At 46.5% G+C, this 142,653-nt stretch overlaps 5 protein-coding genes, 1 long non-coding RNA gene, 1 other non-coding gene and 1 pseudogene across 13 annotated transcripts in view; 5 read left to right on the top strand and 3 right to left on the bottom strand.

The window, feature by feature from the left end:
* Positions 1-5,823: 5,823 nt before the first annotated feature.
* C18H19orf18 (chromosome 18 C19orf18 homolog) lies at positions 5,824-19,122 on the bottom strand. Its single transcript, XM_070386934.1, has 8 exons — positions 19,094-19,122; positions 17,353-17,439; positions 15,240-15,338; positions 14,615-14,653; positions 11,545-11,628; positions 10,117-10,219; positions 7,025-7,191; positions 5,824-6,281 (listed from the first exon to the last, which is right to left on the bottom strand). The coding sequence occupies exons 4-8, from the start codon at positions 14,634-14,636 to the stop codon at positions 6,163-6,165; spliced, it is 495 nt and encodes a 164-aa protein (XP_070243035.1). The 5' UTR covers positions 14,637-14,653; positions 15,240-15,338; positions 17,353-17,439; positions 19,094-19,122; the 3' UTR covers positions 5,824-6,162.
* A 4,578-nt stretch (positions 19,123-23,700) lies between these two features.
* On the bottom strand, positions 23,701-43,952 carry LOC102288113 (zinc finger protein 606). The gene is given in 8 exon segments (XM_014480347.2): positions 23,701-23,897; positions 23,900-25,668; positions 30,080-30,178; positions 30,407-30,533; positions 41,039-41,127; positions 41,596-41,652; positions 42,407-42,516; positions 43,556-43,952. Coding segments are annotated over 7 exon segments (2,223 nt in total). The 5' UTR covers positions 42,438-42,516; positions 43,556-43,952; the 3' UTR covers positions 23,701-23,846.
* Positions 34,470-34,574, top strand: LOC138991900 (U6 spliceosomal RNA). Its single transcript, XR_011467795.1, has one exon. It is a non-coding gene; the product is annotated as a U6 spliceosomal RNA (small nuclear RNA).
* Positions 43,953-52,972: 9,020 nt separating the features above from the next.
* Positions 52,973-69,549, top strand: ZNF135 (zinc finger protein 135). Of its 4 annotated transcripts, none has more exons than XM_070386902.1 (5): positions 52,973-53,159; positions 56,470-56,554; positions 61,558-61,684; positions 62,400-62,495; positions 63,264-69,549. In XM_070386902.1, exons 2-5 carry the CDS (start codon positions 56,522-56,524, stop codon positions 64,979-64,981), a joined length of 1,974 nt encoding a protein of 657 aa, XP_070243003.1. In that variant the 5' UTR covers positions 52,973-53,159; positions 56,470-56,521; the 3' UTR covers positions 64,982-69,549. The 4 variants fall into 4 exon arrangements, with proteins under 4 accessions (XP_070243003.1, XP_070243004.1, XP_070243006.1 ...); XM_070386904.1 differs by lacking the exon at positions 52,973-53,159 and adding an exon at positions 56,812-56,909; XM_070386903.1 differs by lacking the exon at positions 62,400-62,495.
* Positions 69,550-75,758: 6,209 nt separating this feature from the next.
* Positions 75,759-89,477, bottom strand: ZNF329 (zinc finger protein 329). Of its 4 annotated transcripts, XM_070386920.1 has the most exons (4): positions 89,171-89,440; positions 86,744-86,891; positions 85,960-86,090; positions 75,759-78,348 (listed from the first exon to the last, which is right to left on the bottom strand). In XM_070386920.1, the coding sequence occupies exon 4, from the start codon at positions 78,326-78,328 to the stop codon at positions 76,715-76,717; it is 1,614 nt and encodes a 537-aa protein (XP_070243021.1). In that variant the 5' UTR covers positions 78,329-78,348; positions 85,960-86,090; positions 86,744-86,891; positions 89,171-89,440; the 3' UTR covers positions 75,759-76,714. The 4 variants fall into 4 exon arrangements, with proteins under 4 accessions (XP_070243021.1, XP_070243022.1, XP_070243020.1 ...); XM_070386921.1 differs by lacking the exon at positions 86,744-86,891 and having other exon boundaries at positions 89,400-89,477; XM_070386919.1 differs by lacking the exon at positions 86,744-86,891.
* Positions 89,478-103,402: 13,925 nt separating this feature from the next.
* On the top strand, positions 103,403-127,248 carry ZNF274 (zinc finger protein 274). Its single transcript, XM_005902421.3, has 8 exons — positions 103,403-103,754; positions 104,170-104,245; positions 104,964-105,090; positions 105,827-105,922; positions 120,617-121,099; positions 123,862-123,947; positions 124,868-124,994; positions 125,400-127,248. The coding sequence occupies exons 1-8, from the start codon at positions 103,501-103,503 to the stop codon at positions 126,308-126,310; spliced, it is 2,160 nt and encodes a 719-aa protein (XP_005902483.2). The 5' UTR covers positions 103,403-103,500; the 3' UTR covers positions 126,311-127,248.
* LOC138991918 (U6 spliceosomal RNA) lies at positions 111,077-111,174 on the top strand (annotated as a pseudogene).
* Positions 127,249-137,809: 10,561 nt separating the features above from the next.
* The window catches only part of LOC138991705 (uncharacterized), a 10,786-nt gene continuing 5,942 nt past the window's right edge, over positions 137,810-142,653 (top strand). Inside the window, exons 1-2 of the long non-coding RNA XR_011467568.1 lie at positions 137,810-137,921; positions 140,085-140,176. This is a non-coding gene — a long non-coding RNA (uncharacterized lncRNA). The remainder of the gene's footprint in view (positions 137,922-140,084; positions 140,177-142,653) is intronic.

Genomic DNA, 142,653 nt, shown 5'->3' with positions numbered 1-142,653 from the left:
TTCACCCCCCACGTTAAGGTTACCCATAACGGGCCTATGTGCCAATCTAGCAGACGACACCCACACCATGCTGTACACAGTTCGCCATGATTTGATATCACACCAGACATCCCATGTCTTCCACTAGCAGTCGCAGCCCCAAAACTGTCTATGAAGCTCTCCCCGCCTGGCTCTGTTCCCTGCCTCAGACTCAGTCACACAGAACCTCGTGTGGGTCTCAGACACACATGGCTCTCCTCCGCTTCTGTGTTTCACTTGCTGCCCCCTTGTAGAACATTCCTCTGTCCACCTCTCCCTCACTCAAGTCACAGCCCACAGGTGGCCTGCCCCAGAGAACACGTGGTTCAGTGTCACGCCCCAGGGCGGGAATGGGACACCTTCTACTGTGTTGGTTCCACAAGCAGCCCCGGAAAGGTGGAGAACGTGATGAGTCTATGGCCGGGGGTTGGACGCGTTCGTGTGTCCGTGTACTCCTGCACGGCCCTGAGGTGTCTGGCAGCCCTTTAACCTCTGACCCTCAATGCTCACTTCGCCTTTTATCAGGTGTCCCTCTGCCTGTCACCCTCCCCCAGTTGCCACAATGCTCTCAGAAACAGGTGCCCACCTGAAACTGCAACAGGACGCCCTGCGGCTCCTGGGCACGGAAGCCTTTCTCCATCCCCAGCTTCTTGTCTGTCGGTCAAGGGATACACACAACGATATCTTGATTTCCACTGCAGAACTAAAACAACCAACAAATAGAAAACGCTAAGCACTTGAGGAAGCATTCTTCTGAGACGATGAGGAAGCATTCTTCTGAGACGATCAGGAAGCCGACGAGGCCAGATTGAAGAAACGCAGGCCCAGCACACACGCCCTGGTCCTAACTGCCCCCTTGAACCCAGTAACTCCCCACTGACAGCCCGGGGGTTGGGACGCACTGTTTCAGGGCACGTCCCACTGCGTCTCCCTGCGCCGGGCAAAGCAGTACAGACAGTTCTCTCTGCTTCACGGAGAAGTCGAGCGCGAGATCCCATCCCGCACTTGCGCACAGACGCTGCGCTTTCGGCCTCACGCCTACGACACCTACGGCCACCCACTGCCGCCTCCCCGCGCCCCACCCCGCCCTGGATCCCGGGCCGGGCTGCGGCCCCGCGCTCCGGGCTTCAGTGTCTGGTGGGGCGAGGGCGGCGCGGGTCCGCGGGACGTGCGTTTACCTGAGACGGCCCGGCAGCGCCGGCTGCCATCGGAGTTCGTGAAGGGCGGAGCAGGGGGGGACTCGGTGCGGCCATCCCCATCCCGGGCCTGGCGAGGGGGACGCCGGGCCACGTGGGAGCCTCAGATCCGCCTCGGTGCAGTGGGGACAGCGCGTCTTCTCAGACCAGAACGTCCCTCACGTCTGTCCAAAGCCTTAGGCACCGGTGCCCAAACAGACCTAAGGCAGTTATAACGTCAGCCACGAGAGGGAAATCAGAAGTCCCGTCCTTGCGAATTGGTCCTAAGACCCTTGCTCCTTGGAAGGAAAGCTATGACCAACCTAGACAGCTTATTAAAAAGCAGAAACATTACTTTGCCAACAAAGGTCCATCTAGTCAAGGCTATGGTTTTTCCAGTGATCACGTATGGATGTGAGAGTTGGACTGTAAAGAAAGCTGAGCGCCGAAGAATTGATGCTTTTGAACTGTGGTGTTGGAGAAGACTCTTGAGAGTCCCTTGGACTGCGAGGAGATCCAACCAGTCCATTCTGAAGGAGATCAGTCCTGAATATTCACTAGAAGGACTGATGCTGAAGTGAAACTCCAATACTTTGACCACCTGATGAGAAGAGCTGACTCATTTGAAAAGACCCTGATGCTGGGAAAGATTGAAGGCAGGAGGAGAAGGGGATGACAGAGGATGAGATGGCTGGATGGCATCACTGACTCAATGGACGTGAGTTTGAGTAAACTCTGGGAGTTGGCAATGGACAGGGAGGCCTGGTGTGCTGCAGTCCATGGGGTCGCAAAGGGTAGAAACACGACTGAGCGACTGAACCGAACTGAACTGAATCATCCTCCAGTAAAGGAGGCAAAGCTCTCCTGGGAAATGGTGCCTTTGGGTTTCCAGGCAGAGGCGGGACTTCCACTCCTTCTTAAAGAGGTTGTACTCAGATTACTGGAGCGTCCTGTCAGCAACCAAAACTCTTAGGTGTTTGGCGACCTATTAGTTTGGACTCCAGGAAGTTCAGCATGCTCTCAGAGGCTAAACAGATTCAGATTCTCGCAGAAGCTATAGATATAACGCACCTGTCCTCCGTAGAATCACAAAAGGTGTGTCCACTAGTAGAGAAGACTCATAAATATCATGTGCAATTCAAGCATCAAAATTATAAAAATTCAACCATGTTTTGAAATTCAAGAAATTATCTTTAACAATCATATGACAATGATCATAAATTGACAAAAGTAATTTATGTAAATTTGGAGTAATTGCTCTGCAAGAAATTGAGACATAAATCTAGAGTAAAAAAATGCCAATTACTAACTGGCAATTGCTATCTACCTCTACAAGGATTAACTCGTGTGCTCTGCAGCTGCTGACTTTCAACATCTCCCAGAAAGGAGTTCAAGGTGGAGAGCAGAAATGAGGCACTCTGCTCGGGGAAAATTAGCAGGATAGGTCTTCAGATAGACGTTTTCAGGAGCCAGTTTTATGAGCCCAGTTCTTATATCTCCTCATATCTAGAAAAGCACCAAAACCCTTCATTGTGACGACTGTTCCCTGTGACTAGTACTAACCTTGATGAGACTAGCAGAAAACTTTTGCAAAAAATATGCCTGATTGCATGTACTCCCCCTTCACCAGAAGTACATATGTACTGACTCTCCCCTCTGCCTCTCTGGAGCAGTTTCGCAGCGCTCTCTGAAATGCTGTCTCCCAGGTTACAGTCCTCGTTTTGCCCCAAATAAAACTTGATACACAACTTCCACGTTGTGCATGTTTTTTAAGTCAACAGAAACAAACACCGGACGTTGGTATAGAGACGTAAAATTTGTCACAAACGTAACAGAACGGGACTCCCCTGGTGGTACAGTAGTTAAGAATTCTCTTGCCGATGCAGGGAACCCAGGTTTGATACCTGTTCAGGGAAGATTTCACTTGCTGAGGAGCACCTGGGCCTCTGTGCCACCACTACTGAGAAGCCCACGCACCTAGAACCCATGCTCCACAAGAGGCCACAGCGATGAGAAGCCTACACACTGCAACAGAGAATAGCCCTTGCTCAGTGCAGTTACAGAAAGCCTGTGCGCAGTAATGAAGACCCAGTCCAGTAAAAAATAAATTAATTTTTTAGAAAGACCTACATTATTAAAGAATGTAACAGGACAGATTATGGAGAACATTTAAAGGCATGTGTATATTTTGATCCTGGATTTATGGGTAGAGCGACACCAGATAGCAGTGAGAAATGTAAGCTTTTAAATACGGTCTGCATGCCGCAACAAAGACCAAAGATCCCACATGCTGCAGCCAAGACCTGGAGCAGCCAAATAAATAAAACTAAATATTAAAAAGGAAAAGAGTTCTAAAAAAATAAAAAAGGGTCAAACTTGAATCAGAGGGGCATCGGTAAATGGCAGAGTAGGAAATTATAGGTCCTTGTTTCCCCTAAAAACTCTAACAACATCACGCTGGTCAAAATAGTTTTTCAAGTACTGTAGAAACCAGTGAAGGATCTGCAGAAACTAAGCAAGCACCCTAACGAAAAAAATCCCACAAATCAAAATGATAAATTGGGGGGATGTCCCAGAAGTCCAATGCTAAGACTTCGCACTTCCAGTGCAGGGGGCAGAGGTTTGATCTCTGTAAGGGAACTAAGATGTCACATGCCATGAGTCCAAAAAACTAACGGGAAAAAAGATAAGCTTGAGGGCATTTTCAACGGCTCCAGGCCCTCCTCCCAGGCACAGCAGAGTGAGGTGGAGGCTGCCGTATTCTCAGTCCTACTGTGGGGAAGGAAGGAGAAGCGTGGCACTTAACTGCAGCATTCCGGCTTGTCCGAAGGCTGGCCAGCAGTCTGGTTTCTGCATCGCTTGCCTCAGTGCTAATGACAATGGTGGCGATAGTCTGAAAGTCAGGATGGAGGCCAGTAAGACCCCTGGTAGACTCCAAACCTCGGGAGAGCAGCAGGGAGACTGCAGTCCTGCCACGTCTGGGGATAAAAAGACTAGGGCAGAGGAACGCAATAGAATGTTTAATGCCCTGAGAAAAATCAGGTGTGGGGGAGTGAGACTTTAGGGAAATTAAGATATTTAACGCAGCATACTGTGTACGGCAGTATGGGGGGAAAACACTCATACCCACACACCAGGGAAGATGCATGTCCAGAAAAAATCTGAGAAAGCCTGAAGCCTTCACAGCGGGTTGATTAGCAAAGGTCTTTCCCTGCATGGGTTGTGGCTTCCCAGATAGCCCTAGTGGTAAAGAGCCTGCCTGCCAGTGCAGGAGACGTAAGAGATGCGGTTCAATCCCTGGATCGGGAAGGATCTCCAGGGAAGATCCCCTGGAGAAAGAAACGGCCACCCACTCTAGCCTGGAGAATTCCATAAACAGAGGAGTGGTGGGCTAAAGAATAAAGTCCATAAAGACTTGGAGAGATGGTTTAATGTAATGGTTAAGAGTGACAGTCCCATCACCTTGGCCTAATCCCAAGACTGACATCCGTCATATTCGAAGACCCACACTCAATGGCAGGTGTGTACACGCAGCTGCGTACACCAGGGAGCAGGATTTCCAGGGGCCGTCTCGGACTTCTGCCTGCCACCCTGGTTTTTGCTAAGACATGTCTGCCTGAGACAATTTATGCTCTTCTCGTATCCTTGATACCTGATAAAGAGTAGTCCAGGGATTTCCCTGGTAGTTGAGTCCTCAACACTCGTTGCAGTGGCCCAACTTAAATGCATATATCTGAGTCACTTTGCTGTGCAGCAGAAATTAGTGTAATATTGTAAATCCAATATAACTCTTGCGTCTTGAGTATTGGCCTTTGCAGCAGTGAGCAGCTGAACTTGGGTTTGGTACCAGCCTTGTCCAGTTACACTAAATTTTTTTGGTAAAAATTTTCATTGCCTTCAAAAGAATACTCATACCCGCAAACCATTTTTCCATTTTCTCTCCACCCCCAGCACCTACAACCACTTATCTCCTTTCACCCTCTATGGATTTGCCTAGTCTGGGTATTTCATATAAACAGGATCATATGATGTGTGACCTTTTGTGTCTAATCTCTTTAAGTTATGCATAATGTTTTCAAGGATCGTCTGTGTTGGAGCATGTGTGGGTACTCCTTTTGTCCAGCTTAACAACATCCCACTGTACAGGGAGACATTTTGTTCGCCTATGTATCAGCTGATGGATGTAAGTGGTGTTTCCACCTTTTTGCTCTTATGAACAATGCTGCTATGAATGTGTATACAGCTTTCTCTTGTGTGCAGGTACATGTATTTTCAATTCTTTCAGATATATACCTAGGAGTGGAGTTGCTGGGTCATGGAGTGCCTCTATATTTAACTTCTGGAGGAACCATCAGACTGTTTCCCAAATCAACAGCCCTGTTCAGATTAAATCTTGCCTCTTTTCATGTTTCTCACAGCTCTCGGTGACTCCTAGCTTACAATACATCTGACAATGTTTTCAGCTCTTTGCCTGCAGGCTTATTTCCCTCACCAGGTCCCAGATCCTTAAAAACAAAGGTTATTGTATCCTAATCTAGTATCATATTCATTTTGACATTCTTACTCTCCTCATAGTAAAATGGAAGCAAGTTACTGGAATTGACAGATAATGTCACTGGGGAAGCTTTATTTCATGAAAGTGGTCCCTGGCATGGTCTGGGAGGCTTGCCCTAAGAAATTACTGGCTAGGAGTGAGAAAAGAAAATCCTGACAATTTCTCTTTCACACTTAAAAGTCAGATTTCTCTTCCAATTAAGTTATGTTTATTCATGAAACTCTGAGAGCTAGGAAGCAGGAACTGCTGCATCATGTGAATTTATTTTCTGCTTTCATGTCTAGTCGTCATCGTTCAGGGTGCTTCTGTACAAGGTTCTCCAGAAGGAAGTCAGGCCCACGTCCTCAGCCATCTGTCCTCCCGCGGGTGTTCCTCCGCACTGGCTAGCACGTCCTGCATCTCCATCACTTGCTTTCACGGACTCCCCGCTTTTGCAGGATGTACAGGATCCTTTACTTTCACTTCCTTTATTAAGTTTTGTGTTGCATTCAATCTCTGCTTTTCAAAACGTTTTCTCCTTTTTGATCTAATAACTAAAATGTAGACATCATGTTGCTGAGATACTAATAAATGAGGAATTATAAATGGAGACAAAAGAAGTGAGGAAAGATATGGAAAAATAAAGGAAGGAACAATGGAATTTTTAGGTTATACTGAATGTTATTTGCCTGATAAGGAAAACTGCACTTTGAAATTATTTCCCCACTTTCTGTACTCAAGCTTTGTAAATTCCCAGTTTTAAAAATGTATAATATTGTAAATCAATTATACTTGTTTTTAAAACTTAAGCAACTTAGCACGCCTGCCCGCATGAGCATATATCCTGTTATCTCCTCACAAGAACTGGCAGGGGTGGTGGGCAACTCTCAGCAGGGGTCTCTGAGCCGGGGGTAGTAACCTGTTTTGTGGGCTTGGATCCCATTTCCATATCAGGCTGACGCAGACGGTGTAGGAAGGCATCTGACTGACTGCGTTCAAAACTCAAGAATAATGCAACATTAATAAGTATGGGTAAGGAAAATATTTAGTCCAGGAAAGGTTTTGTTTCCTGAACTCTCTTTTCAATCCTTGGAATTGCCTTGCAAAAGGAACCAAGCAACCACACAGCTGTTTGCCCCTCTGTGTAACTGAGAATGGTTCACTCTTGCAGGTGTGGCTAGAAATATTCATCTTTCTTACCTCCCACTTAGCTTTGCTTTTGAGAAAACCAAACCATCATTGTCAGCTCAGCTTTCCTGCAACTGGATCTGACAAGATAAACTGGTTGACCCCCTACCTGAATGAATGAAAGTTTCCAGTTCCCTCTCATTCTCCGGAAGGAGGTACGTGGACTCATCCTGGCCCTCATCCTCAAAGAATTCCTCTTCATCTCCTAACGATGGGATCTTGATATTTTTATAAAGTGATGCAAGTTGTTGTTTTTCCTCAGCCTCGACCAGTCGACTGGAGAACAAAACACATAATTTGGGGGAAGGCTGTGCCCTGGGGCTTGCAGAATCTTAGCTCCCCGACCAGGGATCAAACTGTGCCCCCTGCAATGGGAGCGCAGAGTCTTAACCACTGGACCACCACAAGAATTCCCCAAATAGATAAATTTGAAAAGCATAATTTTCACAGTAAATCATCAGGTCTTAATCCTTAGTCCTGTGGTTTTCCGACTGAAAAGCAGTCACTAGTTCGTGGTGGTACTAATACATGGGGAAGGAGGCAGAAATAGGCTTTGAACAAAGTGTCAATGTTTTAAATGAAGATAGCATAGGGACTGTTGTTTTTCCCTTTTGCTCAATCTCCAATATTTTTTGGCCTGGCACTGTTACTGATCCTGTATTTAAAATGTTCATCATGGGGTTATGAATGCATTAATTTAGATTAAAAAAATACTATATGATTATTTATCTTGACTACCAAGTTTTTGGCACTGCCTTAGATTTTGCACCTGAAGTGAGCGCCTTGTTCACCTCACCTAGATCCAACTTGGAAGTGGATCATTGAACAGATATTTCTGTGTGAAGTGGAAATGGATAATACAGTGTTTAATTTTTTGTAACATATGTACCTTCTTAATTGTTTGGCTCATGGGCTTCTGGGGTGGCTCAGATGGCAAAGAATCTGCCTGTAATGTAGGAGACCTGGGTTAGATCCCTAGGTCAGGAAGATCCCCTAGAGAAGGGAATGGCTACACACTCCAGTATTCTTGCCTGGAGAATTCCATGGGCAGAGGAGCCCTGCAGGCTACAGTCCATGGGGTTGCAAGGTTGGACACAACTGAGCAACACTACATGTAATAATAAATCATTTTAGGGTCAGCTTAACTGTGTTCTAAGGAGCTGAGATGGAGGAAGCGGTGTAGGGGTAACGTTCCAGAATCATGCTGTGCAGCAGAAGAACTGATCTGACTGTAAACACTGCTGCAGATAATCAGGAAACTGGGACAGGAACAGGATTTGGGTGAGGAGAATGAGGTGCTCACTTCATGCGCAAAATTTAAGGGGGTGCCAAAAAACTCAGTGATGATGATAAATATTTTGACTCAATATTTTTAAAAACTGAAATGAGTGAATTCTCTGGCTGTCCAGAGGTTGGGACTCGGTGTTTCCACCGCCAAGGGCCCAGATTCAATCCCTGGTTGGGGAACTAAGACCCCACAAGCAATGCAATATAGGTAAAAAAAAAAAAAAAAAAAAAAAAAAAAAAAACTGGAAAAATCCATAATAAACCAAATATCAAAATTTAAAAAACAGGCTCCATCAGCACTGTGATGAACTGCATGAGAGCCTGAGTCAAAAGGGAAAATGTTGAGTCCCTATATACACGCTTTTATGTATTATTTTATGGTTCTTCTTTTCTAAAACATTAAAGTAGTTGAGAATATATTTTAAAAATTGAAAAGCCCTATATCAAAACTCACGGCATTATTTTAAGTTTAAATAATTTATACCAGAAACAAAATCTATTATAATTTTACTTTCCTGGTTTAAATGAAATAAAACTCACTAATATATTTTCGCTTTTCGTATTCATTCATTTTACTTGGCTGCACTGGGTCTTCACTGTGGCATGTAGGATGTTTAGTTGTGGCTTGTGGGATCTAGTTCCCTGACCAGGGATCAAACTCGGGTCCTCTGCATTGGGAGCACAGAGTCTTAACCACTGAACCACCAGGGAACTCCCTCATCGATATATATCCAAAATATACTTCTGGAAAAAATTAATGGCTGAAAATTACATACAAACATGTACTCTGGGGCACATATTTTCCCTTTTGCCTCAGGTTTTAAAATGTCACTATGGGTAACACAAACTTAAAAGCTGTAAACGTTGACATTAGTTCAGTAACTTAATTGGTCACTAAGAGTTCAGGATGAAATGTTTTAGTGAGTTATTTTAGGAATCTTCATATTTGTTAACATCTTTGTCTATACTAATGAAATAAACTGAAATTGAAGTTCCATAAATTGAGTCAAAGGAGATCGGCAGATTAGAAAATCCAGAACCAAACATGCTGGTGACACTCACTCATTAATTTCACCTTTAATTTTCCTTCATTTGACATACTTCAAGGTAGTCCTAATATGGTTACCTTAAAAGATATTCCATACGTGGCAATGTATTGCCCATGTGCACATTTAATCCTAATGAAGAATTTAGTACTTCCTCAAGATGTTTCTGATAGGAGATAATGGAATCCTGGAACTAAATCCTAGAATAGGAATCAACGTGCTGCTCCTGATCACAGTCACATGATGTCACAGAGTGGCTTGCCTTTGTCTGATACTAATTTCAAGATGATCACATAAACTGAGCTTCGCCACAAGCTTTATTTGTGTAAACAAGACGAAGTGTCTTCCCTAAACGCTACTATCACCCCAACCACACTGATGATAAGTTTCTAGTGAAAGAGACAATGGTCACTTTTCTGCTTTGCTCTATTAAGATTTTTTTCCAAAGCATCAAGTTCACTCTAGAAAATCACATTATGAAAGGATGCCAGCATCTCAGAACATTTTTTATCATGAACCACAGTAAGAGATAAGTTTTACTTCACAATCTTCAGTCTGAAAAGTTGAAAATCAGCATTTCCATTCTACTAAATTGTATTCATTCTGTCCTGTTTTTTGTTATTTATTCGTAACTTTTATTTTTTTAATGTTTCACCATGTTTCTTTTTATATTTTTCATTTATGTCATGATCCACCATGAATATAGGCCATATTCTGAAAAACGCTGAAAACTTGTAATGACTATAATTACTCAGTGATTATAAGAATTATCAACATTATCACCATTATTAACATTACTACCATGAAATAATCTAGTTACCTGTATGTCTTACTAAAGGATGGTAAAGATTACTTAGCATAGACTTACTATATCACGTAGGAAATAGTGGTCCCAAATATCAGGGCAATAGTGAGGGCTATACACGCAATTGTAATTACTTTAACAAGAGCAGGTCTATGAGGAATCCATGCTAAAAATAGAAAGAAAAGAAGTTTTCATAAACTCTCATTTTTAGCTGTGACTATCAGTTATTAGGGCTTCCTTGATAACTCAGTTGGTAAAAAATCCACCTGCAATACAGGAGACCCTGGTTCAATTCCTGGATTGAGAAGATCCCCTGGAGAAGGGAAAGGCTACCCACTCCAGTATTCTGGCCTGGAGAATTCCATGGACTGCATAGTCCATGGGGTCGCAAAGAGTCAGACTTAGCGACTTAGTCAGTCGCTGACTAAGCGACTTTCGTAGGTGGTGCTAGTGGTAAAGCACCCACCTGGCAATGTAGGAGACATAAAGAAACTTGAGTTCAATCCTTGGATCGGGAAGATACCCTGGAGGAGGGCATGACAACCCACTCCAATATTCTTGCCTGGAGAATCCCATGGACAAAGAAGCCTGGCAGGCTACAGTCCACAGGGTCGCATAGAATTAGACACATCTAGTCAAGGCTATGGTTTTTCCTGTGGTCATGTATGGATGTGAGAGTTGGACTGTGAAGAAGGCTGAGCGCCAAAGAATTGATGCTTTTGAACTGTGGTGTTGGAGAAGACTCTTGAGAGTCCCTTGGACTGCAAGGAGATCCAACCAGTCCATTCTGAAGGAGATCAGCCCTGGGATTTCTTTGCAAGGAATGATGCTAAAGCTGAAACTCCAGTACTTTGGCCACTTCATGCGAAGAGTTGACTCACTGGAAAAGACTCTGATGCTGGGAGGGATTGGGGGCAGGAGGAGAAGAGGACGACAGAGGATGAGATGGCTGGATGGCATCACCGACTCGATGGACGTGAGTCTGAGTGAACTCCGGGAGATGGTGATGGACAGGGAGGCCTGGCGTGCTGTGATTCATGGGGTTGCAAAGAGTCAGACACGACTGAGCAACTGATCTGATCTGATCTGATCTGAAGCGACCTAGCACATATACATGTATCAGTTAATATATTTGTTAATCATATTGTTTTAGGGGAATAGGAGAGAAAATCAGAAATAACATTAAAAATAAAAATTCTTAATTTACAAGAAAACCATGCAAGCTAGATTGCACAGCCTGTGTGAACAAGTATAATTTGAATTCCCACCTAAACCCTGACTCCTTTTTTTCATCTGTCTCCTGTCTTTGGCCAAAGCCATTTCTTATGAGACTGGTCCCTGATGTATAGCAGAGACTGCCACTGATATAGCTGAAAGGAGAGTGGCCTTAGTTTTACAACTCAAGTGTTGCCGGATAGTCTTAGGTTGTACAGTGCTGTTTTTAAATAAAACAGGCTATTACAGGGCAATTCGAGATCTAATCCCACAAACCTGCATTCCAGGGATTGGTGTTTAGGCCCACTGAATATCCTATAAAACCAAGGGTGGTCCTCGCAGGCTCACTCTTCTCTTCATCTGAAATGAAAATAAACAAACAGAGCTACTACGGGTACAAACTGAACAAAGGCGCGACTGACTAAGTACATTACTCAACCGTTTGTGAAATCTGACAGAGGTGCTCCTCCTCGTCTCACACGGAGCACTCCCTCACTTTCTTTCCCTTCTCTGGCTCAACAACTGAGCTGAGAAACTCTTTGAGACTGGCACCTCAACGTGAAGTCAGCTTGACATAAAGAAAAGAACCTGGACTATGAAAATGCTCACAGATTAAATGCTTAAGCTTTCAGTTCACGCGCTCAGTTGTGTCCGACTCTTTGCAACCTCATGGACTGCAGCACGCCAAGATTCCCTGTCCATCACCAACCCCCGGAGCTTACTCAAACTCATGCCCATTGAGTCGGTGATGCCATCCAACCATCTCATGCTCTGATGTCCCCGTCTCCTCCCATCTTCAATCTTTCCCAGCATCAGGGTCTTTTTAAATGAGTAAGTTCTTTGCATCAGGTCGCCAAAGTATTGGAGGTTCAGCTTCAGCATCAGTCCTTCCAATGAATACACAGATGTTCATTTAATGATTCTCTCGATTTTTCTGTACATTTTCAGGTTTTCATAATGAAATACTGATGTGGGGGATATGGGTTACAGATGGTTTCAAAACCGTGACTACTGAAAACTGGTCATTGGACTTGGCAATGGGAAAGTCATTGGAGACCTAGTCAAAAGTGATATTACCCATGTGCATAACTGACAGAGCTTCATGAGAGAACAGAAGCAAAAGGGATTACAGAGAGCAAAAGTTTTGAAAATTTTCTGAAGAGTTTTGCTGTCATGGCGGGAATAGAAATGAAGGCATCTCCCAGAAGGAGCTGAGGGGTTGGGAGACAGGTTTTGCTTTTTAATACAGGAAAATTGACATCATGATCTCATGAGCACAGGGACCACACTTTAAATTGTGATGCTACTGGAAAGGGAGAAAGAATCGACCAGTGTCCCGAGTTGGCCTGAGGGGATGGAAGTTGGTGCACAGGTGAAGGGTCAGCCTTGACCTGGCCCAGAGGAAAGATGAGAAAGTGTTATTCAACTGCTAGTTAGGGCGATGCAGACGCTCGCTCAAGTGCTTGTTTTGTCAGTGATGGTAGGAACAAGGCCATCCTCCAAGAGCAAGGTTGGGGTAGATATGGTGGGGGTGTTTGTGGAATGAGAAAAACAGAGGAGAAAGTCACCAAGCAAAGGGGGAGGGTAAGTGGACTAGGAAAACGGACCGGCATAAATAAAATTCCCTAGAAACAGAACGGCTGGGTACACTATTTTTTTAATAGCCACTCCTGTAGCCCAGAGTCCACCAAAATTATTCAAACTATTCAACACTAGTCCATCCTAAAGGAAATCAATCCTGAATATTCATTGGAAGGACTGATGCTGAAGCTGAAGTTCCAATACTCTGGCCACCTGATGAGAAGAGCTGACTCTCATCAGGAAAAGACCCTGATGCTGGGAAAGATTGAAGGTGGGAGGAGAAGGCGGTGACAGAGGATGAGATGGTTGGATGGTATCACTGACTTGATGGACATGAGTTTGAGCAAACTCTGGGAGATAGCGAAGGACAGGGAGGCCTGGCGTGCTGCAGTGCATGGGGTCGCAAACAGTCAGACACGACTGAGCGACTGAATGACAACAAAGGTAACACTAAACCTACTCCATGTACCTATCCTGCCTCACGCATTCCTTCCCCCAGATGGTCAACAGAAGCTCTGGGTCATGCTCTCCTCTTTCTGCCCTTTCTGCCCCCTGCCTCCTAACAAGGCTGGTACTTCCCCACATGGCTTGGCATGGTGCGCCCTGCCTGCTGTTTCTAGGATTCTGTGTGTATAACCTTCCTCCTTCATGATGATCATTTCCGAGTCTGTGGGTCTTATCATACCTGATTAAAACAAATCCTGGGTGTATTTCAAAACTGTGGGTCAAAAGTGAATGCATTCTTCTCATAAGAACTCCCAAATTGCCCTCAGTAGAAGCTGCACTTATTCCTGGCTTACGCACAAGACGGGACATTAAATTTCCCTATTCCTTTGCCGGTACAGTTTATTATGAGATATTTCGCCCATCTTCAACATAATAGCTGAAAACTGGAATTAGAGTGTATTTTCAAGGTGTATTTTCCTTTTTATGAGGTAGGCATCTTTCCATGTAACTGAGAGCTTAGAGTTACAAGAGAAAATTGGAGTCTTCCAGTGATTCAACCAGACGAACAATTTTGTCTTCTGTCTCTATCAGAAATTACCCTTGGAACTGAAAGCTCAGGGATGGCAGAGGTCTCAGCAAACCTCTAGGGCCACCTCACAAGAGGTTAGTGTTGATAGTTCATGTCAAGACTAGAATGTGGGCCTTCCAACACTTTGATCCAGCTTCCTTCTCTGGACTTTGGGGGTGGTGAAGTGAATGGGGAAATGAAACACTATAGCTGAGCTGTGTACATGTGTATGCGCACTCAGTTGCTCAGTCGTGTCCAACTCTTTGCGACCCCATGGACTGCGACCAGCCAGGTTCCTCTGTCAATGGGGTTCTCTAGCCAAGAATACTGGAGTGGGTTGCCACACCCGCCTCCAGGGGATCTCCCCAACCCAGGGATCAAACGTGTGTCTCTTATGACTCCTGCATTGGCAGGTTCTTTACACTGAGCCACCTAGGAAGCCCATAGCTGAGCTTTAGGAAGAGTAATAAAGAATGTCTTTGGGATAGACAGATGTATTAATTGTGATTTTTTTTCCCTATATTTCCTGACACTTTGACATCTGTGCTATTTTCTAATCTGTCCCTAGCAACATGGTTACTAACCCAGCCGTGGGGGGCAAGGCGTGCCTTTTTCTAATTTGCACAGGGCAGGGGGGAGCTGTATAGGTTAGTTATGAGCGTCATGGGACGCCCTCCTGGAGGAGCCATATGCTACAAGAGCTCTGCAGGTATTTATGGATCCCACATGCACCCCCAGATCCCGACTTACCAGTGCTCGCTGGGGGCTGCATGGGTGTGGTACTCGGAGCTAGATGGCCATTGAAGGGGATCAGAGAGGAGAGAGAGGTTTAGGATACATTTAGGAAAATTACAATATAACTTGGTATTAGATGAAAGGGCATGACATGTAGTTTCCAAATGTTAATTGCTGAGATGGTAAATGTTCTTAGCAAGTTTACTCCAATGCCGAGTAGATGCATGGGGCTTAGTCTGCAAAAGCATGGTGCTCTGTTCACAGCCAGCGTTTCCTCTGATGCATATGGACTGTCAGCAACACAGTGCATCTGGGTCCTGGTCCGCTTCTGCGGTCGTGCAAGCTGGGAACCCTCCTCTCAAGCAGAGGACCTAGAGAAACTTGGTGCGGAGCTGAAAGTGCGGTGCTATCATCAGCTCAGAGAGGTGGTGCTGGGAGGGCCCGACAGTGACAGCCCTGCCATCACCCAGCTTACAGAGAGAACCACACAGGATCCAATTTCCAATCAACGTCTATCTAATCTTATTATTTTATGGATCACGCTACTAACAATACAGAAGAAAAGACACACTGAATAGCAGCTAGGAGGACCACAGAGTACAGTTCCCATTTCACTGACCAAGTAGTAACAATGACTCACCTCTGGGTCTTGGGATAGCTCCATGGGCCAAATGAAATTGCTTACCGAACTGTATGGGTTGTTTGGTGACATTTGGGCGTCTTTCTAAGGGAAAATAATCTGGAAAAGAAAACCTACAGCAGTGAGGTGTAATCACCCCGTTTTACTTCCCCTGAAATGAGTGAAAGCAATGGTTGAGGCAACCCATTCAGCCTGTTGTCTGTCCGAGTGGTTGGAACTCACCTGCATAAGGCACACTCAGATGAAGTGGGCACTCCATTAAAAACAAAAATAAAACAGCAAAAGAACTTTGAACCTTGTCCATCATTCCAAAACTGCTACTTTGTTATCGTGTGGGTGTAAGGAGTATTTAGCTGTTGTCCACCATCTGCCCTATATTTCTCTGAGAAACTAAGGAGCTCTTCTCCCTACAGAATGTCTCGGTTCTGACTGGGAGCCACCAGTGTGAGGTCAGCTCATGTTGCCACATGGAATTCTTTGATGGAACGAAGTCAGCCAATGGGGAGACTAACAGAATGAGAGGGTGTGCTGGGAGTGAGTAAGACCCTCAGAGTGTCCTGACTCTTGAGGAGACAGAAGGGAATCAATTATAATTCAATGCGACACCTCACCAGAAGCAAACGGAGACAGCAGGGCTCTGTAGGCCCATTCTAATGCTTACCCCAGCTTCCTAGATGTTTGAGTTTCTTCAAGTTACTTAACCCCTCTGAGCTTCAGTTTCCTCATCAGTAAAACAGGAGGAGGAAAGAATGCCCACTTCACAGGGTAACAGCGATGGCTCAATAATCCACACAAAGCTAAAAAACTGGGTTGGCCCTGAGCGTTAGTTCTGGATGTAAAATGTGAGAGTGTAATCTTTGAAAAAAAGCAATTTGGTATGCCTCCAACCTCTGGGGTACCATCCAGAAGCCTAGACCCAAGTGGCTGTCTCCAAAAGTTTCTTTAAGGGAGAGATTAATTGAATCATCTCAGCATGTAGAAAGGGGATTGAACAATGAGATGGTGTAGATGGCTGTCTCCGGGACTTGTCCTCTGCCCATCCGGTAGTTCACATGATACTCGAAATACGCTTTCATCCCTCCCACCAGTGATAGTAAGAACAGACCGGACACCTCTTGATGCTTACACAGCCCCGAGGACCAGGAGCCGACTCCCTGTGCTGCAGCCCAGAGGGCAGCTGCCCCTCCTAAATGTCTGGGGGGATGACAAGGCTGGGACCCCGCCCCCCAAGACCTCCTCCTGCTGTGAACTACCAGGAGGGTCTTGTTCTGTTCTTTCAACACCCAACCTGGCTTCCCCCCATTCTGCTGTGCCCCCGGGATGAGCCTGGTAAGGATGCAGCTCCCATGCTCTAAATCCCAGTCTCACAACTGCCTCCAATCAAACCCATCTCTTTTGAGCTTCCTGTTGGCCTGCCTGTGGGCACTGTTTAGACTGGACTTAGGACTGTCAAGGTCCCTGGGGACTGGCCTAGGGTATCGCTCTCCCTGTGCTCACTGCTGCCTTGCCCAGTCCTTCCCCCTAGGTCTGTGAACATCTGGCTCCTAGTCCAGGTTTCCCGGATCACAAAATACTGGACGGAATTAACTGTGTGTTTTCTAGGAACCTGGAGGTAAATTTCTACACCGTCAGCCCGTATCTCCAGGTTTCGTACCACCTGTATCCCAGAGCCCTTTGAGTGCCCCTCTAGGCCAGACGAAGCCTAGGCCACCACCCTCCTCTATGCTGTCGCGACACGGGGCCAAGTTACGAGTTCCCAGCACTTTGCGTGGGTCCTGCCCAAAGCGGACCCACAGTGACCTCAAGCCAAGCTGGCTTCCTCCCTTTTGAGTTATAAACCGTGTCATGTCCCACTGAACGTCTGCTCCCAGGACAAGAACCTCCAGAGCCTGGTTGAAAATACATTATTTCTGGGGCCAGGGGGAGGGGCCTGTATTTTTAAGATGCCCCCAGGTAACTGTCAGGATAAGAAGTTTGGGGAACAAGACCAAACTTAGTGGCTTCTGGTGGAAAATCTCATCAGGGCCCCCGTTTCTCCACTGGGACCCTCTTTCTTTGGGGCACTAGGACTTCTCCAGACCCTTTACCAGTTCCTCCCACTGTGAGGACCCACCTTGAGCAGGGCGCTGCCCGTAACTGCCATGCTCGCTCCACCTGCAGAGGGGTGTCGTCTTTGTGATGTCACAAGGGAGGGCACTCCCTGTCCGGGCAGAAAGAACAGCTTCTGCGGGGGAGGCTGGCATGAGCCCTGGCTCTCCTGACTGAAGACTGTGTTGCTGGGAGCACCCAGCACTGCACACATCCCCAGGCCCTTCTCTCCTCTGTCCACAAGGCAAGGCTGCCTTGTTGCTTCTGAGTTAATTGCTGTTTTGTTTTTTTTAAGAATTTAAACACTTATTCTTCAAATTAAGAAATTACACATTTTGATAATGGTCATTGTCTTAAAAGTGTCATTCAGTTCCAGCACATTTAAAAGGATATTGGTAATTCTGACCAATTCTTGTAACTGCCTCCTTGATACCCATCCACCCTGGACCCCACCATATGGCTGAGCCTTCTGACCAGGCTTTCTCCCACATATAGGGCTTCGTGACCATCTGCTGAGACCTCAGCGCCCTTCTCCCTGTGCCGCACCCCTTCAGTCCCCCCACATCTCCACAGTCAGGAGATCCAGAAGAGGAGGTCGAGAAGCACAACTGACAACCTGCGGGTGTCCCAAGCACTTCCAGAGCCAGAGTGCCATGCTGGGCACCTCAGACACGGCAGACCGGGACCAATGAGGTCCCCAGGGAGCACAGAGCCTGGTGTGTGGCATCGGGAGACAGAGTGGACAGTAAGAAAGGAGAAAATGTACGAGGTGATGTCAAGTAGAGACGCGTGCAATGCAGCCAGTGAAGACAGGGCGGTGAAGTGGGAGTGAGGAAAGCGTGCTGGCTGCATGGTCCAGCATCAACACGGCCATGAACAGCCCCGGTCCAGGTCGCTGAGGGCTGGAGTCAAGGCTGGGCAGTAACTCGTGCTTGGGAGTAGCTGAGAAACAGGCAGAGGCTCCGTGACACCAGGCACGTGTTCTTCCACCCTGACCCTACGAAGCCCCGGGCTTGCGGATCACACTTCAGAGTTACCTTGGGAGCTAAGAAGTCACCGACTAGCTTTCTGGTGCCTTCACCTCCCCATCCCAGGATCCATCCTCCCAACCCTGAACTCACTGGGGTTCACAGGGACCAGGATCTGATCCCGTCCCATGTATGCATAAAAACAAGTAGCTGATGAAAACAAGAGAAATAAATGTGCTCACTGGCCAAGGAAATAAGCAAGTTTCTAAGCATACTTATTTCCAAAAGAAAAACAGCACACTGGATTACAGATTCTATCAGAGGCACATATATTAGAACAGATGGACCAAAACTTTAAAGTAGTAACATACATTTAGAGAGATAAGGCATGACATTAACCATAGGGAATGAGACTAATAACATATAAAAGATAACCAAGAGGAAATATTAGATATGTAAAACAGTTGTTGAAATGAAGATACAATTAGAGGAATTAAGTAGCAAATAGACAGCTGAGAAACAAATTAGCAAACTAGCATAGCAAACAGGAAATGTCCAGAGGAAAGAAAGAAAAAGGAATTAGAGAACATGAAAGCAAAGGTAAGACATATTGACAACAGACACAAACGTGCTAACATCTAAGTGTAAATAATAGGAGTCTTAAAAAGAGAAAAAATTTAAATACATAGATGAAATCTTAACAAAAGAAGAGATAAATTTCCCAGAATGTAAAACAGAATAAAGACATCAGATGAAAAGGCCCATAGAAGTAGCTTATGAAGTTAATCATATACTTACCATATGACTCAGCTACTCCACTGCTAGGGTTTTACCCAAGATAAATGAAAACCTGCACACACAAATAACACTGAAAAAGAACATCCAGAGCAGCTGTATTTACACTGGCCCAGAGCTGGGCTCAAGGTAATGTCCATCTACAGGTGAACAGAATGACCGCTGTGACTCATCCACATAACGGAAAGCAAGCTACTGACACACACTACAACGTGGAGGAGCCTTCAAAATCATGCTGAGCCAAAGTATCTGGATACAAACGTAGGATACAAATAGAACACTGTACAATTCTACCTTTAGAAAACTCTAAAAGACAGTTCTAATGTATGTTCACAAAACAGACATGTGGCTGCCCAGGTCTTAGGGTTGTGGTGGAGATTAACTGTGAAGAGACATGGGGAACTTTCTGGAGAAGGGAAAAAATTCTCTAGTTTTACTGTAGTGGTGGTTACAAGGATATGGACATTTTTTTCAAAACTCACCAAACTGTAGACGTAAAGGGAGATTCGGCAGCATACCTGTGGTGTTCATAGAGCCCCAAGACTGGGTGAGGCCAAGGTAGTGTGAGCAGACGGGAAGTGGGGAGGAAACAGCAAAGGGGACCTGAAGTGCAGGCCAGAGGGGCAGGGTCAAGCCCCAAAGCCAGGTGAGCGTACTTCAGGGAGGAGAGGACCATCACCTGAGAACTTGAGATGCTGCTGCTAAAGTCAAGGAAGAAAACAGAGCTGACCCCTGGATTCAGCAATGTGGAGGACATGTGGCAGCAAGGTAGGTTTTGGAGTGGGTTCAAGAAAGAATGGCTTCCCCAGCGCCTCAGCGGTAAAGAATCTGCCTGCCAATGCAGGAGACACAGGAAACGTCAGTTCAATCCCTGCGTCGGGAAGATCCCCTGGAGGAGGAAATGACAACCCACTCCAGTATTCCTGCCTGGGAAATTCCATGGACAGAGGAGACTGGTGGGCAACAGTCCATGTGTTCACAGAGACAGACGCAACTGAATGGCTGAGCAGAAGAAAGAATGGAAGGGAAATGAAGACAGCAAAAAGAGACCACCTTTGAGAAATTCTGTAACAAGGCAGAGACTGATACAGGAGCTAGAGGGTTTTCTTTTTTTAAAGTATGTTTGCACATCAATGGGGATAACTCAGTATATGTAGAAAACCTGATGATACAAGAGATAAGGGAAACTTGCAGGAACAATGTCCTGAGGCAGTGGACACGAACAGGCTCTGGCGCCAACACAGTCAGTTTGTATAAAGGCACCAGTGGGAAGGCACGGATGTTACCGCAAGTGGGTAGAGGAGGTGGAGACCTACAATGGAAGGCCTCTGCTGGTGGCTCCTATTCACTCAGGAAACAGGAAGCAAAGTCATCTGCTGGGAGCAACCCAGAAGGAAGCTTCAGTCAAGGGATTGTTGGAATCTTGGTACTAAATAGCCAACTAGCATAGGAAAAGATACTTGAAGCAGATGGTGGGCAGGTCCTAGCCACTGGTAATGGAATGGTCCTAGGGACGACAATGAAGTGTCTTGCAGGCTGGGTGGGAGGCAAAACCACTAGCAGAGAGGTTGAACAGCTGTGAGGTCAGGACATGGGAAGGTCGTCTGCACGGAGAGTGGGACTGGGAGTGTGATGGGGGTGGTCTTGGACGCAATACTGCAAGAGTGGAAATCTTCGCAGACGAGCGGACCTTTCATAAGGTGACTGCGACACAGCAGCAGGAGTGATACGGCAGTCTGATCCTCCAAGAGTCAGCACTGTTTTAGAGAAAAGGGAGGGAGAACAATCTAAGGGCGGGAGAACAACGAGTGAAGAAGAGCAGGGGAGAAAGCAGCCACTCCCTGCAAGGATCTTGAGAGGTGCTGTGCAAAGAGGAGACTCGTGTTTCAGCAGATGATGGATGAATGGAGACTTCCCACCGGGCCCAGAAGGTTTCAGAGCTGGGGAAGAGTGAAGCAGGGGTATCAAAAGGGCAATGAACTGAGCCATGTTTTAGTGAGAATAAGGGAGGTAAGAGGGGACCTGGGAGTCCTGGACACATGAGGTTGTATGATAGGTGGTAGGGAGATAGGGAATCCTCCTAGGAGGAAACACAAGACTGGGATCCTTTTAGAACAACCCTTTAGAAGTCCAGGAGGCCCTTTTAGAAATATTTTTTGGGGACCTCCTAAAGTGGTCCAGTGGCCCAGTGGCTAAGAGTCCATGCTCCCAATGCAGGAGGCCTGGGTTCCATCCCTGGTCAGGGAACTAGCTCTCACATGTCACAACTAAACAAGATCCTGCATGCTGCAACTAAGACCTGCCGCAACCAAATGAATAAACAAAATTTTTAAAGAGAAATACTTTTTAAAAAATACTAGGCTTGGTAATATAGTTACAGAAGAACTTACGAGGATGCATGTGGAATATTGTGTATGACTTCCAAAACCCTCTGGAGTCACTAAATCAAGAGAATCTGGGTTCACTCCAAGTGTATTTCTTTGGGTATTAGAATACAATTCCCATATATTGGCAGTACAACTCTTTGATACATTAGATTGCTTTCTCTTACAGAGATAATGCTGATAGCTCTAGACTCTTCAATGATCTTTGCACAAATCACATGAGAAATCCAATTAATTTACCCCTGCAACATTTATTGGGTTAACTATACATTAAGGTAAGGATCAGATACCACCTATATAAGCACCAGCTATAGGCATCAGATAGTGAACACAGCATCCCACAATACCAGCAGGTGACTGCTTCTCACCCCTTGGAGCGTCATGGACCCCTAGAGAACTAGATGAACTTTCTGTACCCTGGATTTCTAACCAATACTGTTGAAACCTATCCAGGAAGGATTGTTGGTCCCAAATAATGGCCCAACTTTAGGGGAACACAGGAAATATTTGTGAACCAAAGAAATACCACCCAAGTCCTCCTATTCATCTTACCCCCTCTTTCCACTCTGAGCAGAGAAACTTCCTCACTTTATGAGATGATTGATGATCTCTCTTCCCTTCTGAGTCCTCCCTACTATCAAGCAATCTTTTCATCTAGAGAAGATAAGGAAACACTGCATCCCAGGGAGACCTTGAGAAACGGGGATTTCCTGTGCAGAGGTGTTTCTTGCCCTCTGCCTCATGAAGGGTAATTCTAAACCCATCAAGGGGCATTCCTCTGATTTGCCCAAACCTCCAGCGAGTCCTCCAGCCCCTGGTCGACTATAATCTTCAGGGATGGAGGTGGTGAAATTCTTGGGAAACCAGAGCCCAGAAAATGCAGTGATCCTCAACATGCAATCTAGACTTCATATTTCAAAGGGAGCTTTGCTCTCATATTACCAGAAATTCCACAGGCAAAGAGCCAGATAACTTTCTCATTGTTTAGGAATTTGATTTTTATTACCAAATATCTACTATAAAAACAGTGAAGAAAATTTTTAAAAACACATTAAGGGGAAAAAAAAAATCACTGCAGAGGCAGCGTAACACAGTGGTTATAAACATGAACTCTGGAGTCAATCTCTCTACTCCTAACTAGTTGTGTGTCCTTAGGTAGGTTTCTTATGATCTGTGCCTCAGTTTCCCCACTTGTAAAATTGAGATAATAATAGTTCCTATCTTATAGAATTAAGGGGACTGAATAAGTTAATATCTGAAAAGCATTTAAAAAAAAGTCTAGTACACAGTAAGTGCTGTATGTGTTTGTAAAACTTAAAATCTTATTAGGTTAATTTACCCATGAGTATTTCCAGTCCTTATGCAAATACACTATTCAGATGTTCTAGTGGATATGTATATACAGTTTCGTGTCCTTTTTATTCCTTTATGTTATGCGTTCTGACTCAGTGTCCATAATTATAACTTATGTGATTGCCTAGAACAGATTACAAACTAATTGTCCAACTGCAGTCATAAGTAAACCATGGACACTGACACACTGGGTTAGGAAGTATCACCTTGTGTTCCAAGAACATCAGTCTCATACTTCTGCACAGTAACCTTTCCATCATTAGTAATCTCATTTACTACTCTTTCCTAAGGCTAATCTTGATCAACAGTAAATATCCCACTCAATACTATTCTTTTCTTAAATTCAGGTTTAGTATTCCATATTCTATTCTTAAAGGGCACCCAGACCCTCCTCTTACAATAGCACAATCTGTGTTTCCATAATGATGCACAAATGTTATTGTAAGGCTTCCATTCAGTACTCCAGCTGGATGCAAAACAGTGTATTTCCAGTTGAAAATACTTTTCTAGGATAAAGTTTTTTCCATAACAATGCACTCTGAGCCACAAACAGTAGAGATCTCACTAATAGCCGTTTCATTCCCTATGTTCATGTTGCTCAAGTAGGATTCCTGGTGAACCATGAGGGGAGTCTCAAGTTCTCTTCATTGTACTTATTTGATTTTAAGCAAGGGCTACATAACTGTGGAAGGCTTTTACTTATTCTTTTCATCCACAGGTTTCTTCTACAAAGATAATTTCTACTGATTAATAGGGGGAGAAGTCTTACTAAACTCTTATTAAAATTTCCCCGCTTGATTATACTTATAGGGTTTTTTCAGTGTGTTATCAAGTGTACAATAAAATAAAAACCTCATCAATTCAATTCACAGAGTTTCTCTTCACTATGAATTCTCTGGTGTTGGAGGAGGGCTGAGTGACCAGTGAAGGCTTTTCCGCAGTTGTTGCATATAAAGCGTTTCTCTCCACTATGCATTCTCTGATGAATAATAAGAGAAGAATTCTTACAGAAAGCTTTCTCACAATGATGACATTTGTAGGGTTTTTCTCCAGTATGGTTTCTCAGATGCACAATAAGAGAAGAGCTCTCATTAAATGCTTTTCCACACTCGTTACATCTGTATGGTTTCTCTCCAGTATGAGTTCTCCGGTGAGCAATGAGATGAGAGCTACAGTTAAAGGATCTTTCACATTGATTACATTTGTAGGGTTTCTCACCAGTGTGGATTCTCCGATGAGCAACAAGGTGACAGCTCTGGCTGAAGGATTTTCCACATTTATTGCATTCATAGGGCTTTTCTCCAGTATGAGTTCTTTGATGTCTAACAAGGTGAGCCATTTGGCTACAGGATTTTCCACATTTATTGCATTCATAGGGCTTAATCCCAGAATGAATTATTTCATGTTTAGTTAGGGCTGAACGTTCTCTGAATGCTTTGCCACATTCCTGACAGTTATAGGGTTTCTCTCCTGTATGAGTTCTCTGATGGGCAATAAGGTGGGAGCTCCAGCTGAAGGATTTTCCACATTCAGTACATTTATATGGTTTTGCTCCCGAGTGAGTTCTTTCATGTTTACTAAGGGCTGAGTAATCCCTAAAAGCTTTTTCACATTCATCACATTTAAAGGGCTTCTCTCCAGTATGCATTCTCATATGGGCAATCAGATGGGAGCTCCAGCTGAAAGATTTCCCACATTCAGTACATTCAAAAGGTTTCTCTCCAGTATGAGTTCTCTGATGCCCAATAAGATGGGAGTTCCAGTTGAAAGACTTCCCACATTCATTACATACATAAGGTTTCTCTCCTGTATGAATTCTCTTATGTACAATAAGATGAGAATTCCAGCTGAAGGCTTTTCCACATTTATTACATTCATAAGGTTTTATTCCAGTGTGAGTCCGTTCATGTTTAGTAAGGGCTGAACGATTCCTAAAAACCTTTCCACATTTATCACATTCATAGGGTTTATCTCCAGTATGAGTTTTCTTATGTTGGATAAGGTAAGAACTCCAGATGAAAGATGTTCCACATTCATTATATTCATAAGGCTTCTCTGTAGCGTAAGTGCTTGTATGTTGTGTAAGGAAGGAGTCATACCCAAAGACTTTCTCCCATTCGTTGTATTTACATGCTTTCTCTACAGTACCAATTTTTTGATGTTCCATAAAGGATGAAAAGTAAAAGATGTTTTCATATTCTTTGTAATCATACTGGTTTCCTCCAATATGAATTCCCGGATCATTAAATGATGGGCTCTGGTTAAAGATTTGATGGCATTCCTTATATTCATAGAGTTTTTCTCCTGTATGCATTCCCATATGATCACCAAAATGCAGTATATGATTGAAAGATTTAACAGTATCAGTACATTTTAAAAGATTATCTCCAGTTTGTACCCTTGCAGGGTGAACAGGCTGCATGGACTGGTAGAAGGCTTTGTCATACTCATTATTTTCACAGGTAATCTTATCAGTATACATTATGGCTGAGTTACATCTCCAACTTTCAGCATTTACATCAGGCTTATAGAAATGTTCTACTTGAGAAACTTTCTGAGATGGAACAATGTTTAAGCTCTGGCTACACCCTGCTCCAAGTTCACAGAACTCAGAGCCTCTTTGAGATAGTATCTGCTTTTGCATGAAGACCATCTGCCTCATAGCTGTACTCTGGTTCACGTGATACATTTCTAATTGGTCTTTACATCCCAAAACTTCTAACCTGGAGAACCAAGGATCATCCCATATGTATCTCTCCAACTTCATGCTATGGGACTGTTCCTCCTCAAGTATGCTCTGTGTTGGGATCAATGCTTTGCTTTCAAGATTTTTCATCCATTCTGAAATAAACAGAAAAAGTCCATGAGAGTATAGAGAAACAAATTCTAAGAGTAGGGTGGACAAGGTAAGATTTATTGTCCATGTTATTGAAAAGGCAACTGTGAACTTGTTTCCAAATAGACTGGTAACCCAGAGAAACATCATAACAAGAAAGAGGAAAATAGTAAAGAGTGAGCGTAAGTAGTTAAGTAGAAAACAAAATGCGTAATGAATATGAATAAACCCATTTAGGAACATTTCCCCGTGTAAAGGAGGACTAGAATAAGTGACTATTGAAAACCTGCACTTGGTTTCCTCTGGACTTAGCGCCACACACCTTACCCTCTGCTGATGCTGCTCTGTATTATTTCACTGTAACAATCCACTACCCTGAGTTTAATGCCTTCTGAGTCCAGTGTGTACTTCCAGAGAATTACTGAACTTGGTGGAGGGGGGGGGGTGTCTGGAGGATCCTGACACATTCAATACTACTAAGGTGAAAAAATAACAACTGGTTAAGCAAAAGACATATGAACAAGCAGCCCCTCAGCAACTAATATTTAAATTATTAAAGCATGTCAATTAATTTCTATGTTATAATGTCCTATTGCTCTCCTATTTTGACACCTACCAAAAAAAGGAGGGGTGTTAAGTGAAAGTATCACCAACAAGGCGTCAAGCCTTATTTCCTATTCCACAGAGTTCACTCAGTAACACAAAACCATCTGCCCAAAGGGCAAAAATCACAAAGTTTAAGGATACTCCTAAAGTTCTTTTAACACTGCAGAATAATTTGTAGAGTGATGGCAGAAGAGACAGACTTGAAAGACAGAATACTGCAATGAAAAAGGTACAGGAGTTACAGTCTGATAATCTGTATTTAATTACTGGCTCTGCCACTCTCCTTAGGTGAGTTTTCCAAAGATTAAATGAGATTGTAAAACCAATAAAATGTCTGGCAAATTCAATACGTGGAAGCCACCTATCATCACCCTGAGTTATCAGTCCTCCAGCAACGGAAGGGTGTCTCCTAGTTTCCTATTGCTGCTATAACAAATCACCCATCTCACAGTCTGAAAGTCAGAGGCTATAAACGGCTTTCACTGGGCTAAAATCAAAATAGCTTTCCTTCAGAAGCTCTAGGGGAGAATCCATATCCTTGCTTTTCCCAGCTTTAAAAAGCTGCCTGCATTCTTTGACTTGTAGTTCCTCTTTCTATCTTCAAAGTATATTATTCCTATCTCTACTTCTGTCAATCATATCGGTGTCTCTGATACTCACTCTTCTAAGGATCTCATGATTACAATGGGTCCATCTGGACAATCCAAGATAATCTTTGCATCTCAAAAGATTCCTAGTTTAACTCACATCTGAAAAGCCACTTTTGCCATATAAAGCACCATATTCAGCTTTGGATGTGGACATTTTGTGGAGGGAGGAGGGGATCATTATTCAACATACCACAGTGTCTAAAAGCTACAGGAACCCAATATGGACCTAGACCCTGGTTTTCTTCAGGTTTTTATGCTTTCTTCACTATATACTATTTTCCCCTTTTACTACCCAAGTCCATTACAAGAGAGAGAGATTCTACTCTGCTAAAGAACTGGCATTTATTATCAATTTTAAGCTTCGCTCCTAGAAGTTAGAGAGTCCCTCTTTGTGCTCAGTTGTGTCCAATTTTTTGTGACCCCATGGACTACCAGGTTGCTCTGTACATGGGATTTCCCAGGCAAGTACACTGGGGTGGGTTGCACTTCTGCCTCCAGGGGATCTTCCCGACCCAGGGATCAAATTTGCATCTCCTGCATTGGCAGGCAGGTTCTTTACCTGCTGAGCCACCAGGGAAGCCCCAGAAGTCTGGGAATGATCTTCAAATAGCTTTTGAATTTTCCCAGTAAAAAACTTTTTTAAATGGTAGCTGACCAAGTCACTGACCAAACAATTTCTGACCAGCTTTACAACCAGTATTTGTGGCCTGAGCATATCTTCCACCTGTAAATTATAATCTCTGTGATGAAAGGACAATCGAAACACTATACATCACTGTGACTGTGGGGCTGTAGATGCTAAGCAGGTGGGAGGCCAGAAAAGGAGATCAGCATGACAGAAGCCATCCAGGAAGGTTTCACCCACAAGAAACGACATGAGCTCAGCCTTCGAGCATGGCTCAAATACAGACTGCCAGAATGGCACAAGCAGAAGCAAGCTGTGATGAGCAAAGGCATCACACATCCTTAAGGATGCCAGCTGAGTAAACTCCAGGAATTAGGCAGGAAATAACGAGAGAAAAAGAAAATAGAGAAAATAGGAAGGTCTTGAAATTGAGTCAGTTATTTAAAAGGTAATCCAAGTCATTGTAGATTTACTGGCAGAGGCCTCTTAATGGAAGACTTCAGGGATGTAAATCTAGAAATACCACCTGAGAGGCTCATAACAAATAAAATTTACTCAGCAACTTGAGCTGGATGAGAAGAGAGATTCCTTCTTAGAGAGGAAAGAACAGGGAGTCAGGATGACCTTCCCATTTCCAGCTCCGGGGATTCACAGAAGGCTGAACAAGGAATACACATCAGGAAGACGGGGACACCAGCCAGAAGGGAAAGTGAGATTCCTGGTTCTATCAGTATCAAGGAGACAGCTGAGATGATCTGCAAGAAGGCAGAAGTGTAAAGCTGGAGCTGGTGGAACCACAGGGCTCAGGATGATTACTCAGAAAGGTCAGCACATAAAAGCTACTGGAAATTATGACGCCTTGGTACAGGCTTTCAGATCCAGATGGGGGCAACAGGTAAGACCCCACAAAAGCCCACTTCATTAGAGTGGACAGGAAGATGTCCACCTTTAGGACTCAAGAGAGAGCACAGTATATTGTTAAATTAAAAATAACAAAATACAGAACAATGTGTACTGTATTTCACCTTTGGAAAGGTGAAAAGTAACTATTGTGTCTATATGCTTAACCAAAGCTGTGCAGTGACCCAGAGAGAGTTTATTCAAGGAGAATAGTTAATTTTGATAGTAACAGATTTGTAGCATTTTAACTTACCCTAATCCCATCTCTGACTCCTCAACTCAGCAGTAGCCTTGGAAAATAACATCCCATATTTCTGGTGCTGGAGGAAACAGAACAAAGCTAGAGCTTTTTCAAAGCCTCACTCCCAAAGAATAGTCATTATCTGAGCTGTTTGGTGATTCCCAGAAAGATCCCACTTGAAAGACTTGTGGGAACTTGCACAGTGCTAAAAGCTTCCAGGAAGTAGGGATCTGTCAAACATTTCCAGGCCAAGTTTTAAGAAGTCTTTTTTTTTTTTAATTACTGTCCGAGATGATGCAAAATAGTTGGGGCAAACGATATACTAACCAAAAAATGAAAGGAAAAGCTGAGGACTGAGATATGCATAGGAGCTTTGAAAAGTTCTAACATATTCCTGGGAATCTAGAAGGCCACATATATATACACTGTAGTTAAATTTTCAAAAGTCAAAGAAAGCAACAAGAGAGAAGCAAGTCATCACACACAAGGGATCCTCAACAAGATTAACAGCTTATTTCTCATCAGAAACCAGGGAGGACAGAAAGAAGAAATGTGTCAACCACGAATCCTATACCTGGCAAAACTATCATTCAAAAATAGAGAAATCAAGACCTTCCCTGATAAAACAAAAGGTAAGAGTTTGCTAGTAAAGCTGCCCTATGAGAAATGCTAAAAGGAGTTCTTCAGACTGAAATGAAAAGACAATAACTCAAAATACAGACCACCAATAAAGGTAACTACTTGGGAAAATCCAAGACTGTATAACTGCATTTTTATTTGTTTCCTATCTGATTTAAAAGACAATTACATAAAATCCAAACTAAACTGCTGCAAATTAAGATGTTAATTATAATTCCCAGGACAACCACTAGTAAAATAACCAAAAATTTATAGTAAAAGGAAAGGGGTTACCTGTGTGTGTTTCTGTGTGTCTCTTTGGAGGATAAGAACAGTGTGAATAAGTATAAATGAAACTTCCTTTCACTTACCCATTTTATATAGCTTTGAGTTTTTAAATCATGTAGATACATTATCTGTATTAAACAATCACTTTTTGATACTTTTTTTTTTTTTTTGGAAAGAAGAGTCTGTGACTACAAGGATACAAGTTTTGCAATAAAAAATTAAAAAGCAGGTAACTGAATGAGAAGTCTTTTTAGACAAAAGGGACAGCAGATAATATGAGAGGTAAGGAGGGAAACTGCAGGATACAAAAATTGCTACCTTGTTAAGAAGGTGGGCATTTTTGCTCTGAAAATAGTACAAGGGATGAAGCTTCTTGGAAGGAACTGTGATGCTTTCTGAGGAAGTGAACTCTTCATGGCCTCAGCCCTTTTCTCAAAAAGTAGGGCTTGGAGGAAGGTTCCTCACTCCCACCTGGGGCCTGCTCTCACCTGGACAAGTGCCTTGAAGAGGATATGCTGGTTCCATTGACCATGGCTCTTCTCCTTGCTCCAACAGGGAGATGACCTCAGGCTTGGTGATCTGATTCCCTACATGAAGAGGAAAAACATGGACTTGTGTAGTCATGTAACCCTCCTTCCCCTACTCTTTCCATGAGTGACTTCACTTCATACTTTATGATCAGTAGGGACTCCATCCTTGAACCTCAGGGCTCATGATCACCTCGGCCCTCCTGAGGCTCATGTAAGATGGTAAACAGGGAGCAGCAGAGGGTATTCCAAGGACAGCTTCATTTATTCAGCCAGCCAGCAGCTTACCTACAGAGAGCAGGTGCCCATAGGTCTCCAGCATCACGTCACGGTACAGGGTCCTCTGAACAAGGTCCAGCTGCCCCCACTCCTCTTGTGTGAAGTCCACAGCCACATCATTGAAGGTCACTGGTTCCTAAAAGACCAGACATGTTCCTCTTCAACCTGGAGACGCCTCTCCCTGCCCCCCATTCCATCTAGTGTTTTCTGGGGAGGGAGTAGGGCTGACAGCGTTGGGGAGGAGACAGAACATAGAGGAATTGCCCTGAATGTACTCAATATTCTGACTGATGTGGATAAGGTCTCACTGGGAGCCAGCCAGGGCCCTGCATTTGAAATGTACTCTTAGACAAGTGGATACCTGGGCTCACAGTAACCACAATAAAAATGAGCAGCTCTCTCCCAAGTCTTGCTCAGTCCTAGTAACACTGGGTAGTGTCTGGACAGTTCTCCCTGCTTTTCCAGAGCTGCAGACACTTAGTGAGACCAAGACTAAAACCAGGACCAGGATGGACGCAGAGCATGAGCCCTGACCACAGAGCAGAGAGCCTGGGGCTGACATCTGCTCCACAAGTGGGTCCAGGACCTGGAAGGGCTCTCTAAACATTCAGAGGCTGCCTTCCTGGGCACAGAGAGAAGTCTCCACTCCCAGACTGTTTCTGAGGACAGCCTCCCAAGCACTGGAGGTGGGGTGGGCCAGGACTGAGCAGAGCTGTCCAAGCCAAGGAGAACCACTAACAGTTGCTATCAAAGCACTTTGAGTTCTAAAAAGTTCAAACTGACGTTTTTAAGAAAAACAACCAGGAATACCCACTAGAAAAATTAAAGGATGTCTGATTTTTGCAACAAATGCATCCTGCACAGTCCTTTGAAGCCATCAAAGTGAGTCTCAGGTATCTGGGCACTTCCAGCGTGGGGCAGGGGCATGTCTTCCCTCATGAGGGCGGTGGGGAGTGAGCTGTGTGTTGTGGGACGTGTGCTACAAACCCCACAGCCCCTGCTCCTTTTGAGGCCTCTCTCTTGGCCTGTCTATCCACTATGGTCCTCTCCTCCAGGTCAGCACAGAATTCCCTCAAGACAAATACACTGAATGGACACGTGTGCGGTGTGCTTCCCCTCATAGCATCTGGTGAACCTCTACAAAGCCTATTAAACACTTCTCTTCCAACCACATACAGCCGCCTTCCTTCCATCCCTGTGGGTCATGGCTCATAAACCAAGCCTGTCATCTCTGATGAGGGCCAGCTCTCATGCTGGGTCTTCAGTATAGATTTCTCTACTGGTCTGAACTGCTCCCCTCACCCCTTTCACACAACTGGCTTGAAACACAGAATTGCTTCTGCTCCAGTGATTCTCTTACTTCAAAAAACATTTACAACTGCTGATCACAACCTCCTATGGTGAAACCCTCCCAAAACTCGGACTCCTCAATGACAATGGGTTTTCCTCTTGAAGACCTGCCCAGGCCTCAGTTTTCTTAATGGCAGCTGCCTCTACATTTTTGGGTAATGTAAACATTTTTACTTAAATGCGACATTCAGGTAGAGAAGTGCACAAAACCTAAGTGTGCACAAAGCATAAACTCACTGCACTTCCAGAGTGATACACTCAGGGGTGTTAGGGAAATTTTTAAAAAATAGTCTTGTTTAGGCTTCAGAGACAAAGCAGTACAGGTCTCTGACCTTGCTTCTAACCTGTGTGGACAGTGCCCTGACTGGGAGTAACTGCGTGCTGAGTGCAAGACTTGCAACACCTTAGATAAAATGAGGGAGGAATCTTGAGGTCCTTGCGCCCCTAAAGGGGGCCTGGCCAACCAAGCTCCAACCAAACCCCAAGCCCCAGCAACATTCCAAGTTTTACAAGACAAAACAAACAGCATGAACATGAAACAAGGCTTGCAGTTCGGTCACATATCGATGATGATCTCAGTTTGCCTCCGTCCTGGGATTATAAGCAGGAACCTGAACTGCCATCTCTGAAGTCTCACCCACAGAGTGGATGCGCTGCCTGGAACCTTTTCCCAGTTGGGACTCCGGATGTGCTGTGACTTGTGACTTCCCAGCACTGTTTAAGTCTGGATGTTGGTCAAAACCCAATTTAGTGATGTATCCTCCACTCTATTTCTCTTTTAATGTTAGTATATTGAAAGTAAGATAATTCTCTGACAAATATCTGTATTACTTATTTGTATATAGCGAGTGGCTTATTTTGTTAACAAATCCTTTGAATCTGACATGAAAGTGAAAGCTTTCGCCAAAACAGGGGGCCCAGGCAGGAGGCCATGCTTCCTGCCCAGGGTGCTCTTAGGATGCTATCTCCCTGGAAGGTGGCACCTACTTACATGGCGTCAAAGTTCAACAGTTAACAATATCCAAGCCTACACCCTGGCAGCAGTCAAGCAGGTGGAATGAGCCACAAGTTCATCTCCCACTCCTTCAAAGACCCCAGCAGATCCCCACACAAATACTTAGAAAGTAACAACCACCTTTAACAGAGACAGAAGGAAGAAAATCACTAGAAAGAATTCGCAACCCCTAATAAAACAGTGGACCCTGGCACTCTGGGAATGATCAGTGATGACTGCCAAACTACAGGTGAAAAGCAGACGTGGAAATTTACGATGGAGGGATCAGGCCGGCTGCACCTGCACCCACTAATCCATCACGTCGTCTGGAAATGGGGCAACAGACGACTTGTGCCACTGATGCAACACAGGAGGGGCTTGGCACCACCTGTCAAGGACTCTTGCCCAAAATACAAGGCCTGTAACTGCTCTAGCCTCTAGCTCAATTATCCATCTACAGGAGACAGCAGGATGAAGGCACTCATCTGAGGACATCACAAGGGCAAAATTAGGCAAACCAATAAGGCAGGCGACCTGGTTTCATCAGCATATGAAATACATGCAATGTGCCATCCCTGCTTGGATCCTGATCTGAGTAAACCAACTGCAAAAGATATCTTGGGGACAAGTGGGGAAAACTGAATGCAGGCTTGGTACTAAGTAATAAGTTACTGTTAATTTTGTTGGGTGTGATAAAGGTATTGTGTTCATTTCCTAAAAGGTGGGTATGTCTCAGATACAAACATGGGTGAAACAATGTAATATCTGAGCTTTGCTATAAAATACATTTTTTCCTAACACTCAACTTTTAAAAAAAAACTTATTTTTTTAAATTTTTATTGACATATAGTTGATTTCCAATGTTGTTTATAACTGTTGTACAGCAAATTGATTCGGTTATACATACATATACATTTAAAAAAAACACTCTTTTCCATTATGGCCTATCATAGGATCTATATTTTTTTAAGGTATCCAAATAGATGCAAAGGCAGAAAGCTGAAAGGTGACATTTGCTAAGGCTGATGAATGTGGCTGTCTGTGGTCAGCTGAATAATGGTCCTGCCAAAGACGTCCACATCCTAATGACCGTTACCTCAACATGACGAAAGATGTCACAGTTACAGAGATGTGATTACATTAAGGATGCCGAGATGGGGAGATTATCTTGGATTATCCAGGTGGGCTCAATGTAATCACAATGGTGCTTACAAGTGAAGGAGGCCAGAGGGTCTGCATCAGAGAAAATGAGACAATGGAAGCAGAGTTCAGAGTGATGCACAATGGAGGAAAGGCCCACGAGCCAAGAAATGCAGATGCCTCCAGAACTGAGTAAAAGCAAGGGAGCCAATTCTCCCCTGAGCCTCCAGGAAGATAAGAGCCCTGTAGTGCCATTCTAGACTTAGAACTCCAGAACAAGAGAATAAATTCATGTTGCTCTAAGTCATTGTTTGTGGTAATCTGTTATAGCACCACAGGAAACTAACAGGTTTAAAAATAGGTGATTTTTAAATATTTATTTTATTTAATATTTAATATTTTAAATTAATAAATATTTAATATTTATTTTTATTTATTTGATTGTGCCAGGTCTTAGTTGCAGCATGTGGGATCTAGTTCCCTGACCAGGGATTGAACCTGGGACCCCAGCATTGGGAGCACAGTCTCAGTCACTGGACCAACTAACCAAAGTCCCCAAAACCACCTAGTTTTAAAGAAAAGCCAGTGGTGCTCGCTTCGGCAGCACATATACTAAAATTGGAACGATAGAGAAGATTAGCATGGCCCCTATGTAAGGATGACACGCAAATTCGTGAAGCATTCCATATTTTAAAAAAAAGAAAAGCCAGTGAAGAAAAGAAGCCATCAGCATGTGGTGGTCCACACATTCCTGTAAGATCGGGAGCAGGAGTGTGGCTGACCAATGAAACACCAGAGACCTACTCTGCACGTGAGAAGGGGCTGCAGTGGAAGCGGCACCCCAGGAGAGGCTCCGGGCTCTGGGTTTAAATGCCACTGAAGTCAGGAGTGAAAATCAGGCTTAAAGGCCTGTACTCAGGTCACCTTTGCCAGTTGCCCCTCCCCCCTGCCAGCCACTCTATCTGATGGGAAAGCGTGTCAGAGGTTCTCAGGTTGCCCAGGTGAGTGACCGCTCTGGAGTTGAGACCCCCTTCAGCCCAAAACAGGCAGAGAGGAGGGGGTCTGTGGATGACCTGACAGTCAGCTGTATACCCAGGAAACTGCAGGCAGAACTGACCTGGTGATCGTGGCCCACCCAGGTCCATGCAGTTTAGAATGAGACTTGTCAGGAGAGACAGAAGACAGACAAGGAGGCAGTGAGGTCAAGAACCAAAGCTGCTCAGCTGCACAGTCATACAGTTCTCTGGTAAACACAAACAGATCGGAGGGCCCCTGAACACAGGAGAAACATCTGCACAGGTGGAGACTGAATTTAGCAGCCAAGGGGACAGAGAATCCAGGCTGTAGTCACATAGAACTTTCAATGATCTGAAATTCTAATCCCCAGATTGGAAAGTTTCAGTATAAAACAGGACAGGATGATACAAGAGGCTTGGAGTACAAGAATCTACAGAATACGAAGAGACAGAAAACACAGCAATCAGGTCAGGAGGTCATATAAATAACCTCAGGAAAGCAATATAAAGGAGGACAGGAAGGGATTTTGTTTTAAAATAAAGGACTTCTTTACATAAAATGCTAGCCATAAGCAAAAACAGATACATCTGACAAAAATATACCAAAAAACATTCCCCTGATAAAAGACACCATAAAGTTAAAGAGGAGAGTGAAAAAGTTGGCTTAAAGCTCAACATTCAGAAAACAAAGATCATGGCATACAGTCCCATCACTTCATGGCAAATAGATGGGGAAACAGTGGAAACAGTGACAGACTTTATTTTGGGGGGTTCCAAAATCATTGCAGATGGTGATTGCAGCCATGAAACTAAAAGACGCTTACTCCTTGGAAGGAAAGTTATGACCAACCTAGACAGCATATTGAAAAGCAGAGCCATTACTTTGTCAACAAAGTTCCGTCTAGTCAAGGCTATGGTTTTTCCAGTAGTCATGTATGGATGTGAGAGTTGGACTATAAAGAAAGCTGAGCGCCGAAGAATTGATGCTTTTGAACTGTGGTGTTGGAGAAGACTCTTGAGAGTCCCTTGGACTGCAAGGAGATCCAACCAGTCCATCCTAAAGGAGATCAGTCCTGGGTGTTCATTGGAAGGACTGATGTTGAAGCTGAATCACCAATACTTTGGCCACCTGATGCGAAGAGCTGACTCATTTGAAAAGACCCTGATACTGGGAAAGGTTGAAGGCAGGAGGAGAAGGGGACAACAGAGGATGAAATGGTTAGATGGCATCACCGACTCAATGGACATAAGTTTGGGTAAACTCCGGGAGTTGGTGACGGACAGGGAGGCCTGGCGTGCTGCAGTCCATGGGGTCGCAAAGAGCTGGACACGACTGAGCAACTGAACTGAACTGAAAGTTAAGACAAGCTACAGACTGGGAGAAGATAATCCATACACAGCAAGGATTCAGGATCCATAAAGCATGAAATGCTTATATATCAACAGAATCTACAGAAATCTAGACATGGGAGTGAGACAGAGAGAGAAAGCCATACAGATGACCAGTAACTACATGCAAAGATATTCAACCCCACAAACAATCAAGGACATGCAAATTAAAGTAATACACTTCCTTGGTTTCAAGGTAAGCAAAAATTAAAAGACCCAATATTAATACTGTCAAGTGGCAGCAAAGATGGAAACAGACACCTTCCCTCAGAGTGGGGAGACTGAGAAGGGGCTTTGCTCTTTCAGAGCCATGTGGCAGCACAGGTCATACTGACAACACATATGCCTAAAACTTAGCAAAGTTCTGCTCCCAGGAGTATGCCTAGATAAACTTACATGTGCATACAAGTAAAACTGTAATGTCCACACAGCTTTGTTTGAAATAGGAAAAATGGTAGAGGGAGGGAGGACTTATAAGCCTATCCACAGAACAGATGAATATAGAGTGCATGTCTTTGATGGGGCAAAAAGAAATGCACCTGATCTTTACACTCACATGGAGGGACCTCAAAATTGACCTTGAAAGGTGTAAAGAAAACATGTATAAAGCCTTGTTAAAAAGTATACAATTATTTATTACCTTGTATCTACAGTTTATTATCTACATGTATCATACTATCTACATAGTATGAAAATGGACTAGCTGTAAGTGGCTGTTCTCAGGAAGGGTGGGAGAAGAATGTAATTGGGGACTAAAAAAGAAAGCAAAGCAAATACAGCAAAACATTAACAATTGTTCATTTGGAGTGATGGGAGGGACCCTGTCTAGCTTATCACTTTTTATATTTTTCTATAGCTATAGAATTTGTCAAAAAAATCTAAATAAAACATATTTCCAGAGTTGAGAGATGTCATCAAAACTGAAGGATCCATGGTCTGCTAAATAGAAAGAAAAAAAGACCCCCAGCAGAACATGCCCCAACATCAGGGCCCACAATTCACGGAGGCCTTAGGGACACAAAGGAAAATGCGAAACTGAGGCTGGTGATGAAACAGAAGGAAGAGATGGCAGGAGACAGGCACCTAGCCTCACCAGCTGTGGAGAAGAGGTGGGGCTGGGAGAGGCGTGTCACTGTTATCTAATGCTCAGGAGCAAGGGGACAGGGCAGAGAAGGGCCCACCTCTAGGTAGGAGTGAGCCCTTCCAATTCTCAGGTAACCCTTACCTGAATTCCCATCTTCCAAATTATTATCTGCCATGATGAACTGCAAAGATATTTCACCCAAATTTTTGTAAACAGTTTTGGACAGATGGCTTTGCATACATGTATAAGCGTTTATCGGAGAAGGCAATGGCACCCCACTCCAGGACTCTTGCCTGGAAAATCCCATGGAAGGAGGAGCCTGGTAGGCTGCAGTCCATGGGGTCGCTAAGAGTCGGACACGACTGAGCGACTTCACTTTCACGCACTGGAGAAGGAAATGGCAACCCACTCCAGTGTTCTTGCCTGGAGAATCCCAGGGACAGGGGAGCCTGGTGGGCTGCCGTCTATGGGGTCACACAGAGTCGGACATGACCAAAGTGACTTAGCAGCAGTAGCATAAGCGTTTATCTAGACATTCTAAGGCACTTTATGAAATTTGATACACCAGCCACACTCTAAACCATGGGAGGACGCAGGGCATGATGAGCTGGGTCTCAGCTGTTTGCCTGGCAGTATCTCATCTGATTGTTCCTCCATTACCTGAATTCTCTGACCACTGGCCCCTTCATGGAACCTAGAAAAATTCAGATGGACTCTTCGGCATCTTCAAAACTTCATGATTTATTACTGTTTTAGGGCAAGCTCTTCGCAGAGAAGGAAAATGTAACTAGAGTGTGTTCATCCTTGAGACAATCAATGATGGGGGCAGAGTATTCTATTAACTGACGTCTTATATGCAAGTTTATTGTGCAGAAAACTTTGGTGGATTGTTAAGGAGGGGTTTAAGAGTTTCCACATTTGGAGTGGCTGGCTGGGGTTTTTTAATGGGCTGGAATATTATTATTTTCCCTGTTCATCAGAATAATGGGATCTGGACTCCCACTAGCTAAAACTTCACTAACCAATATGTTTCTAAAATCAGACTATACCGATAACAAGGGATAACAGCCATTTGATGTTTTCACCAGGTGAATACTTTATTTCAATAAATATTTAATTTGGAGGGAACAACAGAGGTGGAATGGGCTCTTGTCTGTGTTTCTGAAAACCTCACTTAATACAAAACTCACATATTCAAGGCTTGAGTTTCCCAGAGGGAAAGATCCAAAGTGAGTGTAGAGAGAGGGCCAGGAGTATGTGCTCATAAATTACAACTCTTCAGACACTGGAGGGTGGTGTTATTTGAATTCTCCATTTTATTTTCTTGGCATTAACTCTAATAATTCTCAGAAACCCTCACAAATATTGCCAGCTAAGTGCAGCACAGTGGTTATTAGAACTTCATAGCATTTCACTGCAGCTAACTTCTATTCCCAAGCAACTGATCCAGGGCCCATCTTTCAACCTAGTCTAGCTTCACTACTGATTATGTTACAGAATCTAAAAATGACTGCACACTGTAACAGCAGCAAACATCAGTCACTCAACTTTTGATGCCAGACAACCACCACGCTGCATCACACGATTCAGGCCTTGCCTCCCAGAGACAGCAGCGCTGCCATGTGGGGACAGCACACTTATGACAAACTTCACCAGTCAGCTTTTAAACTGTGGGAGGTTTTGTTCATTTTTTTTTTTAAGTTGGTGGGAGACACAAAGTTAGGCAAAGATGTTATTAACATTTTTATATCATAGCATCTCCCATTTGCTTGATTCATTACTGTGACTTAGGAATGAAAACCTAAATACAGTAGTGGAACTATTTTGTCTTTCATAGTAGAAAATCATTAGGATGCACCTAAATTCAAAGAATTAAAATAAAAATCTCTCATTTACAAGTAACCCTTCTCTGGTGGCTGAGACAGTAAAGAATTTGTCTCTGCAATGCCAGAGACCTGGGTTTGATCCCTAGATTGGGAAAATCCCCTGGAGAAGGGAATGGCTAACCACTCCAGTATTATCTCCTGGAGAATTCCAGGGACAGAGGAGCCTGGCAGGCTACAGTCCATGGGGTTGCAAAGAGTTGGATACAATTGAGCGACCAACACACTTCTAAAAAACTGAAACAGTAAGTTAAAAATGGCTATTTCTGTGTCATGAGAAAGGAAAAAATTGATAAATGATAATCACATCGATAACCTGTCAAAACATGCTAAGTGACAGAAGCAGACACAAAAGGCCATATATTATATGGTTCCCTTTATATCAAATGTCCACGATGGGCAAACACAGAGAGAAGTAAATTAGTGGTTACCAGGAGCTGGGAGTTGGGAAAACAGGGAGTAACTACTAATATGTATAAGGTTTCTTTCTAGAGTGATGAAAATTCTAGATACTGGTGATGGCTGCAGTTCTGCAGCCAATATACTAAAAAATCCACAGAACTACATACTTTAAGAGGTTGAACTTTATGGTATGTGAATAATATTTTCACAAAACAGTTATAGAAAAGTTCTTAAGTGGCTGCCTCCAATAAGGAGGCTTGGCAAGAGGGGAGGAGGGGGATGACACCTCTCCAACATCAACTCTGCTGCTCTGTTTCTCTAGGGAGCCAATCTTGTACCCAAATAATCACAAAGTCCTCCTGCTTCACCTCCCTTATACATATCAGATCTTGCTTCCAGGTGCCGATCAGACTGAAGCCTGATTCGCCAGCCTGCTTTCCAGTCCCCTTCTCTTCACTCCCCTGCCAGGAACATCCTTCCAGCTACATATTAGACCCTGGTGCTTCTTGCTCCCAACACTTCTGCGGCTCCTTACTACAACCAGGATGGAGCTCCAACTCTGTGGCAGGCATTCAGGATACAGCAAGGTTTTTCCTGGCCTTCTTGGCCTAAAATCAAATTACGGTCAGCCTTCACCCAGATGCTGGCCATGCAGTGTGTCCCCATGGTGCTAGAGAAGGCAGATTTCTCTCACCAGGCTATGCCCATCTGGCTGATGTGTCTCCTTCACCTCTTGGCTCAGGTGCATCCTATCTTCCAGGCAGCCTCCCTCTCCACAACAAAAGGACCCCAGCTGTGGCACATGGCCTCTATGCAGACTCTGTCCCACCTTCAAGGCATCCGTTGTGCTCAGCTCCTCCAGGGATCAGGGCCTTTCTAAGCACCTCAGGCCTGTGTCCTGAATCACATGTACAGCACCAGGCAGATGGTGAGGCCTCAGGAGCTGACTAAACCACCCTGGAAAGGGGGCTGCAAGCTCCTAAGGATGGGGGCTCACAATTGACCTTGTTCCCCTCCCTAAGCACAGAGCTCAGCAAATAGGACCAATGTGAGTCAGGCACTGAATACATGGGGAAGGTGGAAGGGAAAAGGGAGAGGGGACTGCTTGCCAAAAGGGACTGACCCTTATCTACCAAACAGCCCACAGCACAGCTGGGGCTCAAGGACTCTGAACAGGCTGGTTGACAGTGAGGCTCCAAGTCATGGAAAACTGAGTTCTCCCTACCTATGCTCAAAAATCAATAAACTTCTGGCTGATTCCTTCTCTATCCAAACCTTAGCTGTGGTAAATTGAGGAGCCGTATCAACTGGGATGGTCAGGGACAACCTCAACACCTTAGGAAGAAGGCAACCCGTCAGATAAAAGGAGAAGCCCCATCTCACCTGGGCCTGGGCTGTTGGGAGCCCTGGGGCCCTCCTCCTCTCTTCGGCGGTCTCCTCCATTTGCCAGGTAGAGTCCTGAGGGCACAGAGCTGGGGGAGGAAAGTCAAGTCACAGAGGCAGCTCTCTCTGCCAGAAGTGGCCCAGCTGAGTACTACTTCCAGACCCTGTCCCTCCCATTTGGGCAAGGGAAAAGATCCACTTCCTCACATTACAGATGAAGGCAGTGGGATCCAGAGAAGTTAAACAATAAATCTAAACACACGACCCATCCCCTGTTGTCCTGAGGCACTGTCGTAGCGAAAGTGCCTGTTCACAGCCTTTCTGGGTCTGAGCCCTAAATGGCTACACATGCATCCTGCTCTGGAAATTTCATCGCTAGATTCCTCAGTGATGTGTTCAGATCCTTCCCTGTTCCACCTCTACCAAGAGACGGATCTGGACCAGACCCTCTCCTCTCTCCCCACCAGCTTTGATTTCCAGCAATGGCAGGTTACTGATGGGAGAGACCACCACATAGTAACCAATGTGTCTGATGAAGAAACAGGGTCTTGACTCACCCCAGGAGGCCCACGGGTCAACAGTCGTCATTCCCCAGGACTGGTCCATAAGGATACCTACACCAGAGGGTCAGGTTAGGACAAGGAAAGGAAAGGACTGTGACACTGATCCTAGTGACTATAGGCAACAAGATGGAAAAGGAGATCTATCTCACTAACGTGCACAACAAAATTCCATAAATAGAGCCCAAGGACGTGTGGGGGGAAAAAAAAACATAAGCTAGATTTATAGCAAAAATGCACAAGTGGGTCACTTTCAGGAAATTTATTGATATGATACAGCTACTGAACAATTAAGAACGTAACTCCTTAAGTGGCTGGAGAAGTATCTGATAAAATTGAACATCATTTAATTTTTAAGAAACATTACTGGTCTTTTGATGTCTTTAATGACAGATACATGAAATGTCACTTAAAAATAAAACACACTACTGACACCATTTAATGTTGTTCTTAAATTATAAACCAACGCTATACAGTGAAAAACAATAAAACAAGTAAAAAACATGAGGATGGTATAGAAATTTTGGTTGTAGATGACTGTCTTCCAAGAAATTCCACAAATCACCAGAAAAATCTCTTAGAACTAATGAGACTTCTCAGGAGAGAACTATAAAACACAGGAAAATTACATTATCTTTTATACAAACAACCAAATAAAAAACAAAACAACCTCACTCAGTTCTAATTCTGTACCAAGATAAAGAGACCCCCTCCAATCCCAAAAACCCTTAGCCCCTCTACAGCTCTGACCCCTAGCTACAGCAGGTCACCACTAGGGAAGCCCAGATGAAACAGGATTTGTACTCACCCCATGAACCCCACGGGTTGATGGCAGCCATCTTGCAGGATTAATCCACCAGAAGCTCGCCGAGGAGCAGTGGATTTGGGTGATTATTGAAAACCAACTGCAAAACCCACCTAATAACAAAAGTAGGAAAAGACAAAAAATGGTTTTTCTCAAAGACTGTGGGAATAAGAACACATCCACAAAAACAATAAAAGACTTCTACAGAGCACTGAAAGAAAACAATTTACAAGTCAAAAACAAATTCCTGAAGAAAAATGAAGAATGACTCGGGTTAGCTGAAAAAAGGGCATGGTCCAGGATGAGGGGGGAGAAATTTGTTAACAGTTCTCATGAGACGGGTACTGACAGCGAAGAGGTAGCTTTTCTATTGATTTAACAAAAGTTGTTGTAAAACCTACCTACAATATTCATATGTAAGTAGTTGCCTAGAGCTGAGGGGAGGGAAGAACGGGCGAGTGGCAGCTTAATGGTTCAGGGTGGGGTTTTTTTTTTTTTTTTTTTTTTGCGGGGGGGAGGGGTGATGAAAATGTTCTGGAATTATATAGTGGTGATAACTGCAAAACGCTCTGAACGCACAAGAAAACCACGGACTTGTACGTTAAAATAGTTAATTTTAAGTTATGTAAATCTTATGTAGGAAAAAAAAAATCTGTCTCTTGGTGCAGGGGCCGACAGAAAACCAGATTTGGAGGCCACACCAACCCAACCCCCTAAATTCTAGACTTTTATGCAAGTTCTGCGACCTCTCGGAGGGCACCAACGCCAACTGGCAGAGCTCTGCGAATTCCTGGGAGCATGTATAAAGCACTGGAACGCCCAATGGGCACCGGGAGCACCTGGATCTGCGCCCGAACTCCAAGTTGGCACACTAAATATTCTGCACGCTTGTTTGCAACTTGACAAAGTCATCCGGTCACTGCACCTTTAAAGGAGGCCCGGGCTGTTCCCAGGTCACTTTTGACTTCCCTCTATGACAAATGAGAACGGGTTCTCACGAGAAACGCCCGTCGGGAAAGACAAGGTGGACTCCTAAGGACGGCCTCGGAGGCGTCCTCGCCACCTGCCTTCTGGCCTCTCATCCCAGACTTCCTCCGCACTCCCGCTGTGGGTGCGAGGCTCACAGCCCGTCCCGGTAACGGCGGACCTCACCTGGATCGCAGCCGCCGGCCTCCCACCCCTGCTGGCCGGTGACCCCTGCTCTCAGCGGGCAGCTAGACAAGCTCGCGCTCGCTTCGCCGAGGGCGTTCGGCTTTTGTTGCGGTCACATTCGTCCCGGCTCGGCCGTGAGCTTAGGGTTCCCGCCCGGGGGACAAAGGCCCGACGCGCGGGGCTCACCCGGGCCCTCCCAGTCGATCCAGCGCCTCCGCGAAGCCAGAGGCGGGCCAAGGGACCTGCCCTGGAGGCGAGCCAGGCGCAAGTGTAGGCGCCAGCTCTCCCCGCCCGTTCTCCCTATCCTCCGGGCCGGCGGCAGCGGCAACAGTAATAACCCCACCGCCCGGGCGACCGCTTCACTTCAGCCGCGGACAATGGCGGCCTCTCCCCCTGCCTCGACGGGGACGCGTCGCGTGGGCTACTGGGAGTGGTAGTTCCAGGGGCGCGCTTCCGGTTGGACCGGAAGCGCGTTCTTGGCCAAGTCCTGAAGCGGCACTTGTCACAAATTCCGCCTCCTAGGGATTTACTGGGACAGCAGTGTCCGAGGCCTTGGCGAGGTGGGCTATACCGTCCTAGACGCGGACCGCGCCGGCAAGGGGGTGGGGAAGCTCGGTAAATCGCCGCCCGGCGAGCCTCAGTTTGCCTGTCCGTAAAATGGCAGCTCACGGTAGCCGCACTTTGTGGTAACTTCGTTGAAGTCTGTTGAAGCGCTTTCCTTTTCATTCAGTAGTTGAAGAGTTGTAAGGGAAGGGCTGTTATGTACCCTTTTCTGTCAAGGAACCTAATTTTGAGCTTCGGCTCACGTATGAAGCCGTACCCCTTGTTACGAATAGAATTTGAGGAGGAACCCTTGCCCAGAGGATTCTGGCCCTCCTGGCCCCTACTCTTTCCTCCCCATTCGCCTCGCCTGTTAATTTGTCCACCCACGTTTCTATTGTTTAGTTGCAACAACAGTAAGATGGTCTGGAGAAGGAAATAGCAACCCACTCCAGTGTTCTTGACTGGAGAATCCCACGACGGGGGAGCCTGGTGGGCTGCCATCCATGGGGTCACACAGAGTCGGACACGACTGAAGTGACTTAGCAGTAGCGGCAGCAAGATAGTCAGAGTGAGTGACGGGTTGGAGAGAGCCTGGGGGCATCAGAAAGGCTCTGCTGTGAGCCAGGGCATGGGTCTGAGCAGAGGAGCCACAGGCCCTGGCCTCATTAAAGGATCACTCACTCTGGCTTTTGTGAGGAGAATAGGCTCAAGAGGGTGAGGGAAGGACCGTGATGACTTTTGAACCAATGCAATAATCAAGGTGGATGGGGATCAGTGGTCAGATTGTGGACAGGTTAGTATTTTAAGGGTAGCGCCAACAGGCAGGGGGTTCAAGTTTGTGCATCATGGACTGCAGTCCAGCCCCTAATATGGAGAACAAGGCGTGGAGAAGGCCTCTCAACGCAGAGCTGTTTACCGAGGGTGAGTGGAGAATGTGTTACAGGTGTGTGATGAAACTGCTTCCCTTTTGTCCAGGCCCCCTCCTATTTCGGTTACGGGAGCTTGCTGGATGGTGCCCTGCTCTCTCTGAGTGATGGGGTGGCCAAGACTGGGCCACACAGCCGTTTTGGATGCCTCTGTTACAGAAGTCTGGGCTGTGTCTGAGCTGTTACTGAGGTTTCTGAATGGGTAAAGACCAGAGCGGTAGTAGAATCTATGCTCTCCGTGGACATGCTCCCTCTGAGAGATGTCCAAAATGTGATCACCCCATGGCAAGTGAAGGGCTCCAGCTGGTTCCATTTCGTCATAGCCAGATGAAAATGAAAAGTAAAGGGAGGGTGACTCAAGGACACCTTATTTGGAAAAAGTAGGGCATTTTATCGGAGAAGGCAATGGCACCCCACTCCAATACTCTTGCCTGGAAAATCCCACGGACGGAGGAGCCTGGTAGGCTGCAGTCCCTGGGGTCACTACGAGTTGGACGGACTTCACTTTCGCTTTTCACTTTCATGCATTGGAGGAGGAAATGGCAACCCACTCCAGTATTCTTGCCTGGAGAATCCCAGGGACGGGGGAGCCTGGTGGGTTGCCATCTATGGGGTTGCACAGACTCGGACACAACTGAAGCGACTTAGCAGCAGCAGCAGGGCATTTTATGAGCTGAGTTGTAGGGTCACCAACAATAAAATAACTAGTACAAGTCATCTAGACTCGAAGTTATTAGTTTGGTGCAAAAGCAATTGCAGTTTTTGCTTGTTCAAATTTGCCGTTTGATACTGTTTTTGTTGTTTTGTTCAGTTGCTAAGTCAAGTCTGACTCTTTGCAATCCCATGGACTGCAGCACGCCTGGCTCCCCTGTCCTTCACTTTTTCCTGGAGTTTGCTCAAATATTGATATTGGAATACATTCTAAATAAATGTGGTTATGTTATATATAATTTGAATGCACATTTCTCATTTTTTTTTTTTGGTAATGATATTACTTGCTGTTGATTTTATATTTATTTTAGACTGAGAAAGATTTAGGGCAGGAAGAGAAGAGGGTAACAGAGGATGAGATGGTTGGATGGCGTCACCAACTCAATGAATGTAAGTTTGACCAAACTCCAGGAGATAGTGAAAGACAGGGAAGCCTGGCATGCTGTAGTCCATGATGTCGCAAAATGTTTGACACAACTTTGCAACTGAACAACAACAACAGTGGAAATGATGTTAGACAAAAAGCAAATTCCAGAAATTTTCTTATTTGAGTTCAAAATGGATCATAAAGCAGCGGAGACAACTCGCAACATCAACAATGCATCTGGCCCAGGAACTGCTAATGAACATACAATGGTGGTTCAAGAAGTTTCGCAAAGGAGACAGGGCTTTGAAGATGAGTGTAGTGGCTGGCCATCAGAAGTTGACACCAAAAAAAAAAAAAGAAGTTGACACCAACTGAGAGCATCATCGAAGCTGATTCTTTACAACTACTTGAGACGTTGCCAAAGAACTCAACGTCAACCATTCTATGGTTGTTTGGCATTTGGAGCAAATTGGAAATGTGAAAAACATCCATCAGTGGATGCCTCATGAGCTGACAAAAAAAAAAAAATGTTGTTTTGTAGTGTCCTCTTATTCTGTGCAACAGTGAACCATTTCTTGATTGGATTGTGACATGCAATGAAAAGTGGATTTTATATGATAACCAGCAATGACCAGCTCAATGGTTGGACTGAAAAGCCCCAAAGCACTTCCCAAAGGCAAACTTGCACCAAAAAAGGGTCATGGTCACTATTTGGTGGTCTACTGTTGGCCTGATCCACTACAGCTTTCTGAATCCTGGTGAAATCATTACATCTGAGAAGTATGCTCAGCAAATGTATGAAACACACCAAAAATTGCAACACCTGTAGCCAGCATTAGTCAACAGAAAAGGTTCAGTTGTCTATGACAATGCCTGACCAAACATGAGATAACCAAGGCTTCAAAAATTGAATGAATTGGGCTACAGAGTTTTGCCCCATCATTTGTATTCACCTGACCTCTGGCCAATCAGCTACCCCTTCTTCAAGCATCTTGAGAACTTTTTGCAGGAAAACCACTTCCACAAACAGCAGGATGCAGAAAATGCTTTCCAAGAGTGCATTGACTCCTAAAGTGCGGATTTTTATATTATAAGAATAAGCAAACTTTTCTCATTGGCAAAATCTTGATTGTAATGTTTCCTATTTGGATTAATAAAGATGTTTTGAGCCCAGTATAATGATTTAAAATTCATGGTCCGAAACTGCAAGTACATTTGCACCAATGTAATACCTCATGCTCTCAAACCCTAGGATTAACTCATTTTCTCCAGCTAATATTCTAAAAGTCACAAAGGTCAGCACTTGGGATTCTGAGTACCCCTCCTTGCCCCCAGGTGAAAGTCAAGATGTTTCTCTATAGCTGGTGACCATGCAGAGGCTCCCCTTTCACAGGTCTGCTTTGCCACCAGTTCAACATTCAGCATCCAATTTCTCCTGTCCCTGGAATTTAATGTTAGATGTCTGCTCCTTTTTCTTTTAAGAAAAATATGTAAGACAAAAATTTGTAAGAGATTCAATGAAACCTGTGAAAAGACTCCTAAGCTGAATAAAAAAAATGAAAAAGAACATCAACCTACAGGCCTAAACCCCTTTGTTCCCCTCTCTTCATTGGAAAAGACTCTGATTCTGGGAAAGATTGAGGGTAGAAAGAGAAGGAGATAGAGGATGAGATGGTTGGATACAATCACCAACTTGAGCAAACTCCAGGAAATAGTGAAGGACAAGGAAGCCTGGCATGCTGCAGTCCATGGGGTCACAAAGAGTCGGACACAACGTAGCTACTGAAAAACATTCCCCTCTGGAATAGAAACCCCCCTTCTTCCAGGGGAGCCACTGTCCTGAATGAGATGTGAATCACGCCATGTGTTTCCTGAAAGTTTACAATGTGTTGTTTCATAACAATACAAAGCACTTTTTGCATTCATATAAAAGCATCGAATTTCATCTACAACTTGCATTTTTTGCTCCATAAATTTATCATTACAAGATTTATCCTTTTGGCTTTGTGTAGGGTTTTTTGTTGCTGTTGTTTGTTTTGCCAGGTTACCTGTCGGAATCTTAGTTCCCCAACCAGGGACTAAACCCAGCCCCCTGCAGTGGAAGCATGGATTCCTAAGCACTAGACCTCCAGGAGAGTCCAAAAATTTATCCTTTTTGATATGTGAGACTCAATTTCATTTATTTTCGCTGCTGTATAGTTTCCCATTGAATGACTATACCACAATTTGTTTATCCTTTGGACTTTTGATGGCCACTTAAGTTCATTGAAAAATACTCATTAAAACAACACCCTAGAGTCCATGCTCCACAAAAGAAGCCACCATGATAGGAAGCCCATGCACTGCAACTAGAGGAAAGCTCGCACAGCAATGAAAACCCAGCACAGCCAGAAACAATTTTTTTAAGCAAAGATGTCGTCATGAGTGAGTTTATGCTAAGTTGCTTCAGTCGTGACTGACTCTGTGACCCCATAGACTGTAGCTTGCCAGGCTCCTTTCTCCATGGGATTTTCCAGACAAGAATAGTGGAGTGGGTTGCTATTTTCTCCTTCAGGCGGTCTTCCCAACCCAGGGGCTGAAACCACGTCTCTCATATCTCCTGCATTGGCAGATGGGTTCTTTACCACTAATGCCACACGGGAAGTTTTCATGCCTTTTGATCGGGTAAAAGGAAACTGGGGAGAAAAGGGGTACACATTTTATGAAAGAAAAAGGAAAACAGTCTTATTTTTCATTTGGATTTGCAGGTGAGGGAAATGGTAATTGACATTTTATGAACACTTTAAAGCTTTCTTACTTCAGACAGAAGAGTAGTTTTCAGTATGACAATCACAAATATGATCCTTTATAGTCTCTAAATAACACCTTAAAAGAAAAACTAGAGCTTGCATCATGAGAGCATTCCGATCAGACACATTTCATAACAACCACTGTTATAAGGCTTACTAGATTTGAAATCTTTCACTCATGTGTGAACCAGCCAAATCTTTCACCTGTTATGTGTAAAAAAAGATGTCACCAGCTATATTTTTCCCTAACATAAGAATTCTTATTGTCTGCTGTTTTCAGCATCAGAGTTTTTCCAAAAGAAAAGATGCCCTTGGCTTGAAACTTTTTCTCAGCTTCAGATCCATCATGCAAGCCCCAACTTATCTGAATCAATCAATCCCTCTTAAAAGAGCAAAGGCAGGTGTCTCAGCCTTGGTTAGATTCTTGCTCCACTGGATGTTCACATGCATTACTGAAAATAAGTCCAGCTCAAGTAGGGGAATGGTGAACAGTCTCATCTTGTACACTTGGCTGCTGTACCCTGAGCATGCCACCTGGTTGGCCTCTATCAGTGTTCACCATATGGCGAATTCAGTCATGTGCGCAGACGTCAATTTTTAATGTACTCATGCTCAGTGGCATCTGACTCTTTGCAACCCCACAGACTGTTGCCTGCCAGGCTCCTCCGTTAGTGGGATTTTCCAAGCAAGAATATTGGAGTGGGTTGCAGTTTCCTACTCCAAGGGGTCTTCGCCACCCAGGGATCAAACCCGCATCTCTTGCATTGCAGGCGGATTCTTTACCACTGAGCCACTCCAGTACTTTGGCCACCTCATGCGAAGAGTTGACTCATTGGAAAAGACTCTGATGCTGGGAGGGATTGGGGGCAGGAGGAGAAGGGGACGACAGAGGATGAGATGGCTGGATGGCATCACTGACTCGATGGACGTGAGTCTGAGTGAACTCCGGGAGTTGGTGATGGACAGGGAGGCCTGGCGTGCTGCGATTCATGGGGTCGCAAAGAGTCGGACACGACTGAGCGCCTCAACTGAGCCAACAAAGCCAATGAAGCTTTGCATACTATGTGCAGGTGCTAAATCGCTTCAGTCCTGTCCCATTCTTTGCGGGTCCCTGGACTGTAGCCCCCAAGGTTTCTCTGTCCAAGGCATTCTTCTGACAAGAATACTGGAGTGGGTTGCCATTTCCTGCTCCAAAGGATCTTCCCCACCCAGGGATCAAACCCGCGACTCTTGCATTGTCAGGCACATTCTTTACCACTAGCGCCACCTGGGTGAATGCTGCTGCTGCTGCTAAGACTCCAGTCGTGTCCCTGCTCTGTGCGACTCCACAGACGTCAGCCCACAAGGCTTCTCTGTCCCTGGGATTCTCCAGGCAAGATCACTGGAGTGGGTTGCCATATCCTTCTCCAATGCATGAAAGTGAAAAGTGAAAGTGAAGTCGCTCAGTCATGTACTACTCGTAGCGATCCCAGGGACTGCAGCCTACCAGGCTCCTCCATCCATGGGATTTTCCAGGCAAGAGTACTGGAGTGGGGTGCCATCGCCTTCTCCCACCTGGGTGAATACTATGAATACTATGCTGCTATTGCATTTCTTTCCCATGGGGATGGTCTTGATCCCTGTCTCCTGTACAATGTCACGAACCTCTGTCCATAGTTCATCAGGCACTCTATCTATCAGATCAAAATGGCTGTCTGGGGAGGCCTTACAAATAGCTGTGAAAAGAAGAGAAGTGAAAAGCAAAGGAGAAAAGGAAAGATATAAGCATCTGAATGCAGAGTTCCAAAGAATAGCAAGGAGAGATAAGAAAGCCTTCCTCAGCAATCAATGCAAAGAAATAGAGGAAAACAACAGAATGGGAAAGACTAGAGATCTCTTCAAGAAAATTAGAGGTACCAAGAGAATATTTCATGCAAAAATGGGCTCGGTAAAGGACAGAAATGGTATGGACCTAACAGAAGCAGAAGATATTAAGAAGAGGTGGCAAGAATACACAGAAGAACTGTACAAAAAAGATCTTCACAACCCAGATAATCACGGTGGTGTGATCACTCATCTAGAGCCAGACATTCTGGAATGTGAAGTCAAGTGGGCCTTAGAAAGCATCACTATGAACAAAGCTAGTGGAGGTGATGCAATTCCAGTTGAGCTATTTCAAATCCTGAAAGATGATTCTGCGAAAGTGCTGCACTCAATATGCCAGCAAATTTGGAAAACTCAGCAATGGCCACAAGACTGGAAAAGGTCAGTTTTCATTCCAATCCCAAAGAAAGGCAATGCCAAAGAATGCTCAAACTACCACACAATTGCACTCATCTCACACGCTAGTAAAGTAATGCTCAAAATTCTCCAAGCCAGGCTTCAGCACTACGTGAACCATGAACTTCCAGATGTCCAAGCTGGTTTTAGAAAAGGCAGAGGAACCAGAGACCAAATTGCCAACATCCGCTGGATCATGGAAAAAGCAAGAGAGTTCCAGAAAAACATCTATTTCTGCTTTATTGACTATGCCAAAGCCTTTGACTGTGTGGATCACAATAAACTGTGGAAACTTCTGAAAGAGATGGGAATACCAGACCACCTGACCTGCCTCTTGAGAAACCTATATGCAGGTCAGGAAGCAACAGTTAGAACTGGACATGGAACAAGAGACTGGCTCCAAATAGGAAAAGGAGTACGTCAAGGCTGTATATTGTCACCCTGCTTATTTCACTTATATGCAGAGTACATCATGAGAAACGCTGGGCTGGAAGAAGCACAAGCTGCAATCAAGATTGCTGGGAGAAATTCAATAACCTCAGATATGCAGATGACACCACCCTTATGGCAGAAAGTGAAGATGAACTAAAAAGTCTCTTAATGACAGTGAAAGAGGAGAGTGAAAAAGTTGGCTTAAAGCTCAACATTCAGAAAATGAAGATCATGGCATCTGGACCCATCATTTCATGGTAAATAGATGGGGAAACAGAGTGTCAGACTTTATTTTGGGGGGCTCTAAAATCACTGCAGATGGTGATTGCAGCCATGAAACTAAAAGACGCTTTCTCCTTGGAAGGAAAGTTATGACCATCCTAGATAGCATATTCAAAAGCAGAGACATTACTTTGCCAACAAAGGTCTGTCTAGTCAAGGCTATGGTTTTTTGTGGCCATGTATGGGTGTGAGAGTTGGACTGTGAAGAAACCTGAGCGCTGAATAATTGATGCTTTTGAAGTGTGGTATTGGAGAAGACTGTTGAGAGTCCTTTGGACTGCAAGGAGATCCAACCAGTCCATTTTAAAGATCAGTCCTCGGTGTTCTTTGGAAGGACTGACGCTAAAGCTGAAACTCCACCTCATGCGAAGAGTTGACTCATTGGAAAAGACTGATGCTGGGAGGGATTGGGGGCAGGAGGAGAAGGGGACGACAGAGGATGAGATGGCTGGATGGAATCACCAACTCAATGGACGTGAATTTGGGCAAACTCTGGGAGTTGGTGATGGACAGGGAGGCCTGGCGTGCTGCAATTCATGGCGTCGCAAAGAGTCGGATACGACTGAGCGACTGAACTGAACTGATGCTGCTATTGAAACGCACAGTTCTGACCATTACGAAGCAGTGCGTAAAGCAGTTTTCAAATATCCATGTTTCTTATAACCCTGTACTAAATACTGGCACCTACTGAGCGCCGGGCTACAATCACAAGGCGCCTCACCGCAGCGGCGGCACGGAATATTTATGATGGGGACACAGAGGTGTTAGGACTCGAATTCAGGTACCAGAGGAATCCCACGGGCGGGAATAGACGCCCAGGGAAACCCCGAGTGGCCCTGGGCGATGCAGGTCCGCGCCCTCCGCGCAGGCGCACTCCCAGACCAACGCGGTCGCAACCTCCCGCTCCAGTCCTAGGAGTGAGGCTCAGCGGGGTTCGAACATCTCAGCCTCCGTCCCAGGAGGGGTGGGACGAGCTGAGAAACGACCGGAGGTGAGAGCACCACCCTCTGGGAGTTGTAGTTCGGCGCCCGTCCAGCTAGGCGCAATCTCGGCCAGCAGCGGGCGTGGCCTTCGTCCTGCCACTCCTCCAAGGAGTGCGGAACGAGAGGATTCCTGGGTGGAAAACAAGGCGGAGCCAAGATTCAGAGCCCCTCAACCTCAGCCACCCAGGAGGGGGCGTGGCGAGCGGAAGACGCTCAGAGGCGCGCGCCGCCCTCTGGGAGGTGTAGTTCAGCGTCGGTGCGCAGGCGCAGTGCGCTCCGTGGCAGCCTCAGCCTTTGTCCTACAGTCCGGCGGTAAGTGAGGTTTGGGTTGGCCGGGGTACGGGAGGCCGGGCGGAGCGCGGGTCCAGGGTCTTCCTTGGGACTCCGGCCAGGTTGTGTATGTAGCCGCGCGCGCCTGTGTCGCATGCCTTTTACTGCTTCGGCCTAGTTTGGGTCGCTGTGGGCGGTGTGGCCTGGGCCGAGTGGGCGGGGCCCGATTCGAGACGGGTGTCAGTGTCCGAGGGGAGGAGTTGGGGCGGGGATTGGGTCACGACTTTGGTGGAAGGGATTGAGGTCTTTGGCTTCAGGAGCGTAGTCATAGAGATTAGCTGGCCTGACTCCTCAGAGCCTGGAGCCAGCCTGACCTGCATTCCTCCCCGGACTGGGCGAGACCTCCCACGTTTGGAGGTGGGGAAGGACGAAGCCCCACCATGTCAGCTCTGGAACCTCGCTTTCTTGAGGGGCTTCTGTCCGTAAAGAATAAAGGTAGTTCAGTTCAGTCGCTCAGTCGTGTCCGACTCTTTTCGACCCCATGAATCGCAGCACGCCAGGCCTCCCTGTCCATCACCAACTCCCGGAGTTCACTCAGACTCACGTCCATCGAGTCAGTGATGCCATCCAGCCATCTCATTCTCTGTCGTCCCCTTCTCCTCCTGCCCCCAATCCCTCCCAGCATCAGAGTCTTTTCCAATGAGTCAACTCTTCGCATGAGGTGGCCAAAGTACTGGAGTTTCAGCTTTAGCATCATTCCTTCCAAAGAAATCCCAGGGCTGATCTCCTTTAGAATGGACTGGTTGGATCTCCTTGCAGTACAAGGGACTCTCAAGAGTCTTCTCCAACACCACAGTTCAAAAGCAGCAATTCTTCAGGGCTCAGCTTTCTTCACAGGCCAACACTCACGTCCATACATGACGACTGGAAAAGCCATAGCCTTGACTAGACGGACCTTTGTTGGCGAAGTAATGTCTCTGCTTTTGAATATGCTATCTAGGTTGGTCATAACTTTCCTCCCAAGGAGTAAGCGTCTTTTAATTTCATGGCTACAGTCACCATCTGCAGTGATTTTGGAGCCCAGAAAAATAAAGTCTGACACTGTTTCCTCTATTTTCCCATCTATTTCCCATGAAGTGATGGGACCAGATGCCATGATCTTCGTTTTCTGAATGTTGAGTTTTAAGCCAATTTTTTCACTCTCCTCTTTCACTGTCATTAAGAGGCTTTTTAGTTCATCTTCACTTTCTGCCATAAGGGTGGTGTCATCTGCATATCTGAGGTTATTGATATTTCTTCTGGCAATCTTGATTCCAGCTTGTGCTTCTTCCAGCCCAGCGTTTCTCATGATGTACTCTGCATATAAGTGAAATAAGCAGGGTGACAATATACAGCCTTGACGTACTCTTTTTCCTATTTGGAGCCAGTCTCTTGTTCCATGTCCAGTTCTAACTGTTGCTTCCTGACCTGCATATAGGTTTCTCAAGAGGCAGGTCAGGTGGTCTGGTATTCCCATCTCTTTCAGAAGTTTCCACAGTTTATTGTGATCCACACAGTCAAAGGCTTTGGCATAGTCAATAAAGCAGAAATAGATGTTTTTCTGGAACTCTCTTGCTTTTTCCATGATCCAGCGGATGTTGGCAATTTGGTCTCTGGTTCCTCTGCCTTTTCTAAAACCAGCTTGAACATCTGGAAGTTCACGGTTCATGTAGTGCTGAAGCCTGGCTTGGAGAATTTTGAGCATTACTTTACTAGCGTGTGAGATGAGTGCAATTGTGTGGTAGTTTGAGCATTCTTTGGCATTGCCTTTCTTTGGGGTTGAAATGAAAACTGACCTTTTCCAGTCTTGTGGCCATTGCTGAGTTTTCCAAATTTGCTGGCATATTGAGTGCAGCACTTTCGCAGAATCATCTTTCAGGATTTGAAATAGCTCAACTGGAATTGCATCACCTCCACTAGCTTTGTTCATAGTGATGCTTTCTAAGGCCCACTTGACTTCACATTCCAGGATGTCTGGCTCTAGATGAGTGATCACACCTCCGTGATTATCTGGGTTGTGAAGATCTTTTTTGTACAGTTCTTCTGTGTATTCTTGCCACCTCTTCTTAATATCTTCTGCCTCTGTTAGATCCATACCATTTCTGTCCTTTATCGAGCCCATCTTTGCATGAAATATTCTCTTGGTATCTCTAATTTTCTTGAAAAGATCTCTAATCTTTCCCATTCTGTTGTTTTCCTCTATTTCTTTGCATAAAGAATAAAGGTAAAGGAGACCCAAAGCAATGAATTTTGATCTTAACCACACGGGACCCAGGAAACAGACAAATTAAAATCTTGTTGAGCATCAGCTGCATTCCGGGCACCATCCAGGTTCCTTCATTATTTCAACAAGCAAGTGTTTACATGTCCTGGGTGCCAGGCCCTGTCCTATATCCCCAACATTGTCTCCACCCTGGATGCCACAGGAGAGTCAGGGAGAGGATGATAAGCCATAAAATATCACTGAATATGATAACTCCCATCCAGGAAACTACAATGAAAACAAATGGGCAGAGTGGCTGGGGCAGAATCGGGTGATAGGCAGGGTCCTTAAGGGACAGTCCAGAGATAAGGGAAACACATGCTGCCTTTGGCCTGAGTTTCCTTTGGCAATCAGCCAGGGATGAGCTTGTAAATCACTGCGAATAAGGCTGTGCATGTAGCAGATGCTAAATAGATGCTCACTAAAGCCATTAGCTTTCCCCCAACAGCAGTCACCTTCCTCTGTGTTCTGCTGCTTGCTGAGCTCTATGTTCAGCTCCTTTCACATTTTGTTTACTTACTTATTTATTTAGCCGCACTGCATGGCTCACGGAATCTCAGTTCCCCAACCATGAATTAAACTCCAGGCCATGGCAGTAAAAGCCCAGAATCCTAACCACTAGCCCACCAGGGAACCCCGCCTTTTTACATTTTAATTCTCGTAAGCTCTGTCCTGGGTCACCATCCTCATTTTATAAGAGGAAAATCCTTTTGTAGAAACAGGCATGTCAAAGAGTGCCAGAGACCCAGTACTGCCTGGGGTCTCTGCCTTCTGTGTAGTAACAGAGTTATCACCCTGGGCATCATCCGTGCGACCTGGGCTGCGCCCCTTGCCCCTCTGGCCGTCAGTCTCCCTGTCTGGAATGAGGTCTTCCTTCAGCAGCACCTGGAATAGCATCAGGCTCACAGCAGAAGCTCAAGAAATGCCACGCTGAGGTGGCAATCCTATTGCATCCCACCTGGGCACAGAGTTCCTTCTACGTGACACGGCCCTTTCGGGGCCTGGGTCACTTGTCACTTGCCCAGTCTCTCATATCCCCTTTCCCTCCAGAACTGCCTACAGAGGAGCTGACTGTTCCTGCGAAAGGCCCGAGGAGGAGGGAATGACCGCTGGGCTCCTCACTGCCGGGGACCCGGTGAGTACAGTGCCACCTCCCACCCGGCCCTCAGGCTCCACCCATCGTCCCCACCAGGCTTGTTCTGCGCTCAGGGCCTCTGCCCTCACCCTGTCCCCAGCCCGGCCTGTGCTTTCATCAGCTCCACGTCCCTCCACATCTTAGCTTGCCACTCCGAGAAGACCAGCTGGGTCCCACTGCCCCACCCCTGCCCTGTGCCACCCTGGCAGACATCGCTCATCCATCCCACTGACGGGCCTGGAACTTTCTCAACACAGGGCTCAGAGTCTGTTCTCCCAGCTCACACTCCCTCCAGTCACTTGGCCAACGTGTGCTGAGCACTGCTCACGAGCAGGCACTGTTCCAGGTACTGCAGGTGCGGAAACAGACAGGAAATCTCCACCCTGCGGCTCACAGAGCTCGTGAGGAATGTAAATGTACCATGTGTTGGGCAGGGAAATAAGCCCCCAAAGAGGGTGGGCTTGGGCATCAGAAGGCCTCCGTGAGGCGTGGCCCCCAGGCAGAGACCTGCAGGAAGGGAGAGGGTGGGGTCAAGCCCACAGGCAGAATGCTGCAGGTGGAGGGGACAACAGGAGCAGAGGCCTGGGGGTGGGAACTTAATGTGAAGACCAGGCACACATGTGGCAGGAAGATGGAGAGCCAGGTCTCCTAAGCCAGCTGCAGGGGCCCGAGGCCTTAGGAAGCAATTCTGGCCATTTTTACCATGTGCAAAGGACTGACACACAGTAGGCACACGGAGAATGGGTGAAGACTGAGTGTTCTGAACACTGGTCAGTGCTAGACATGTTTCACTGGGTTCGACCTCTACATCAGTCCCACGAGGCGGGATGAGGAGGGACCAAGGCACGGGGGCAAGTGACGAAGCTGGGAGCGGTCGAGCTAGGCCTGAGCATTGACACCTGAGGCCCCAGGGCCCTGCGCACGTCCTGCTCCTTCGTGCCTCTTCCTCCAGGTCCCTCTGGTGCTGCTGCAGCAGCATCCCTCCCGCTTTCCCCAGAACACCGAGCCCTTCTGGAGTTTGCATTTTTGCTCCCTCCCCGACCCAGCAGCTAGCACACAGCAGCAGGAGGCAGAGAGAGAGAGAGAGAGAGCGCGCGCGCGTGTGTGTGTGTGTGTGTGTGGGGGGTCTTGTCTCCACAGCCTCTGCAGTGTCCAGACCTGTGCTCAGTAGGACTGCAGATAACTGAGCAAGATCTAATGACTCTTGAAAGTGTGGAGCAAGCAGGAAGGGTTGGTGAGAGAAAAGAAAACCACCCCGCCCTGCCCTCAGCATAATTTGAAGCTGGGTCTGCAGGTAAAGCAACCACTATGTGCCGAGTCCTGGGCACACTTCCTGTGACTTCCCTCATTCCTCCCAATAGCCTTCTCAGGGAGCTTCCAGCAAATTGCAGATGAAGCCAGAGGGGCGGAGTGTAGTGCAAAGACACCTGGGGCTGGGGTTGGAATCTCCACCAAGTGGATGCACCGCCAGTCTTCACATCACCACCCCACCCTCGCCCCACCAGGCCGTTCTGGTGGGAGAATCTCTAGCAGAGGAGGATTCTGCCGGGAGACCAGGGTCCAGGAAGTGGGCGGCCTTGTGTCCCTGGCCACCCCTCCACGTGGCCAAGTCCTTAACTCCACCCTCCACTCTGGCCATCCGTAATACTTGCTTCAGTGATGTGAAAATCTTGTTGTGGAGGATGTGAGTGCCCAAACCTCATGCGCCTTGTGAAAAAAAGCATAAATTCCCCACCTGATCACGGAAGAAACTGGCCTTATTCTCACTTGTGACTCTGTTGTTGTTTTGTTTGTTCGCTGGTTTATTTTTAGACTGCATATGTGAGAGAATGATCAGTATTTATCTTTTTCTGGCTTGTTTCACTAAACATAATACCCTTCAGGTCCATCCGTGTTGTGGCAAATGGCAAAATTTCATTTTTACGGTTGGGCAGCATTCCAGTGAGTGTAGTGTGCACGTGTGTACCGAGTCTTCTTTACTGGTTCATCTGCTGATGGACACTTGGGTTACTTCCTCATCTAATCTTGGCAATTGTAAATACTGCTGCTGTGAACACGGGGGTGCATATGTCTTTTAGAATTTCTGTTGTTTGTTTTCTTCAGATACATACCCAGGAGTAGGACTCCTGGATCATGCAGTACGGGGGCCCTGCCCCTGGATCCCCCATTTCATTTTTCTGGCCACTCTCCATTGCTTTCTCTCCCAAGTTCCTCTTTGTGTTCAGGCATTGGTTATGCACCATGTAGGTTCTGTGAGTGTGCAGCCTCGTGCCTGCACATATGGACACCAGTGGATGGTCCACCTGAGGCGTGGGGTTCGCAGCCCCTCTGGGGCTCCCTCGGTCGATTCTGCTGTGACATCTCAGGGGTTCTTGTTTGTCCAAGGAGGAACCAGATAGGAGGGTGCGAGTCCCCTGCCTACGCCCCAGGCCCAGAACTCCCATTCCGACCTCTGGAGCCTGCTTTTCTCTCACTTGTCTTTCAGGGAATTGGCTTAGCCCCATGGCCAACAGGCAATCGATGGACCCAGACTTCCTAAGGTCAAATCCTGGCTCCACCCTCTCTCCGGGTGGTTTTGGGCGACTCCATTGTCGTCCTCCCTGGGTGAACAGTGGCTGGATGTGATCACCCATGGCTGGGGCTATTAAGTGAGCGATCCATGTGCATCTCTCAGCACCATCTGCATGTTTGCTCTGAATGTTTTTTTTAAGGTTCAGAAATCTAAAGTTCTTGGTGTGTCAGAACTCTGTTGTCTTCCATGGTTGGCTGCTTTTTAAGACCACACAGTCCCATAATGATCTTCTCCTTGCGAAAGTGCCAGGCAGACTTAGAAAGCCCCTTGTTCTCAAGCCTCCTAGGCTTCCGTCCAAAGCTGCCGCTGTTGTCGCTCTCTGCTCCTCACTTTCCGGTGCTAATATACACATTTCCAGACAAGTAGGAACTAGAACTCTGTTTTGTTTCACATAAATAGCACTGTGCTGGTGATGTCCGCCCCCCTGGGATTTTTCCACCTGGAAGGTTATTCCCCAGCTGTGCGTGTCAGTGCCCCCATCTTGTGCATGGCTGCAGGCTTTCCAGACGCCAACTTTGGCTGCTCCCACATGACAGGTGTCTAGGCTGTTACCAGTTGTCTGTCACGTATAGACAGTGCAGCAAGGGAGCGAGGTTCTTGGGGGATGGGAAGTGGAATTGCCAGCATAACTGCTGTATGTATGTTTAAAATCCTGTCCGTTGTGCAAGTAACCCATGCCTGGGTACTCAGCCACCCCCTTCTCAGAAGGGCCGGACTCTCTGTCCTGTTGTTTGCCTTTTGCTACTGATCTGTCAGCTCTTTGCGTGTGCTGGCCAGTCATCCTTTTCTGTCCATTTATGTTGCAAATATTCATTCTGCTGTTATGGTCCTTGTGGCTTGTAAACACTGTCATCTAGAAATCATGAATTTTGATTGCTGAATGTATCATTTTCCTGTTGATTCTGTAACAAATCCCAACAAACTTAGTGGCTTAAAACCACACAAATTTATTGTTTTATACTTCTGGAGACCAGAAGTCTGAAATACGTCTCCTTAGGCTGAAGTCAAGGTGTCCACAGGGCTGTGTTGCTTCTGGCAGCTCTAGGAGAGAATCTGCTGTCTTCCCTTTTCCAGCTTCTAGATACCTCCTACATTCCTTGGCTCCTGGCCCCTTCCATCTTCTAAGACAGCTTCAGCCATTTGAGTCTTCCTCACATACCATTACTGTGAGGCTGACTCTTCAGCCTCTTCCTCATTGAAAGACCCTTGTGATTACACTGGGCTCACTAGGATATTCCAGGATAACCTCCTTATTTTAAGGTCAGCAGACTGCTGCTGCTACTGCTGCTAAATCACTTCAGTCGTGTCTGACTCTGTGCAACCCCACAGACGGCAGCCCACCAGGCTCCCCCATCCCTGGGATTCTCCAGGCAAGAACACCAGAGTGGGTTGCCATTTCCTTCTCCAATGCATGAAAATGAAAAGTGAAAGTGAAGTCGCTCAGTCGTGTCCGACTCTTAGCGACCCCATGGACTGCAGCCCACCAGGCTCCTCCGTCCATGGGATTTTCCAGGCAAGAGTACTGGAGTGGGGTGCCATTGCCTTCTCTGAAGGTCAGCAGACTAGCAACCTTAATTCCATCTGCCATCCTAATTCCTCCTTGCTATGTAATCCTGGGATGGTAGAGACACAGTTCTTCCTACCAAACTCATTTTTCTTCTTTCTAACTTCTGTTTTATTTGTGAAGACTTTCTCTGCCACCCATTTATTAAATTAATGGTCTATACTTTTCCAACTTTTTCCTTTTTCAATATTCATCTCTTTAAGATTTCTCGAATTTATTTATGGTATGAGGTAGAGATCTACTGTTTTTCCCCCAAAGGGCTAGTTGCCCCAGTGTTCCCCACTGCTTTGAAATGCTCCCACTACCACACTGACATTCCACTAATGCATGGATCTTCATGTACTTGAATTTAATTTGCACAGTAAACAGATTCTTAATAAAATCTCCCAGATTCAACCCTTGGACTTGCTGCTTACTAGCTTTATACCTTTGGGCAAGATACTTAACGTTCTCCCAGTCTCTGGAAAATGGCTTCTGGCAGCTTGGACCCTCTTATCTCTTAAAGAGGGCTTTGTTTCATTCTGTATATACCACGGACCCCTCAGATGTGATTTTGGCCACAGGGTGAGGCAGAGAAACAGCCTGACAGTTTTCTAGGTGCTGCTTCCCTGCCTTCTCCCTGAGGGACACCCACGCCAGAACCCTTCCTGTGACCCCAGCATGTCAGGACCAGCGTCCTCTTCACTGTTACTCCTCATTTTTTCATCTCAAGAGTCTCTCCTCCAGCAGGGCTCCTGGCCGCCCAAGGGAAACCTGACCCAAATCCCCTGATCCTCTCACCTACGTGGCTGAGGCCCCTGTTTGCCAGCTGCTCGCTCCCAACAGCCACGCTGGGGACTCTGAGGATGCATGTGTGTGATGTTTCAGGACCAAGTGACTTTTGAGGATGTGGTCGTGGACTTCACCCAGGAGGAGTGGGGGCATCTGGAGCCGGCCCAGAGGACCCTGTACCGAGATGTGATGCTGGAGACCTTCGGGCTCCTGGTCTCTGTGGGTGAGGCCACCCCCATGCCCTGACGATCTGCCCCCAGCACAGGTTCTCATTTTCCTGGGATAAAAGTGGGTGTACATCTAGGCCTTAAATGGAGATATCTGGGCTGTGTCTTAGGCTTCAGGGACCCGATTGTTTTAGTGTAGGTAACATCAGTTATAGCGTTTTGGTTGCAAATACAGATCCGAGTGAACAATACCAGAAGCAGAAAGTGCTGGGGTAAAAGGGACATATTGGTCCTGTGACTGCAGAATCCCAGGGCAGACTTGGATCTGCCTTTGGTGCTGTTGGGAACCCCCTCCTCCCCCCATGCCTCTTTCATCCTCTATTCACAGATGGGCCCCCTGAAGGTGATGAGACAGCTAACAGTGTGCCTCTCCTGGGCTTGAGACCAGCAGGAGAGACAGGGTCTGTGTCCCGGGCGCCCATAGAAGGCCCCTAGGTTGTCTTGGTTTGGCAGCCAGGTCCCCTCCATGCTGGTCATTGTTGCCACGAGGCAAAGGAAGAAGCAGAGCTCTGATTGGCTACCCTGGGGCTAGGGATGGGGTCAGGGACTGAGTGGGGGGAAGGGGCCTCTAAGGAAGGGCAGAAGCTGTTACAACAACCATGTCCTCCCAGAACCCCAGACACGTGGTCCTGGAAGACTGAAGGTGTGGGCAGAGGGTTAGGGAGGCTCCTAGGACACAGATGTTCACTGCGTGGGTCTCCCTCTGAGCAGGACACTGGCTCCCAAAGCCGGATGTCATCTCCTTGCTGGAGCAGGAGGCAGAGCTGTGGGCAGCGGACAAGGGAGGCCCCCGAGGTGTGTGCCCAGGTGAGATGAAAGCCCTGCAGTCTGGGGGGAGCCTGTTCACCCCCCAGCTTCTCTCTCCATACCCACCCTTGGTTCTTCAGAGCAAATTGACAACTCAGTCTCTCAGGGAACATTCACCAAGCACCTGTTCTGCTGTGAGAAGGGTAACCTCAAATTCAAAGTCTCCAGGGATGAGGACGTGGATATGTTTGGGAATCTCTGTTCTGCCAACCACATCTTGCTTGAGCTTTTCTATATAACTTTTCACTGGAGTGTAACAAATGGGAAAGGTGCCCACATCATACTTTTAAGCAAGTCTGGTGTCAGGGTGGGGATGTCAGGCACTGAGGTCATGGCTGTACAGAGACAGTCAGATCCCAGGGCCAGAAGGGAGGAGGAGGAAATGCATTTGTTTCTTCCTTCAACACATCCATTGAGCTGTGCTCTGGGCCAGGGGTACTCCAGGCCCAGGACATCTGTTGATAGTTTCCCTGGATGCGTGCTTTCTCCTCAGCATCCTCTCCTGCCCTCATTCTCTGTACTCCCCTGAACACCCCATCCACACCCCCTACACCAGTGCCCCACCCATGATTATTCTCAGTGTGTCCTTCCCTGACTTGTAAAAATGTACTTTTTAATGGACAAAGCTGCCTGTGCCCTGGACCTTTCAGAACTATGAGTTTTATTCTTCTGTCCACTCACCATCCCCCCCCGCTCCCCCGCAACACACACAGAGACTTCCTTCAGAACCAGGATTAGGGGACATTTCCATTTCTCTGCTTCTTACAGATTTGGAAACCAGACCCCAAAGCAAGCTATCAACTGAAAATCAAGGTGTAACTGAAGAAATACCCAACAGTGCCCTGGTAGAAAGGTTCCTACAGGAAAGTCTGTGGCACTCTAAGGATGAAGATGCTGCAGGCCACAGGGAACAGGGCCCTGAGAAGTCAGATAGCTGTGTGGTACAGGCAGCCTGCACACTTGTAAAGACACTGACAGAGGAGCAGCAGCAAGGGGATGGGTGTGGGGAAAACTTGAGTTTGAGGCCAGATCTCCCAACTCAACCAATGACTCCTGAAAGGCAGGGTGCCCCAATGTGGGGGACACATGGACAAAGGGAGAATCCAGACTCAAATGCTCAACAGAAAACCTGTGCAAAAGAGAAGCCCTATGGATGTCAGGAATGTGGAAAGGCCTTTAGTCACAGCTTAGCACTCACTGAACACCACCGAACACACACAGGAGAGAGGCCTTATGAATGTCTTGAATGTGGAAAAGGCTTTCGAAACAGCTCGGCACTTACCAAACACCAGCGGATCCACACTGGTGAGAAGCCTTACAAGTGTGCTCAGTGTGGGAGGACCTTCAACCAAATTGCCCCACTGATCCAGCACCAGAGGACTCACACAGGTGAGAAACCCTATGAGTGCAGCGAGTGTGGGAAATCCTTCAGCTTTAGATCGTCCTTCAGCCAACATGAGCGGACGCACACAGGTGAGAAGCCCTACACGTGCAGTCAGTGTGGGAAGGCCTTCCGACAGAGCATCCATCTCACCCAGCACCTGCGAATCCACACCGGGGAGAAGCCGTACCAGTGTGGAGAGTGTGGCAAGGCCTTCAGCCACAGTTCATCCCTGACGAAACACCAGCGGATCCACACTGGGGAGAAGCCCTACGAGTGCCAGGCATGTGGAAAAGCCTTCACCCAGATCACACCACTGATTCAGCATCAGAGGATACACACGGGCGAGCGGCCTTATGAGTGCAGTGAGTGCGGGAGGGCTTTCAGCCAGAGCACACTCCTGACTGAGCATCGGAGGATCCACACAGGAGAGAAGCCCTACGGGTGCAACGAGTGTGGGAAAGCCTTCAGTCACAGCTCATCGCTTAGCCAGCACGAGCGGACGCACACAGGCGAGAAACCCTATGCGTGCAGTCAGTGTGGGAAGGCCTTCCGGCAGAGCACACACCTCACTCAGCATCAGAGAACCCACACGGGGGAGAAGCCCTACGAGTGTAGTGACTGCGGCAAGGCCTTCAGCCACAGCTCATCCCTGACCAAACACCAGCGGATCCACACTGGGGAGAAGCCCTATGAGTGTAACGAGTGTGGCAAAGCCTTCAGCCAGCTTGCTCCACTCATTCAACACCAGCGGATCCACACGGGAGAGAAGCCCTATGAGTGTAATCAGTGTGGCAGAGCCTTCAGCCAGAGCTCCCTCCTCATAGAACACCAGAGGATTCACACCAAGGAAAAACCCTATGGGTGCAACGAGTGTGGAAAGTCCTTCAGCCACAGCTCGTCACTCAGCCAACACGAGAGGACGCACACTGGGGAAAAGCCCTACGACTGCCAGGACTGTGGGAAGTCCTTCAGGCAGCGCACCCACCTCACTCAGCACCAGAGGATCCACACGGGAGAGAAGCCATATGAGTGCAGGGACTGTGGGAAGGCCTTCACACACAGCTCCTCCTTTATCAAGCACCAGAGAACTCATACTGGGTAGGCCTACTCTGGTGTGTGTGCTGGGACCCAGCAACGCCTTAAGCCATAGCACATCACTTACTCCATTTGACCCAGTCATACTCCTGATAAACAGTACACGGTAAACAAGCCTTTGTGCTCAACACACCCTAAGACTCCCACACAGAGTTGACATTTACAGAAATGATTGTGGGAACAGCAAGCTCTGGGTCATCCATCCCAGATAGCCAGTCATCCAGACAGTAGGGAAGTGTGAGGTTAATCACTGTTGAGAACCTCCAGCCATGAGTGCCCACCAATGCTTCACTATAGAACCTACAAAAGGGAGAAATGGAAAAAATGTAATGGACATGGGGTGGCTTCTAAGAAGTCACCATATTCTAAACCAGACATTTTCAAAGTGGTGAGAGACTCAGCAAATGCCTTTCATATAAAAGAATCAGATGCAGTCAGAACTTGTCAGTATTGCACATGACATTCTTCAGGTGCTTATGAAAAGTGCAAGTTGACTTTCATATTTGCTAAAACCAGTATGGCAGAATGTTCCAGACATGACTGGCATTTTTATGGAATCATGAATATTCAAATATCTCAGCACAAAATTTTCTGATTGGTGTGTAATTGTTTGAACAAGGTACATGGCCACCAGCCTCACAAATGTGAATGCCATATGATAATTATCCATGTACTATAAACAGATTTTAAAATAGTTGTATGCATTATGTGGCAATAAGTTAATTTTTATATGTAATGGAACTGAAAGGATTTGTATAGGAAGACTTGAAAGGTAGAGCCCCCTCCACAGAATCTTGCAGATTCTGAGATGGCTTTTACTGCTTTGTTCTTGCTATAAAATTTTCTACCAGACTCAAAGGCATTAGAAATGCAGATGTTGCTGTTTCACAAAAAGGTTTTATCTTTGTTAAGTCATCATCTTGGGGCTTCCCAGATGATTCAATGTTAAAGAATCCACCTACCAAGCAGGAGATGCTGTTTTGATCCCTGGGTCAGGAAGCTCTCCTGGAGAAGGAAATGGCAACCCACTCCAGTATTCTTGCCTGAGAGATCCCATGGAGAGAGGAGCCTGGTAGGCTACAGTGCATGGGGTTGTAAAAGGGTCAAACATAACTTAGCAACTAAACAACAACAGAGCCACCATCTCATGGGCAAGTGCACATCCACGTTGGGAGCTTATGTTTTGCAAGATTTATCTCTTGAGAAATGTACAAGTTAATCTTTTTTGAGCTGTTTTTTTTTTAATTGACTCTTTATCCTAGTGTTTATTAAGATTTTGTTTTTATAAAATTCAACTAGAAGGGAGTCTATAGTATTTCACTGAACCCTGAATCCACTAACAGCAGTTGCCCTGACAACCATGATCCTTAGACAGTGACTTGTCACCCTCATTAGAACCCAAGTGTAAATGGCATTGGCTGATTTTGGTAACTAACCATCAGTTAGGGTTATATCAATCAGTTTGAGTTTTCAAATCACAATGCTGGAATATGTTTCCAGTTAACTTGAAATTTCTCCATTGGAGGGGACCATGTTTGCAAATGGTCTTCAATACTGTTCTTCAGTACCCTTGTGGAATGCCTCTTCTTTATGGAATTTGAGCCATTTGAAAACCATTTAAGGGGATTTCCCTGGCAGTCCAGTGGTTAAGAATCCACCTTGCATTGCAGGGGATGCAAGTTTGATCCCTGGTTGGGGAACTAAGATCCCACATGCCTTGGAACAGCTAATCCTGCATGCTGCAACTAAGACCTGACATAACCAAATAAGTATTTTTAAAAATTGATAAAAAACCACTTATGAATCAATACGTAGTGCATAGCAACACTCCCCAATTGAAACAACGTAAGCCAGAGATGTAAATTAAATATATTGTAGTAGTCCAGTTTAAAAAGCAAGAGGACACAGGTGAAACTAATTTACTATTTTCCCCATGTATCACAAATGTTGCCACTTTGACGTGTTAATATAAAAAGGCACTAATGAGATAATGTGCTTTTTCAGTATACTGTGTCTTTGAGATCCAGTGTGTTTGACATCTGCAGTACATATTAATTTTTTGTGACCATGTTTCAGGTGCTCTTTTGCCACACATAGCCAGCCAGTAGCTGTACTGAACAGGGCAGCTCAAGAGCCTTGATCCTTTGGCCAGGTGCCTTTTTCCTCCCATGTATCCTCTGCTGTTTCCCTGTGCTTCTATCTTTGTGCAGTTTCTTGTCCTCAAAGAAATCAGATGTGCTGGGAAGATCAGAAACAAAGTAGTCAGAATAGAAAGGAGACAAAGTGAAAACTGGCCAGAGATATTAACATCTGGATTATTGTGTATGGTGGATTCGGAGTTGGGAGGGGGCTCACATGAGGAGCCTCTGCACTTGTGGTTTGTCAGTTTTTTCAGCGATTTGCCGTGATGCCTTGGTGAACACCTGTTTTATGGCATTGCTGTTCTTAGTCTTTTTGGTGCTTACGTTGTCCCAGAAGTGGCCAATGAGAGTCCCTTCAGGAAAGTTCCTGGCATCCCTGTGACATGCCTCCATCATTTTCTGAAGACTTCCTTTCTTTTCAGAACGTTTACAAGCTCATCTGGTTACTAACCCTGTAATCAGCCGTAATTCTCCAGTTCCAAAGAACTGGTTCCGTTTAGAGGGGGGCGCTATTCAGGACCAAATCTGAGTGCCAGGAGCGCGTTTTGCTAGGAAATAAAGGCACACATATGAACACAGATTCATACTAAAAGGTACATGGGTGCGTATACATGTACAGAAATGCCTCCAAATCCAATCTATGATTCCCTCACATTTTTAAGTCCGTTTTCAATAGAATGGGGCTTCCCTGGTGGCTCAGAGGGTAAAGCGTCTGCCTACAATGCGGGAGACCTGGGTTCGATCCCTGGGTCGGGAAGATCCCCTGGAGAAGGAAATGGCAACCCACTCCAGTACTCCTGCCTGGAAAATCCCATGGACTGAGAAGCCTGGTAGGCTACGGTCCATGGGGTCGCAAAGAGTCGGACACGACTGAGCGACTTCACTTTCAATAGAATGCTGATTACCCCCATAAAAGCACTAATTTGCTGAATTCTAAAATACTTCTAAAATGGTTCCAGAGTTGCTTTTCTCAAACCATTATGAAAACAAACCTGCTAAAAGAAATTTAGGATGTGTTTGCTGTTCCCCTACTATTACCATCCTGTCCAAGACATGGTGAAACAAACCAATGGATGATTTGATTCTACAAAGAGAAAAATATCGCCAAATGTCCCCATTTGTTAATATCAGCGGAAAAGTGAGTTGGCTCAGGCATTAGGAGTCTGTGCTGAGGGTCTTACCTCACATCCAAACGTGAAGGGAAATGAATCACTGAGAACAAATTTGGTTAAAAAACAAAACAAAACAGGAAGATTAATCTGCCCCAGTCTCCCTTTCAGAAGTCTCCACTACGGGGAAACCGGAACCGCCCCTGCAGAAGCCACGGCCCTTTACCCACAGTCCCGGGGAGGCTGCTTCCGGCGGGGCGGGGCACGGGCAGCGTTGTTCTCGGAGAGTTGTCTCAGTTTTGTGTGGCCTCTCAGTAGCACAATTCTCAAGAGAGGTTTTTTTTTTGTCATCCAGAGGCTGGAGCTGGAGAGCTAGTAGATACCACTGAGACTTCTGCAAACTGTCCTGTCTATGCACTCAGGTGCTGGTTGGCTGAGAGAGTCCTGGGTTAAGTTATATTTCGAGGCTCGGGTTTCACGGATTTGTCACAAAGGTGAAAGAAGCCATACTCCAAGGTCATTCACTAACTCCTGCCCCCCTTCCAAGGTCTAATACCTAATTTCATCTTGGCAGTTTAAAATTTTTCCTCCCAAAGAGGCACTCCTCAGTCGTGTGAGCCTCGAATCCAATGAATCTGGACTGATCCCTGACTCAAGATACTTGAGAGACATTTATAGTGATGATGCTCATATATTTTATATATGCACTGAAGACATACATACCAAATATTGCACACAGAAAAACGAATCATCTATACACTCAAAAGTCAAAAGTAATAGTTCCTATGTTCTGGGAACATGAGAAAATATTTCCTCTTCTTTTTTTTTTTTAAGTTTTCCATGATTGGGAGAAGTTTTTTAAAAATAGTGGAAAGTAAATTTCATAGAAGCCCAGTAAATAATTTTCAAGATAATTAAAAGCAAAACAAATATAACCAAAATTCCATGACTCCAAAAAACTATTTTAAGTTTTACACTTTCTCTGCTATGATTTGACCACATTCACTGTTTTATAGTTACAACAAAATAAATATTTATAATTTACTTACTAAGCAGTGCTTAGAAATATATTTTTCCGTGTTCCACACAGTCTTCTTGATTATCATTATGCTTATTATTCCTTTGAATGACCCTACCAAAATTCAAGTCATACTTCCTCTGTAATGGGGTATGTAACTCCATGTAAATGAACATCCTAGTTATTTTGTTTTTAGTATCCCACATAGGTCCAGGAAGGATTTCAGCCTCAATGTATACAGCTTTCTCCTTCCCCTGCCCCACCACCTCCCAACTAACTGTTTAAAAAAAATTATTTTTGGCCGTGCCACACAGTTTGTGGACTTTCGTTCCCCACCTGGGGTCAGACCCGTGCCCTGTGCATTGGAATCTCAGAGTCTTAATCACTGGACGACCAGGGAAGTCACTCCTCACTAACTCTTTGGAAAAATCATCATGTCTTTACATTTCAAGAAACACAAGTGTCAAAGTAAGTCTTAAGCAATGGGGCTGTTTGTGTTCCAAGTATTTGCACTGATTGACACTGATTTACAAAGCTCATCAACTCAGGCAATTATGGGGGCATGTATTAGTCTGCTTGGGCTGCCATAACAAACAGGTCAGCTGGCTTAAACAACAGAAATTTATTGCTGGAAGCTGGAAGTCCAAGTTATGGAGTTACAGAGTTACAGAGGCTGAAAGTCCAAGATCAAGGTGCTGTCAGGGTTGGTTTCTGGTGAGACCGTTTTCTCTAACTTCCTCTGTGCACACTTGGCAAGAGAGAGTAATCTTTGCTTTTTCTTCTACTTCTTGTGAGGCCACCAGTCCTATGGAAGTAGGCCCCACCTGCATGACCTCATTTAACCTTAATTATCTCCCTAAAGGCCCTACCTCTAAATTATGGGTTAGGGCTTCAACACATGAACTGGGGAGGGGGAGCATGGCAGCACATGACTCATCCATAACAGAAGGTAGTTAAGCACATTGGAATTCATTCCCATCTTGCCAGGTTGCCTTTTATGTGATTTTACCTCCCCCGTCCCTTTGAACATAGGCACCCTCTGACACAACAGGCTTCCCTGGTGGCTCAGTGGTAAAGAATCTGCCTGCCAATGCAGGAAACACAGGTTCAATCCCTGAGTTGGGAAGAACCCCTGGAGAAGGAAATGGCAAGCCACTCCAGTATTCTTGCTGGGAAATCCCATGGACAAAGGAGCCTGGTGGGCTACAGTCCACGGGGTTTGCAGAGTCAGACATGACTTAGGGACTAAACAAACTCTGACACTCCGTGTGAACCCACTGACACTCAAACAGCAGCAACAACTACAAGACAGGGATGTGAATGAGGCAATAAATCCTTGATTATATGAAGCCCCTGTGATTTGGGCATGATTACAACAGAACTATGGTGCTGGAGAAGACTCCTGAGAGTCCCTTGGACAGAAAGATCAAACCAGTCAATCCTAAAGGAAATCAACCCTGAATATACATTGGAAGGTTGATGTTGAAGCTGAATCCCTAATATTTTGGCCACCTGATGTGAAGAGCTGACTCACTGAAAAAGACCCTGATGCTGGGAAAGATTGAAGGCAGGACAAAGGGGTGACAGAGGATGAGATGGTTGGGTGGCATCACCGACTCAATGGACATGAGTTTGAGCCAACTCTGGGAGCTAGTGAAGGACAGACAGGCCTGGCATGCTGGTGTCCGTGGGGTTGCAAAGAGTCAGACGTGACTTAGCAACTGAACAACAGACTTCCTGCCCCAAAACTGACAGAAATAGGCAATGGTATCTATAGAAAGCAGTTAAGTTTATCTCAGGCAAAAAAAAAAAGAACAATGCTACAATCTGAGACTAAAGGCAGAAATCAAAAGATCACCTTATGCAGCCCAAGGAGTTAAGTTCCCCTTGTTCATGCAGACAGAGCTCATCAGCCTTTACTTGTGTTTTCGTTTTTTTTAAATCACAATCCTCCCCACTCCCTACCAAGTAAAATACACATTTTACATGGCATCCAGTTTTCATATTTAGATATATGGCTGAAAAGTTTCATAAAACAGTATTTGCCTTTACTATATTATGAATTTTGACTTTTTTATTCTATGTCATTACTTTGTAATGTTGGTGGTCACCTGCTGGTTTGATTTCACAACTCACTAATGAGCTGAAACATGGTTTGAAAACACTCCATTACTAGGCTCTGAGTGTTTTTGTGATCTTTATAAGCCACTCCATACCTATAAAGACATGTGAGTTAAACTAAAATAGTATGCTACTGAGTATTCAGACGTGAATGTGACATGACGTGCTTATGAAAAGGCCAAAACAGCTGGCAAGATTTCTGCTTGAACAACAGCCTTCAGAAGTTCTACCAAGAGGAACAGAAACAAGGCTGACTTGGAGAAAGAGCTGGCAGATGACGCACTTTAAGGCAATTATACACTTTGCACAGAGACCAATGTTCCAATGTGTGGGTGGTGCTGAAGTGGGCATAGAAGAAAGCAGAGTCCGTTCATTCTTGACGGCTTGTGTTCAAGGGTCAGCCCTCTTTAGCTCTGTTTGCAAGATGAGGGCTTCCTCGCAGCCCTTCCAGGGTTCTACCTGCTTTAGCCACGTTAGCTCATTTAGAAAATGGGCGGACTTACACCCACACAGACACCACAGGAAACCACAGAAGGGTTTGGAAGGAACCTGATGTGTGATTCGGAACATTCAGGCAGGCAGCTGTCCTCCCGTGCCCGCATGTACAGCAAAGTGGCTCATCTCTGCCTCAGAGTGAACAGGGCAAACGTCAACTTCCACGTGTTCTGGGACCTGCCAAGCCTCTGCTGGTCCGGGCTCCACGTGCAGCCTGGTGAGGCCCAGGGCCCTCTCAGAAGCACAGACTCCTTCTCATGGTCTCCTGGTGCCCGGCCAGGGCCAGGCTGAAGTGGAAGTTTCCAGCAGCCCTGCTCACCTAGAGCTTCCTGCTGTGGCTCTTGAGATGATCCGTGAAATGGCAGGTCCCCCCCGCCAGGTCTCCCCACAGGGCCTGCAGGCCCCTGGCTTCCCTTGGGACCCCCGACCCCCACCCAAGTTCACATACTGCAGGGCAGCAGACGGCTTGAAGTGCCCTGGTCCTGCCTGGCCACAGCAGGCACCTTCTTCGTGTGGCATTGCTGGCGGCTGCTCCTGCTGGAGACACCCTGGGGCCCTGCCCACCCACACCCTCCGCGTGAGGCCTGTTTCTTCCCCAGTCTTGCTGCGGGGTGCCTGGGGTGACAGGCAGTAGGGCTCTCCCCAGCTATGCCGCTCTCCTGGCTGGCTCCTGGATGACTGACAGCTGCGGGCTATGGTGAGAAGGCCTGGTACCCCTCCCGAGGACCCATAAACTTCTGCAGCTGGCTTTCATCCCACATGGCAGTGCCCCCAAGGAGCAAATGAGAAGTTCTCTCGTGAACGTCTCACATGCTGTCTTTGCTTTCCCGCCGCTTCCTGCTGCCTGAAACAAGGTCACGTGAATGGACCTGACTCATGGGGCTCAGAGAAGGAGATGGCTACGGGAGCAGGTATGGGTGAGGATGGAGGGTCTGGGCAAGTAGGGAGGAGTGGGCAAGGGCATGCCATCATCGACGAACTGAGGGAGCTGTGGACTCAGGCAGGATCAGTTGCTGAGGGCCATGGCGCGGGACAGGGTGGTCCCCAGTCTGCTTTCCCATCTCTGAGTCCCTGAGCTCGTGGCTGCCTGAAAGACCCTCGCTCCCCGCCCACCATATCGCTGAAGCGGCCACATGATTCAGCGCTGCCCCAAAAGCACAAGTGCAAGGGCTCCTACTGCCGTGAGAGCCGGGCCAGTCAGCCCGGACTGCGAGCTGACGCTGGCAGTGGGCTGTCTGAGCTGGGACTGTCACCAGGAGGGCCAGACGCACCCACGTTGTAACTAGTGTTACGCTGGAGGCCCCAACGATGCCCGTCTCCTGTGATTCATGCCCTTGGGTACACCCCCTGCTACGCCCGAGCCCACCCCCTACACACACACACACGCACACACACACACACACACGTACAGTGGCTTGGCCACGTGACCTATATAGCCTACCGGACATTAGCACACATGATGCAAAGGCTTGATAAGCACCCGTACAACAGTACTTGCTGTGTTGGTCGCTCAGTCCTGTCCGACTCTTTGTGATCCTGTAGACTGTAGCCCAACAGGCTCTTCTGCCCATGCGATTATTCAGGCAAGAACACTGACGGGGCTGCCATGTCACAGTGCCTACCCTCCTAGAGTGCTCCCTCCTGAACCCAGCTGCCTGCCACACCGTGAGGCAGTGAAGCAACATGAACAAGAACCCAGGCCGACAGCTTCAGCTGAGCTCTGTGCCAAGGGCCAATGCCAACTGCCAGGGGGTGAGTGAGGCCACCCAGGACACGCCAGCCTGACTCAAGCCTCCAAGTGACACAGCCCAGCAGAAGGGCTGCCCGGCTGACCCAGTCAGTCCACAGAAGGATAGTACCCAACACTGCTGTCCTTAAGTGACTACGCTTTGGGGTGGTTTTAGTACACGGCAGGAGATCACTGCAGCGGCCAACGTTTGGGAAGGACAGGTGGTGGGCGGATGAGTGAGGTCAAAGTGGAGATCTCTACCGAGGACCTTGGGAAACGTGTTCAATGTCAAATACATTTAGCATGTCTTTAAAACAGGGTGGGGTCTCAACTGAAGACCCCGTGGGGTCAGGATTCCTGAGACCAGCAGGGAGGGGGAGGGTGAGCAGGGATGCTGCAGAGGCAGGTCTCGCCCACAGCGGTGGTGTCTGAGGATCTTTCTCCAGCGGGGCTGCGCTGGTCCCCACCCCGCCCTCCCCTGTACGAAGGTACCTCTGGAGACTGCAGCTCCTGAAACAGCGGTGCAGCCACAACTGAGGCTCCTGATCCAGAGAGGCCGGCCCCTCCGCGTCAGGCCCACAGTGAGATGCTTGGGGAGCACCGCCCTGGTTCTACCCAGGGGCCCCGTTTCCCGGCCCGGCCCAGGGCTCCGCGGCCGCAGCTTGCCGACCTTCTTGGGGCCAGGCCCGTCCTGGGCACGCAGGGTGCTGCACGGCACCCCAGCCTCTCACTTTTAGATGCCAGGATGGACACCCGAAGTGGCCCCCAGACACTGCCCACCACCTGCGCTGAGGACCAGTCCTTTAGTCCCCAGAGGCTCTTCTGTCCCTCCACCACCGCACACGGGCTCCGCGCCTGCGCTCAGGGTGGCAGGGCCACAACAGGGCAGACAGACATCGACAAAAGCCAGGCAGGAGATGAGATCGGGAGTCCTGGCTGGTGGGATCGGGAAGCCAAGGAAGGCACACGCAGCAGGAAGGGTGAGGAGGGGAGCAAGAGCACACTGGGCATGGCCAGAGGGGCAGAGAGGAGGCTGCAGTGGCCACAGTGGGTTGGGGGGCAGCGTGTGGTCAGGGGCCACTTGGCAGGACCTCCCAGGAGGCGATGGGAGGGCTTGCGTCAGAGCCCCTCCCCGATCTCGGGGAGCTCCAATTCCCCCACCTCCAGCCTCAGCTCAGGACCAAGCTCATCCCCATTTCCCGGGGAGGTGGAGGCCTGGGTACCCACCCTGCTCCTCCTCTGGCCTCCCTGGGGCGGCTGGGGGTGCACTGATGATGGGGGGAGATGCTGACAAGCCAGGGTGGACGGGCCTGGGAGCGGCCAGGAGAGGGCCCTCCGGCTTCCACTCGGCCTCTGTGAGCTCGGCCTCTCTGATCTCCTCCACGACGTACCTCTGTTCCAGAAGAACAGGGTCTGGAGCCGGAGAGGCTGGGAGAAGGCGAAGTTGAGGACCTTGGATCTCACGGCTTTGTTGTTCAGTCGCCAAGTTGTGTCCGACTCTTTGTGACCCCATGGACTGCAGCTCGCCAGGCCTCCCTGTCCATCACCATCTCCCAGAGCTTGCTCAAACTCATGTCCATTGAGTCGGTGACGCCATCCAACCATCTCATCCTCTGTCGTCCCCTCCTCCTCCTGCCCTCAATCTTTCCCAGCACCAGGGGCTTTTCCAATGAGTCAGCTCTTTTACTACAAACCTAGCAGCTTAATATAATGCAGATTTATCATCTCACAGCCCTAATTACTTCAGTGGCCTCCCCCTACAGGAACCACCCGGGGCTCTGAGGCCACCCTGACCAGTGGCAGCAGGCCACAGTCAGTGCTGCTCAGCCTAGGAGGGAGGCCCCAGGTCCTCCTGGACCTCTCTGTGGCCTGCTCCTCCCATCCTCCACGGGAACACCCTCTCATCATCCAGATTCTGGAGAGAGAAATTATCCTCATGCCCAGAACAGATTCTGCCTGGACACTCCCGTCCATGGGGGGCAGGGTTTCCCCTGGATACCCCTCCTCCATTCCCCCATCCATTCTTACATAAACTGCCCTGAGACCCTGACCCAGGCACTTCTGGTCTGAAAAAGGTCCAAAAAAACCCCCACCTTTTCACTCCTCAACAAATTATTGAAACAACAACACATGATTTGTGATGGAGGAAAAGTCACACACAGTCAACAGTCCCTTAGAAAAACCACGTTTATTTCTCTGTGATCAACTTCCAACCTACATCTGTATGTGTGCGTGCCTTTACATGGCTGCAGCAACGCAAATCTCTTTTATGCTCAGTTGCTAGCCATATTGTAAGTATTTTCAATACAACAACAAAATCTTTATCATTATGATTCAGCACGGCTGCACAAGTCCTGTGTCCCAGATGAACAATGCAGGGTGACAACACAAACACGACAACTCAGTGTTTTCTGTTTGCTTGGCTCAGCAACTAAAGCGATGCCTCGCGTTTCTCAGCAGCAGCCCCTTCCCTCTTGGAGGAATCCACTCAGTCTCCTCTTAGAAGAAACGTCATTGTTCATTCACAAGCAACTTCCTCACCCATCTGCCCCTGCTGAAACGAGTCCACAGCACCTGGCAGGACAGCAACATGGGAATCCACTCAAACAGTGATCTCCTGTAACTCTGCAGTCGTTGCAGGGTGTAGCAGTGTGTAGGCTTTTGCTGATACAGATAAAGCACGTAAGGGCCCCAGCCAGAAGTCTCCCTCACTGGGCTCTAGTAGGAGTCTGCCTACTGACTGGGAGGCAAACTCCCTGTCAAGGACTCCTCACTCTGATTACAGAAGAGCCTTGCGGTCCCAGGATTCCGACGTTCGGGCGGGTGGCTTCTCCAGGGGAGCGCAGGCTTTACTCCAGCGTGTGCGTCGTCACGTATGTGCACCGTCACACGTGGTACAGGCGGGCCCATCCATGACGACTCCACCGTGTCTATCACCGTCCTGTATTCTCCTCAGGAGTTCCCGAACCTACAGCCCAAACAGTGCGGCTCAGGAACACCTCACATCGGTCGGTTCACTGCAGGGCTCAGAGAAGTGCCTTCCCCTGCCAGGGAGGAGCCACCCCTGGAGACCCTCCTCGCACACGAAGGTGTCTGAGAGCCAGTCGGGAGAGTGCGGCCCATTTCACTAAACGCCCACGGGCTGCTCGCCGGGGTGTGAGCGCTGGTGTCGGGCGAGGGCGGAGCCTCTCCGGAATGTCTTCCCACACTGCGGACAGTGGCCGGGGCCCTCCCTGCTGTGGAGTCTCTGGTGCACCGCCAGGTGAGAGTTCTGCCGGAAGGACTTGCCGCACTCTGGGCACCGGTATGGCGTCTCCCTGGTGTGGATCCTCCTGTGCTTGGTCAGACAGGAGCTGTCCCTGAAGGCCCGGCCGCACTGATTACACTCGTAGGGCTTCTCGCCGGTGTGAGTCCTCTGGTGCCGGATGAGGCCAGCGATGTTCCGGAACAGCTTCTGGCACTGGTCGCAGCCGTAGGGCTTCTCGCCAGTGTGAATCCTCTGGTGCCGGATGAGGTACGCGCTCTCGATGAAAGTCTTCCCGCACTCTTTGCACTCGAAGGGCTTCTCCCCCGAGTGAATCTTTTGATGCACGATGAGGTGGGAATTGCGGTTGAAGGACTTCCCGCATTCTGTGCACTCAAAGGGCTTCTCTCCAGTGTGAGTCCTCTCGTGCTGGGTGAGGTATGAGCCGTCTCGGAAGGCCTTCCCACATCTGCTGCATTCATAGGGCTTCTCGCCAGTGTGGATCCTGAGGTGCACGGTGAGGTGGGAGATGTCTGTAAAAGGCTTCCCACACTCGTTACAGCGGTATGGCTTCTCCCCCGTGTGAGTCCTCTGATGGAGGATCAGGGACGAATTTCGGTTGAAGGTTTTCCCACATTCTGGACACTCATAAGGTTTCTCCCCGGTGTGAATTCTCTGGTGTTGTGTCAGAGCTGACCCGTCACTGAAGGCCTTCCCGCATTTACTGCACTTGTAGGGCTTCTCTCCTGTATGGATTCTTTGGTGCACAATTAGGTTGTAGTTCTTGCTGAAGGACTTTCCACACTCATTACAAGTGTAAGGCTTCTCCCCAGTGTGAGTTCGGTGATGCAAGACAAGAGAAGAGTTTCGCTTGAAGCACTTGCCGCACTCGGCACATTTATACTTCTCTCCAGGGCTGCTCCTCCTGCTTTCACTAAGAGATGGACTCAGGGTAAAAAGGCCCCCAAAGTCCTCGCCTTCATACAGTCTCTTCCCTCGTGTCACGGTTTTCTGTTGGCCAAGGGGGGTAAAGTGGCTGAGAGGCCTAACGCTGTCAGGGCATCTGTAAGGCGCCTCCCGGGTCTGAGTTCTTCCACACTGAGTCACTTCCACGTAATGGCCGCAGGCTTTCCCACAGGAGTCCCTGCCACCCGCTCTCTTAGCTGTGTAGCTCTTCTGACCATTATGTGAAGCTGGGTCACAATCCAGACTTTTAACATCTGAGCCACCTACACGGAAACCGTTTGTCGCAGGAACTCTCTGACCTTGTGGAAGATCTGCGCTCACGCTTAAATGCTTCCTAAACCCAGGATGTTCAGGAGCTGCCTCCCGGGCTCCTGGCTCCTCCTGAGTTAAGGCTGATCGCCTCGAACGTCCCTCTGGGTTCTCAGAGTCCCAGCTGGCCCCTGGAGTGGAAAGGCGAGGAGCCTCTCTCGTGAATGCCTCCATCTCCACGTCGCAGGACAGTCCTTCCTCAGGCACATTCCAAGCTGTCATTTTCAATCTTCTGTCCCGGGCTGGAAAGTAAAGAGTGAAAAAGACTTAAGTCCACGAAGCTGAGTCTAGAAGAGGAATGAAAAACGGTGACAGGCCAGGTGTGTGTTTGTGTCTTTTCACTTGTTTTCTTTTTGAAATTCATATATGAACAGTGAAAGTCAAGGATGGAGCCAAGAGCAAGTTCAAGAAGAACCATGTGGCATTTCCCTCTTCCCAGAGACCAGACAGGAGGAATGGTGCTGGGGGTGATGGTCACTAAGAGGACTAGTCTCAGACAAGGGAGACCAGGGGCCATGTCACCGCTCACACGGGAGCACCATCTCAGCCACTCTGTGCTTGTCCTCATGACCCCTCCCCACCAGTGGTCAGCACAGACTCCAGAGCAACACCCAACAATGGTCTTACATCAGCACTGAACAGGCAGTCCTCAACCACCTCTGTGGTCAGAGCTCTGCCTTTATGGACTGGACACAGCATGAGCCTACTTTCCTGAAACCTGACATTCCGAGATCTGTCATCAACCTCCCTGTAAAACTTCCAAGTCCACAAAGCAGTGGTTCTCAACCCCCAAAAGACACCAGGCACCATGTGGGGACAGTTCTGGTTGACACGACTGGGGAGCAGATGCTACTGGAAACTAGGGATGTTGCTGAACACCCTTGAAAACACAAGACAGCCCTTCACAACAGTGACCAGACCCGAAGGTCAACAGTGTTGCAACAGAAAAATCCTATTAGAGGAGGAAAAAATAAAGACAAACAAAAAATCCAGATTGATCCAGAAGAAGGTGGTAAGGGTAAAAGTTCAGAAAGGACACATTAGAATAGAAACTATAAAATAGGACATCACCAATAACAATAAATGTAAATGACTTTGATGGGTAAGATAAAGACACTGTGTCAGACTGCGTTAAAAAAATGTGTTTGTAACAGACACCAAAAGCAAAACAACACAGAAGACAAAACCAAAGGTTTGAGCAGACACATGCTCTCCAAACAGAGACTGTTGGTTCTTTGCTAACCAACAACAAACTTCAAAGATGACAACAGGGCTCTGTCACAGTCTACATTAACATTTTGCCTGCAAACACACAACAAGGTCAGCAAATATAACCATACTGGGTGGGTTCAACAGGCCTCCTTCCGAAATGGAAATACAGAAAGACTGAATACAGACGTGCGTGAGAATGTAATTAGTCAGCCTGGCCACACAGCTGCATGAAGGACCACTGCCAACAATCAGAGCCAAAGGCCTCCCACAAGTGGAACATACGCTACACTGGCCATAAACCCGGCCAAAGAGCGGGTTCAACAAAGGCCAGACCGCAGTCTTTTGACTACAGATGCAGTCAAGTTAAACACCAGTAACAGGAGATGTGGGGCCTGGGTGGGAGCAGGGCTTGGGGTAGACTGTGTATGTGCAGCTGAGTCCCTTCGCTGTTCACGTGAAGTTATTACACCACAACGCTGGTAATCAGCTATGCCCCAGTACAAAATAAAAAGTTTAAAGTTAAGGGAGAAAAAAAATACAGTAACACAATGAGCATCAAATACACAACAAAATAATTAAGTTTTTTAAAACGCTCTTTATTTGGAAGAGTGAAAACTTGTTTCTCAGTAATTCACAGATCAAATAGAAATCCTGATGAAAATTAGCAAGCACTGACTTAGAAAACAGAGAACAGAACCACCGATGATGATGACACAGCTCAAAACACGTGGCAAAGGAAGATGCAGCTAAAGTAGTTCCTCGGCAGAAGATGTTGGTCTTTAATGCTGGGCGTCTGGGGAGAGGGCTGAGCTGGGTTTTTTTATTTGTTTGTTTGTGGCCGAGCTGCACTGCTTGCACGGAGAAGGCAATGGCAGCCCATTCCAGTACTCTTGCCTGGAAAATCCCATGGACGGAGGGGCCTGGTGGGCTGCAGTCCATGGGGTCGCTAAGAGTTGGACACGACTGAGCGACTTCACTTTCACTTTTCACTTTCATGCATTGGAGAAGGCAATGGCAACCCACTCCAGTGTTCTTGCCTGGAGAATCCCAGGGACGGGGGAGCCTGGTGGCTGCCATCTATGGGGTCGCACAGAGTCGGACATGACTGAAGCGACTGAGCAGCAGCAGCAGCAGCACTGCTTGTGGATCTTAGCTCCCCAACCAGGGACTGCACCTGTGCCCTCAGCAATGACGCACAGAGTCCTAATCACCAGACCTGCAAAGAGACTGCACCTGTGCCCTCAGCAATGACGCGCAGAGTCCTAATCACCAGACCTGCAAAGAGACTGCACCTGTGCCCTCAGCAATGACGCGCAGAGTCCTAATCACCAGACCTGCAAAGAGACTGCACCTGCGCCCTCAGCAATGACGTGCAGAGTCCTAATCACCAGACCTGCAAAGAGACTGCACCTGCGCCCTCAGCAATGACGCGCAGTCCTAATCACCAGACCTGCAAAGAGACTGCACCTGCGCCCTCAGCAATGAAGCGCAGAGTCCTAATCACCAGACCTGCAAAGAGACTGCACCTGTGCCCTCAGCAATGAAGCGCAGAGTCCTAATCACCAGAGTCCAAAGAACTGCACCAGACCTCAGCAATGAAGCGCAGAGTCCTAATCACCAGACCTGCCTGCACCTGTGCCCTCAGCAATGAAGCACAGAGTCCTAATCACCAGACCTGCAAAGAGACTGCACCTGTGCCCTCAGCAATGAAGCGCAGAGTCCTAATCACCAGACCTGCAAAGAGACTGCACCTGTGCCCTCAGCAATGAAGCGCAGAGTCCTAATCACCAGACCTGCAAAGAGACTGCACCTGTGCCCTCAGCAATGAAGCGCAGAGTCCTAATCACCAGACCTGCAAAGAATTCCCCAATGCTTGTATTTTAAAGAGAAGGCTGAAAGGTAGTGAGATCATTGTTCAAATTTAAGAAGCTACACAGGAAACCAACAGAAGGTGGTAAGAAGGAGATAATAAAGGTAAAGGCAAAAATTACAGAAGCCAAAAACAAGGAAACATCCAAGAATATGAAGAAAACCAAAAGTCTGTTACATGAAACAACTAATGAAATCATTTTTGACAAGAATAATCATTAAAAAATAAGAAGGCATACAAGGTGATATTCAGCTTTAATTAAGGGGGATTTAATTAAGAAAGAGAAGAAAGTTATCAAAATGGCAACGTTGGATTTATCCCAGGAAAGCAAGGACTATGAAATATTAGAATATCTACTGATACGATTCCCCACATTTTCAGATCAACATAGAAGACACCCCCTACACCCAAGAGGAGAGTGAAAAAGTTGGCTTAAAGCTTAACATTCAGAAAACTAAGATCATGGCATCCGGTCCCATCACTTCATGGCAATTAGATAGGGAAACAGTGGCTGACTTTATTTTTGGGGGCTCCAAAATCACTTCAGATGGTGATTGCACCCATGAAATTAAAAGATGCTTACTCCTTGGAAGAAAAGTTATGATCAACCTAGACGGCATATTAAAAAGCAGAGACATTACTTGGTCAACAAAGGTCCGTCTAGTCAAGGCTATGGTTTTTCCAGCAGTCATGTATGGATGTGAGAGTTGGACTATAAAGAAAGCTGAATGCCAAAGAATTGATGCTTAGAACTGTGGTGTTGGAGAAGACTCTTGAGAGTCCCTTGGACTGCAAGGAGATCCAACCAGTCCATCCTAAAGGAAATCAGTTCTGAGTGTTCATTGGAAGGACTGATGCTGAAGCTGAAACTCCAATATTTTGGCCACCTGATGTGAAGTGCTGACTCATTTGAAAAGACCCTGATGTTGGGAAAGATTGAAGGCAGGAGGAGAAGGGGACGACAGAGGATGAGATGGTTAGATGGCATCACCGACTCAATGGACATGAGTTTGGGTAAACTCCAGGAGCTGGTGATGGACAGGGAGGCCTGGTGTGCTGTGGTTCATGGGGTTGCAAAGAGCTGGACACAACCGAGGGACTGAACTGAACTGATATGATTCCCCACATTTTCAGATCAACACAGAAGACACTCCCTACACCCCATCTCAATAAATTCAGAAAGTAATCTGAACAAATCTCACCCAGACTCATGATCAAAATGCTCTCAGATTAAAGCAACAGACCCCTTTACCGTACATCAATAAACTGATAAAGTATTTTAAGGCTGCATGTTTCCAAATTGGCCTTCTGATTAGACTGGAGCCTGGGCGTCCTACAGCTGTCCTGTGGAAACAAGAGATGGAGAGCATCTCCCTACATGTGTGAAGGGGAGGATGAGTGTGTGCACTTAAAAGAAAGAGGTAAGTCAGATATGTAAGTCATCATATATAAGATGATACCACTTAGTGAAACTTTTGACACACAAAATATTCTCGAAGTAAAAATATTAAAATGCCCTGGCAACATGCCTAACAAAGCTGTGATCATGACTGTTTTGGAAGTGTGGAAGGCAACAGGCCTTGAGGAGCAAAAGCAGTGTCCATTTTATCTATAATAAATACTTCTTTTATTGAAATGAGATTTACATATCTCTAAGCAAGTAAAAAGACAAGCTACCAAATCAGAGGAAATATTTACAATGCATGAATCTGATAAAGGACTTGTAGAAGGTATTAAAAAAATTCTGATAGCCCAATAATAACAGGACAACCCAAATTTTTTAAATAGGCAAAGGATCTGAATGGATATTTCTCCAAAGACGACCAACAGATGGCCAGTAAGCACATGAAAAGATGCTCAACATGACTGGTCATTAGGGAAATGCTAATTAAAACCACAGTGAGATGCCACTTTACACCTACCAGTGTGGCCAATATTAAAAGAAAAACAGACAATAACTGGGAGTTCCCTGGCAGTTCAGTGGTTAGGACTCAGTGCTTTAACTGCCATGGGCCTGGGTTCAATCCCTGAGGTGGTGGGAAGTGCCCTGGTGGTTACTGCAAACTGAACAAATTATCTCAAGTATATAGGAGGACATTAGAACAGACTTCAGGGCAACAGTATTAAATTAGGGTAATTAATGAAGGAACTGAACTGAATTTCATTAATTAAGGTTGTTTTTAAAATCTATTATTACCCTCATACATATCTGTGTATTGCTATTTTTGGCAGTACAATGATATAAAAATTATGTGGTAAAAAATTCATCCTCATGCTCTTCACAAATGTGGGGAGTTCTCTGTTTCCTTCACACACATACACTCTTCCTCTGACCTGACCTCAGATATTCACAACCACTTCTCTGGAGCCCCAGCATGACTAATTTCCCCTAGGCTTCTCTTCCCCATGGCCACCAAATAAGGTGGTCTTAAAGGTTTTTTACACTGAATGCTGCCCCAGCACATGCTGAGACTTCAGCTCTGTCTGGAGAACTGTTTTCTGCAATAAATCATCCTGATGTTGCTGCAGGCCACAGCAGAGGGGGTGATGGATCCCACACCTGTCACCCCAGATCACCCAAACAGCCTGGGTTGCCCCAACTGAGTTAAGTGCTTAGGACCCGCTTCCACCAAGGCGCGTTCTTCCGTCCCTATGTAACACACCTGGTCTGGACCCACCCACAACATTCAGGTTCCAGCAGGAACCAGTCGCACCTCCCCTCATTCAGTTTCACTGAGGACAGTGAGTTCTGACTGTCCTATTTCTCTTAATCCAAACCTATAATCTCCCAGCTGAGCGCCGAAGAATTGATGCTTTTGAACTGTGGTGTTGGAGAAGACTCCTGAGAGTCCCTTGGGCTGCAAGGAAATCCAACCAGTCCATTCTAAAGGAGATCGGTCCTGGATGTTCTTTGGAAGGACTGATGCTAAAGCTGAAACTCCAGTCCTTGGCCACCTCATGTGAAGAGTTGACTCATTGGAAAAGACTCTGATGCTCGGAGGGATTGGGGGCAGGAGGAGAAGGGGATGATAGAGGATGAGATGGCTGGATGGCATCACCGACTCGATGGATGTGAGTTTGAGTGAACTCCGGGAGATGGTGATGGACAGGGAGGCCTGGCGTGCTGTGATTCATGGGGTCGCAAAGAGTTGGACGTGACTGAGCGACTGAACTGAACTGAACTGATAATCTCCAGCACCAGGTATCTTCCTATGTCTTTAGGTAGCTGTGCCAAGCACTTAAACACAGAAATACATTTTTAAATACAAACGCCTTTTATTGATTCTTTACATTTACTTTTTAAAATTATACGGATATTTAATATTATCCATAGAATTCTTTTCAGGATGGTAAAAGGCACATTGCAACTATTGATCTTAAAGAGTGAACATTACAGAAAAATTAACTCAAAATGCATCATAAGCATAAATATACAAGCTAAAACTACAAAACTCTTAAAAGAAAAACACAGGCATAAATCTTCAGAAACCTAAATATAACACCAAAAGCAAAGTGACACAGGAGATGAAATGGACTAATCAAAATTAAAACTGCTTGTGCTTCAAAGAATGTTACTAAGAAAGTTAAAAACACAATCCATGAGACTGGATCAAATATGTGAAAATCATATACCTGATAAGGCACTGGTATCCAGAATAAACTATACTTACAATTCAATAATAAAAAGATCAATAACCCATTTCATAAATGGGCAAAGGGTCCACATAGTGTTACAAAGAAGATAAACAAACAGCCAATAAGCACAATGAAAAGAAGCTTAATATCACTAACCACCAGTTCAGTTCAGTTCAGTTCAGTCGCTCAGTCATGTCCAACTCTTTGCAACCCCATAAATCACAGCACGCCAGGCCTCCCTGTCCATCATCAACTCCCGGAGTTTACCCAAACTCATGTCCATCGAGTCGGTGATGCCATCCAGCCATCTCATCCTCTGTCGTCCCCTTCTCCTCCTGCCCCCAATTCCTTCCACTAACTATCGGGAATTATAAATCAAAACCACATCGAGATACCATTTCACACCCCCGAGCTACAATTAGTTCCACTCCTAGGTTATCTAAGAGAAATGAAGACATATGTCCACAAAAAAAACCCCACAAAATTTGTATGTGAATGTTCACAGAAGCATTATTCTATGAAAGCAACGTAGATGGCTATCATCTGATGGATGGATAAAAAATTTAATATATTCATACAATGGAATATTATTCATCTATAAAAATGAACCAAGTACTAACACATGTTACCATGTGGATGAACCTAGAAAACACTGTTAAGTGAAAGACGCCAGAACAACAGATTACACATTGTATGACCATCAATGTGAAATGTCTAGAATAGGCAGATTCAGAGGCGGAAATCAGGGTAGTAATTGCCTAGGCCTGAGAGGAATAGAGCAAATGGGAAGTGAGAGCTAATGCTAATGCGCATTTCCTGTCAGAGGATGATGAAAATATTCTAAAACTGGTGTTGGTAATGGATGTACAACTTAGTGAATTTACCAGAAAGCACTGAACTGTGTATCTTAAGAGAGTGTATTATATGGTATGTGAATTATACTTTAACACAATTATTAAAGAAAAAAAAAAAGAAAAGCAGGTACTGAAACTGTTGGGAGTCAGAATTACTGGTCCAGACTCCACTTGGCATGTTTCTGGTACCTTGAAATTTAAAGCTTATGGAGAATTCCATACAATAGTGTAAAGTAAAAAATAAATAAAGTTTATGGAGAATTCCATTCCCAGGTACTCACCTCTGAAGGGCTCTTCCCCCAGTCTCTATGACCCTGCAGAAGAATTCATTTAATCCCGACGACTGGATGTTTAACATCAGCGGTTGCTAGACTGCAGCTGTCTGATGCCATCTGCATGGTTCTTGACATCTCTGTGGACCAAACATGGTAACGTTTACTTGCTCAAATGTTTACTTGTTCAAAGGATACCTTCTTTAACAAAAATAAACTGTTTGCCACTAATGTTAGCCCTGTCCTAATAAAGTTACCCATCTGATTACCAATTGTGATTAACAGTCTGACTTCATTTTTGATGACTAACTGCTGACAGCTTTCAACTCCCATCCTCATCACCACCTATTGCCCCTTCTCCTTCTGCAAACTAGGCAAACAAACAAGAAAGCCTGAAAAAGGAGAGAGAGAACCAAAGTGCTTTCTCCTTGCAGTTGGCAGGAAGTTCAAACCATCCAAGCCTCAATCAATGCAAGGCCACCATCATCCCAATTCCATTCTCCAATCACTATAAAAGCCCAAAGAAAGACTTCAATCATGGTCCAGTGAGTAGGACTCTGCACTTTCAAGGACCTGGAGTTCAATCCTTAATTGATCCCACAAGCTTCTCACTAATAAATAAATAAAGCCTAGCAAGTTTTTTTGTGGTCTCTCTTGATTTTTCTGGATCACTTTAGGAAGCCTGCCCTGCTCTCACAAAATAAGTCTCATCCTGTGAGTAACACACCTTTTATCTTCTTGGGTTGTCTGTAAAATGCACAAAAGAGTGTGTCTTTATGTGTTTGGGGCTTACCTGGTGGCTCAGACCTTAAAGAATCCACCTGCAATGACACAGACGTGGGTTCCATCTCTAGGCTGGGAAGATCCCCTGGAGGAGGGCATGGCAACCCACTCCAATATTCTTGCCTGGAGAATCGCCATAGACAGAGGACTCTGGCGGGCTACAGTCCACGGGGTTGCAAAGAGTCAGAAATGACCGAGGGACTAAGCACAGCACAGCACAATATGTGTGTTTGAGGCAGGGCGAAAAGAAAGGTAAGCTAATGAGGCAAAGTGTTAATAACTTGATAATCTGGATGGTTTTACAAGTGTTCATTGAACTATTCCTGCAACACTTCTGTAAGTGTAATACTTTTCAAAAAAAAAGTTGGGTAGGAGGAAGAGAAACAAGCAATAGAAGGGAGAAAAGTTACTGGCTGTGGGTTGAAAAAAACTAAAAAAGCCTGGTGTTCAAACATATTTTTACAAGCCCAAGTCCTTAAATTTTTTTTTAAATTGACAAAAGATACAGAAGTATGTCAAGGCTGTATATTGTCACCCTGTTTATTTAACTTATACGCAGAGTACATCATGTGAAATGTCGGGCTGGATGAAGCACAAGCTGGAATCAAGACTGCCAGGAGAAATATCAATAATCTCAGATACGAAAATGACACCACCCTTATGGCAGAAAGTGAAGAGGAACTAAAGAGCCTCTTGATGAAAGTGAAAGAGGAGAGTGAAAAAGCTGGCTTAAAACTCAACATTCAAGATACTAAGATCACAGCATCTGGTTCCATCACTTCATGGAAAATAGATGGGGAAACAATGGAAACAGTGACAGACTTAATTTTCTTGGGCTCCAAAATCACTGTGGACAGTGAGTGCAGCCATGAAATTAAAAGACGCTTGCTCCTTGAAAGAAAAGCTATGATCAACCTAGACAGCATATAAAAAGCAGAGACATTACTTTCCCGCAAAGGTCCATATAGTCAAAGCTATGGTTTTTCCAGTAGTCATGTATGGATACGAGAGCTGGACTATAAAGAAAGCTGAGCACTGAAGAACTGATGCTTTTGAACTGTGGTTTTGGAGAAGACTCTTGAGAGAGTCCCTTGGACTGCAAGGAGATCCAACCAGTCCATCCTGAAGGAAATCAGTACAGAGTATTCATTGGAAGGACTGACACTGAAGCTGAAGTTCCAATACTTTAGCCATCTGATGCAAAGAAATGACTCACTGGAAAAGACCCTTATGCTGGGAAAGATAGAGGGCAGGAGGAGAAGGGGACAACAGAGGCTGAAGTGGCTGGATGGTATTACTGACTCGATGGACATGAATTTGAGCAAGCTCCTGGAGTTGGTGATGGACAGGGAAGCCTGGTGTGCTGCAGGCCATGGGGTGGCAAAGAGTCAGACACGACTGACTGAACTGAAAGGATCTTTTGGGGTAATGGTAATTTGGACAAAAGTTTGAATTACATTTGTCACAACTCATCCAGTGGTGCATTTCACTGTAAGTCAGTTTTCCCTCAAAAATGTAAAGAGCAATACTGAACTCTAACTGATGTTAAGCACAGTGAGGTGTTTGAGGGGGTAAGTAATAATGATAATCTGTCATTTATTTTGAATGTATCCCCAAAAGATTTTTGAGCAAACTCAGGGAGACAGTGAAGGACAGGGAAGCCTGGTGCCATGTAGTCCATGGGGTCGCAGTCAGACACGACTTAGCAACTGCGCAACAACACAAAATGATTGGTGGATGGTTAAAGGGCGGACAAAGGGAACAAATACAGAGCATACAGCAAGCAGAGCAGGTGTTAATGGATTAGTATGGGGACGTACGAGTAACTCAACCTCACTATATGTAGAAAAACTTACCCTAACCTACTGGGTGAAGAAGAGCTAAGGAAAGGAACCACTAAACCAAGAAAGAGGACTTCCCTGGTGGCCCAGCGGCTAAGACTTCACTCTCCCCAAGCAGGGCGCTCAGGTGTGAGCCCTGGTCAGGGAACTAGATTCCACATGCCACAACTAAGACCCAGAGCAGCCAAACAAACAAATATTACAAAAAAAAAAAAAAAAAAATTCAAGGAAGAGGAAAGTGAAAAGGCCACTAACAGGTGGGGAAAAGCGGTTTTCACTGAGAACCCGCAAGACCCGATATTGCAGCTCTTAGGTGGTAAAATACAGGTGACCTGACACCTGCTGGTCCGCCGGGCGGTCGGAAACCGCACAGTCCGTGGGCGCGATGGGGCCACCTTGGCCAGACACCTACCGATGCCCACACCCGCTCGCCCGACACCTGGCAGGAGAAGGGCGGCAGACCTGGGGGTCGCCCAGCAGCCGGGCTCGGACACCTAGCAGGCAGGGGCAAAACGGTCCCTGCCGAAGGGCCGGCTGGCTCCTCACGAGCGCGGAACCGCCGGGCCATGCGATGGAAATGGCTAGGGCGTTCTCACCAGGAGAGGGGGCGTCCACACCCGCCGGGGGGCATCCTCACTTGCAGAAGGAGGGGGCGTCCTCACCCCCAGGAGAGGGGCATCTACATACACGCGGGCGTCCTCACTGCCGCCGGCCGACGCGTCGCTCTTGAGCCACTCGAGCCCAGCAGACAGCGCCCCCGCCACAGACACCCCACCCTCGAGGGGAAGCCGCGGCGCTAAAGAACGAGCGGCGCGGCGAACTCACCCCCGGTAGGTCGGCAACGCCGGCCACGGCGGCGGCCATGTTCCTGCGAATGAGCGTGCGCGCGGCGGGACCGGAAGTGCGCGTCCCGGGGCTCCGCGGACCCCGCCCGCCCCGCGTGCAGAACCGCGCCTTTCCCCTCCTACCCGCGCCAGGGCGGGCCCGCGACGGGTCCGGTCCCCGCTCCCTGGGCTGGGGTCGGCCCCAGGGTTCCGGGCTCCGTCTGCCCGCCCGGCGCCCAGCCTTCGCCTCTAGCCCGGGGCTTCAGAGAAGTGCATTGGGGCAGAGATGTCCTTTCGCCGCATCTACTAATTCAGTTATTTATGGCGATCAGTGTGGGTTCGCCGACATTTATTTTCGCCTACGGCTTTCATCCGAGGACATCATTATTGTGCAGCCCTATTTTTGTGTACTGCATCAGTTCAGTTCAGTCGCTCAGTCGTGTCCGACTCTTTGCGACCCCATGAATCGCAGCACGCCAGGCCTCCCTGTCCATCACCATCTCCCGGAGTTCACTCAGACTCACGTCCATCGAATCAGTGATGCCATCCAGCCATCTCATCCTCTATCGTCCCCTTCTCCTCCTGGCCCCAATCCCTCCCAGCATCAGAGTCTTTTCCAATGAGGCAACTCTTCGCATGAGGTGGCCAAAGTACTGGAGTTTCAGCTTTAGCATCATTCCTTCCAAACAACACCCAGGGCTGATCTCCTTTGTGTACTGCATAGATTGACGAAATAATTCTATGCCATCCCTTCTTTGTTGTTTTTAAGAAAAATATGTTCAAATTCAGATAAGGGCAACTCAGTATCAATTAACAGTACAGTTATTTACTTAGAAATCTAAACAGAAAAAAAAAAAAGAAATCTAAACAGAAGCTACACATTTTTGGATTTGATATGACAATTAGTTAAGGATTTTTTGATGGATTAGGACTGCGAATGAACGTATGTGTTGTGGAAAAATCACCATACAAAAATAATATAACAAGCAGTTAGAAAGTATGCTTTGAAAAGGTCGCAGTTTTGTGTATGTATATAAAACAATCCAAAAAGAAATCATTCATGTATATACAAAAAATAATAAGTTGCCATACTTCCAGCATGAATGTGTGTATGCGGGGGGTGGGGGGGTTGGTGATCCTCAGAGTAAGCCCAGGCAGGACATGTCTGGGAGGCCTAGGAGACCAGGCTCAATCCCTACACAGCCAAAGTCAAGGTTAAGGAAACAATTCTCAAAGAATCTCGCCCAATATTTATACCTTTTTGCCTTCATATTGGTGATCCTAGGGTTTTTTTTAATTGAAATACAATTTATTTACAATATTGCCTTAGTTTCAGGTGTGCATGCCTGCTGAGTCACTTCATTTGTGTTCGACTCTTTGCAACCCCATGGACTGTAGCTCGCCAGGCTCCTCTGTCCATGGGATTCTCTGAGCAAGAATACTGGAGTGGGTCACCATGCCCTCCTCCAGGGCATCTGACTCAGGGATCAAGATGATAGTTTACGGTGAACAATGTTGGATTCGTGATATCCGAAGATAAAGATTTAGCTTCGGGACCAGGGACCAGGCTTCAGACAGTCAGACTTCGTGTGGCAGAAGTTTTATTACCGTGAAGGACAGAGAAAGCTTCTGACGGAGACATCAGAAGGGGGATGAAGAGTGCCCGCTGGCTAGGCTTCCGGGTCTCCCGCATTGGCCGGCGGGTTCTTTACTACTGGCTCCATCTGGGACGCCCTTAGTTTCAGGTGAAAACCAAAGTGATTCGGTTATTTTTTTCAGATTCCTTCCCTCAATAGGTTATTATAAGATACTAACTATAGTTCCCTGTGCTATACAGTAGATCCTGTTGCTTATCTATTTTATACATTGTAGTTTGAATCTGCTAATCCCATATTCCTAAATCATCCCTGCCTCCCTCTCTTCCCCCTTTGGTAACCGTAAGTTTGGTGCCAAACCAAATGCCAGTGCTACCCTCAACTCCAACTCCTCTCACAGTACTGCCTGTCTGGGTTCCTAGCGTTTCCACTCTTTGCCTGGTGCAGGCCAAGTCTTCACTGGTGTCTGGATTCCCCTCATATCCTACCTGTGACTGGATAGCATGTCCTGCCAGCATCATGCCGACCCCTACCTAGAATGCACCCGTCTCTGCCTGCCTGACAGCCAGCATCTCTTACAGTGATCCTGTCATCAGCCTCCCTGCTGTCCTTTTTCCCAACTCAATTTACCCATAGCAGCCAGAGGGTTCTCCTGCCCCTTGCCTCCTTTACTCAAAAGTTTCAAGGGCTGCCGCTCTCTCAGTGGGGAAAGACCATACTGTAGCCTGAGAGGTGGCCAGGTCAGCTCAGTTGCCTTTCTGAGCTCATCATCCACATCTTTCTCTCTGCCTCAGCTCCAGCCACACCGGTCCTCTCCCTGGTGCTCACATGCACAGTACACTTCCACCTCAGGGCCTTTGCACATGCTCTTCCCCCTTGCCCGGAGTATGTTTCCACCAGATACATGCTCAGCTCTTTCCTTCTTCTAAGTCTTTGTTCTACCTGGCACACACTAGGTACTTAGTGAACATTCATTGGCTGAAAACTAGTCAGTTGATTGTTGGTCCCAACTTTTCACCGCCTTTCCTGAAGAAGGGTTACACGTCCTGACGTGTTGCTAGTGACTTGCAAAGTATCCCTGTGCAGGTGGGAAGGAGGCATATATATGTGACATATATATGTGTGTGTGTGTGTGTGTGTGTAATATACATCAGTTCAGTTCAGTCGCTCAGTCATGTCTGACTCTGCGACCCCATGGACTGCAGCACATCAAGCTTCCCTGTTCATCACCAACTCCCAGAGCTTACTCAAACTCATGTCCATCGAATTGGTGATGCCATCCAACCATCTCATCCTCTGTGGTCCCCTTCTCCTCCTGCCTTCAATCTTTCCCAGCATCAGGGTCTTTTCCAATGAGTCAGTTCTTCGCATCAGGTGGCCAAAGTATTGGAGTTTCAGCTTCAGCATCAGTCCTTCCAATGAATATTCAGGACTGATTTCCTTTAGGATAGACTGGTTTGATCTCCTTGCAGTCAAAGGACCTCTCAAGAGTCTTCTCCAACACCACAGTTCAAAAGCACCAATTCTTCAGCACTCAACTTTCTTTATACATAAATGTCTATATTTGCATATGGGTGGTGCAGTGGTAAAGAATCCACCTGCCAATGCAGGAGACACACAAGAGACGTGGGTTGAATCCCTGAGTCAGGAAGACCCCCTGGAGGAGGAAGTGGCAACCTACTCCAGTATTCTTGTCTGGGAAATCCCATGGACAGAGGAGCCTGGTGGGCTATAGTCCATAGGGTCACAAAAAGTCAGACACGACTGAGCACTGAGCACTTACACATTTTTTTCCAGGTCGGGAAACCCAATTCAAAAGCAAAGAGTTAACCAGAAAGCAGAGCATTTCTCCTAGAATCATGTGCTGTTTGAAAACAGAAAGATTCGTAAAGGATGAACTACATCCCTCCACGTTTGGCAGAGACTAGGAACAAGACTCACTTAAAGCAGCTGTAGGAGAACCAGGAGAGAGACGTGGAATACATGGCCCTTGAGGAAACACTGTTTCCAGACAATGGGAGCAAGAACAATACGCTTGGGGGAAAAGTTAATTAGGACTGTCCTTCCTTCTTCCTCTATTCAGTGACATCAGAGAAGTCATACTCAAGAGGGATCATACAAATATGTCGAGACTACAGAAATATGAATAGAGCTCGGCCTTAAAACCATGAACAAATTCTCTCAGGAGACACATCTTACAAATATCTGAGTGTAGGAGAAAGACTGCCTATCAGTACATTTTAGAACTTATACAGGAGAAAAATCCTATAAATATACAGGCACAAACTATCCATTACTGTGCATGAGAGAAGTTATACTTATGAGACATTTCATATTTGCAGTGAATTCAAGAAATTATTTTCAAGGAGTGACTGCTCTATGCTACAAGGTTCTGTAAAGAAACCCTACAACATACTCATCAAGGAAAAGTTTCATGCTATTCTCCTTTAGTCAACATCACGGCAAACACACTGGAGAGAAACCTATGGATATATGCATTGTGGGAAAGGCTTTAAACATAGCTCAGCACTATGATGCGACATCAGAGGACTCATACTGGGAAAACCCTATACAAGTACACAGCGTAGAAGAATCTTCGGGAGGTGTTCTCCCTTTATGCAACACAAGAGGACTCATACTGGAGAACAGAATAGAGGCAAGGTTGGCTGACTTTCGATTACGGCTTTCATGTTGTTTGACACCAGGAAACTCAGAGATTAGAGAAACTCACTGAACATAATTAATATGGAAAAGCTGTTGCTTGGAATTTCATTCGATGTGACAACATAAAGAAACCAAAAACAAGGCAGAATCCACAAGTTATCTTTGACCCATAAATAGGCTGTTGTTGTTGTTTAATCACTAAGTCATGTTTGACTCTTTGTGACCCCATGGATTGTAGCCAGGCTCCTCTGTCCATTTGATTATCCAGGCAAGAATACTGGAGCCAGTTGCCATTTTCTCCTCCAGGCATCTTCCTGATGCAGGGATCAAACCCGAGTCTCCTTCATTGGCAGGTGGATTATTCACCATTGAGCCACTATGGAAGCCCTGAATGTAATATGACTGCACCTGTAGCTCCCCATAGTCACAGACGATGAAGTATGAGCAGTTATGCCCCATATATGCCCTTGATTTGCTGTAGAAACATCATTTAGTGGGACTTAGGGTCTAAGCCTCAGGGACAATGTCTCATAGAAATGATGCTATAGATAATAAAATGTAAATGTTATCAGTGGCAACACCCTATTTTTTGTATCATATAAAAGCCAGAGAACCATCAAATTGAAGTGTCATGCAAAGATCATTGATCTTTTAGTATCACAGGGATTAATATATGTACAATTTTATACTAATCACAGAAGAGAGCTGAAAAATATGCCATCCATTTCTTTCTTGCATAGTCCTGTCACATCAGACAAATTACAGTTTTATACTAACTCACGAATGTTTCACAAATGGCATTCTATTACTAAGTTTAAGAGAGGAATCATAAAGAGTTGTCTGCATCTTCGTGTTTCCAGGGGCACAGCCAGTGTCCAGGCAGGACTAAACAGACATACCCATGTGCTCTGCAGCCCACAGGCCACACGAGAGAGAAGCCCTTGTGCCCCAGAGAAGACCCAGTGCAGCCAAAAACAAGTAAATAAACACAATTTTAAAAAGGAAAACACAAACTAAAAAGGGCAGAGGATTTGAATAGACATTTAACCAAAGACAAACAGATGGTCAACAGGCACCTGAAAAGACGTTCAGCATCATGAGTCACCAGGGACGTGAAAATCAGAGCCACAAGATGTCATCTCACACTTGTCAGAATGACCGTTATCAGAAAGACAACAAATAGTAAGTGTTGGCAAAGACGTGGAGAAAAGGGAACACTCATCCACCGTGGCTGGGAATGTAAATCAGTGTAGGCACTGTGGAAAACAGTGTGGCTGCTAAGTCACTTCAGTCGTGTCCGACTCTGTGCAACCCCATAGACAGCAGCCCACCAGGCTCCCCCGTCCCTGGGATTCTCCAGGCAAGAACACTGGAGTGGGTTGCCATTTCCTCCTCCAATGCATGAAAGTGAAAAGTGAAAGTATGGAGGTGCCTCAAAAAATTAAATCAGGGAATTTCCTGGTGGTCCACTGGTTAGGATTCAGTGCTTTCACTGCCATGGTCCAGGTTCAATCCCTGGTTGGGAAACTAATATCCCATAAGCCACCTGGCATGGACAAAAAAATAAATAAAAAATAAAAAGTCTATTTCTGGGTATTTATCCGAAGAAAATAAAAACACTAATTTGAAAAGACACATGCAGCCCTATGTTCATTGCAGCATTATTTACAATGGACAAGATGTGGTCCAGATCTCTGCTGCTAGCAAGTCCGGCATTTTCCAGCACCAGCTGCTCTCCAGGGGCACGTGGCCCTACAACCCAACTGGAGGAGAGGGTTCTGGGGCCGATGAGTTTCCCCCAAGCTGACTTTTGTGCCCACCACTGAGAAGAGTCAGCTCCAGATGCCAACAGTGAGCCACCCTTTTCCAGCTTTTATCAGAGGCAGGACATGGATACGTGCATCAACCCTAGCCAACAGGGCCTGAGAAAGTCTATGGAAAGAGGGCTCGAGAAGATAATGAATTCCTTCCTTGTGGTTGGCAAGGAATAGCTCCTCAAAGCTGTTCGCATCCTAATAGCTGGAGCCAGTGACTGTTTCATTACAGGGCAAAGAGCTCTTTGCAGGTGCAATTAAGTTTTATGGCTTTGAGATAAGATTATCTTGGGGCCGATGTAATCGCAGTTGTCCTTGTTTAAGAAGCAGCAGGAGAGGGGCTTCCCTGGTGGTCTAGTGGTTAAGAATCTGCCTGTCAATGCAGGGAATGCAGGTTTGATCCTTGGTTGGGGAACTAAGATCGTACACGGTGCGGAGCAACGAAGCCGACAAATCACAGCTTCTGAAGCCGCGTGCTCCAGTGCCTGCATGCCACAGTTGAGAATCTGTACACTGCAGTGAAAGATCCTGAATGATGGAAGGAAGATCCCGCATGTGGCAACTAAGACCTAACACAGCAAATACAGAAAAAAAGTAAGAACCCTCCAATTCTTCAAAAAAAAAAAAAGAAAAGAAGCAGGAGAATCAGAGTCAGTGGAGGCAATGTGATGATGAAACAGAGGTCAGAGTCAGAGAGAGACTCATAGATGATACACCACTGGCAGGAAGTCTCTAGAAGCTGGAAAAGGCAAAGAAACTGGTTCTCCCCTAGAGACTCCAAAGAAGGCAGCACTGCCAACATGTTTATTTTGCCCGGAAACGTCTATTTCCCTTCTGATCTTCACAGCTGTGGGATGATACATTTTTGCTGTTTCAAGCCACAAAATTTGTGGCAATTTGTTACAGTGTCAAAGGAAACAAACACTCCCTGGTGCCAATATCTTCAGCCAAACGTTGTATGCTTCAAGCGATGCATGAAACAACCACCTGAGACCATGAGGACAGGAACCTCTGGAAAAACCAAGACAATATACTGAGGGGCGATGAGCAGGCAATGGAGAGTGCCTGCAACCACCCCAGGAGCTCTTGCCTCTGAAATGCATGTGATGTAAGATAATGTATGGTGGCACATTCTGCAACTTGTGGCCAAAAAAAAAAAACCCATCTTGCACAATAATTCTTTCTTGTTCCCAACCAACTTCTGCTCTGCAATCTCATTTAGTCATGCTGAGCCAATTCAGCCATAGACTTGGCTCCTGCCGCTGTGCTCAGTTGTGTCCGACCCTTTGCAGCCCCATGGACTAGCCCACCAGGCTCATCTGTCCAGGGAATTTCCCAGGCAAGAATGAGTTGCCATTTCCCATGCCAGGGGAGCTTCCCGACCCAGGGATTGAACTCTTACATCTCCTGCTCTGGCAAGTGGATTCTTTACCACTAGCGCCACCTGGGAAGCCCCTTAGGGACTCCTAGAAGAAGTCATCCCAGGTAATCAGGTTGTACAGGCTCAGGCTGACCCTTGCTTACCCGATTCAAAGTCCTTTCTCAGGAGGTGGACACACCACAAGGAGCAAAGACTCACTGTGGTAAGCAAGATGGGCCAAGCTACCTCAGCTGCAGTCTCAGAGGCACTGCCAAGGGGCTACAGAGGACACAGATAGACATTGCAGGCTCCAAGGATACGATGTGCTAGTACACGGGACCAAGGGCATATGGTGGATTCATCAAGTTACACACGCAGACGTGGGTGCAGTATCCCCCTGAGTCTTCATAGTGGGTTACAGGAGTCCTCTCTGGATGGGAAAAAAAAAAAAGTGCTTGAAAAAAGCCACACTCTTCAATTTGAAAAAATTGTGCCAACTTGCTGAAAAGATGAAACCCCTGCAGCCAGCACCACACACACAAGAAAAGTTATATGATTATTACCGCATGCTGTTGATGGCTTTGAAGTCTAAATTTACAGGAAAGAAACGAATTTTTTGGCACTTGTACTTTTGGGTGCATTTCTTAGAGAAAATGAGTTTGAATCCAAGTAGTTTCCCAGTGAGGATGGTGGTGAGTTCCATCACATTTTCAAGAGGAAAGAAGCATAGAGCCAAGTCCAGGGACCAGGCGCCCACTGTGGTCCTGTAATCCCACTTGCTCTTGTATTGAGCCCAGTGATGGTCTGCGACTTATAGTTGGCCTTCCCAACCTGGAGCACGATATTCATCTTCATTTATACAATTTTACTTGTAATTCTTTCCAGAAACGTATCTTCCTGTAGATTCCTTGCATTTCCCAACAAATTAATCCTAGACATCTGTCTTTATGCTTCATCTGTGAATCTCCTTTTCAATATATTTGTTTGTAAAGATTTTGTATGTTACATGTGTGTTGATTCACGTACCTTTATTTCTTTATTGCCTCATTTACTGCAATCTTGTTTTTTTTAATTTCCAATTGGATTTTGTATATACAATAATGTTGTGCTCAGATGCTCAGTTGTGTCCGACTCTTTGCAGCCCCTTGGACTGTAGCCCACTGGGCTTCTCTGTCTGTGGAATTTTCCAGGCCAAGAACACTGGAATGGTTACCATTTCCTCCTCCAGGGGATCTTCCTGACCCAGAGATTGAACCCAAGCCTCTTACATTTCCTACATTGGCTGGCAGATTCTTTACCAGTATTACATGGGAAGCCCAAGTATTCTATTGTTGCCTATTTGTTAAAGCATTTTTATATTTTCTTCTCCAGTAGTTACAGCCCTTAGATCTGTTTCCTATCTTACTTGTGATAATAAGAACACCAGGAAATCTTAAACTTAAGGTTGCTGAGAGCAGATATCATCTTCTGTTTTGGATGTGTACATCAATCCATGGCTATTGAACAGAAGAGTGAACAGGCAAGAGAATGAAGAAAGGTCAGATTTCATGGGAGAGGAAAAGGTCAATTTCCTAAGGTAAAGAGAAATGTAGAAATTGGTGGTATTCAGAACCATAAAGAAGGCTGAGTGCTGAAGAACTGATGATTTCAAACTGTGGTGCTGGAGAAGACTCAAGAGTCCCTTGGACTGCAAGATCAAACCAGTCAATCTTAAAGGAAATCATCCCTGAATATACATTAGAAGGACCGATGCTGAAGCCGAAGCTTCAATATTTTGGCCACCTAATGCAAAGAGCTGACTCCCTGGAAAAGGCCCTGATGCTGGGAAAGATTGATGGCAGGAGGAGAAGGGGACAACAGAGGATGAGATGGCTGGATGGCATCACTGACTCGATAGACATGAGCTTGAGCAAGCTCCGGGAGTTGGTGATGCACAGAGGAGCCTGGTATGCTGCAGTCCATGGGGTTGCAAGAGTTGGACATGACTGAGAAACTGAATAACAAAAGGACTAGCAGTAAGCAGGTTGTTGGCTTATTCTTTGTCTACCCTCCAGTGGCCAGGAAGGGTGACACACTCCTACACTGATGAGAGCAACAGAGAAAGTAAGAGTCTGGTCCTGGGTGACACTGGCAGCTTAACCCATCCCAGGACATTCATTTTTGAGGAAACGGTGTTTATGATAGCTAAATTTTCATTTACGGCCAAACACACCCTATAGGATACAGGGTACAAAGCTATTGAAAGGGATACCAAACCCGACTTACTGGTTTGTCCAGTTTCTGTGGACTTCCCACACTCCTCTTTGAAACAGATCACTTCTGGAAGCTGCATGTGGTCTGTCTCTGCTCAGACCTCAGATTCTTTACCTTTCCTCCATGTGCTACACCCAGTCTGGATTATCTTGATTTTGAACTCACCCTTTATCTTGGGGAGAACAGGCATAGAACAAATGTGTAGTAGTCACGACCCCAAAGTCTGTTTGGGGAACCAGTTATGACACTAATAATTTACAGTTAATGTGCTGATTGATTTATTCCTGCTTCTCCAAGCTGAAGTTTCAAGCTCTGAGGAGTTCTGAGAAGTGTCCTAGATGCTCATGTTTTAAAGACAAAACATACATCTTTCTTCCTTCTTTTTTTAAATGAGTTTTAAACACATGTTCCCCTTCACATGAAACACTCTGAGATGTTCTGTGTGATGAACTAAGACAATAATGATGAGTGGAGACCAAATCACAGGTCCATTGTTGAGTGGACTGAATGCCACCAGCTGCTATAGTGATTTGGTCAATATATAGTTTCATATCTCTTATTCAACCAATAGGACACTGTTGATTTTAAAAGCATATGAAAGAATACTATTTCAACAATTCAGTATCTCAGTAAACATGCTTGTTAAACTATATAAAGTATACAAAGAGAGATGAAGTGCAAATTAAACCCTGCAATTGAATGAAACTATTATTGCTTATCTAGCTGTTTTCATAAATGATCCACAATGCCTTTTCTGCAATTCTAAAACCTTTTCTAATGAAGAAAGTTTCTTCCCCTATTATGCATCTGCAAAATTTAGCTGAAATGACAAGGCTGTGTAGGGCTTCCCAGGTAGCTCAGTGCGTAAAGAATCTTCCTGCAATGCAGGAGACACGGGTTTGATCCCTGGGTTGGGACAATCCCCTGGAGGAAGAACCGTCAACTTCTCTCCAGTATTCTTGCCTAGAGAACCCCATGGACAAAGGAGCCTGGTGGGTTACAGTCCATAGGATCACAAAGAGTCAAACACGACTGAAGTGACTGAGCACAACACAGCTATTTACAGTTTTTCTCCAATTTAGTGTGACCCCTTATATATTTTGCTACAGATACACCCAGATGCTGCCCCAGACCTGTTGGGGATGTCACATGTGATATGGTGTGTTCACCTTCCTATACTGCTAAAATTCAAATGCTTATGAATTCCAAAATACTTCTGGCTCTGAAGGTTTTGAACAAGGGGTTAGGGCCCTGTATGCAAACAGGATGCATAACATTTTTTTTTTTTAATTGGAGGCTAATTACAATATTGTGGTGGGTTTTGCTATACATTGACATGAATCAGCCATGAGCACATGTGTTCCCCATCCTGAACCCCGCTCCCACCTCCCTCCCCATCCCATCCCTCAGGGTCATCCCAGTGCACCAGCCCTGAGAACCCTGTCTCATGCATCGAACCTGGACTGGCTATCTATTTCACATATGGTAATATACATGTTTCAATGCTATTCTCTCAAATCATCCCACCCTCGCCTTCTCCCACAGAGTCCAAAAGTCTGCTCTTTACATCTGTGTCTCTTTCACTGTCTCACATATAGGGTCATCGTTACCATCTTTCTAAATTCCATATGTATGCATTAATATACTGTATTGGTGTTTTTCTGACTTACTTCACTCTGTGTAATAGGCTCCCATTTCATCCACCTCATTAGAACTGATTCAAATGCATTCTTTTTAATAGCTGAGTAATATTCCATTGTGTATATGTACCACAGCTTTCTTATCCATTCGTCTGCTGATGGACATCTAGGTAGGATGCGTAACATTTTTGACATTTTACATACGTAACAGTTAACATTCATCCAAAAATGTGCTCATTTACTTCTTCATCTTTGGCTGCGCTGGGCCTTTGCTGCTGTGCACAGGCTTTCTCCAGCTGCAGTGAGTCGGCTTCTCACTGCAGCGTCCTCTCTTGTTGCGGAGCACAGGCGCTAGGCAAGCAGGCTTCAGTAGTGTGGCACGTGGGCTCAGTTTCTCCGTGGCACTTGGGATCTTCCTGGACCAGGGGTCAAACCTGCGTCCCCTGCACTGGCAGGCAGATTCTTAACCACTGAAGCACGAGGAAACCCCCCCAGAAATGTTTTTAATGTAATCAAGTTACAGCAAATTAAATAGCATTCTTAATTTGCTAAATGGCAAAAAAAACCCATGCAATTTATTATTAAACATTGTACTAACGTGAGTTTCATGAATCAATCTTAAATAATATACTTAAGATCACCTTTTAACCTAAAATCATGTTTTTACTCTATAGTATACAAACAGAAAGAACTGAAAGAACTTCCAAGAAGGCCCAATTCCTTAAGATGTTCAAGCCTCCATCAAATTGACCGTAAACTACTAGAAGGATCCCTAGTCATAACCAGAAGAAAACAATACGGCTAATTGCCTTGTCCTACTACCCATGGCTATAGAACACCATTTTTTTAAGTGAAAATATGAGAAAGAGGCTTGAGTTATTTAATGAATGGGGATGCTGTTTTAGCTATAACAGCCAAGAAAAATTCAGGGAAATGCATAGTTAGTGACTCAATGCTAATATGCACAAGTCAACAGACACACTGTCTTAATTGCAACAAATAAGATGAACAATGTGCAGCACACCTGTGAATATTCTCCACAGTGGCCACAGAAATGTATAACTGCTGGAACAAGCATAGCATGCAATGGACAGGATGACTCAAACAGAGGCATAAGGCCACTGAAACCTGCTACCAAGGGGAGAGAGGATGCACTGGGCCCTGGGTCTCAGGAGAGTCCCAAGCACCAAGAAGGAGAGAGGACATCAGAGTCTGGGCCCTGGAACCTCAGGAAGATGGAAGGACACCAGATACTGGACTTTGAGGAAGACATGAGACTATTTTGTTCTGGGCTCCAAATAAAGATGAGTGTGGACTGGGCTCAAGAAGAGGTGCACACACCCGGTCCTGGGCAGGCAAAGACTTCTTCCATTTCCTAGACATGGACACCTGGCTCACAGATGAGGACCCGGGGCAGAGGAGCCTTCCTGTCCACCCCACACCACACCAACTCCCTGATTCTCTGCTCAGCCAAACGTTAGCAAAGTTACTCTGAACCTTCTCCCCATAAGGCCCATACCTGTACTTCCTCATAGAATCCCATTTGAGCAAGAATCCCAAGTCAGTTTATGAAGACTCCCCTACTCTTGATATCTGATCAAATTCCTCACCCCTACTCTCTCTCCCAGGTGATACATCATCACCCTGGCCTGCCTTCCTTAAAACAGTCTATTAGCTTTGTCCAGCTAGAATCCCCCAGACAGGATGTCTCCTTCTCCTCATTTTCTACCCACTGGTACCGCTGCCTTACTCCTAGGCCATAAATCCCCACTTACTCTAGTTGTATTCAGAAAGGAGCTGTTCTACACTGGAGTCTCCTGCTTCCCCCGTTGCAAGTTTATTGAACAAAATCTACTTCCATTGCTTTAACCTCCGTCCAGCTCTGATTTACCCGTGGACAATCCTCCCTCCACTCTCCTGCCTTGGTTCCACTTGCTCTGCCCTTCTCTTCACAACTTGAGTAGATAGTTAGTCCTGACCCCATTCCCCTCCCTGGGCCTGCAGGACATGTAGCCTCACCCTCTGCACATTTCCCTGGTGGCTCAAACCATAAAGAATCTACCCGGATTCCATCTCTGGGTCGGGATGATCCCCTGGAGAAGGCAATGGCAACCCATTCCGGTATTCTTCCCTGGGAAATCCCATGGACAGAGGAGCCTGGCGGGCTACCGTCCATGGGGTCGCAAAGAGCTGGACACGATGAGCGACTAACACTTTTCACACCCGCACAATTCACGGCAGGCCCTTTACCTCTTTTCCTCCCAGGAGCTCGGGAGGATTTCAGTCCCGCTTTCAGAACACGTCCCACCGGCCCAACCCGACCCCTTTTCCTCTCCCTTAGGTGTGAACACACACATAGTATCCTCTTCCCCGAAACTTAGCAGGACTTTGTGCTCAGCTGTATGGGAACCTTTGGCCTGAACTCCATCAGGCTCCTCTGTCCATGGAATTTTTCAGGCAAGAATACTGAAGTGAGCTGCCATTTCCCGCGCCAGGCGATTTTGCCGGCCGAGGGATCGAACTCGCGTCTTCTGTATCTTTTGCACTGCAGGCCAACTCTTGACTGCTGAGCCTAAGGGGACCAACTTTACCGCTGCCTCAAGGCACTTCCGGCCCGCCCCTCCTCTCTCTACGTTTGGTGTGAGAAGCTCGCCCCTCCCCTCAGCACTTCCGGCCCTGCCCCTCCCATGCCTTCCCTTTCTCCATTTCCCATTCGTCCCACGCGTTGCAGCCCTCGAGGCTTGGCGAGCCTCCCTCTCAGCCTGCGTCGCCGCCCATGCAGGTGCTGGGACCCACCAGCGGACCGACTTGCCCCTCGAAGGCCTCCTCCTGTCCAGCGGGATCACCAAGGGCACTCTTTCCGCGCCCGGGGCTTCGCCTACCGCCCCGAGTTGGCCGCCAAGATGTCCGCCGCCCACAACGTGGGGTGCGCCGCGCCGCGGGGGTTTCTGGGAGTTGTAGTCCAAATGGACGCACTGACGCAGTTCGCCGGGGGCTGACAGGCGCCATTGTGCGGCGCGCGCGCGCAGGGTGAGTGTGGCGCGAAACCTGCGCCCGTCGGGGGCTGTGTTCCAGGGCTGCTCCATGGGGAGCACCCAGTTGCGGCCCCTACCCCGCCAATCGCAGGAGCCCAGAGCCAGCCTCGTCTGCCGTCCTTCCGCCGTGGGGCCTTTAGGGCAGTGAATCGGGGACTCGGGGCCCATAGGGGCGCGAGGCGGGGCAACCCCATCCGGGCGCTTGCGGGCTGGGTAAGGCGCCGACTCCATCTGGGTGAGGAGGTTGGGAAATTGCCCCTCTGGGTGTTTGAGAACAGGTGGAGACGACTTTTTAGAGCATTTTCCGAGGTTGGAGTTAGATCTGTCATTTCCTGTAGATTGGGCCGAGAGGGCGGGGGCCTTGATCTAACCCTCACGCCCCTTCCACCTCCCAAATTCGACCTTCTTAGGACTCTGCCTACTCCCACGGGACTCGTTGAGGAAGAGGAAGTTATGGCCTCCGGGCTTCCGACGGATTGGTTCCGTGTGAGTAGAGGTTTCTTGGTAAATTTCAGAGTCTACCGCTGGATTTGGGAGCGGGGGTGGAGGGGTGATGCAGGCACACGCGTTCCCTGGGATGCCTCCAGGCCCCCTTGCATCTAGGTAAGGGGTGGGGGACTGTAGGAGGAGAGACCTTAGTGGGCAGAGGGATAGCAAGTTGCTTAGCTTTCCAAGGGAGCAAATAGAGGACAAATCGCGGGGGATTCTAATTTATCTTTTAAACGGAGCGGGGAAAGCCATTGGCAGGTGTAAGCAGAAATCAGGCTTCACTTAGCTTTCAGTAGTACTTTGGAATTAAAGCTTAGTCACTGGGTGAAGAGCGAGATGGGCACGAAGCCCGAAGTAGCGGCAGAATAGCCAGTGGATGGAGGCTAAAGGCTGAAGTGTGGTGATTTAGCTCACGGAATTCCGTAGGAGAAAGGATACACCTGATATCACTGTTGGAATCCTCAGGTTACTAAGAAGTGGAAAGGTTTTCAGAGAATGAACAATGTTTTCTGACCTCATGGGTTGTCCTACTTGCTGTGACCTGATGGGATCAAGCTTGGGTTTGCTGTTTCAAATTCAGGAACTCGTGATGAGATATCTGGAATGCTCGAGTCACCTTGTTAATTGTGCCTACATGTGGTCAGTCACCCTCCTCCTCCTCCTGTCAGCATGGGTGACAACAGGCCCTAGCTGAACAGGCACCTGTGGGTTTTAGGAACCAGTGACCTTTGAAGATGTGGCCTTGGGTTTTACCCCAGATGAGTGGGGAAAGCTGGACCTCGAACAGAAGTCCCTGTACAGGGAGGTGATGCTGGAGAACTACAGGAACCTGGTCTCAGTGGGTAAGGATGGCCTCTGTGTCAATAAAGATTTGTGCTTTGCAGCCCGAATGTGGTGCCTTTGAAGTGTGTGTCTGCTTTGGCTCAGTCTGCAGGGATCTGAGTTCAAGGGTCAAGGCCCTGGAGCCTGAGGGAAAGGGCAACTTTACAAATAACTTTTGAAACTTTACCTAGTCCACCCCTCAGAGGTGTTCAATACCAGGGATGTGGGCCTATCAGGGATGTTTCCAACTGCTGATGGATGCTTACTATTTTTATAACAAGAATTCCAGAACGTGGTGTCAGTGTCTGACAGCTCAGGTGTATCATCAAAGGCCTTGCTCCCTTCCATCTCCGCATGGTTAGCGTGAAGTTGTCATTCTTAGGTTAGCATGGGCCTGACTGATGCCAAGCATTATGTCCACCCAAGTTTAAGGCAGAAAGTAAAGCCAGGGCAGCCCTGACTAGTTCTCTTTCTATAGCTGGCACACTTTACAAACAAACAAAAATGCAATAAGCCCCCAGCTGACAAACTTCCCTTAGTGTTTTACTGACCAGAACCAAGTCCCACTACCTCCTTTACAGTCAAGAGAACCCAGAAAAGGAAGCAGATGGCAAAGGGGATGGGTGAAGTTAGCAACACTGCCCTAGACCAGAAGCCGTTTCTATCAGGGAGAACACAGGGACAGAATTGCTACAGCAGGAAAGTACTTTCTCCCGAACACAGACCCCCAAGCACTGTCTCTTTTCCCTTGGGCAGAACATCAGCTTTCCAAGCCAGATGTGGTATCTCAGTTAGAGGAAGAGGAAGAGCTGTGGTCGGTGGAGAGAGGAATTCCTCAAGACACCTTTTCAGGTGAGAACCAGGCACATGGGAGTCCTGGTGTGGGAGTCCTGGTTAGGCAGGAACTAGTGTCTTAGCAAAGGAGGTGGATGGGGAAAACCCCTAGTGGGGTGTTGTGAGGAGTAGCTGCAAACATGCTGAATCAAGCTCTGCATTTTCCTTGGCTTCAGTCAGAGGGGCACTGCTTGGCTGAATGGGAACCTCTTGCTGGTGCCAGGTTGGCAGTAGGGGCGTCCTCACCCTGCTTCACTCATGGTCTATTGCCCTTCCCTTTTGTAATCTCCGGTAACTGGTGTGTGGCTTTGGCCAGATTTTATGTAAGTTTATGTTTTGGCAGGGGGGGGTGACCATACTCAGTGGAGACAGATTTGCATCATTCATTCACACATGCAGTGTAGACTTGACTTTTACTTTTTTCTCTTGACGGACATTCAAGTGGTTGCAAAAAAAAAAAAATCCTTGCATAGTTTTTTGCACAATCAAGTTGGGTTTTTTGTGTAGATAGCATTTCTAGAAATAGAATGTAGAATCAACCAAGATGTAAGTGAAAAAATTTGGTAGCAACAAGTTGTTGTCTTAAGTTCCTTTAAAATACATACAGCTGCGTAAGATAGATGGTGACTTATAGTCCTGTTTTTAAGGTTTACAGATCTGATAGGAAAAGATATATTCAGTTTGGTTTCTAAGTTTACAGATTATTTGTACTTTTGCTTTTGTGAGTTTTTCTATTTTCCTTTTTTTTCCCTCTGTTGGTTTGTCTTTTGTGTGTGGTGGTGGGGAGGACCCTACTATATATTATGGATAGTAACACTGCAGGTAACAGTCCAATATCTACCTCCTACCTTTATTTAGTCTCCATAAAGTTTTATGATTTCAGATTTTTTTATTTCAGATCTGTCTTTATTCCTAATCTAGGTTTCATGCCATCCATGGGCAGATTGTACAAATACTTTATTCTGGTACTTTTGGGTTTTGTTTAGCTGTTTCGTGTACTGGGTTCCTTGTGTAATTGGTGTGGGGCACAAGTTTTTTCAATGCCGTTTTCTGATTACTGGAACACCATCTATATCCTCTCATAGTCACTGTTTGTTGCATGCAGGCCTTCTTGGCCCCTTATGGTGCCTTGATCTCTGTTGGTATCTTAGTAAACACCATATTACTGTACTTACTGTAGCTTTATAACAATCTTGGATAAACGGTAGGCCCTCTTTTTTTTTTTTTAATTAAAAAAACCTATTATTTGTTCTCAACCAGATGAATACCTACCATCAGCTTGTCAGGATTCATTGAGAAAATGCTGTTAGGATGTATATTACATTTAACTTCATTCAGAAATTTGATCAGAACTGGTCTGTCACGTTCCGGCTCAGGTGTACAAGGGGCAGGCTTTCCACGTGCGGTTGGGCATTCCCTCCATTGCTATCTTATCTGCTCAGGTTACTCCTCCCTTGCAGTCCTGCATAGTTGCTGCAGATGAACCTATCCTGCTGCTAAATTCTTATTTGTAACAGTTTTCTTAGGTTATCATTAATTTTCTTAGTATGGAGTCATATTATTGGCAAGTATAAAGTATTATTATTTTCTTTCTTTTGCATTCAAGGTAGGTGAGGAGGTAATTACATTCCTCACACCTACTGCTTCCAAAACACTGGGCTGAGAATGTGACGATTTTAAGTGTCTGGTCTCTAACTTAAAAGGGAAAGTTTCTGGATTCGGCTTTGATTCGTATCACTTTTTATCTGGATAAAGGAACAGTCATCTCACCCTTTCTAGTAAATGAAAATTAGTAAGAGCCCCAATTTTCCCCCTCCAAAGCCCTCCAAGGTGATCATGGAGATTTTCTGATTTGAACAGTTAACAGTGACATAATTATAGATGTGCCCCTGTTGTAATATCCTGATGTCTATTAACTTTTAGGATTTCTGCATCAGTGTTCATAAATTATATTGGGGAGGTGGATGGTTTTCTTTATGCTTGTTATTTTTGGACACTTCTGTATCAGAGTGTGCTGGCTTTGTAAGGAGAACTTCTTGTGTTCCCCCTGTGTTCTTTGTGCTTTAATGCAAGCAGCTCTGGAACTACCTGGAACTTTCACAGTGTCCAGCTGTGAAATCTGTACCTGGCCTGCATCTTTGGTGATGATGGCCTTCCAGCCATGCATCTCTGGATGATCTAGCAGTTTCCTGAATCTAGCTGCCATGGGGGGCATTGGGCACTTATGGTTCTGCACGTCAGAAAGGCTGGCTTTCCAGGGGTGGTGTCCTAGAACAAAAGATCCTGTGTTACAAGCTAGGTCTGGGGTGATAGGTGCCTAACATGTTTATGCTTCGTCACAAAGAATCCTTTATGTGAAGTTTTTTCTCCACTGTCTCCCCTTGACCTTAGAAATATTTGTAGAAGGCCCCTTGTGTCCTATGCAATATAAAAAAGAGAAAGTATGTACTTGGTAGTAAGCCAAAGACCTAGTGTAATCCCTTTGATTATAGACTCCTCCGTCTAACAGAGGAGCACCTTCTACCAACACGCTACACAGATCTAACTGGGTAAAGGCCAGTTAACTAGTGGTATGGACAGAGAAGAAAAAGAACATGGTGTAAAGCAGGGAGCAACAGGGAATTACTCTAGAGGTGGGGTCAGGGGACACTGCAGGGCGAAGATTTTAAGCCAATGCCTATAGAACAGAAAGTCGGCAGTGACGGGCAAGAATAGAAGCGAAGAGCTTCGTTTCCTGATGCAGAAACGCCACTGGGGGTTACCCTGAGAATGGGGCAAGGGTGGCACATTCTGGGAATGGAAAGTCACCTATTAGGCTGGAAGGAAGTAACTGAGGTGTACTGATAGGCGAGTTAAGTTTGGGGCCTCTACTGTCAGGGGGGTTTGATCTTCCTTGAGTAGGTGTGTGCTGTGCTTTTTACAGCTCTCTGAGGACAGAAGGGCACAGACGCCAGCAGGCGGGGGGCTGCGGTAGTAGCAGATAGGGAAGAGGTGGTTAATATCTGCCCCAAAGAGAGTACCAACAGGGCTGGGAGAAGCTGGCTCCTCTCTATGTGAGGTGGATCCAATGCGGCCAGTTGAGTAACTGACCAGGAGGGCACAGGAAAGGAAGCTACAAAGAACTGCTCACAGGTGAAGGCTTCAAGGGATTTCTTGTGACTGTTCTTTGTAATGTATGTATTTATATGCATTTTTCATGCACACTTTTAAAATGTATCAGTATCTCATTTTTAAAATACAGTAACAGAGATGAGATGGTTGGATGGCATCACCGATTCAATGGACATGAGTTTGAGTAAGCTCCAGGAATTGGTGATGGGCAGGGAAGCTCGGCGTGCTGCAGTCCATGGGGTCGCAGTCGGATACAGCTGAGCGACTGAACTGAAAACAGAGGTACTACTACTCTGGACTTTTTGGCACTGGTCAGTGACATGGAGTCTGGTAAAGGCCAAGACTTTTGAAGGGTGGAAATATGTTTTCTTTGGCTTTTCTTTTTATGTTGAAATAATTGTAAGCAAACAGATGAATCATACAAAGAACTACCTAATAGCTTCCACCTAAATTCACATATTTTTGCAACTGTACCATGTCCTGACTGGTTCTATTAATGGAGTATGAATAGGAGGCGACTTAGAAACACCCATGTAAAGGTCTGTGAAGCCAGTGGCATGCCCCTGTCTGAGGTCCAGGCAGTGCATAAAAACATGGGAGTCTGAGGTGTTTGGAATGGCCTGCTTACTGTTAAGAGAATATCTCCTTCAGTGGTCCCTTTCTCCCAGCGCTAATGTAGCTGTGCCTCTCCTCAAGGCAGAGAACGAACTGAACAAAAGCTAGGCCTCACTAATACAGCCCAGTTTGCATGTGTCTTAGCTCTCCATGACAGCAAAAATGGCAGCACAGACAGTGGCTGAAGTAGAAAGGAACCTGGGTAAATGCTTAAGACATGGAATTAATCTTCAAGAAGGCACTAATTTGAAAAGATGCTGTGAAGATAAGTGTGGAGAAATATTTGATGGCACTCACATCTTAAGCCTTCTCACTCAATGTTCTTTCAAGAAAGTATTACCTACCATATGTGTGGCTTGGGTGGAATATCTTGAGACATAATCTATATAGATTCAAACATTAGGGACAATGCAATGGAATAAAGACACTATTTTGAAGGTCATGATTGTAGGAAAGCTTGCAGGACAGTTACATTTTTTTTGGTTTGTCAAGAATTTAAGCAAAAGAGCCCTGCAAATATGAATGTGGCAACTCAAATTAGTATAGACATTACTAGGAAAAAAAGGCTAGTACAAGAAGATTGTATTGTTGAAAGGAATAGAAGGAAATTCTTCTCAAGATTTTTTGTGTAGCCTGAGAGGACTCACATGGGCTATAAAACCAACATGTGGGGGATGTAGGAAATCATTCGTTTTATACAAAGGATAATTCTTTGAGGAACAAGAGTAAATATGTTTAGTGTGAGAAAACCTAGTTTTAGCTCAGCTCACAGAGGAGACTCACATGGAAAAACCTCAAATGGAGGAAGTCCTTTTCATCATGTGTTTTTCAATATGAGAACTCAAACGGAAGAAATCCCAGGAATCATAGCAGGAAATGCTTATAGCCTGATTTGAGAGAATTCATACTAGACAAAAAATTCCAGTTGTATTCCGTTTGGAAAAGTTCTTACATCAAATCATTGTATCTGAGAACTCTGAAATCACAGGGAAATAGTTGCTGCGGAGAGGTTTCATAAACAGCTGTTTTCAATATCATAGAAGTAGATATTGAAGAGTGTCTGAGAATGTAATCAATGTTAGGCATGAGGAGTCACAGAACCCACTGACCAGAAGCCCTTCAGTAGGAGTCCTCATTGTGTTCAGCATCAGAGGACTCATATGAGAGCAGATTCTCAATGTAATCTGTGCAGGCAGATCATTCATCTTAGCTCTCCCCCTGTTTGACAGAACAGAAAAACAGACTGAAGAGACCCACACTGAATAGTACAAATGAAATGTCTCATTCTGTTTTTACACCAGATTGTCATAAGAAAGACAAACTCTAAAACCTTGATCACATTAGGACAGCTATCCCTTGATATCCATGGGGGATTGTTTTAGGACTCCTACGGATACCAAAATCTAGATGCTCAAGTCCTTTATATAAAATGGTGCAGTACAGCGCTTGCTTCGGCAGCATGCACACTAAAATTGGAACAACACAGGATTAGCATGGCCCCTGTGCAAGGATAACAGGCCATTCGTGAAGCCCTCCATGCTACTTTAAAAAAATACAATAAAATTGTGAAGTACAGACAGATGTGAAGGGTCAACTGTATGAATATATAGTAAAACAGGTTCTGTTTCTCCAATTTGGATTCTATTATCTGAACATCTAGAACAAATGTTAAGTAGCACGAGTGAGCCCAGCATCCTTATTTCAGTTTCCTTCACATGTCCCCAGTTGCTAGGAAATAACTGACGTTACAGCTCAGGAAACTGTTGAATGAATAAACAGTTGGAAAAATTACAAGAGATGAGGAAATCTTCAAACAGGAGAGTCTGAAGACTAGGCCAGGCTCCAAGAGGATGATAACAGAAATCTTAAAGTAGTGCTACAAAGAACTTTGAAATGGTCACATTCCTGGGGACAAGGTCAAAAGTCTATAACCTTGAATGGCTATCAAACATGTTTTGGCAGGAATCCAGCCTATCACGGTGTGGTCACATACTGTGCAGTCTTTATTCAAGAATACTTCATGTTCTCTGTTACCATCCATTTGCTCTCTAGGACCCATGTAACCTTAATCCTATTATCTGAGGACCACTTTCCCTAGCGTCTAGGTACAGTCTCCGGAGTAATTTCAAGACCCGAAGTGCTTAAACTATTAACTGAAAAAGAAGGAAAGTAAATGAACTAAGCATTGGACTCAAACCTTTTTTTGAGGAGAAAAAAAACTAAGAGTCCTGAGGAAAAATAAGATAAAAGCAGTAGTAAGTCAGAAATGAAGAAGAAAAAAAGAGCCCATTTTCTGGATAGATAAGAATAAATAAGTGGCAAGTTAAAAACCTATACAGAGAAAAGAAACTATGTAGATATTCAGCAATACATGTTCCCATTATAGTGTTTTAAACAACTGTCAAAGAATAAGCCTGCTAGGGACTTCCCTGATGGTCAGTGGTTAAGACTCAGCTCTTCCCTTGCAAGGGGTGTGGGCTCAGTCCCTGGTTGGGGAACTAAGATCCGCTTGCCATGTGGTATGGCCAAAGAATGAAGAATAAGCCAGCTTTATGTACTGATATGAAACAATCACCAAGAGATATTTGTTTCTTACAAATATATACCTTTTAACATAGATAACGTGAACGTGTGAAGTGAAAGTGTTAGTCACTCCTGTCCGACTGCAACCCATGGACTGTAGCCTGCCAGGCTCCTCTGTCCATGGAATTCTCCAGCCAAGAATACTGGAGCGGGTAGCCATTCCTTTCAACAGGGGATCTTGCCAACCCAGGGATCAAACCTGGGTCTCCTGCATCGCAGGCAGATTCACCATCTGAGCCACCAGGGAAGTCCACCTTAACGTATATAAAGGTGTACAGACATACAGGATACCAATGTCTTTTTTTCCCACTTAAAAATATACATGCAAACATACACCAGGTATTAATATACCAATTGTTACCATTGGGAGAATATAGAAACTATAGGATGTGATTGTCTCCAGAGAAGGAAACTGGGTGGGAGGGTGACCTTCCACTTTCAGAGGTCCTGCCAGTAACTATGCTCATAAAATGGAAGACTGTCATCTTCATGCTGTGTCACCAGCTCCTGACATAGCATAGGTGCTCAGTAAGTATTTGTTAAGTACAGGAACGAACAAACAATAAGATGGAAAGATTTCTGGAAAAGTGTAAAGTTGGCCCAAGAGAAATGTTAAAACCAACTTTTTCTTAAGAACAAAGTAGATAATTAGTTGTATCTCTGTATTAACCCAGGCAGTGAATATTTTCTAGCTTCCTATTAAAAGATAGGTTTCCACAGAACATGAGCTACTCAATGACAGAACACTAGGTGCTTTGTTAACAGGTTCTTTCTGCAACCTATACATAGCATTGTTCTCACTAAAGCACAAAATGAGAAAAATATGAAAAGGAGAAAATATCTGTAGCTTGTAATAATGAACACCTATTTTATCTATTTTTAGATAATGTGTTTAAAAAAAAAAAGTATCCTCTGAAATAGAGTTGAGCACTTACAACAGAGTATAAAATACAGAAACTTAATACTTGTGGCTTAAAGCAGGAATAACCACTTCAACATAGAGGAAAGACTTTGTTATTGATACTTTTTTGAAATGGAACCTAAGAATAAATTGGTAAGGAATGAGCAGGCTCTGTTTGGAGAAGGTTATGTTAGAGGGCCATGTAAGACTTAAGTATGTAAAAACACTGACTTCTTTTGAGGGGTTAAAAGGCTAGAAGTGCATGAAGTCCCTTTCTTAAGTCCTATAATTATTCCAGCCAGCAGCCCCAGAGAAACTCCACAGCCCCATTCATCCTGTGGGAGCATGAAGGCAAGTCCCTGACCTGGCTTGTCTGGGAAGAAGCAGGTGGAGGTTTAAACCAAGGTCCTCTTACCCCATGACCTGCTTAGGCTCCCAAGTAAAAGATGGGAACTTTGCAGCAGCGGCTGTCTTCCCATGATAACTTACAGATGGACACAATTTCAGTACCAATGAGATTTCCTGAAATTTGAAATATGGGCAAGCATAAGCCTTTGAAAGGCCCAATGTCTTGGTGCACTGTTCATCAAAGCACTTAGAAGCTCTGCTGTGTCAACAAATACTTCCTGAACAAACCTGCCAAAATGCCAAGTCCTGTTATAGGGAAGGGTCACCATGATAAACAGGGTGGAAAGGCCCCTGTCTCACTGGACTTACACTCATTCCAGAGAAGCTACTAGCCTGTGTTGCTGAGTAAATGTAAACCTACTAAAACAAACTTACCAGTTCAGTTCCTTAGTTGTGCTGGCCTTTCAAATGTTCACTGGTCACTTGCAGCTAATGGCTACTACATTGGACAGTGCAGATCTGGAATATTCCCTTCACCAAAGAATGTTCCACTGAGCAGTGCTGTTCTAGAGAGGGTGGAGAGAGAAATTAATGAGCCAGATACTTAAAGGTGGCAATCAATGGTATGAAGAAAAATGAAACAATATAGAGTATATATATGGGGAAGATACAGGAATGGGGAAGCATGGCTGGGCAATACTAGTTTAGAACTGGGTGGGAAGATAGCTCCTAGATGACATCTGACCTGAGAGCTGGATGGGGAAGGAGAAGCAGAGATGTTAGGAAAGACATCACCTGGCAGGCAGGTAGCAAGTGCAGTGACTTCTGGATGAGACACTCTTGGGCACATTTGAGGAAAAGATTGTAGCTATGTGAAGCCCTCTTTGGTATAAAAGGCATGAAAGAACAGGGTTTGGTTCCCAGGTGCTCCCTTCTGCAGATTCTTAGCCTCTCCCAGCGTGGATCTGTGTAAAAGTTCGTCACTTGCTTAATGGGGCTGGGGTGTTGTAAAAGCCCAGGTAGGTCCTTGGAGGGTTTCATGAAATGGTAGCTGCTGTTACTGATTTGAAGGCCGACTGTGTAATGATCATGAACAGCTTTGGCACATCCTCCTCTGGGCTTGGCTTAGGAGTTTCCAATGCATGAGACCCAGTTAGCAGCCTCAGCAGGCCAGTGAGGGGAGACACGTTTAGAAGGTGATGTAGCAAGATGTCCAGAGCTGAGGAGTAAGAAATGGGGAAAGGACGAGACAGGATGAGCTGAGGGCATCCTAGACAAAGGGAAGGTGCAACAGGGATGAGGGGAGCTGCCCCTGCACCCTCAACAAGCTCGCAGAAGGACATTGTAATTAGTTACTATTATTTTTGTGGTCTTGTAGCAAAGCTTTCACTAGAAAACTGGGCACTGTGAGACAGACAGCTTACCTGAAGGTAGCAGAGAGAGCATGAGAGAAGAAAACAACGACTGCCATCAGCCTTTACAACTCCCCAGTACCTGCCTTGAGGTCCCTATTCACTTAGGGTGGGGAAACTGAGGCCCAGAAGGATTAAGCCCCTTGCCCAAAGGCTCAGTGAGTTTGTAAAACAGCCCCCTAGCTAGATAGGGAATTGCAGGTGGCAGGGACTAAATTCCCCAATCCTACCCCACCCCCCACCCCCGGGGGTTTTTCAGCTGGTGGATTGAAAGCCAGCACTTGGGATTTGTGGCTGAGGAATCATTTTATGCAGCTCCCAAGGCAGATGGGTAGGTTAGTCAGCCCCGCCTGAGTGAGGTGTGGATCCAGGTTCCGCCTACACAGAGCTTTCATTTTTCTGTCAAGTGGGGCCAATACAGACAGCATTGAGGGTTCCCTTTAGAGGGATTGGGGAGTTGTTCCTGAGATGAGACAGAGGACTGAGGTGCCTGGAGTGACACTTACCCGCGGCCATTTCAGGTACTGCACAGCATCCAGTAGGTGTTTATGATAACTGCATAACCAGTGTCCACCTGAAGGGTTGCTACAGCAGAGAGAGGGCGGATACACTGGATTCAGCAACAAAGGAAAACACCCTGGTGCCCACAACGATAAGGAGGAAGTAAATATATGGCCCAGATTAAAGAAGGGGTGAGGTTAGAGAGAATGAAGTAGAATACAAAAAAAAAAAAATTTTTTTTAAGGGAGAAAGCACTAAATAAAAATTCCTCTGATTAACCAAGGAATAAAACACGGAAATTTCATAAAGTAAAAAGCTATTAAGCAATCTGGAGAATTAAGGTTTTTCTTTTAAGTGTCATGCATGATTATTGCTCAAAATGGTGCTTGTGGCCCAGCACGGAGCCCCTAGGGAGCCCCACCTTGTTATCCTCAGAGAGAAATTCCAAGCCTTAAGAGCTGTAATTAAAAGAAAAAAACTGTGCTTTCAAGTCAAGAATGACTGGGCGGGGAGGCGGGAATCAGTTCAGTTCAGTCGTTCAGTCGGGTCCCACGCTTTGCGACCCCATGGACACAGCACGCCAGGCTTCCCTGTCCATCACCAACTCCCAGAGCTTACTCAAACTCCTGTCCATCGAGGCGGGAATAAGCCTCCAGAATCCTGAGGAACAGGAAGGGAACTAAATAAATGTTCAAGATAACGCAGGTATGAACTAAGGCAGGCAAGCATCCACATGAAGCTAACTCAAAGCCTTATTTGAGAGGAAGTTGGGGGAAGGGTTTGGAAATGGAAGGTCAAATGTCTGTCATGATTTTCATCAAGGAAAAAATCCTTTAAAAGTAGGAAAGGAGTGACCGGGCAGCGGCCATTACGTGACAGCGTGGCCCAGGAGCTGTTTTTCAACCCTGGAGCGCCCAAGGCCAGTCTGGATGAGCGGCCCCAGCTGGCACTGGGCGACTTGTGACTCCGAGCTGACTCACTACGCGCCAGCAACGGGCAAAACCCGTGAGGTCCGTGGAGGCCGCTGCCCAGTCGAGGTGTGTAATCAGAAAATTCGGAGAAAGGAGGACAAAAAAGCCCAAAGGAGACAAGGAAAGAATGTGGGAGCGGGGGAGGAAAATGGGTCGGGAATCCAGGTGCTCGTTACTCTCGAGCAAAGTGGCCGCGCTCCCGACACCCAACGTCACCCAACAAGACAGACTTGCAGCTCGGGAAGGTGTGTATGGAGGCTCCGCCGCACTGACCCAGGGAGACCGGGAAAGGGAACGCGAAAGGAAGAGGTGAGAGGCGAGTGAGCCGCAATCCTGCCAAAGGCCTCAGAGAAACCCAAAGCCTCAACATGGCGGCGCCGGAAGTCGCACGACTTGGAGGCTCCTGGGAGTTGTAGTGCGGCGGGAGCATGACGCATTTCCGCCCAGGCCGGAAGTCGCGGTCCTAAGCTCCTAGAACTTGGAGAGGAGCTGGTGCGGTTGTGAAGGGAGCATAGGCATCTAAATTCTTCACCCTTGGGAAGAGGGGTCGGGCGCACTTCGTACACAGTCGTCTGGTGTGGGCACGGGCTCTACCAAAACCAGCTCCGCAGCCGCCGCAGCTAAGTGCGCGGCGACATAGGCGGCAGGTGCTTGGGTGGCCACAGACGGCAAGGGAAAGCACGGAGACAGCGAACAAGCAGCCGCTACTCCTAGTCGCTTTCAGATTTTTTTTCTTTAAGCAGCTGCAGTTACTCCACAGTAATATAACTGACCTCGTGTGCGCCAGGCGTAGAAAGCCAAACTCCAACAGCGGGAGTTTGCAGCAAAGTAAAGGTTTATTATGTGGAGACAAATCCTAGGAGTGTTTTAAAGGGAAAGATTGGAGAGGCTGGGGTTAATTTTTTTTTTTTTTTTTGGACATTTCTTAATCCTGTTTTTTGGCACCCTGCTCCAGTGTTCTTGCCTGGAGAACCCCCATGGACAGAGGAGCCTGGTAGGCTCCATAGCGTCGCACAGTTGGAGATGACTTATCACGACGTCTCTGGCCAGGTGATCCATGGCTCCAGAATCTGTTAGCTCATCTTGCCCTGGACAGACAGCTTCAGTTTGTATTAAAGTACGATGCTATCGATCACAGCAGTTTTGGTCGTCTGACACTGGTGGATTCCGGAATTGAAGTCAGAGGGGACAAGAAAGGGGATACAGTTTTGGATAATAGAGGTTAAGCGTAAACTCGGTAGGGAAGTCGTTTTTAGGGGGACTCGTTTTCAACAGTAATTTCCTGTTCTGCTTTTTACTGCATGTGACAGGAACATTCCAATGTTGTCATAGTCCCCCTAAAATCAACGTACGAATTTTATAATGCTCACAAGGGGATCTTTCACAATTTTCTTGACCTGTGTTTGAATACTCCCTGTGTCTTCCAGTTTTACTCCATCATTTACCACATTGCCCTGGAAGTGAGTGTTGTGGAAATAAAGCCCGCTCAAAAGAGGACATGCAGAGGCTATTACTCAAGAGTTGAACCTAGCAGGGGAGGTCAACCACCATCCTTTGTGTTTGAAGTGAAGTGAAGGTTGCTCAGTTGTGTCCGACTCTTTGCGACCCAATGAGTCTATACAGTCCATGGAAATCTCAAGGCCAGAATACTGGAGTGGGTAGCCTTTCCTTTCTCCAGGGGAATCTTCCCAACCCAGGGATCGAACCCAGGTCTCCCACATTGCAGGTGGATTCTTTACCAGCTGAGCCACAAGGGAAGCCCAAGAATACTGGAGTGGGTAGCCTATCGCTTCTTCAGGGGATATTCCTGACCCAGGAATTGAATCAGGATCTCCTGCATTGCTGGCAGATTCTTTACTAACTGAACTGAGAGTAAAGCAGATTGGGAGGGGGAAGATCATGGTGAAAAAAAAGAGAAGGTTCTGATTGGAGAGTATTGGCTTGGGGGTCAGAAAGAAAAACTGGAAGTTATCAACCAAGTCTTGAGAGCTGGGCTTGTTGCCACAGAAGTTGTAGTTCCGAGTTCTGTTGTCTTATACTGGCTTTCCTTTATCTGTGTATTCATTCTCTGGGTATCACAGAAGTCACGTCTTCATCTCTGGCTGGCTCCCTGCTCATAAGTAGATTAGTATGGTAAAGTTCCTAGGCGTCCATTGTGAACTCTTTGTGTACTCAAATCAGTTGCATGGTGGGGATCTTGGGAACCCTGGGCTGCGCTGAGGTATAGCAAGTGGGGTAGTCACTGGTACAGCTGTTCTGAGGTGGATCAGAGGCTCAGCATGGGCTCCATTCGGCCAGAAATCTGTCTCTGGGCTGGAACGGGAGCTGCCCTCCTGGGGCCCCTCCGCCTACCGACTCGGCTGGGATGGCTGTACTGATGAGTCCAATTGAGGTAAATGCTTTGTCCATTGGGCCCCTCAGCCAGCATTTTTTTTTTTTTTTAATACTTTTATTTTGCTGTTGCTGCTCTGGCCTTTCTCTAGGGGCGGAGAGTGGGGTCTACTCTCTGTTGTGGTGCTCGGGCTTCTCATTGTGGAGCTGGGGCTGTAGGACGTGGACTCAGTAGTTGTGACTCCTTGGCTCTAGAGCACAGGCTAATTATTTGTGACACAGAGGCTTAGTTGCTCCACAGCCTGTGGGATCTTCCCGGATCAGGGATGGATCCCGTGTCTCCTGCATTGGCAGGTGGACTCGGACTCTACCACTGAGCCTGGTGGCTCTTGCCAGAGACCCAGGTTTGATCACTGGGCCTGGAAGATCCCCTGGAGAAGGAAATGGCAACCCACTCCAGTATTCTTGCCTGGAAAATCCGTGGATGGAGGAGCCTGGCAGGCTTCAGTCCATGGGGTCCCAAAGAGTCGGACATGACTGAGTGACTTCACTTTCACTTTCATTTTGGCTGGCCATTGTCTGTGTGTTCATTCTCTGGGTATCACAGAAGTTGTGTTTTCACCTCTGGATGGCTCCCGGATATATGCAGATTCATCTGGTAAAGTTCCTAGGCATCCATTGTTAGGCTTTGAGTTCATCTATAAATTCCTTTCCAAGTAGAGCTGCTTAACCACTTATACTTACAATAGCAACGGTGAAAGTACGGGTTTGCTCTGGATATCAGCTATGCCATTTCTGTCTTTATAAAACAAGTCTAATTGAAAGTAAATCATAATCTGTGTTATTCACCTTTTTAAACTTATTTTTTGAATCTTTAACTCATTCAGAATTAGCATTTATTCTTGGAGTTGTAGAGAACTCTCTTGTTTCCTGTTACTTTGTGCGTGTTCCTTAGCATTTCAGGGCCATCCTGGAATTCTGTTTAGCAAATGCTCTCTGGACTCTATGCCAAGACCCAGCACCCCTGTCTTTCCCAGATATTTTCATTCTTGGCCCCCATGGAGGTGGGATCAGGTTCAGTTCGCCTCATGGGCAGGCATATATAGCGACACAGTTCTTGTTGTCTCTTGGGGTTTTTTTGTTGTTGTTGTTATTCTGTGTTAAGAAATAATTTATATATCATAAAGTTCACCCTTTGAAAGTAACAGTTCAGTGGTTTTTATTATATTCACAAGGTTGTGCAACCATCAGTATGATCTCATTTCAAAATAGTTTCTATATCCTAAAGAAGCTGTCACCCCCCCAACCCCCTCATCTCTCCTTTCTCCTGGAAACCACTCTACTTTCTGTCTCTCTGTTAATTTTGGACATTTCATATAAATAGAACCATACATATGTGGCCTTTTGTGTCTGGTTTCTTTCACTTAGCATAATGTTGTCAAGGTTCATTCATGCTGTAGTATGTATCAAAACTTCATTCCTTTTTATTGCCAAAGACAAATGTATCATATGGATAGATCTTATTTTGTTTATTCATTTATCATTTGATGGGTGTTTGTTTTCCTTTTTTGGCAATTTTGAATAATGCTGCTGTGAACGTTCTTGTACAAGTTTTTGTGTTGACATGTGTTTTGAATTCTTTTGGATTGAAACCCGTGTATCATGATATAACTCTATGTGTAACTTGTTGAGGAGCTACCAGACTGTTTTGCAAAGTAGTGTAGCATTCTGTATTCCTACTACTGTGTGCAAGAGTTCTAGGTTTTCCACATCCTCACCAACAGCTGTTACCACCCATCCTTGATAATAGCCATCCTAGAGACTGGGAAGTGATATTTCACAGTGGTTTTTGACTTGTATTTTCCTGGTGGCTAACAACATTGCGAAACTTTTCATGCATTTTTTTGCCCATCTGTCTTGCTCTGTTTTCAACTTTCAGAGTGTCCTGAGGCTCAGTTGGAACCTCAGTTGGATCCTTTTCCTGCTGGGAATCCCCTGATGAACATCGAGGTGGTTGAAGTCCTCACCCTGAACCAGGAGGTGGCTGTTCCCCGGAATGCCCAGATCCGGGCTCTGTATGCTGAAGATGAGGGCCTGAGCCCAGAGGTTCTCAGGGAGCCCCCTCAACATCTGGATAAGCCTACGGCTGATCCTGAGATGGCTCGGCAGAGGTTCCGGGGTTTCCACTTTGAGGAGGTGGCTGGTCCCCGCGAGGCGCTGGCCCAACTCCGGGAGCTCTGCTGCCAGTGGCTGCGGCCCGAGGCGCACTCCAAGGACCAGATGCTGGAGCTGCTGGTGCTGGAGCAGTTCCTGGGCGCACTGCCTGAGAAGCTGCGGCTATGGGTGGAGTCACAGCACCCAGTGGACTGCCGGCAGGCAGTGGCCCTGGTGGAGGACGTGACCTGGATCTCTGAGGAGGAAAGTGAGTTCCATGGAAGGGTGGGGAGATGGCTGTTCCTGGGAGGGTGTCTCGAGGGTGGGAGCAAAAGAACCCAGCCTTCCTGACGGGTGGCAGAAGGGTGGCGCCCACTCCATCTAGGCCAAGGGCATCTGCTTCCTCCCCTTCCCCGACCCCATTTGGGGAATCAGTTTTAGATCATCAGTCCCCAACCTTTTTGGCACCAAGGAATGTTGTGAAAGACAGTTTTTCCATAGACAGGCGTGGAGGGTGTGGTTCGGGCTGTAATGGAAACCATGGGGATCAGCCGATGGAGCTTTGCTGTCTTACCCACCACTCACCTCCTGCTGTGTGGCCTGGTTCCTAACAGGCCTTGGGCTGGTACCTGTCTGCAACCCAGGAATGGGGACCCCTACTTTAGATGTTTCCTTGCTGACATACCTGTCACTACCACTAGATCAAAGAACTTTGAGAATGGCCTCATCCCTGGACCTGTTTGTGGAAATGGAAGGCCTCAGGCCCTACCTCAAAGCTGCTGAAACTCTTGGGTGGGGCCTGGTACTGCGTCCCTTTTTTTAAAATTGGAAGATAATTGCTTTACAGTGCTATGTTAGTTTCTGCTGTACAACAATGTAAATCAGCCATAAGTATACATATGTCCCCTCCCTCTAGAACCTCCCTCCCACCCTGGCACTGCATTCTTTAATGAGCCCTCCACACATTTCTGATGGAGGCCAGCAGATAATGTGCTTCATTTTTACCCTGGGATCCCTGCTGCATCCATTTAAGTCACACAGGTGTATGTGTATGTATTTCTGAAGTGGCTTCTAACATCACACACTCATTGGGGGCTGTGAATAATGTGATGACTGAGACAGGATTCATGGACTCGTGAGGTCAACAAGCCTCCAACCTAGCAAGAAAGATGGGAGTCTGACAAGTGAACATGCATCTGACAGCAGTGGGTAGAGTGGTGACGGCAGCAGTGGGCCAGGGAGATGGTACAAGTTTGGGATGTACTGGGGATCCAGCCTTGATGAGACTTGATTTTCATTAGGCTGAGTTCTATAGAGCACAGACACCTGTTGGCTCACCTCCATTTTCTGTGTCCATGACCAGTACTCAAAAGATGCTTCTTGAGTGAGTGAATGGTTGACTGACTGACTGATGCTTGAGGAGGAGGGAGGGAATCTGAGCCTAGAGAGTGGCATCCAGAGAACAGGGCTTCCTGGAGAAACAGGTGTGGGCAGAGAGCAGGGCTGGCAGCCGCAGGAGTGGTCTCTTCACGTGCACCGAGTCTGGGGTGCTGTGGTCAGCAGGCTGAGGGTCCCAAAGATATCCACATTAGAACCCTGTGAACCTCACATGGTGAAAGGGACAAGGGACTTCACATGTGTGATAACGTTAAGGATCTAGAGATGGACAGGTTAACCTGGATTATTTGGAAGGACCCAAGGTCATTGCAAGGATCCTAAGGAAGACAGGCAGGAGGGTCAGAGTCAGAGTAGATGTGACAGCTGAAGCAGGGGTGCTACAAGGAAAGTGTCATGGGCAGCGAGCCTCCGGGAACTGGAAGGAGCAAGGAATACATTCTCCCTAAGTCTCCAGAAGGAATACAGCCCTGGGAGCACTTTGATTTAGCCCCTTGAGTTTGTATCAAACTTCTAATCTCCATAACTGTAACACAGCAAATTCGTGTTATTTTGAGCCACTGTCATGGCAGCTTGTTAAACCAGGGAGCTAATACAGGTGCCAGGAAGACGGTTGTCAAGCTCATGAGATCAAAGTCAGTGAGTCCATGTCACACCACGGGGGCAAATGAAACCAATTAGTATTACAGAAGACAATGGAATAGGCTTTCCAAGGAACCCTGCATTTTTGGTCAGCATTCTGTTGAACTTGGGTGTGACTGCTGTGAACCTTTGCACAGAGTGGTTCAAGGGAGAAATACAATTTACTGAAAATGTCCAGAGTGATTCAGGTTCGGGCATGGCTAGACCCAGCAGTTCAGACGTCTTCAGGGCTTGTCGTCCGCTGTATCATTCCTCTGGGAGCTGCACGCAAATGCACACTGTTTCCATATAGGCTCCCAGCATGGGGTTTCTCTTTCCTGTATGTTCCAGCAGTTGCCTCTTCGGCTCTCATTGGCTGGCTGGGGGGCCGGGGTTTGTCCCTGAGGCAGTCATTTTGGCCAGGAGGAAGCAACAGCCTGGCGGCCCAGCCTGGCTCATACCATGTGTCCCCTTGATACTGGCGGGGGCGGGGGCGCGGAGGGGAGCGCATCATCATTATAGAAGCCTAAGGATCGTGTGGGGACACATGGGGAGAGTCACGTCAAAGCATCACAGAGCTGGGCAGAGCTGTTTTCTAAGGTGGAAGAAACTTGGTAAAATGCATCAAGATACGTTTGAGAGAATGAGTCTGGTCCTGGCAGCCAGAGAAAGTCCCACCCTTCGTGGGGAGGGGGGACAGAGGGAGGGAGGACTCGGAGGCCAGCAGTGGGTCTCTGTGTTTGGGGAGAAGGTGTGAAGCCAGCTGCTGAGGTGATGTGGCGGTGACTCGGCTGCCTCAGTGGAGGGCCTGCTTCCAGAACAGTCCTTGGAGAGGCAGGGAGAGGGGCCAGCAGGAGGGACGCCAGTGCCCTGTGGTCACAAAAGTGGGGTTTGGGTACAGGTCAAAGAAAGGACTGATGGGATGAGCTGCAGGTGTGTGCCGGCCCCAGGCATCCCAGAGCCAGAGGTGGGCTGCCCTTGCCCTGCTAACCCTGTGCTGACATCTCTTCCCAGCACTGCCCACCCAGGGCGCCCCCGGCACTCTCCCTCCCGCAGCTCAGCAGGACACAGCTACCTGGCCCATGAAGGCACTGCCTGAGGTGAGTGGGGAGTGCTGCACTTTCCTTCTCTGGTCCTGACTTCCCCGGCAGGTCTGCCCTCCAGTGTCCATAATGTCATTGGAGACCATGATGGGGCACACTGACCTGGAGTCAGGAAACCTGGACGGAAGAGGAAGAAGGGCCAAGTGAGAGGCAGGCAGCCTTGAGCCCTGGCATGCAGATGACTGCTGGATCTCAGTTAAAACAAGAGAGACTTCATTCTCTGGAAACACAGACTTGGGTGTTCATGGTATTTAAAACAAAGCCTGGTATTTGCTTCAAAATAACCAGAGCCAGGTTGTAGACAAAATAGGACTGGTCCTGTCTTACTGACTGTCGAGGCTCAGAAAGTGGCCGGTGATGGTGTGTATATGGCCTTGGTCAGGGCTGACACCTGGCTTGAGCACAGAAGTGGTCTTGTGTAACGACTGGTCTGAGGCAGGCTTCAGGCTTCGTACAGGCAGGTATGGCTGTATTCAGGTGTTCCAGCCTCTTGCTTCTCAAGCAGGCTCTGCCCCTTGTGGGCAGAGTGCTTCCCATCTGGGTTAGGGCAGTGGAAGACCTCTTACTCCCAGAGTCCTGGTCAGCGTCTCGATAGGACTTACCATACTGCAGCTGGTCTGCTGCCCCACCCCGAGGCAACCCGAGGGGTAGTCCCCTGTGGGAAGTCATGGGGAAAAGGAAGCAGTCTGTGGCACTTGTAGTCCTTGTGAAGGAACTCCTGTCTGGGCCCCAGACTCTGGTTTCATCAGAACACACTCACTGGACCTCTTACAGGCCCCAGGCAGTGTTTCCCAGTAAACCCCCAAAGCTGGGGAGTGCCAGCACAGTGAGCTCTGTTGGAATGTCCCTGCCAGCCTCTCTTGTGTACCTACCAAGGACTCTGAACTTCCTGCTGAGACACGTGTGTGACGTTGCAGGATCCAGTGACCTTCCTGGACGTGGCTGTGGACTTCAGCACGGAGGAGTGGGGGCTGCTGGACCCAACACAGCGGACTGAGTACCACGACGTGATGCTGGAGACCTTCGGACACCTGGTGTCTGTGGGTAAGGCCCCGCCACCGTCCCCAGGACTGGGATGCCCCAGAGGCTGTAAGTCCAGGCTTATACCTCCTCTGGGCCCAGCGCAAGGCCTATATGTGCCTTCAAGAGTCCCCTGCAGCCTCCAGGCCTTTAGCTGACGCTGTAGACCTAGAAGGGCAGGCAAGGTGTGGACAGAGGCAGCCTCGGGTCCAGTGAAGGACTGATTTGCTGTCCAAACTCCAAGGGGATATGAGAACCCAGACGCTCAGCCATCTGCTGAGCTCTGCTGCTTCAGTGCTTCGGTATCTCTCCCCAGCCTGCGTGGCTGCACTTGGGGCGGGAGGAAGCTTCTGGATATCTGATTATGTCGTATTATCGACCCGTTTCAGCACTTTCTCAACGCGGTCCACACGTCTGGGTTTCTTTCAGGGTGGGAGACGACCCTGGACAGCAAGCAGTTAACGCCACAGCCTGGACCTCCTGAGGAGGGGCCCGCCTGCCCCCTGAAGGAGGAGGAGGGGTCCTCGGCGGATGACGCCCGGCCCTCCACCTCCGGAGAGGCTCTGGAGGCCGGGGCCCCGGGAGTCTGGGACACAGCGCTGAAACCGGTGACACTCGCTTCGGAAAATACCCTCCCCCCGCAGCCGCCCGGGGACAGCCCCCAACCCCAGGCGAGCACAGGCCCGGACCGCGGCCGCGCCTCCCTTCAGAAAGCTGTTCCTAGAAAGCGCTTGCGCAAGCGCGACCCCTGGCTTAAAAGGGGGACACGCGGCGCATGCGTAAAGCTTCCTCCAAAGCGCGGCGGCGCCGGGAAGGCTATGGAGAGCGGCGGCGACGGGGGCAGGAGGCCCTGCGCCCGGAACGCCCCGCAGATCACCTTCACGCGAATTCACAAAGGGAGCCAGGTGTGCCGGTGCAGCGAATGCGGGAAGACGTTCCGGAATCCCAGGTACTTCTCGGTGCACAAGAAGATCCACACGGGAGAGAAGCCCTATGTGTGTCGGGACTGCGGGAAGGCGTTCGTGCAGAGCTCCTCCCTCAGGCAGCACCAGAGGGTTCACACTGGGGAGAGACCCTTCGTGTGTCACGAGTGCGGGAGGACTTTCAACGACCGCTCGGCCATCTCCCAGCACCTGCGGACCCACACCGGGGCCAAGCCCTACCCGTGTCCGGACTGCGGCAAAGCCTTCCGCCAGAGCTCCCATCTCATCCGGCATCAGAGGACTCACACCGGCGAGCGCCCCTACACCTGTAGCAAGTGCGGAAAGGCCTTCACGCAGAGCTCGCACCTGATAGGGCACCAGAAAACGCACAGCAGGGTGAAGTGCAAGAAGAAATAGCCTACCTCCCAGCTCTCAAGCCGTTTGAGGAGGCGTCACCGTTGCAGCAGTGTCACCTGAGGAAACCTGGTTGGGATTCGGATATGAATGAAAGTCTCTGGTGATGAAATTCTCAAGACCCAAGGACGACCAGGAACACCGCCCTGCACTTAAGAAAACCAGTGGGGAGTTACTGCTAATGAATACATCAGTCGCTCCTAGGTGTTTGCTCAGTTGATTTGCCGTTCTAATTTGTTTGTTAAAAGTAATAACTAGTGAAACCTGAAAATGCTTGTAACGTAAGTTTAAAAAAACATACCAAGAAGTCTGTGCACTGATGTTTGTGGTAAAGTATTTATGCATATGGACAAGGGTTGAAAGAGAACTTGGATAAATAAACTATATATTTCTGTAGTAGGGTCTCTGTGTGTTTTTTTTCCACCTATTTAAACATCTTTTCACTAATGACTTAGTTAAAAGAAGCAATGTTAAAACAAAAGGATGGGCCCTGGGTGGATGTGGGAATTTGTCCCAGAGTGCATAAGGGGAGTGTGTGGGCAGGCAGGTGAAGGAAATGCTCTGGGAGCATGATCAGCAGGTAGGAGGGCGGGTGTTGCATGAACCTCCTTCAGATGAATGGACATCTGTCAGGATTATATGAGCAGCCTGGATGGTGAGCTAGAGGATGATCAACCAGGGAATGGTGGATGATGCCACCAGTAGGGCAGGCAGTGCCCTAGTCTCATGGCAGGAGCCTCTGTACTCACCACTCTCTCACTAAAGGAAACGTGAAAGTAATAAAGGCTCAGTTGGGAAAGATTTCAGGCTGTGGGTAACTTCATGTCATAAGTTGACTGCTTCAGAAGGCCAGAGACACCTCATCTCTGATGTGAATGTAAGAGTTCACACTTAATATAGCATAAAATGATGCGGGATTTATTACATTGTGTCAGCTGAAGGCTGGAGAAAATGGAGAAGCTAAGATCTGGTTTTCTTCTGTCTCATATCCACAGATCACAGAACATAGAAACAACCACCATTACAGCTGTTCTTTTGGAGCTGGAATTTAATGAATGCCAACCATCTAGACAACCAAGAGAGCTCCCGTGTGGCTTCAGTATCTTCTTGGTGTGCACAATAACCTTCCCAGGTTGGCAGTCTTCTTCCTATTTGTGGGGACAGAACCGGTGAGCAGCAGAGCCAAGAGATCTACATATATTTAGTTATTTGCTCAACAAGCAGGCCTTGAATGCCTACAGAAAAGAATTCAAAGGCCACGTGAGAATCATCTTCCAGCCCCTAGCGGCTTAGATTGTAATTGGAAAAATATGGCCAACGGAAAATAGAAGGTGAAGGTGAAACAGGATTAAAGCAATTTTTCAGGGCTCTAATAAGGGTCAAATAAGGACTTTGGTGTATGAGAGTGGAACTTTTTCAGAGTATAGAATGAGCTAATGGATGACCAATTCCTCAGGATCTTCATCCACCAAATTATATGGTCTTTCTTCTCCTTGCTCTTCATTCACAATTGCCACTTCCAGCATTGTTCATGATATTTGTGTATGTCAAGACCTACTGGAGGTTAGTGTCAAGTTTGAAACAATCCCTCAAAGGACACTAAAAATTGGAGGTGTGTGTTTATGTCTAGAATTATAGGACTTAACTCATACTGGAGACTGACAAGATTAGTGTGGTAAATCTATTAAGTGGAGTTCTCATATCTAAGAAAAACTGCATAATGTGATCAATGGTGGGAAGTCTTTCACCTGGTGCTCCTACCTGTTGACATTACATAATTTGTACTACAGAAAGGCTCCATGAATGCCATGAATGTGGGAGGCTTTCTGTGGGAATTATCAACTAATTAGGCATCAGAAAACTCATACTGAGGAAAAACTGTTCTTTTGCAATCAATGTGGGAAGTCTTTCAGTCATTTATTTTAATGTCTATCAAAGAATGGAGAGAAGTCTTAATGAGTACAATTAATATAAGAAATCTTTCCTTCAGAGCTCTGATGTAACTTCACATCAAAGAACTCACACTGAAGAGAAAGAAGCCTTTCTCTTCAATGGGAAAGTGTAATCAGTTGGGAAATGCTTCAGTTGGAGTTCTCACTTTGAAGTGTTACTTCAGAGAACTCACACTGGAGGAAAACTTCATAAATGTCATGGGAAAAGTATTCCCAATGGAATTCTCACCTTATTGGACATCAAAGAATCCATATTGGAGAGAATCTCTGTAAATGTAACCAATGTGGGAAATCTTTAGATGGAGATTTTTATCTTATTGTGAATCAGAAAATTCATATACAGGTGGAAAAACCACATGAATGTAACATGAAAAAGCCTTCAGCAGACCATCTGAGTTACGGACACCAGAGAATTCTTAGTGAAAGAAGCCTTCTGCATACAATCTGCATACAATCAGTGCAGAAGTGCTTTCACTTGGTGCCCTTCCCTTGCTGCATATCAGAGAACTCATCCTTGAAGAAAACCATTAACAGTTTTTAGTGTAATGACATACGGTCAATCTCTGCTCCTCTGCTTTTATAGGACTCCTTAAAAGACAATCCTACTAAAGGTGATCAACTAGACAGTGTTCTTAGTACCACTGAGGCCTAGATTTGAGAAGGAACAAGGACAATAGAATAGGCTCTGATGTGGGTAAATGTTTCCTTAGATGATTAAAAATGGAAACAGTTGATTAAAATGTAGTGTCAATGTTTTTTACTTATAGTATCAATGTTCTTTTTCACTTAGATATTTTTCCGTTTGGGAATATTTGCATAGTTTCTAATCTGTTTTATGTGGATTCTGTAGTTTCTAATGTTTATGCAGATTCTGTAATTATATGAAGTGAAAAATACATTATGTACACGGTCATGCTGTCATGTTTAAAAAAAATGTTTGCATATGGATGAGAATAAAAGTGGAATGGCTAAATAGTTGATTGGTCCCATTTAAAAATATTTAAATGCTCCTATGATAATTAACACATTTTTAAAAAACAGAACAAAATTAGAATCGTGTGGACTATCTCCTCCTTTGTCTGAGGATATCAGGAAGAACCAGGATAAGGAACTGAGAAGCTAAGTGTACCTGGCTTCTGGTAAGTAAAAAGTGTGTGACAGCCACACCTCCTATCATTCTTAGGTTCCAGGAATTTACCATTAAGAGTACCCAGTAGTTCCTCTGGAGGGGACTTGAAATCCATTGAAGAATCTCATCACAGAAGTGAAAGTTCCAGATAAGAGACCAGATAAGAAATTCAGGCAAGGCTTTATTGGGATTCGTGCTGCAGCTCAGGGAAGGGAAAACAAGTAACAGCTTCCTTTGCTGGCTTCCTGAGGAGGAGACAGCTGGTTCCTTATGTGGCAAGAGAGCAGAGGTGTGTCCAGGAGTTGGGGTGGAGGGGTCACTTAGGTGGTCTGCCCACCCCTTGGGTGGCACTGTGTACAGGGTACATGCCAGTACCCTGCTTCTGCTCATTTTGGTCTTTTTGTATCTCTTCATTGATAACGTGCCCCAACTGTGTAGGCACACAGCTAGTTGTAGTCCCTTTTAGCTTCTTAGTTTTTTGTTGCTGAAAGAGACCATTTGTCCAGGTGCAGGCACTGCAGCAAAGGATCCCAGGGTTCAGGTCCCAGCCTGTCTCAGGAGGGAACAGCTTTAACCATTGCCCATCTCCTGAGTGAGTGTATCTCACCTGAGTGTTTTTATGGTGGTCACTGTTTGCTGCTTTCACTTAATGAAAGACAATCTGTATTTTAGGAAGGAACAAGAAAAAGTTAAACCTAAAATTGTTTGCACCTCCTCTCCCTAATGTGCAGTGTGCATCTACATTAGAAATTAACCAGAGCTCTTCAGAGATGGGAGTGCCTGCTTGACCATTCTTCTGACAGCAGCAGTGTAACTTCTTAAAGAGAATGGCATTTGTTCCCACCTCTGTAATGGGTCCAAAAGCTGCTTCCCTATTGGATCCTACTGTTTGTTGAAATCAAGCTCTCAGGAACAAGAAGCCCTCTGCCAGGTTCACTTGGCACTACTCCAAGGTGCATCTTAGGTGTTAAGTTGGTGTGAGGCGCCCACTTTCAAACTGTTTATACAGGACATCTAGCAAAGAAGGTATTTCCAGGAGCACAAGAGCAGAGGCTTCTTCCACTGCTGCTGTCTCCAGGAACACAGGGCTGGGGCTCAGGGTAGGCATTCTCACAGGCAGCGCTGTTAACACCTTAACAGCAGTGTATCATCAGGGCCACACTGCTGATGAGACAGAATTAGAGGTCGTACTTAGAGGTTAATTAACATTTACTCACACGGGATGCAGCAACAGGTAGCTGACAAGTCTCCTTACCTCTGAGAGGTAATCCTCTGATAAAGCAGGTTATCAAGTGGCAGAGAATATCCCTGCTGCCTTTTCAGTGGGAACAGCCAAAGGCAGGAGTTCCTTTCATGACACCAAGAGAAAGAAAAGCTAAAAACTCACAAAATGGGAAAGAAAGAGATGAGAGCAGTGTTCTGCATGGGAGGGACACCCCCTGGAGTTGTGTGAGGCGCTGCCCAACAGAGCAATGATTGTTCCTGGAATTATGAGCACACCCAAGCCTGCAGGGTCTGGTTGGTAGGAGAGCTGTTCAGCAGTGTTCCATCTGTTCCTGGGTGGGGTGCTGGGTTTCTGCCTACAAGCTCCACTCATCATGTGAGGCAGAGTGGTTCCTGCCAGTGACACCAACACTCAGCTTTGACACCCCAACTTTGAGGGCTCCCCTGGCAACAATGAGAAAATTGATCTTCCAGAGAAGAGAAGACATGGCCAAGACCAAACCAGGAGTGAAGGGAATCTCAGATTTCCAAGTGAGTCTGGTCTAGAACTGGCATATATTTGGGGAGGGGGGAGCTCTGCAGCAAGATGCCCTGGATTCAAAGTCTTGGGTCTTGCGTACCAGTTTTGCCACTCAAGTTAATTACTTAACCTCTTTGTGCCTCGGTTTTCCTATCTGTTCCAAGCGGAAGTTAATATAGGGTTGCTAAGAGGAGTACTCGTATTTTACTACTCATATTTTAATATCAGACTAATCTTGCCATGTGACAGAACTTTCATTTGGCTGTAGTTTCTTCTTTGCCTGCAAACGTACTTACGTTTCTATTTATTTATAAAAAACAAAATTCAAATAATTTTTTAAGTTATTATCTTTCTTTCCCCTTCCATTCAATAATAAAAATATCAATAACCTCAGATATGCAGATGACACCACCCTTATGGCAGAAAGTGAAGAGGAACTAAAGGGCCTCTTGGTGAAAGTGGAGAGTGAAAAAGTTGGCTTAAAGCTCAACATTCAGAAAATGGAGATCATGGCATCCGGTCCCATCACTTCATGGGAAATAGATGGGGAAACAGTGGAAACAGTGTCAGACTTTATTTTTCGAGGCTCCAAAATCACTGCAGATGGTGACTGCAGCCATGAAATTAAAAGACGCTTACTCCTTGGAAGGAAAGTTATGACCAACCTAGATAGCATATTGAAAAGCAGAGACATTACTTTGCCAACAAAGGTCTGTCTAGTCAAGGCTATGGTTTTTCCAGTGGTCATGTATGGATGTGAGAAGAAGGCTGAGCACCGAAGAACTGATGCTTTTGAACTATGGTGTTGGAGAAGACTCTTGAGAGTCCCTTGGACTGCAAGGAGATCCAACCAGTCCATTCTAAAGGAGATCAGCCCTGGGATTTCTTTGGAAGGAATGATGCTGAAGCTGAAACTGCAGTACTTTGGCCACCTGATGTGAAGAGTTGACTCACTGGAAAAGACTCTGATGCTGGGAGGGTTTGGGGGCAAGAGAAGGGGGACGACAGAGGATGAGATGGCTGGATGGCATCACCGACTCGATGGACATGAGTGTCAGTGAACTCCAGGAGTTGGTGATGGACAGGGAGGCCTGGCGTGCTGCTATTCATGGGGTCGCAGAGAGTCGGACACGACTGAGTGACTGATCTGATCTGAAGAGGAGTACTGAATCAATACACGTGTGTGCTTTACCAGGCTGGTAGTCGGCAAACTCTTAAGCTATTACTATTCTTATTATTATCATTACTAGCTCCTCTTTCAACACCTGTCAGTTTATAAGGGCTAAATAATAAACAAGAGAGAAAAGCCAGAAACACCCTGAAGATGAAAGGTAATGTGGGAGGGCCAACTCTACTAGATAGTAAACCATATTATGAAGCATCTATAATTTTAAAGTTGTAGTACTGGCACGTGAGTAGACAGACCAATTCAAGAGAAAAGAAAATTCAGAAATAGATTTAATTGCATGTGTAAAGTAAGTGATAAAAGGGGCACCTCAGTGAGGAAAAAGTAGACTTTAGCTAAACTACTTAGTATACCATATACACGTATACTTAGTATACCTGCAAAAGAGAAAATGAAATCCATTCCTCACACTTCATACTAGGATGAATTCTGAGTGGATTAAAGATTTAAATGTAAAATATGACATACAAGCACTAGGAGAAACATGGGTGAATTTCCCCAAAACTTGAGAATATTTACTACCCATGAATCAAAATCCAAGGGCAATAAAGGAAAATACTGATAAATTTGATAGTGTAAAAATAAATGTTTCTATTTATTGGGGAAGAAAACCAATTGTTGGGGAAGAAAAACCCCACAACACTGTTAACATGAACAGATTACAAGCTGTCAAAAATTGCAATTTGCAAAGTTATTATTACCAGTAAGGAACTTTCAAAGGTAAAATAAAAGATCAACAAACCTACTGAAAAATGGATACAATATGAATAGATCACAAAACAAAAAAATGCTTCTTAAATATATTAAAAATGCTCATAACTAGAAAAATTCTCATTAGGGGAATGAAAATTAGAACTATTTTGAAATAATACTTTTTACCTATCAGATAAAGATTCAAAACTATGATGCCATAACCAGCTGATGAGACTGTGAGGAACAGGCCCTACCAAACACTGTTCAGTTCAGTTCAGTTGCTCAATCGAGTCCGACTCTGCGACCCCATGGACTGCAGTACGCCAGGCTTCCCTATCCATCACCAACTCCCAGAGCTTATTCAAATTCATGTCCATTGAGTCGGTGATGCCATCAAACCATCTCATCCTCTGTCGCCCCTTCTCCTCCCGCCTTCAATCTTCCTAGCATCAGGGTCTTTTCCAATGAGTCAGTTCTTCGAATCAGGTGGCCAAAGTATTGGAGTTTCAGGTTCAGCATCAGTCCTTCCAATGAATATTCAGAACTGATTTCCTTTAGGATGGACTGGTTGGACCTCCTTGCAGTCCAAGGGACTCTCAAGAGTCTTCTCCAACACCACAGTTCAAAAGTATCGATTCTTCGGCACTCAGCTTTCTTTATAGTCCAACTCTCACATCCATACATGACTACTGGAAAAACCAAAGCTTTGACTAGATGGACGTTTGTTGGCAAAGTAATGTCTCTGCTTTTTAATATGCTGTCTAGGTTGGTCATAACTTTTCTCCCAAGGAGCAAGCACCTTTTAATTTCATGGCTGCAGTCACCATCTGCAGTGATTTGCTGGGATGCAAACAGGTGGGTGCAATCTCAAAAATGACAGAATGATCTCTGTTCGTTTCCAAGGCAAACCATTCAATATCACAGTAATCCAAGTCTATGCCCCAACCAGTAATGCTGAAGAAGCTGAAATTGAATGGTTCTATGAAGACCTACAAGACCTTTTAGAACTAACACTCAAAAAAGATGTCCTTTTCATTATGGGGGACTGGAATGCAAAAGTAGTAAGTCAAGAAACACCTGGAGTAACAGGAAAATTTGGCCCTGGAATATGGAATGAGGCAGGGCAAAGGCTAATAGAGGTTTGCCAAGAGAACGCACTGGTCATAGCAAACACCCTCTTCCAACAACACAAGAGAAGACTCTACACATGGACATCACCAGATGGTCAACACCAAAATCAGATAGATTATATTCTTTGCAGCCAAAGATGGAGAAGCTCTATACACTTGGCAAAAACAAGACCGGGAGCTGACTGTGGCACAGATCATGAGCTCCTTATTGCCAAATTCAGATGTAAATTGAAGAAAGCAGGGAAAACCATTACACCATTCAGGTACGACCTAAATCAAATCCCTTATGATTATACAGTGGAAGTGAGAAATAGATTTAAGGAACTAGATCTTATAGAGTGCCGGATGAACTATGGATGGAGCTTCGTGACATTGTACAGGAGACAGGGATCAAGACCATCCCCATGGAAAAGAAATGCAAAAAAGCAAAATGGCTGTCTGAGGAGGCCTTGCAAATAGCTGTGAAAAGAAGAGAAAGGGAAAGTGAAGTCACTCAGTCGTGTCCGACTCTTCGCGACCGCATGGACTGCAGCCCACCAGGCTCCTCCGTCCATGGGATTTTCCAGGCAAGAGTGCTGGAGTGGGATGCCATTGCCTTCTAGCAAAGGAGAAAAGGAAAGATATAAGCATCTGAATGCAGAGTTCCAAAGAATAGCAAAGAGAGATAAGAAAGCCTTCCTCAGCAATCAGTGCAAAGAAATAGAGGAAAACAGAATGGGAAAGACTAGAGATCTCTTCAAGAAAATTAGAGATACCAAGGAACATTTCATGCAAAGATGGGCTTGATAAAGGACAGAAATGGAATGGACCTAACAGAAGCAGAAGATATTAAGAAGAGGTGGCAAGAATACACAGAAGAACTGTACAGAAAAGATCTTCACAATCCAGATAATCATGATGGTGTGATCACTCACCTAGAACCAGACATCCTGGAATGTGAAGTCAAGTGGGCCTTAGAAAGCATCACTACGAACAAAGCTAGTCAGGTGATGGAATTCCTCACTATTTGAAATAGTTGAGCTATTTCAAAATCCTGGAAGATGATGCTGTGAAAGTGCTGCACTCACTATGCCAGCAAATTTGGAAAATTCAGCAGTGGCCACAGGACTGGAAAAGGTCAGTTTTCATTCCAGTCCCAAAGAAAGGCAATGCCAAAGAATGCTCAAACTACCACACAATTGCACTCATCTCACACGCTAGTAAAGTAATGCTCAAAATTCTCCAAGCCAGGCTTCAGCAATACGTGAACTGTGAACTTCCAGATGTTCAAGCTGGTTTTAGAAAAGGCAGAGGAACCAGAGATCAAATTGCCAACATCTGCTGGATCATGGAAAAAGAAAGAGAGTTCCAGAAGAACATCTAATTCTGCTTTATTGACTATGCCAAAGCCTTTGACTGTGTGGATCACAATAAACTGGAAAATTCTGAAAGAGATGGGAATACCAGACCACCTGACCTGCCTCTTGAGAAACCTATATGCAGATCAGGACACAACAGTTAGAACTGGTCATGGAACAACCGACTGGTTCCAAATAGGAAAAGGAGTACATCAAGGCTGTATATTGTCACCCTGCTTATTTCACTTATATGCAGAGTACATCATGAGAAATGCTGAGCTGGAAGAAGCACAAGCTGGAATCAAGATTGCCGGGAGAAATATCAATAATCTCAGATACACAGATGACACCACCCTTATGGCAGAAAGTGAAGAGGAACTAAAAAGCCTCTTGATAAAAGTAAAATAGAGAGTGAAAAAGTTGGCTTAAAGCTCAACATTCAGAAAACGAAGATCATGGCATCTGGTCCCATCACTTCATGGGAAATAGATGGGGAAACAGTGGAAACAGTGTCAGACTTTATTTTTTTGGGCTCCAAAATCACTGCAGATGGTGATTGCAGCCATGAAATTACAAGATGTTTACTCCTTGGAAGGAAAGTTATGACCAACCTAAATAGCATATTGAAAAGCAGAGACATTACTTTGCCAACAAAGGTCTGTCTAGTCAAGGCTATGGTTTTTCCTGTGGTCATGTATGGATGTGAGTGTTGGACTGTGAAGAAAGCTGAGCACCGAAGAATTGATGCTTTTGAACTGTGGTGTTGGAGAAGACTCTTGAGAGTCCCTTGGCCTGCAAGGAGATCCAACCAGTCCATTCTGAAGGAGATCAGCCTGGGATTTCTTTGGAAGGACTGATGCTAAAGCTGAAACTCCGATACTTTGGCCACCTCATGCGAAGAGTTGCCTCATTGGAAAAGACTCTGATGCTGGGAGGGATTGGGGGCAGGAGGAGAAGGGGACGATAGAGGATGAGATGGCTGGACGGCATCACTGACTCGATGGACATGAGTTTGAGTGAACTCCAGGAGTTGGTGATGGACAGGCAGGCCTGGTATGCTGTGATTCATGGGGTCACAAAGAGTCGGACATGACTGAGCGACTGCACCGAAGTGAACTGAAACAGGTGTAACTCCAAAGGTCAAGAATTAGGCAAAATTAAAAACACACTTACCTTTGACCCAACATCCCACTTCTAGAGATCTATTCTAAATTTACACTGGCACAAATGCAAAATGATGTTGGCACAGGAATATCCATTGCAGCACTGTCTGTAAAACACTCAATACAGCTTATGTGTCATCATTAGCGAGCTGGTGGAAGGAACTACAGTCCTGACACACAATGGTGCCCTGGCATTTGCCAGAGAACAATCTCTCACCAAACGCTTAGGTGGAAAACAATGAAGTGTGTCACAACACTATGTATAGTAGTGAAGCTTTTACCCAAGGAAGAGTGTGGGATACACTTACAGAATGTATTGCTTATACTTTTTAAATGGAAGGATAATCCAAAACTTATAATTACCAATGGGAGAGGACAGGGATACAGGGATGAGAAGCCAAAGAGGCTAGGCTTCTTTTAGTACACTTTTGTGCCTGTAGTTTTCATGTTGGAACCATGAAAGTACTTTGCATAAATTATAAATTAGTTAAGTTTTAAGTGACGTCTAAATATTGAAAGTATTCAGTGAAGAGTTTATCACAGATAACGTCTTTCATGAAGAGCCAGAGTGGTTTCCGCCAGAAGGCCGCCCTAGGAAGGTTTCCTGTGGTCTCTCCCACCTTGAAGCCAGGGCGGGATAGCAGGTCTGTGGTCTCAACCCCACAAGGCAGTGAGGCTGAATATGCACACAATGGTCAGACCACATAAAACAGAACCCTCTGACCCACGATCTCTGTAGCAACAGGTCCAAAGCAGCCAGGACTTGCTCACTAACTGCCAGCTTCCCTACTTTTTGCCCTGTCCCACTTAGGACCAACTGGAGAAAGCCAAACAAGCTTCCCTAAGCCATCACACAGGATGACGCACTGCTAGCTGCCGGCCTCCAACTTTCATACTCCACACTCAGATCACACCCGAGGCCCTCCCTCTCCTCGGCCGGCCTTTGAGCCTTTCCCAAACAGCCGCTGTGGCAGACTCCCCTGCTCTAGCGGGCTCTGTGAAAACGTCTTCCGTGCTCCTCGGCAGGTGGTCTCTCCCGACTTCCACACCCAGACGCCAAAGGCCACTATGCTGCCGCCGCGAGGAGTAACGTCTGCCGCGGCAACTGGAGAAACTGCCACCTGAGCGAGAAAAACCGCCTCCGGCGCGCGACTTCCTGGGACTTGTAGTTCCTCGCGCCGAGCGGGCGCACTTCCGGAACTGGCCCGTGAACCCGCGCGGAGGCGCCCGGTGCCCCACAGGCCTCCCGAGCTCAGTACGTGGACACAGTTCTGCCACTGGTACGCGGGTTTCGAACTCAGCGTGAAGAGAAAGTGTATGTTGTCCTAGTGGACAGAGAATTACGGGCAGCCTTGGCAGAGCAAAAGGCACCGGCGACTCCGGACCCGGGTGTTGGGGGCCCGTGTTGGTTGTGTTTGGTGATGCTGGCCCAGGTGGAGAGACCGGTGTGAGCAGGGGCTGGAGGGGTGAACGTGACTGGAGGTGTGGAGAGCGGGCCACAGAATTGCCGGGTGCGCGAGGGCTGGGGTTTGGGTTTCAGAGCCTCAGTAAAGAGTAGAATCCGGCGGTGGATGGTTCAGTGGAGGGGCAGTGCCGAGGGAGTAGAAAGTGTGAGGAGGACTCTTGAGTTTCCGGTTCTAGTGGGGAGCCGGGATGGAGGTCGCAGTGCAAGGGATGAGGGAACCCTGGACGCTATCAGCTGTGTTGAGTCTGTGGACGAAGAAATTAATCAATAATGGCTCTGAGAAAGAAATGGGACATTTTATTCAAGCCTTTGGGTTATATAACTCAGGAAGCAGCTTTTCAGAAAGCTCTGAGGATTGTTCCACCCTGGAGGTCAAAGCACAGTTATATACTTTTTGAGACAAAGGGCCATGTGTCAGATGAGGAATTGACAGTTGATATAATCCAGCCCTGCAGTACAAAGTGGGCAGTGGGTCATTGTGGCCCCTTAGAACGAAGGAAGTCTGTCTGTCCCCTAAGCGGGTGTGGTTAATGCGGATGCACCATGCACACTAAATGGGAGGGAGGAGGCCCGAATGAGCAACGCAAACGTTTCTGTTTAAATGCTTTTGTCTTGCCATGAAATACGATTTTTATGTCATCAAGTCTTTAGAGGCGTGGCTGGATATGGAGGAGAGAATGGCAATGGTAGGGAGCCTGGGAGGGAGGTCTGGGCTGGACATAAGGCCTGGGGCAGTACTTGAAAGCCCCACCCCCTCACTGGCAGGAAAAAAAGAAACTAGAAAGAGAAGGAGAAAGAGAGGCCTCTAGAAAGAGGTCTAGCATGAGGGAAAGGAGTTTTATGTCCAGGTGTAATCAATAGAGTTAAATCTGCTGTGGCCCCTACTGTGTGTCAGCACAAGTGTTAAACTCTGTAAATGCAACTCTTGTAATCATCACAGCAGCACCACAAAGCAGGCCTGCTGTCCTCCCAGACTTCTGCAGATGAGGCCCCGAGAGGCTGAGGAGGCCTTTCAGGGTCCTCCAGAGGCAAGTGGTGGAGGTAGGACTTTGAAAGCAGGCAGTCTGGCTGTGGAGGGGAGGTGTTCCCAGCCCTCGCCCTGGGTGTCTCCAACAAGGAAGAAGAGGACCCGAGGGTGAAAATGAACACGTGTAGTAGATTGCCCATGGAGGGACAGGAATGTCAGAAAAATACAGCTTCACATAGAGCCTTGAGCGGTCTTCTTAGGTGTGGTGTACACGAGTGTGTGTGTGTGTGTGCACGCCTGGAAGCGTGCAGCATAGGTATGCTTTTGGTACACAGAGTGAGACAGAGTCAAACATGGGGAAGGGTTTGGGATAAGATAAGCAGAGTATGGGAAGCAATAGCAGCATTAAGGGAAACAGGGGATAATAGGTATGGCTTCTGGCCAGTTGGGCAGCATCCCAGCAGGTCCAGAAGTTTGATACCCGCTCACAGAGTGCCCTTAGTTGTCTTCCTGGGAATTTTCACATGCTCCTTGTCCCCTTCCCCCACCTCGATTTTTAGAAACCGGCTGATGTTTCACTGAGATTTTTTTTTAATTGTACAATCAATTGTTTTGACACTGCCTCCATTTCTCTCTATTTAGTATCTTGAGATGACAGGAAAAACTGGCCCCTCCTTTATTTGACTGTTGAGGTACTGTTGTGTGTCTTTGGGTTCATGGTTCAGACACCCCAGCACATGCCTCAAGACATTTACCTTGAGCCTATGACAGCCCAGGCCCAGAGCTAGGCAGACTGGCCCTCTTCAGTGAGAGAGTTTAGCCGCCTTGGCTGACCTCAGAGCCTTGAACAGGGAGATCATGTGGTCAGAGCCCCGCCTCCCTACCCTTCACTCCCCAGGGTATAGTCTTCAGCTGGCACTGGTTGCTCTCGCCTTTGGGCATGGGGGTGGACTTGGGAGTTTGGAGGCACTGAGGTAGGGGCTAAACCCCTAATTGTCCCCCCAACCCCAGCCCTGCTTTCTGAGGACCTCTGCCTTCTTCACAACAGCATCACCAGATATGAGGAGGAAATGGAGGCATATTTTCAGCAGATCCCATCGCAGGTGAGTTGGAGACCTTTGTTCTCATTGCCTTAGTCTCCATGGCTGTAGAATGCATCCAGGAATAACACCCACATCCTCAGGTCAGCACACATTAGAGTTCTTGCAATGCTGCCCTGTGCCTTGGGGTGAAGTGCACGGGCTCCCACATGAATGAGCCAGGCATTCCCCAAACCTGGGTCTCTGAGCCAGGTCTCTTCAGACTTCTTCATGGTGTTTGCTCAGTGGACCCTTGAGGGCGAGTAGAGCTGAGCCTACAGAAACAGGCAGCCACTCTGGCCCATTGACCCTTACTGCAGACCACTCAGGAGGGCAGCTGAGAGTGTGCCTGTAAAGCGCCAAAGGCACCCTTAGATGGCTCACATGTGGTTTCATGAGGAAGCAATTGAGCTCATGGCATTAGCTTCCTAGAAACACACCACATCCCTGATTTGTCTCATGGCTGTGCTGACCCTTGATTTAGAGCATCCTCTTTGGCTGGTTTCCAATCTGATATTGTACAGAAGATGGGGGTGAAGATCTCCAAGAGGGGTCCCCGTTGTTCCCAAAGCAGAAAATCAGGATCACCGATGCAACTAGCAGCAGAGGAGATACCCAGAGAAAAATGAAAACACCTTGGACCTGGGTCCGAGTCTGATCTGAGCAAGGAGTTCTCCCTCCCCTGTGCTGTCCTATTCCCAACTTCCTCATCAAGAAAGCAGGGCTCCATGGTAATACCAGTGATGTTTCAGCCAACCCTGAGCTTCAAGGACGTGGCTGTGACCTTCACATGGGTGAAGTGGGGACATGTGGACCTGGCCCAGAGGACAGTGTACCGTGAGGTGGTTCTTGAGACATGCAGTTGCCTGGTCTCCCTGGTTAAGACAGTCGCTACCCATCACCAGACGCAGGGCGTGGCTCATTTCAGGCATGCCTGGACTGGCCCAGAAGGTGCTGGAAGTGGGTCCCTTTGAGATGCAGGTCTGGGTATTGCTGCTTATCCCTCCTCCAGGGCAAGTCTGTGGCTTGTGGTTCAGGGTGTGGGGAGTCTACTTGGGAGGATGGGGGCCCCTCCTAGTCCATCCACATCTGACCCCAGGGGTGAGAGCTCGACCTGTCTCCCAGCAGAAGACCAAGCCCTCTGTTTTTCCTCCATTGACCAGGACTTCTGCTGTCAAAACTAAATGTGATCTCCTAGCTGGAGCAAGGGAAGGACCAATGGAGAGTGGGGCAGGGACCTCCCCAAGGTGAGAACAAGCCAGCGGCTCAACAGTTAAAGTCCAAGGAGCAGAGAGGCCGCTTGCAGGAAGTTTGCTCACGTGTTCTCTGCTGCCACCTCATGTCCAACATGGCAGCCACGTTCTCATCCATGTCAGGCTGTCTCTGCCCAGCCCACCCACAGAGGATACTTGTTGCTGTTGTCAACATGTGTCTCACACATGAGTTCACTTCTGTCCCCATCTCCCTTTGGTCTTAACTCCTCTGCTACCATGTCTCATTCCCAGGTCCTCATGCCCCCTGTTTTCCTCCAGCCCCTCATCATAGCTTCCATCCAGGGTGCCAGCTCCTCAGGCCTCCCCTTCCTGCTGGTCTTTGCTCTGCCATTTGGGTGTCCACCCATCTTCCACATTGGACATTTTCATGACTTCAAAATGATCCCAAGGTGTGGTAAGAATCCATGCCTTCCAGAAGGATTCCTATTAAATCACCATTCCTGGACCTGCTTTCCCACCTCCCCTCATCCCATAGGCCCACCACCTACCCTGCATGTCAGCCTAATTGGAATTTTTTTTTCTCCTGCAGCTATATGGAAATAAAACAATTCTCATACCATACAGTTCATCTGTATAAAGCATGCAAAGGTTCTTAATATAGTTGCAGCTTGTGTATTTATCACCACAGTCTATTTTAGAACATGGTCATCTCCCCGACTAATTGGGCTGCTTCTGATTTTTTGTGTGGTTTTGTTTTAACTGATAAACTTTATTTTTTAGAGCCAGTTTCATCCTTACAGAAAGTACAGGGTTTCTCTATGCCAACCCTCCCCATGCAGTTTCCCCTATTATTAATATCTTGCATTCAGTGGTACATTTGTTACAAATGATGATCTTACATCAATTAATGATTACCATCAGAGGTCAATAGTTCACATTAGAGTCACTCTGGTGTTGTACATTTTGTGGGTTTCGACAAATATGTGATGTTATATATCCACTGGTGTAGTGTAGAGTAGTTCCACTACCCTAAGAATCCTCTGTGCTCCACCTGTTCATCCCTCCCTCCACCCTAACTCCTGGAAACCACTGATTAATTTACTGTCTCTATAAGTTTACGTTTCTAGAATGTCCTATAGTTGGAATCATGCAGTACTTGGTCCTTTCTGAGAGACTGCTTTCACTTAACAATAAGCGGCATCTATGTCTATCACACCACCTTCTGCCAGCCTAGCGGTGTTGGATTGATCCCATGTGTTCCTGCTCCTTCTTACCCTATAACTGTCA

This window comes from Bos mutus, chromosome 18 (assembly GCF_027580195.1).
Source record: "Bos mutus isolate GX-2022 chromosome 18, NWIPB_WYAK_1.1, whole genome shotgun sequence".
NCBI lineage: Eukaryota > Metazoa > Chordata > Mammalia > Artiodactyla > Bovidae > Bos > Bos mutus.
Note: the sequence above shows the minus strand (reverse complement) of the source record. Positions and strands in the feature narration are given on the sequence as shown.

Bases quoted from the DNA above. Each gene is read 5' to 3' on its own strand.
- C18H19orf18 (XM_070386934.1), bottom strand. From the start codon at position 14,636: ATGCAGCCCCCAGCGAGCACTG. The intron at 10,220-11,544 runs GTTTGTGGGATT...TTCTATTTTTAG, and splicing joins CACCAATCCCTGGAATGCAG to CATGGATTCCTCATAGACCT. The intron at 6,282-7,024 runs GTAGGGGGTCAA...TCTACATTTTAG, and splicing joins GGAAACTTTCATTCATTCAG to TTATTAGATCAAAAAGGAGA.
- ZNF135 (XM_070386902.1), top strand. From the start codon at position 56,522: ATGACCGCTGGGCTCCTCACTGCCGGGGACCCG. The intron at 56,555-61,557 runs GTGAGTACAGTG...GTGATGTTTCAG, and splicing joins TCCTCACTGCCGGGGACCCG to GACCAAGTGACTTTTGAGGA. The intron at 61,685-62,399 runs GTGAGGCCACCC...CCCTCTGAGCAG, and splicing joins CGGGCTCCTGGTCTCTGTGG to GACACTGGCTCCCAAAGCCG.
- ZNF329 (XM_070386921.1), bottom strand. From the start codon at position 78,328: ATGACAGCTTGGAATGTGCCTGAGGAAGGACTGTCCTGCGACGTGGAG.
- ZNF274 (XM_005902421.3), top strand. From the start codon at position 103,501: ATGCAGGTGCTGGGACCCACCAGCGGACCGACTTGCCCCTCGAAGGCC. The intron at 103,755-104,169 runs GTGAGTGTGGCG...CGACCTTCTTAG, and splicing joins GTGCGGCGCGCGCGCGCAGG to GACTCTGCCTACTCCCACGG. The intron at 121,100-123,861 runs GTGAGTTCCATG...ATCTCTTCCCAG, and splicing joins CTGGATCTCTGAGGAGGAAA to CACTGCCCACCCAGGGCGCC.